General features: G+C 35.9%; 18 protein-coding genes, 1 non-coding gene and 2 pseudogenes across 24 annotated transcripts; 12 read left to right on the top strand and 9 right to left on the bottom strand.

Annotated features, from left to right (window-relative positions):
• Positions 1–4,288: 4,288 nt before the first annotated feature.
• Positions 4,289–7,900, bottom strand: LOC147282077 (protein FAR1-RELATED SEQUENCE 5-like). Its single transcript, XM_086248174.1, has 7 exons — positions 7,795–7,900; positions 6,977–7,062; positions 5,142–6,812; positions 5,043–5,053; positions 4,854–4,961; positions 4,703–4,774; positions 4,289–4,381 (listed from the first exon to the last, which is right to left on the bottom strand). Exons 2-7 carry the CDS (start codon positions 7,050–7,052, stop codon positions 4,289–4,291), a joined length of 2,031 nt encoding a protein of 676 aa, XP_086104300.1. The 5' UTR covers positions 7,053–7,062; positions 7,795–7,900.
• A 319-nt stretch (positions 7,901–8,219) lies between these two features.
• On the top strand, positions 8,220–10,600 carry LOC147282078 (putative F-box/FBD/LRR-repeat protein At5g22610). Of its 4 annotated transcripts, XR_015123097.1 has the most exons (5): positions 8,220–9,031; positions 9,154–9,297; positions 9,391–9,582; positions 9,723–10,045; positions 10,488–10,600. XR_015123097.1 is itself a non-coding variant. In XM_086249229.1 (4 exons), exons 1-4 carry the CDS (start codon positions 8,683–8,685, stop codon positions 10,543–10,545), a joined length of 978 nt encoding a protein of 325 aa, XP_086105355.1. In that variant the 5' UTR covers positions 8,220–8,682; the 3' UTR covers positions 10,546–10,579. The 4 variants fall into 4 exon arrangements, 2 of the variants coding, with proteins under 2 accessions (XP_086105355.1, XP_086105354.1); XR_015123096.1 differs by having other exon boundaries at positions 8,220–9,297; XM_086249229.1 differs by having other exon boundaries at positions 8,220–9,297; positions 9,723–9,835; positions 10,488–10,579.
• Positions 10,601–13,177: 2,577 nt separating this feature from the next.
• Positions 13,178–14,751, top strand: LOC147282079 (uncharacterized; annotated as a pseudogene).
• Positions 14,752–18,598: 3,847 nt separating this feature from the next.
• On the top strand, positions 18,599–21,759 carry LOC147282080 (F-box/LRR-repeat protein At3g26922-like). Its single transcript, XM_086249278.1, has 4 exons — positions 18,599–18,711; positions 18,920–19,989; positions 21,158–21,340; positions 21,475–21,759. The coding sequence occupies exons 2-4, from the start codon at positions 18,961–18,963 to the stop codon at positions 21,757–21,759; spliced, it is 1,497 nt and encodes a 498-aa protein (XP_086105404.1). The 5' UTR covers positions 18,599–18,711; positions 18,920–18,960.
• Positions 21,760–25,408: 3,649 nt separating this feature from the next.
• Positions 25,409–31,556, top strand: LOC147282081 (uncharacterized). Its single transcript, XM_086248953.1, has 4 exons — positions 25,409–25,639; positions 29,338–29,953; positions 30,615–30,800; positions 31,015–31,556. Exons 1-4 carry the CDS (start codon positions 25,506–25,508, stop codon positions 31,270–31,272), a joined length of 1,194 nt encoding a protein of 397 aa, XP_086105079.1. The 5' UTR covers positions 25,409–25,505; the 3' UTR covers positions 31,273–31,556.
• A 4,648-nt stretch (positions 31,557–36,204) lies between these two features.
• Positions 36,205–39,991, top strand: LOC147282082 (putative F-box/FBD/LRR-repeat protein At5g44950). The gene is made up of 4 exons (XM_086248462.1): positions 36,205–36,354; positions 37,325–39,067; positions 39,346–39,525; positions 39,616–39,991. Exons 2-4 carry the CDS (start codon positions 38,027–38,029, stop codon positions 39,874–39,876), a joined length of 1,482 nt encoding a protein of 493 aa, XP_086104588.1. The 5' UTR covers positions 36,205–36,354; positions 37,325–38,026; the 3' UTR covers positions 39,877–39,991.
• Positions 39,992–40,711: 720 nt separating this feature from the next.
• On the bottom strand, positions 40,712–45,119 carry ABCB29 (ABC2 homolog 12). Its single transcript, XM_086248399.1, has 10 exons — positions 44,436–45,119; positions 44,276–44,362; positions 44,054–44,161; positions 43,619–43,885; positions 43,165–43,248; positions 42,391–42,607; positions 42,064–42,149; positions 41,333–41,520; positions 41,103–41,232; positions 40,712–40,991 (listed from the first exon to the last, which is right to left on the bottom strand). Exons 1-10 carry the CDS (start codon positions 45,057–45,059, stop codon positions 40,848–40,850), a joined length of 1,935 nt encoding a protein of 644 aa, XP_086104525.1. The 5' UTR covers positions 45,060–45,119; the 3' UTR covers positions 40,712–40,847.
• A 790-nt stretch (positions 45,120–45,909) lies between these two features.
• On the bottom strand, positions 45,910–47,209 carry LOC147282084 (uncharacterized). The gene is made up of 2 exons (XM_086246650.1): positions 46,814–47,209; positions 45,910–46,331 (listed from the first exon to the last, which is right to left on the bottom strand). The coding sequence occupies exons 1-2, from the start codon at positions 46,955–46,957 to the stop codon at positions 46,182–46,184; spliced, it is 294 nt and encodes a 97-aa protein (XP_086102776.1). The 5' UTR covers positions 46,958–47,209; the 3' UTR covers positions 45,910–46,181.
• A 1,052-nt stretch (positions 47,210–48,261) lies between these two features.
• CPSRP54 (chloroplast signal recognition particle 54 kDa subunit) lies at positions 48,262–53,550 on the bottom strand. The gene is made up of 15 exons (XM_086246910.1): positions 53,328–53,550; positions 53,074–53,209; positions 52,910–52,977; positions 52,733–52,834; positions 51,815–51,967; positions 51,628–51,705; positions 51,417–51,542; positions 51,176–51,278; positions 50,507–50,607; positions 49,739–49,876; positions 49,502–49,645; positions 49,217–49,292; positions 49,018–49,103; positions 48,780–48,905; positions 48,262–48,609 (listed from the first exon to the last, which is right to left on the bottom strand). The coding sequence occupies exons 1-15, from the start codon at positions 53,508–53,510 to the stop codon at positions 48,502–48,504; spliced, it is 1,728 nt and encodes a 575-aa protein (XP_086103036.1). The 5' UTR covers positions 53,511–53,550; the 3' UTR covers positions 48,262–48,501.
• Positions 53,551–53,734: 184 nt separating this feature from the next.
• On the top strand, positions 53,735–56,354 carry LOC147282086 (Pentatricopeptide repeat (PPR) superfamily protein). The gene has a single exon (XM_086246648.1). The coding sequence runs from the start codon at positions 53,803–53,805 to the stop codon at positions 55,645–55,647; it is 1,845 nt and encodes a 614-aa protein (XP_086102774.1). The 5' UTR covers positions 53,735–53,802; the 3' UTR covers positions 55,648–56,354.
• A 298-nt stretch (positions 56,355–56,652) lies between these two features.
• Positions 56,653–59,319, bottom strand: LOC147282087 (4'-phosphopantetheinyl transferase superfamily). Of its 2 annotated transcripts, none has more exons than XM_086247803.1 (8): positions 58,891–59,319; positions 58,622–58,817; positions 58,454–58,516; positions 58,241–58,342; positions 57,982–58,137; positions 57,501–57,620; positions 57,024–57,150; positions 56,653–56,915 (listed from the first exon to the last, which is right to left on the bottom strand). In XM_086247803.1, the coding sequence occupies exons 1-8, from the start codon at positions 58,998–59,000 to the stop codon at positions 56,818–56,820; spliced, it is 972 nt and encodes a 323-aa protein (XP_086103929.1). In that variant the 5' UTR covers positions 59,001–59,319; the 3' UTR covers positions 56,653–56,817. The 2 variants fall into 2 exon arrangements, with proteins under 2 accessions (XP_086103929.1, XP_086103930.1); XM_086247804.1 differs by having other exon boundaries at positions 56,665–56,915; positions 58,622–58,799.
• A 448-nt stretch (positions 59,320–59,767) lies between these two features.
• LOC147282088 (rho GTPase-activating protein 1-like) lies at positions 59,768–64,144 on the bottom strand. The gene is made up of 5 exons (XM_086246649.1): positions 63,251–64,144; positions 61,933–62,053; positions 61,557–61,676; positions 61,133–61,363; positions 59,768–60,563 (listed from the first exon to the last, which is right to left on the bottom strand). The coding sequence occupies exons 1-5, from the start codon at positions 63,736–63,738 to the stop codon at positions 59,937–59,939; spliced, it is 1,587 nt and encodes a 528-aa protein (XP_086102775.1). The 5' UTR covers positions 63,739–64,144; the 3' UTR covers positions 59,768–59,936.
• Positions 64,145–68,252: 4,108 nt separating this feature from the next.
• LOC147282089 (putative small nuclear ribonucleoprotein G) lies at positions 68,253–70,429 on the bottom strand. Its single transcript, XM_086247692.1, has 4 exons — positions 70,291–70,429; positions 70,148–70,170; positions 68,636–68,757; positions 68,253–68,522 (listed from the first exon to the last, which is right to left on the bottom strand). Exons 1-4 carry the CDS (start codon positions 70,323–70,325, stop codon positions 68,460–68,462), a joined length of 243 nt encoding a protein of 80 aa, XP_086103818.1. The 5' UTR covers positions 70,326–70,429; the 3' UTR covers positions 68,253–68,459.
• Positions 70,430–70,542: 113 nt separating this feature from the next.
• On the bottom strand, positions 70,543–70,614 carry TRNAP-CGG (transfer RNA proline (anticodon CGG)). Its single transcript has one exon. It is a non-coding gene; the product is annotated as a tRNA-Pro (tRNA).
• A 4,410-nt stretch (positions 70,615–75,024) lies between these two features.
• On the top strand, positions 75,025–75,786 carry LOC147282091 (SAUR-like auxin-responsive protein family). The gene has a single exon (XM_086249193.1). The coding sequence runs from the start codon at positions 75,101–75,103 to the stop codon at positions 75,485–75,487; it is 387 nt and encodes a 128-aa protein (XP_086105319.1). The 5' UTR covers positions 75,025–75,100; the 3' UTR covers positions 75,488–75,786.
• A 252-nt stretch (positions 75,787–76,038) lies between these two features.
• On the bottom strand, positions 76,039–79,704 carry LOC147282092 (GATA zinc finger protein). The gene is made up of 3 exons (XM_086247927.1): positions 78,820–79,704; positions 76,862–77,030; positions 76,039–76,665 (listed from the first exon to the last, which is right to left on the bottom strand). The coding sequence occupies exons 1-3, from the start codon at positions 79,609–79,611 to the stop codon at positions 76,199–76,201; spliced, it is 1,428 nt and encodes a 475-aa protein (XP_086104053.1). The 5' UTR covers positions 79,612–79,704; the 3' UTR covers positions 76,039–76,198.
• Positions 79,705–84,105: 4,401 nt separating this feature from the next.
• On the top strand, positions 84,106–90,742 carry LOC147282093 (P-loop containing nucleoside triphosphate hydrolases superfamily protein). The gene is made up of 23 exons (XM_086247145.1): positions 84,106–84,241; positions 84,380–84,509; positions 84,616–84,774; positions 84,877–85,226; positions 85,315–85,453; positions 85,567–85,664; positions 85,752–85,908; positions 86,077–86,146; positions 86,233–86,309; positions 86,735–86,788; positions 86,886–86,966; positions 87,047–87,158; positions 87,242–87,328; positions 87,419–87,594; positions 87,692–87,853; positions 87,994–88,101; positions 88,302–88,460; positions 88,595–88,678; positions 88,769–88,974; positions 89,065–89,166; positions 89,475–89,584; positions 89,953–90,104; positions 90,464–90,742. The coding sequence occupies exons 1-23, from the start codon at positions 84,186–84,188 to the stop codon at positions 90,659–90,661; spliced, it is 3,027 nt and encodes a 1,008-aa protein (XP_086103271.1). The 5' UTR covers positions 84,106–84,185; the 3' UTR covers positions 90,662–90,742.
• Positions 90,743–91,429: 687 nt separating this feature from the next.
• Positions 91,430–97,098, top strand: LOC147282094 (pentatricopeptide repeat-containing protein CRR2, chloroplastic pseudogene; annotated as a pseudogene). Its single transcript, XR_015122783.1, has 2 exons — positions 91,430–93,358; positions 96,966–97,098. The product of XR_015122783.1 is annotated as a pentatricopeptide repeat-containing protein CRR2, chloroplastic pseudogene (transcript).
• A 5,229-nt stretch (positions 97,099–102,327) lies between these two features.
• On the top strand, positions 102,328–107,161 carry LOC147282095 (beta-fructofuranosidase, insoluble isoenzyme 3-like). The gene is made up of 6 exons (XM_086246104.1): positions 102,328–102,520; positions 104,798–104,806; positions 104,915–105,768; positions 106,142–106,545; positions 106,776–106,875; positions 106,976–107,161. The coding sequence occupies exons 1-6, from the start codon at positions 102,328–102,330 to the stop codon at positions 107,159–107,161; spliced, it is 1,746 nt and encodes a 581-aa protein (XP_086102230.1).
• An 815-nt stretch (positions 107,162–107,976) lies between these two features.
• On the top strand, positions 107,977–110,923 carry LOC147282096 (beta-fructofuranosidase, insoluble isoenzyme 1-like). The gene is made up of 7 exons (XM_086248175.1): positions 107,977–108,166; positions 108,334–108,342; positions 108,545–109,184; positions 109,356–109,740; positions 109,941–110,185; positions 110,516–110,615; positions 110,711–110,923. Exons 1-7 carry the CDS (start codon positions 107,977–107,979, stop codon positions 110,921–110,923), a joined length of 1,782 nt encoding a protein of 593 aa, XP_086104301.1.
• A 4,122-nt stretch (positions 110,924–115,045) lies between these two features.
• On the top strand, positions 115,046–120,540 carry LOC147282097 (1-aminocyclopropane-1-carboxylate oxidase homolog 4-like). The gene is made up of 2 exons (XM_086248120.1): positions 115,046–115,941; positions 120,222–120,540. Exons 1-2 carry the CDS (start codon positions 115,090–115,092, stop codon positions 120,480–120,482), a joined length of 1,113 nt encoding a protein of 370 aa, XP_086104246.1. The 5' UTR covers positions 115,046–115,089; the 3' UTR covers positions 120,483–120,540.
• Positions 120,541–123,071: the final 2,531 nt, after the last annotated feature.

Consider the following 123,071-nt stretch of genomic DNA (forward strand, 5'->3'; position numbering starts at 1 on the left):
GATATTTTCACCGATCAGAAGATTATGAACTTTAGACTTTAGAGGTTGCTTGTAAACAGTGTAAAGTACCATTTCTCTCCCCTGTATTTACAAGTTTTTGGTCCCGTCATTGGTTGGCTACACAACAACTATTACTATACTGGGTCCCCACATTTGAAGGGTTGTTGAAAGTTGAAACCAAGTCAGCCACTTTCAACTATTCGATCACGTTGTTTACGTGTGTCGGGCATATAGAAATGGTTTGACTAAAAATATTCAAATGTAGGCTCGACTCCTTTGGCGGGTTTGGATCCAATTGCTTCGGCACAAATTTGTGTTTTGGGTCTTCAAAATGGTTTGTAATGGAGACACCCGAAGAAGGGATGGCAATAGGCCTGGGCGGGGCGCCGGGGCGATGCTGGGGATGCAATCCCCATCCCTGCCTGTCGGGTTAACGGGGACCCCATCAGGTATATGGGGCCTTGTATCCATTTTTTGAAATATTTTTTCCCTACTAAAATAATAGGAATAATCACAAAAATGTAATATAGCCAAGGAATAAAATTTCGAGTTTCGAGAAAATTTCGATGGAAATTTCGACGGAAATTTCGAAGATTTTTAAATTTCGACAGAAATTAGATGGAAATGACGTAAATTGCTATCAAAATACGGAAATTTTGAATGAAACTTTACTATATGTTTATTTAACATATTATCTACTAAATTGATAAAAAATATTGAAAAAATCAAATTATATAGTATGTTTCATGTGATATAAGGTGAATATAATGTCCGCTGGAGCAAATACTGTTAAATAAAATTAGTATAATGAATAAACAAAATTAGTATATTCTTTATACTGTATAATTTAATTATACACTAAAATCTAAACCCTAATACTCTATATATTTTATATACCCTAATACTCTTTATACTCTATAATCTATACATTAAACCCTATATACTCTATATTTTTTAGGATATTAGGTTTTAAGCCCTTTAGGATACTTTTAATTATTTTTTTATATAGAAATGTATTAAAGTTTAAGGTTTAAAATAACTAAAAGAAATCTCAAACTTTTTTTTTCTTCTTTCCAATTGCCCAAAGGCCCCAAACCACCCCTCATTTTTTATCTTTCCTTACTTTTTTTCCCCGTGCATCTCTCTTCAGTCTTTTATTTTTATTTTTTATCTTTCCTTCCTTTTTTCCCGTGTCTCTTACTTAGCCAAACTTTGTCTTCACTAAGTGTAACAACCCAAATTTTGGCTTACGGTAATTTTGTTACTTAAATTTTTCAAATTTGTTTTAAGGTTTAAGGAATTAGAAATTTCTTTAAATTTATTTTAACTAACTTAGACCTTTGGTTGTGGTTCTAGAGCTTAGTTGTGTGGAAATGAATTTGAGAAAATGAAAATTCAAGAATTTGACAATTATTATTTTTTTCAGAATTAAATTATAAGATTAGGATTTTTCATAATTTTTTTGAAATCAATTTGACTATTTTGAGGTTATAGGAAATTAGTACTCATCAATACGAGTTCGTAGAATTTTTCGGTGAATTATTTGGAGTCTCGAGCTATTTTTTGTGAATTTCTAAAGTTGGAGAAAATAGAAAATATGAAAATTTCGGTAAATTTCGATAAATTTCGGTAAATTTCGGTAAATTTCGATAAATTTCGATAAATTTCGAAAATTTCGGTAAATTTCGATAAATTTCGGTAAATTTTGATAAATTTCGGTAAATTTCGGTAAATTTCGAAAAATTTCGGTAAATTTCTGTAAATTTCGGTAAATTTCGATAAATTTCGGTAAATTTCGATAAATTTCAAAAATTTCGATAAATTTTGGCAAAATTTTTCTGAAAAATTATTAAATATGTGTTTCGATTTCGACACCCTAAAAAAATGAAATTTTCGGCGAAATTTTGCCGAAAATTTTGAAATTTAATTCCTTGAATATAGCACACCCAAAATACACTAAAATTAAACACACAATATTATGATATGTCAATTTAAAACCACAAATTAATAACAATAAACTTTAAAAAGAAACAAGAATTAAAGCTAACAATTAAAAATTTAGTACAAAAATAAAAATGTAATATTAAACGGGAAAACGGGGCGGGTCCCCGCAAGGATCGGGTTTATGGGGAAAATTCTCATCTCTAGCCCGGAGAAATTTCCCAGTCTTTTGAGAAACAATAATGCTACTCTTACCATCTTCTTGTACCATAATTTTATACCATCTGATGTGGCTGCTTAGGTGGACAACCACATCACCAAATACAATTCACATTTTTATTCTTTTTATTAATTTTCAATTATTAAAATAAACCAAAGAAAACTGAATTTCAGTTTAACACAAATCCACGATTGACGTCGTTTCTTCTCCCTTCCCACCTGCGCTCCCCTTCTCCGTCGCTTTGCCCACTCGTGCTCTCTGGTGGGCAAACATCGATGGTCCAGTGGGGCGCCTATCACTTGGTTAGTTTGGTCTATAATTGATTTTTTTATAAATTTTTTTGTATTCTTTTCGGATCTCTGGTGTTGTAAACTAATCTCCTTTGTTGGTGCTTTTTTAATTTTATTTGATGACTGCGATTCTTTTTTGTCTCTGTCGTTGCTAATCATTTCGGTCGGATCACCTCTATGCTTTCATTTGTGTATGTCAATTGTTCATTGGTGGTATTGCAGACATACTTACGTATTTAATTAATGTTCAATTGAGTTAGGAGGGAAGACATTGATTACTCTTCCTACTAAGAAAGCAAAGTGGAGGCCAGGCGAGCATCTTTATTCATTTGCTATTCAGAGAACAAATTAGATTTAATTCATGGATTTCTATTCTAAGATGTTCTGCCTAATAGATTTCTTCTTCTATTGTGGTTTTTTGCTAATAGGAATCTAAGTGTATATGCAGTCTTATGTGTAAATTATACATCTTTGTTAGGCTTTTCTAGAAACACATAAAGAATCGCATATTTTTAGAGTAGAGAGACTATCAATTTTTCTAAGGAATAGTTGCTAAGCTTGTTGCCTCTTTGGTCAGTGAGCTTAAATGGTATGATAATGTTGAAACTTGATGTTCATCATTCAATTCAGCAATTTTAATATTTGCACTAGATTATCTGATAAGCAATGAAGTTTAGTATCCAAATGGTCATCATAGTTCATTCATCACCAACTATATATGTCAAAAGGTATCTATCCTCTCATTCTAGGCTTCTAACTTTTTCATTACTGCTCCAGATATGTTGGCACAACAATTTACAAGGTCTAATTGTTGGGAAAGCTTACCATGATTGTGAGAGCCCCTGAAACATGTAGAAGGGTTGATGGATGTTGTTCAATGCAAGCCTGGCTAGCCATGAACTTCCACATTAATGTGAAGGAAATTAATTATGAGAATTTATGAAAAATACCAGCCATAAGCGCCTTCTCGCAAGAACAATTGACACCAATTCCAATCAGTGGTCACAACTGACTCACAAGGCACTGGCTATGTAGTATGTACCATGAATTTCTTGATGTCTTTCTTTCTTTTTGGGTCTGAGACTTTTCTGAAGTCTAATGAGCCACTTTACGTATGATTACTGGAGGTTCAAATGCTTTTAATTTCATTTTCTTTATGTTTCAGTTTTTTTTGCTTTTCCTTATACCATCGGATCATATTGTAAGTTTGTAACATATTGAAGACAAATTTTATAATTAAAGTGGTTTATCTTTCAATTTCTTGTCAACTTGTTCTCCATGTGCCCCAGTAGTTTCAAAAGATTTCCTTGCATTTATCATTAATCAATATGAGGGAATGATGATTGATAAGGTGAATCCACTGTGAAACAGTCAGACAATAATGTAGCATACATACATGTGAGTTACCAGCTAAATCTCAAAGATGCCAGAGAGGTACCCACTTTGAAGGCAAATTGCCTTGCAGAAGCACAAAGTTTGTTTACCATGGTGCACGCTTAGCTAATAAAAATTGGAACAGGTCCTTCCAAACCTCTCGTCTTCATTGATACACAAATAAACAACCAAGGAAATCTCAAAGGACTAAAATTATAAAGAGATCAGCTTGCATACATATCAAAATTTCATTTCAAATTATTCCATTTTACTAAACCGTGAATTTCGTTTGATACATGAAACAAAAATCTGAAACTGTAGATATTTGACTAGACCAAACTAAATAAGAAATTTATGCTCCATAAACACTCAGTTTAAAATAATTCCTTTTTATCTGAGGTCTCAAAGAAAGAGCATTGTAAGAAAATGTTACAACTCAAACAAAACTTTTTGCTTCCATCTATCAGTTAAGTTCTTGGTCATCCTTTCGCCTCGAACTAGAGCTAGGCATATTGTCTATACTGTAACCTTCATCCCAATATTGATGCTGGTGACCCTAAGAAAAAAATTAAAAAGGAAAATCATAAACAGAGCATTGTAATATAACATGTAAATAAATAAAAAGAACACCAAAATTTTTAAAAACAAGCATCTTAATATTACCTGAAATTGATTTTCCTGGAGACTAGGACAAGTTAAATTTCCTCTCTCATATCCACTGTACAGGTCGTTTGCATGACCACCTTGAGTGACCCCCAATGACATGTTCATATTTTCCTACAACATATATATATATATATATGTTTAGTAAATAAATAAATACTTCAAAAAAAATAAAAATGAAATAGGGCAATAACAATCAAATTTCATAACTCACATTACAACCACGACCTGTAGGATATTGTTTGTGACCCATGTCAACATGAATACCTTGTGGTACTTGAGAATCCTGAATTAAAAAGTGTGTAAGTAATTATAAAAAAATGATTTTAACTTAGACAAACAAGAACAATATATTCATGCCATACCTTCACAACAATATTACTCTCTTGTGTTCCGACTACATAACCAGTTTTGAAAGTGGGAACTGGACCATGTACATGACAAATGGAATCACTTTGCATCGGTTGAAAATCCTACAAAAAACAATACAAGCACAAGATGTAACATTTTATTGGCTTTATATTTTACAGTTTTGAAATTGTCATTTTATTTACCTTATTCATGTCTGCATAATATACCTTTAAACTCAAACATGCAACAATTGCACTTAACTTCCTTGTCACATTCACTAAAACAAACCTTGAAATTAATACTTTTTTTTCTGTCCCCGATCAAGATATCTTCAGATATTTCATACTCCAAAATTGGGCCATCAACTTTAACTGAAACCAAATCACAATACATCTTACTTGTTAATTCATGCTGAAACTCCTTAAATTTTGAAATTGTGTAAACATCTTGAGCTTGCTTTTCCATCTCATAATGGGTAGCACAATGAACACGTGAAGAGGAAGACTTGAAATCTGCATGAGTCTCTTTTTCCACCTTACTCCTCAATGCATTCTCATATTGCTCCACAAACTGTTTTAAAGTAGTTTTAGAATTTACATAGCCATCAAAAAAAGCATTCATACTCTCACTACGTTGTGTGGTAGACAGTCCTGCCCAAAAACTGTTTTTCACAAATCTTGGCACCCAACAATACCTCTCATTATATATACTATTTAACCAATCATTGTTGTGTAACTTATATTTTTCAACCATCTCACACCAACGTTCTTCAAACTCATCATGAGTCATTGAGTCATATACAATATTTTGCAAGTCAAATCTGATAGACTCATATTGCTTGTAACTTTTTAATTTTTCAGGAATCTTCATTATATGCCATAAGCACCAACGATGTCTAGTTTTAGGAAAGACAAACTCAATCGCTTTTTTCATGGCTTTGGCTTGATCTGTAATTATTCCAATTGGAGCACGCCCAGACATACATGCCAGCCAAGATTGAAACAACCAAATAAAGGTGTTAGTATCTTCATGTGAAATCAAGCCACATCCGAGCAAAATCGATAGACCATGATGATTGACTCCCACAAATGGAGCAAATGGCATGTCATACTTATTGGTCAAATAAGTTGTGTCAAATGTAACAACGTCTCCAAATTCCTCATATGCCGCCCTACTCCTTGCATCTGCCCAAAACACATTTCTTAAACGACCATCGTCATCTAAATCAATTGCATAGAAGAAATTTGCATTATGAGCTTGCATATTTATAAAATAGTTCTGAATTGCAGTAGCATCTCCTTCCCCAAGCCGTAATCTCCTAACCTTTTCAATATAGTTTCTACAATCCTTTTCCAAAAATGACATATTCTCATGGCCCCCCACTTCAACAACAACTGAATTATAATTTTTGTTTAACCTTATTCCAGCTCTATCATTCACTTCAAGCTTCCTTCTTACATGTGAGCTTATCTCCCGATTGCACCTCCAATAACGAGATTTATCTGGAATTAACTCATGATTATGATCAAGCTTGATAGAGTTTACACGCCATCTCCCACCCAAGCTTAAACCTGTTCTAATCTTAGCCTCACAATTATTCTTTATACTTGGACGTGGCTTTAGAATATTACTTGAATTACTTTCTGAATTGCCTGATCGAGCACATGAAAAAGTAATATATTTCACTTCACCATCATCTCCCTTCGTTGATGATCTCCTTATCACTGCGAACCCAGATTGTCTTCCATATTCTTTATAATATTCAAACACCTCATCACTACTATTAAACATCTTTCCAACATAAGGCTCCTGTATTTTTTCTTCTGCATTCATTATATCCTCCATTGCAGTCTCATCATTTTCTATTTTATCCCCATTATTTTCTATTTTAACCATATTAGATTGAATTTCAGCCATGTCATCTTCTTGAATGATGTCCAAACTTGCAGAATTATTTGAACATACTCCCTTTCCTAAAATCATTCAACATGCTATATATGTAAACATAATAACAATTCATTTTCAAGAGTACGTGCATGCCAAATCATAAAGTTGAAAATTCTATAAATTAAATTGACATAATTTTCAAGAGAACTATAAACAAAATTCCAAATTCTTTTCACAGTAAACAAATTACCTTGATAATTTGGACCATTGATATTCATGTGAGTGTCCTTTGATTCTTTAGGGGATTTCTCGGTGCCCATTGTCATTGTTTAAACACTTAAACCAAACAAAAGATCGAGTAAGTTAGTAGTTCTTTAATCTTAACTAAATAATACAAATCTTGTGCGACTAGAAAAACTAAAAAACCTGATTATAATCTTTTGTTTTGTTCTCTGGTTCTACTTCAAAAGAATAATAGAAAAAACAATAATCTTTCATACCAAAACATATACTGAAAATCTGATTATAATCACCTGTTCTATGGATGCTCTGTATTCCCTTTTGCATTTTATATATCATCAATAAAATTGTTGCTGGCCGATTAATAAAAAAAAGACATAATTATAATAATCCTCCAGCAAATTAATTCGTCTACATGTTTTGCCTAACCAATAAGTTAATTTTACCTTTTTTAGAACATCTTAGAACAGAAATCCATGAATTAAATCTAATTTGTTCTCTGAATAGCAAATGAATAAAGATGCTCGCCTGGCCTCCACTTTGCTTTCTTAGTAGGAAGAGTAATCAATGTCTTCCCTCCTAACTCAATTGAACATTAATTAAATACGTAAGTATGTCTGCAATACCACCAATGAACAATTGACATACACAAATGAAAGCATAGAGGTGATCCGACCGAAATGATTAGCAACGACAGAGACAAAAAAGAATCGCAGTCATCAAATAAAATTAAAAAAGCACCAACAAAGGAGATTAGTTTACAACACCAGAGATCCGAAAAGAATACAAAAAAACTTATAAAAAAAATCAATTATAGACCAAACTAACCAAGTGATAGGTGCCCCACTGGACCATCGATGTTTGCCCACCAGAGAGCACGGGTGGGCAAAGCGACGGAGAAGGGGAGCGCAGGTGGGAAGGGAGAAGAAACGACGTCAATCGTGGATTTGTGTTAAACTGAAATTCAGTTTTCTTTAGTTTATTTTAATAATTGAAAATTAATAAAAAAAATAAAAATGTGAATTGTATTTGGTGATGTGGTTGTCCACCTAAGCAGCCACATCAGATGGTATAAAATTATGGTACAAAAATAAAAATGTAATATTAAACGGGAAAACGGGACGGGTCCCCGCAAGGATCGGGTTTATGGGGAAAATTCTCATCTCTAGCCCGGAGAAATTTCCCAGTCTTTTGAGAAAACTCTCAGTCTTCTTCATTTCCTCTTCCATGTGTTAAAACCATGCAAAGCCAAACTTCCATGGAACCCAACTCATCAGCCACTTCAGATTCTGAAGCTCAAGGAGCTTCTTCTGACCATCAGGTCGGAGTAGACAGATTCAGCGCTGTTCCATTCGAAATTGCTCACCATATTCTCTCCTTCCTTCCATATCAGATGTCACTCGAGTGGGTAGTTTGTCCAAAAGATGCAGACGATTTCATCTATCAACTCCCACATTGAATTTCACTGAATTTCCCCCGAATTCCACACAGACATTCGCTAGCCGATTGGAGCTGTTGCATTCCTTAGATGGGTTCTTCATCAATCGCGAGGATAACAAGATACAGAGCTTCTGCACCAATTGGGTTTTTCAGTACCATTCTGGGGGAATCGAAATCGAAAGAAGCTGCGTTGAGAAAGCTCGAGTCATCGCTTGGATTGACAACGCAGTGAGGTGCAATGTTGAAGATCTCACTCTTATCTTTCGGGCTACTCCGATGATATTATTAGAAGAATATCTTCTAACGAATATCTTAGAGCTATCCTCTTTTGTGTTTGTTTGTGAATCTTTGAGGTCTCTGTTTCTGGACATAAAGGGAGTCATTGTTAAAGCACCCACCAACTGTTCGACCTCTAATCTTGTGTCCTTGAAGTTGAAGAATGTCACTCTAAATGATGAGGGGTTTTTCAGTTGGGTCTCGGGATCCTGCAGATTCATCAAGGAATTGTGGCTTGAATCCATTCATTTATTGCTCCATAACATCACCATTGAAAGCTCGTCTTTGAAATCATTCAGGCTTGAGCTTCCCTGTCGCAGTTTCCATGGCTTCCAGCTTAAAATTTCTGGTGAGAACCTTCAAGATTTACATTTACATTGGGAGTTTGGTTCCCCTAATGGCAATTTGTTAAACATTTTAGCTCCAAATCTTAAGCATCTGAAATGGGTTGGGAATATTATGAATCAACAGCACTTGGGGGAATTTAATTGTTTGGAAGAAGCTGAGATTTCTCTCCTGGCTATTGAAGTAAATGACTTGGACAGAAAACTTGATCAGTTCCTTTCCACCATATGCAGTGTTAAGGTTCTTGTTGTAGACCTTGGGCCTACAAAGGTAATTATAAACATGCACTATCTTCCTTTCCTTTACTTATGATTTGGTCTAAGAAATGTGATAATGGCTTTGGACTTATTTATAATATTGTAGGCTTTGTTCAGAGAAGCTTTCACCCCTGCACCATTGTATAATGTTTCATACTTGCGAATTTCGGTCTTGTGGGGATGCATTGATGATAGCATAGTTCCATCAATGGTCTCGCTTTTTAGAGGACTACCTAATTTGAATGCTTTGGACCTAAAGTTGGATCATATGTTACATTTCCCTCAACCTGAAATTCATGTAAGTGAAAGTCTGTGTTACCTTCCATATATTTGTTCTTGTTAAAAATGTTAGTTTGTCCTCTATGTTTAGGAGATTTGATTCTAAGTATTTTTTGTTTTGGAATTTTTAATTGATTTGCTTGTTTGCTAATTTTCTAGGCATCTGGATTTGATATGGGATATTGGGAGCAACAAGGCCTTGCTTTTATTTCTCAACTTAAGGAGGTAACGATAGATCTTTCCAGTGGGTCTAATGGAATGGAATTTGCAAGGTATATTCTTGAGCACGCTCAGAATTTGAAGAAAATGGTCGTTAATTATCTATCCAATCAATCAAATATGGCAATGGAGTTGAGGGGAAGTAGGATTATTTCCAATGCCTCAGTTGTGTTTCTGGAAAAAGAGGAGCGTCGTCGTTTTTAATGACCAAATCCTACATCTAAGTCTGGATTTCAATGGATCTGTTGGGGCATTTCTATTTGGTGATGTTTAATTATATTCCTGGTATATTTTACTGTTTAGTATTGTTGTTCAATGCCGCTGCTAATGAACTATTATTTTCCTTCATTATAGCATTAAGTGCTTTGGAATATTCTTTCAAATTAAATACAATGTAACATCTCTAGTCGGTACACGCTACATTTAAATTGAAACCAACTTCTCCTACAAACGAAAAAACACACATGTCCTATAGAACAACTTGTGTAAAAGGAGTTGTACTGGAGTATGATAGACAGATTTTTAGTGATCTTCCAAATGAAATTGCTCATCACATTCTTTCCTCAATTAAATTCTGAAATAGAAAATTAGATTTAGCAATCAAAATATATTAAATCAGTATTCTTTTATGCTATCTAATACATGAAAGTTTATTCTCACTCTTCTCTCCTTTGTCTCTCTTCCTCTCTTTGATCTGTGTTGCAGGTTGCCGGCCTCTACAACAAATCAAATAGAGGGAGAGAGATTGAGTCGAGAAGAGTGAGAGAAATACATAGCCGCATAGAGGAGAGAAAGAGGGAGAGAGAAGGGAAAGAAAGGCCGACCAGTCGCTGGCAATAGTGGTGGCGGGTGGTGGGGTCAGGACTTGGAGTGGTTGAGTTTGGGTGAGTTGTCATCAAGGAATGAAATTTCGAAATTTTCGGCGAAATTTCGCCGAAAATTTCGTTTTTTTGGGTCACCGAAATTTTATCACATACCCAATTGTTTTCGGTAATTATTTCGGCGAAATTTCGGAAATTTCGCGAAATTTCGGCGAAATTTCGGCGAAATTTCGGCGAAATTGGCGAAATTTCGCCGAAATTTGGGGGCTGGTTTCGGGAAAATGGCAAAATCTTCGATCCGCCGCCGTGCGGGGTCGTCGGAGCCAGGGAAGCACATGGGCAGACTCACCGTGACGAGAGGAAGACAACCCAGGTGATGGGAGGTCGCGTCGTCGCCGGAAAAGTGAGATCGCCGCCGGAGCTCCAAGGATCGGCCTCAGCTGGTTCGCGACTCGGGGGAGGTTTCTGGGCTGCGCCGCCACCAGGGGGAGGAAGAAGGATGAACGGCGACGAGATCTGGGCCGGTCCCGCTGCCAGCCATGGCTGGACGCGCCGCCACGCGCCGGTGGCAGGCGCGGCGAAGAGAGAGAGAGAGAGAGAGAGAGAGAGAACCAGGAGAGAGGAGAGAGAAAGGGATAAAAATCTGATTTTTGGGTTTTAAAACCCCTTTTGTAAAAATTACAAAATTGCCCTTTACTTCAAATGTCCGTAACTTTCAAACCATAACTCCGATCGACGCGTGCTACGTGTCTACGAACTCGTGAACTCGAGACCTATCCAACGTGCCCAAAGTCCGAATCAAAAGTCCACTAAATTTAAAAGTTAACTTTGGGTCAAGCCTAATTTAAAACAAAAATAATTAAATAATTAAAATTAAATTAAAACCTTTTTAAATTCCAAATAAATTCTCAAAATCCTTAAAATAAATTCTCAAAATATTTAAAATAATTATTTGGAAAATACAGGGTCTCACAGAAAAGGGGCTGGGTGAGGGGGGGTGTGTCGGGGATGGACTGGGTTGGGGGGAGAGAGGCAGGGGCTGGTGCTTGGTGGGGAAGAATACCCTAAAGGGCCTAAATCATAATATCTTATACCATATGGTCCATATCTTAAAGAACATACAGTATATAGAGTTTAGTGCATAGATTATAGAGTATAAAGAGTATTAGAATATATAGAGTATATAGGGTTTAGTATTAGGGTTAGTGTATAAATTATAGAGTATAAAGAATATACTGATTTCATTATTCATTATACTAATTTTGTTTAACAGTTTTTGCCTCCAACGCGCATTATATTCATCTTATATCACATGAAACCTATTATATAATTTGGTTTCTTCAATGTTTTTTATTAATATAGTAGATAATATGTTAAATAAACATATGGTCAAGTTTCATTCAAAATTTCCATATTTTGATAACAATTTCCGTCGTTTTTATCTAATTTTATCGAAATCGAAATTTTAATCGAAATTTCCACGAAAATTTCCGTCGAAATTTCCATCGAAAATTTTCTCGAAACTGAAATTTTACTCCTTGGTTGTCATTTAGAATTGGGTTAAAATTGTAATTCAATAAATAAAAAATATAACTGTGTAATGAGAAAAAATGACGTGCATATTAGTTTTGGAGATGAGAATCAAATGGACATCAGACTGAATTTTATGACAGACACCCAACAACACCTTCTCTAAAGACTGAGAAGCCGGATCCGTAGAGCAACTGTAGAAGCTATTGAAGAGTGAAGCTGATGTTACAAAGAGCAATTAAGTGATTGCTTGCTTAATTATCTGGAAGTGGGTGAACTTCTGACAAACCAACATTGGAACCATAACACCACCCATTAGGACATAGGTTGAGACTTCGACAGCATCAATTAATTTCTTTTGCTTTTGCACATTATAATTCACATAATATGGGTAATTGGGTATAATATGTGCATATTTAAAATTATTATACTTTATTCATTTAAATTTTAGTGTCAATTTCACTTTACCACTTAAAAAAAAAAGTCAAAAAAAAAAAATTGAAGTTATGCATATTTAAATCAGCAGTTTTTAAGTCTTGAATTAGATAGTGAGAGTGTGATAGTGAGTGAATTACGTACTTCCGATTTACCAAGACTTGAATACTGATTTTCCCCATTTGGGCTAACTCACTCACTCTCACCATCTAAGGTTGGATTCCCTCCAAGTTAACCGAAAAGAAAATCAGCATTACATGGTTTACACAGAGGAAGCTTTTAAGTTAAATGTCATACACTCATATCCCATTGAATTACCAAGTCTTGGCCTGTTCCTCCGTTGCATGTCTGCAGCCACCGCCCGCAGCCTCATAGTCCGACACCTTCATCTCATCTGAAGCTCTCTATCATCTGATTCAGGTATGATATTAAGACCCCAAACCTAACCCTGTAACGGGTTGGCTAATGCCTAGATTAAGTGATCAGTTTGATTCCTCTAACTCGAATCCTTTTTGTCTTCCAATGGGTACTTTTGTTTCTGCAGTTAGAATCCCCTTTTCTCGTGTATTAGGTATTTCTGCCCGGTAGAGGATCTTTATCCAATCATTCATGGACTGTTGGCATGAGTTACCGCTCTCTGTAAGGTTTCCGTGTGAAGGAGTTAGAATTCGTAGCACTAGGAGTATAATAGACAGATTCAGTAGTCTTCCAGACCCTGTTGCTCATCACATTTTTTCCTTGCTTGCTATAACCGACCTCACTCGTTTTGGTTGTGTGTCTAAAAGATGCAGAGAACTTTATCTGCAAATCTTTGACCTGCAAATCTTTGACCTGTACCATTCTTAAAGCACCCTCACTCTCTAATTTCTCTGATCTTGAATACTTGGGGTTGAAATATGTTAATATTGAAGATGAGGGGATTTTCAAATGGATCTCATGTTGTTGCAAATGCATTAAGGAATTAGATCTCCAACTTTTTGATGGACCAGAAAATGTCACCATTGAAAGCTCCTCTTTGAAATCATTTTATGTGTATCCCTTTGAGCTCTGTCATCTTAACATCTCAGGGGAGAAGCTTGAAGACATAGATATAGATTGCACATGTATTTCCACTAGAGTATTTTTGCTCCAAATCTTAAAAATTTGAAATTGGCAGGAAACTTTTTGAATCGCCCACATCTTGGGAATTTAATGTGTTTAGAAAAAGTTGAGCTTCTTCTGAAGCCTGCAGCAGATGAATTTAACATTGTGTTTGAGGTTCTTTGCAGTATCTACAGGGTTAACATTCTTATTCTAAACAAGGAAACCACCATGGTAAATTTTCAAGACCAATTTTTTATTTCTTCATTTTCAATTTGGTCTTATTAGTTTATAATTTTTCCCTGAAATGGAGATAGGAGTTAGTTAATTTATATAACTTAAATTTCAGATAGTCATGCACTGCTTTTAAATGCTGGTCACACTAGCTAGTTTTTAATTCGATCAACTTGATTTTCGTACTATTGCATATAGTTTTTTAATTAGTTTTCTCACAGGGTTTTGGGTTCCCTTCCTCATCTATTTTCATTTTTGTGCGTATAACCTGTAGGCTGTTTTCAAGGGAGGTTCCATTGCGGCACCATTAGTGAATGTTAGTTATTTGTGTATACATATTGGGAGCTTGCTTGATGTCCTATTCCTGGAAATGGTCTCTTTTTTTGGACAAATGCCTAATTTGAGTACTTTAGAGATAAAGTCTGACCCACTCTTCCTTGACCATAAAACTGATGTAAGTAAAAGTCTGGCCCCCCTCTCTCTTTCTCCCTCTCACTCTGTGTATATAGTCCTTTTTTTTATTTATTTTTATATATTTTGTAAAGTATTCAGTTTTTGTTGTTTTTTTTTCCTTTCCAGTGTTCAGGGTTTAATATGGGATATTGGAAGTTGCAAAACCTTCCTTTTATGGATCAGCTTAAGGAGATAACAATTGTGCTTTCTAATGGGTCCACGGAATTGAGTTTGCAAGGTATATCCTTGAGCATGCTCAGAATTTGAAGAAAATGGTGATTGTCCATTCACCCCAGCAGTCTAATGCTATAAGGCTCTTAAATAAGAGCAAGATGACTTCCAATGCCACAATTGTATTTCAGGAAGATCAAAAAAGAGGAACTGAAAGGCAAAGAGGAAGAAGGGTTGTCAGATAGATCAGTAAAAGTACTTTTGCAAGGGTTGTGTTTCCTCCTCTAGAGGGCTTACATGAGCAACTCCTTTCTCCAGATTTGCTATGCAGACTCAATCCCTTCAAAACTTTAGGCATATGTCTAGGTCAAGGAACTTGTGGTATGACAGATCCATTTTGGAATTTCTATTGAATGAGAGGGATAAATCTTTAATATGTCCATCTGTTTTGTTTGGTTTGTTATTCTTATTCAATCGATGTAAGCATGTGTTGGTTTGGTTAGGTGTAATCTTTTGTCTGACTCAATTGAGTAATCAAAAGTACATTGTAGCAAGGTTGTGCCTCATTTAAGGTTGTGCCTCTTGTTCCTATAATGTTGAGGATTATCGATCAAGTAGTTGAGGGTTTTGAGATGGTGTCCAAGTTGTACCGTTTGCAAGAGAGAGATTTAAAAAGTCTCAAGCTTAATTTTTTGTAAAGGATGGGAGTTGGGGATGGAGAGGTAAAAGAACAAAAAAATGTAACAAGAAAAAGGCCACAAAATCAATGTAAGCCGCAGGATTTTGTATTTTATATGTGACACTCTATAGTTAAAATATTAGAAAAGTTAGGAGATAATTTAAGTTAGGAGAGGATCCAAATCCCTTCTCGTTTCACCCTTGCACCAATCTATAATGTCTGGTACTTGCATTTTTGTATTCGGAGCAGTATTTGAATACATTGTTGGTACTATATTTTTAGAGGGCTGTCTAATTTGAATAGATTGGACATAAGAGCATCACCAACTGTACTTTATAATCCCAAATTTGGAGTTGGGTGAGCTGCACAGCCTGCACCCATACACTATCTCACACTCCCCCAAAATATTTTTTAGGGTGAGAAAGTTTTGAACGCCAATTTTGGCGTTCTAAAATTGTTAACGCCATTTTATTTTCATTTTTCAATATTCCTTTATTATTTTTATCTCTCCAATTAAAACATTCTTATTTTCTTCCTTGTCCTTTATTACTTTTTAATAATAATAATTGTTCTTCTATAATTTTTTATTAATAAAAATTACATCATCACAAAGATCTTAAATATATTTAAATATATTTAATTTATTAATTTATTAATCAATTATGTGACATTAATAATGTACACAAAATAAAGAAAAAACAATAATATTAATTTTTTTGTAAAGAAAAATAACAATGTGCTTAATTTACCGAATAGTGCTTAGTTGTTAGTTGTTAGTTTATATAAGAAAAAAAAAAAGAATTTGGCGTTGGATGAAGAATATACTTAAAATATTATCATCTTTAACTCCAAATTTGGTGTTGGAGTCTTGGAGATAAAGTACAGTGCATGCTCTAACTTCGTCTCACCTTTTACCGAGTTTGTCTTACCTTATATATATGTTTTCTCACATGCAGAGTACATTTTACCATGTGTCTTTTGTTTTACCATTAGTCTGCCTAAAGCGACTGTGAGTAAACTCGCTTCCACGTGGTAAGCAAATGTGAAAAGCCAAAAATAATGATTTTTGGTTCTCCAAAGAATCCATAGTTTCAATCAAATAATGATGGATTGAATTGAAATTCATTTTTCAACCTTCAATTTCACGTCTTCAATGTCAATATAAACTCAGCAAAACATGTTAACATCAACAGTAATTTATTTGGAAGAAAGCTTTGCAAATAATCCAAGTCACCGGGGGGGGGGGGGGGGGGGGTGTGTTTTAAATGAAAATAGAGGAATTTGAAGTTGGGTTAAGGCATTTCTTTGGATTTATTGGCAAGTCCTGAATGTTGAATAAATTCAAAAACCCCAATCACAAAATCTCTAAAACCTCAAATCTCTCAATTTGCAGAAAAAGAAGAAGTTATAAATAGAAACAAAATCCCTAAAGCTAACAAAACTCTCAAGATTTCTAAACTCACCTGCTTATGAAAATCAACATTTTTAAGAAAAATAAAACAAGGATAATTGAGAGAAGAGTTTGATGTTTTAGAATTATTTTGGTTGATTCACTTGCAAATGGGTAATGCCCTAATGGTAGAAACAGTGTGAACCAGTATGAGTGAATGGCAAAAGGGTAAAATAGGAAAGTAAAAGATTTTTAAGAATGTGTCAGCTTTTTAAAAATTTATATTAAAACGTAAAAGCCTTCTTAAATATTATGAATTTTAAAATGCGACAGCAAATTTAAGAGCTACACTCGCTTTAGGCGAGTTTCGCTAGCATTCCTCGATATTTTTATTTGATTTGCTTGTTTGTTAAGTTGCATTTGGATTTGAGATATGGGATAATGGGTACTCCAAGACCTTGATTTTATTTATTTATCAGCTGAAGGAGCTAACCATAGAGGCTATAGAACTTACCAATGGGTCTAATAGTGCTAGTTATATTTAAGGGTGTGCATGGTTCTAAAAATCAAACTACAGATGAATAATTGTAACCAAACTAACATTTTTGAATGACCATTCCGATAACCAAAATTAAATCAAGCTTAACTCAATTTGACTGGTTTGGTTAACCGTGAATTTTAGTTTGGAAAGTTTGATTATCCGAAAAACAGATAGCAACTGAACCAAAATATCAAGCCCAATTGTGTGAGTTTTTTGAATAATGGCCCATTTTGTGAGCCTAATTTAGTTAGCTAAAAACTCATTTTGCACACTTTATATGGCTATATAAAGCCCATTTTGACATATATAAACTATAATACGGAATTTAGTTTACTCTATAATTAATAGATATTAAAATTATATAGTATAAACTATAAAATATATAAACTATAATAAACATATACAAAATTACAAACATATAAAACTAAAATAGAGAATTTGGTTTACTTTATAAATTAATAAGTATTAAAATCATATAGTATAAACTAAAAACTATATACTAAATAAACTATAATTATAAAATATAATAAACATATACAAAATTACCTACATATATAAATTATAATAAAAAATTTGGTTTACTCTATAATTAATAGGTATTAAAATCATATATAAAACAATTAATATATAAAAATTAATATATATTATTAGTGGTAATTTGGTTCAGTTAAAATAAAAAAAATTTATATTAAAAACCAAAATCAAACCACAAAATTCAGATTGATTTGGTTTGATATGGGATGATAAAAAAAAAAATCAAACAAAACCAATCCGGTTGATTTGATTTAATTCAAAACTTGATTTTTTTATATTTTTACACACCCCTTAACTAAAGTACTTTGGAACTAAAAAGTTTTCTTTTTACTTAAATCCAATGCAATTAACATCCCTTTTAAACATAAAACCCGCCAACCCAAAAAGGGAAAGTCCAAAGCACGATAAACAAAAGGTTAAGCAACAGACACTATTAACGCTAAAGGTAAGTCCCAAGGTCCCAAGGTCCCAAGCCAAAGCAAACTGACAAAAGAAAACAGAACAGAACTAGCAACACCATTACATCAATCATACAAAAAGCAAGCAATTAAGTGAACCCTGACAAACTAACATTGGAAGCATAACACTACTCACTAGGGCATATATAGGTACAGACTGGTAGCACATTATTTATGATTTATTTTGGCAGACTGATGAACGATCTCCCAAATCTGAAGTTCCAAGAGCCATAGGAAAGTGTTGGGTTTCCTTCCTCTGAAGCTCTGATCATCTGATTGAGGTATGATTTTAAACACCAAACCAAACTGTCATTTTTGTTATATTTCTTTAACGGATTGCCTAATGCCTATATTATGTGATCAGTTTGATTCATTCTTCAAACTAATTTTGTAACCTGAACCCTTTTGTCTCCTGTAGTACTGGGTATTTGTTGTTTATGCACTCGCAGCACTCCAACTCCAGTGCGTATTGTTATTTCTTCTGGCACAGGTTTAGACTAGTACCACATATATTATCATTTCTTTTGGCCTATTGAAGTTCCAAGAGCCAAAAAGCAGTGTTGGATTTCCTCTCAACTCTCAAGCTCTCATCATCTGGTTGAGGTATGATTTTAAAACCCCAAATCCAACTTCCATTTTTGTAATATTTCTTTAAAGGGTTACCTAATGCCCAGATTAAGTGATCAGTTTGATTCATTCTTTAAACTAATTTGTAACTTGAATGCCTTTTTCTTCTCTAGTACTGGGTATTGTTGATTCTGCCCTCGATTAAAATTTTGTTTCTCACTTGAATACCCTTTTCCCTTCGTAGTAGGTATTGCTGCCTGATAGAGGATCTTGATTCTATCATTCATGGACCGTAGCCATAAGTTACTGGCCTCTGCAAGTTATCAGCCTCAAGGAGTAGTTAGAGCTTGTAGTAGTACTACTGAGAGTATGAACATTGACAGATTTAGTTATCTTCCAGACCCTGTTGCTCATCACATTCTTTCCTTCCTTCCCATAGCAGACCTCATTCGTTTGGGCTGTGTCTCCAAAAACTGCAGAGAACTTTATCTGTCATCTCCTTCCTTGAATTTTGAAGAATTTTCCCAATCAAATTTATTCATGCACATTAATGGGTCATCTCTGATGAGTTGTTTGGATAGGTTCTTATTCATCCATCGTGGGGTTAAAAAGATAGAGGGCTTTCGTATTCGTTGGAATACAATCGTAAATGGTGAAGACCAGATATTTCGAATGATGACGTGGATTCACAATGCTGTAAGGTGTAATGTTGAGGTCCTTCATCTTGAGTTAAAGGGGAAAGCACAACTGTTTCCATCTTTCGTCTTTCTTTGTGGATCTCTGAAATCTCTATTGGTGGATATGGATTGTAAGATTCTCAAAGCACCCTCACTCACTTCTTTTTCTAATCTCGAGTACCTGAATTTGAAACATATCCATATAGAAGATGAGGGGATTTTCAAATGGATTTCATGTTGCTGCAAATGCATTAAGGAATTACATCTTAAACATCTTCGTGGGATAAAAAGTGTCACCATTGAAAGCTGCTCTTTGCAATTATTTTGTTTTGAGGATCCCTACTCTAGCAGTCTTACTAGAATCTGTCATCTTAACATCTCAGGCGAGAACCTCGAAGATATACATATAGACTGGGGATTTGATTCATATAGCAGCAAATTGTTAAATATTTCTGCTCCAAATCTTAAATGTCTGAAATGGTTAGGGAATTTGAGGATTCACCAAAATCTGGGGAAAGTATTGTGTTTAGAAAAAGCTGAGCTTCTGCTAAATCCTACAGAAGATGACTTTGTGTTTGAGGTTCTTGGCAGTATATGCAGGGTTGAAGTTCTTGTTCTAAACAAAGAGACCACCATGGTAAAGAGACACTACTCTTCAGGAATATTTTTTTATTTGTTTTAATGGTATTTTCCAATTTGGTCTCTTTTAAGTTATAATCTTTCATGCCCTGGAAGTAGGAATTAGTTAATTTTTGTATCTTATAGTTCAGAGTAGTGGTCAGCACTACTTTTAATTACACTAATGGTTTGGCAGTACTTTTAGAAGCCTTCAAAGCACTTTCAAAAAGTCAAAAACGTTTTTGCTTGTATTTTGCACAAAAAAAGGGCGTTTTTGGATTATAAATGCACTTAGAGAAGCAGGTAGGTGCTTCCTCAGGAAACGCTTCCAAGTACATTCACAAGAAGCACTTGTGAAAAAAATCAAAGTCTTTCTAATAAAGAGCTTCTAGTGAAAGTGCTACTGAGTGAAACCGCTTCCTACCAAAGCACTCCTTGGTCAGTCACAATAGTTAGATTAAATCCTTGTTTGACACTGCTTTTTAAGAAGCGCTTTTATTTAGTAGCGTTTTTATTGGAAGCGCTTTTGCTAAGAAGCACATACAAATTATTATAAGAATTCTTAGTGGTTTATGCCAAAGTGTACTCGGAAGTGCTTCCTCAGGTGCCTCAAAAAACCCCTTAAAAGCGCTTTTATAACCCAGAAATACTTTTATTTATTATTGTCAAATGCTATCAAAAACATTTTTACTAATATGAAAGCATTTTTTGCAGTTTTAAAAGCAGTGCCAAACGGGTTAGGACTTGTTTGGGAGTGCTTCTGTATGAAGCGTTTTTACTTAGTAGCGCTTTTACTAGAAGCGCTTCTTGTGAAAATCCCAGTGCTTCTTGTGAAAATCTCAATGTTTTTTGTAAATGTACTTGGAAGCTTCCTGAGGAAACACCTGGTTCCCCACGAAGCGCTTTCAAGTGTTTTTATAACTCAAAAACGTTTTTTTTTTTTTTTTTTGTCAAACACAAGCAAAAGTGCTTTTAAGGCTTCTAAAAGCACTTTGGTTTGAAATGTTAGTCTGATACACTGTAATATTACTTTGACAATTTAAGTTAATCGACCCATATAATAGGGGCTAGTTTCAACTTGTGACTAATTGATGATTTATTTGATCAACTTGATTTAGGTGAATGTTTTGTATATTTTTTCATTGATGTTCCTGTAGGGTTTTAGGTTGTTTGTTTTTAACATGCAGGCTCTGTTTAAAGGAGGTTCCATGCCGGCAGTATCATTAGAGAATGTTTGTCATTTGTCTATACATATTGGGAGCTGGCTTGATATCCTAGTCCCCACAATGGTCTCTCTTTTTGGAGGAATGCTGAGTTTGAGTACTTTAAAAATAAAGTCTGACTCACTCTTCCTTGACCCTAAATCTGATGTGAGTAAAAAATCTTGCCTCTGTGTGTGTGTTGTTTATCCATCGGCAATTTCTAGAATCAGTACTAATTTTTTTTTTTTTTATGTTTCTGGAAATTTTAAATTGATTTGTTTGTTGCATTGTTTCCTTTCCAGTGTTCGCGGTTTAATATGGGATATTGGAAGTCCCAAAACCTTCCTTTTATAGTTCAGCTTAAGGAGGCAACCATACAGCTTTCCGATGGGTCTAATGGAATTGAGTTTGCAAGATTTATCCTTGAGCATTCCCAGAATTTGAAGAAAATGGTGATTGTTCATTCACCCCAGCAGTCTAATGCTATGAGGAAGTTAAATCAGAGCAAGATGACTTCCAATGCCACAGTTATATTCCTGGAAGATCAAGAAAGAGGAACTAAAAGGAAAAGAAGGGTTTTCAGATAGAGCTGTAGAAGTGGTTTTACAAGGATTGTCTTTCCTTCTCCAGAGGGCTTACAAGATCAACTACTGTCTGTTTCTCCAACTTACTATGTCGATTCAATCCATTCAAAAGTTTTGGATGAGTGTGAGGATATGGTAAATCGATCCGTCTTGGCATTTCTATTGAATGGGAGGGTTAAATCTATAATATGTCCATCTGTATTATTTAGTTTGGTGTACTGTTTCAATCAATGCATGCGAATGTTGGTCTGGTTAGGTGTTATTTTTTGTCAGATTCAAGTGAGTAATCACAAGTACATTGTAGCAAGGTTGGAAGATATGGTGAATTGAAGGACCTCCACTTAAGGTTGAGCCTCTTTTTCCTACATTCTTGATGTTTGTCTCCTTGTGGTAGTTTTCCGGTAAATCTTCATTTGCGGTACGTGTGCATACATGCATCTGGTTTCAAAAACATGGAATCTCAAGTAAAACAATACGAATCAGCTTGCCAGCTTAATACCACTAAGTAAAGCAGAATTGACCCCTAAAGCAGAATAAGACTAAATACATATGTTCACAAAAATTACTAGCAGCCAGCTTAATACCAGAATGGAAAGCCCAAAGCTCAGCTACAATAATTTCACCAGAAGCCATCAATAGGGTGTTCCAATTCCATTTTGGACGGATCGGATTAGAAATAGGATATTTCAATTCCAATTCAAAAAATTTCGAAATAAAATTTCTATTTCAATTTTCATTCCAAAAAATCAGAATTTCAACATCTCATTCTAATTCGTAAATTTTTGGATTTCTCGAAATTTTTGAATTTTTTTGGAATATCACATTTTCGAAACTTTCGGATAAAAATTTAAAATTTTCAGATAAAAAATCAGAATTTTCAGGTTACTTTTTGTTATTAGTAAAAACAAACAAAAAAAATTAATCATTACACGTACAAAAAATATGGATGTTTTTGTTAGCATTTATGTTATTATAATACATATATATTTATAATATACATATGTTTATATTAATAGTATTAGTTATTTTTTTTTAATATATATGTATGTGTATGTTTGAAACAAATAACAAATTAATGAAACATATAGTAAATTGGCATAATTTCAAAAATATCGAATCGGAATTCGGATTAGATCGAAATTTATAGATACATTCCAATTTCAATCCAATTTTTTTTGGAATTTTCAAAATTTGGCATTTTCGGATTTGATTCGGATGTTCCAAAATTGGAAATTTTCGGATTGGAATTGGTCGAATTCGGATTTTTCAATCCAAATTACACCCCTAGGTGAAAGGGGGGGGGGGGGGGGGACTCCAAACTCCAAGCCAGAAGAACTGGTTTTCAGATACGTAAAATGCCTATACATGAAATATACTGTGTTTTCAGAAACATGAAATGCCTAATTCATTTCATCTCTCGACTATATTGGTAAATGACCTCCACCAAAGGTTGACCCTCTTGTTTTTTTATTGTCTTTATGTGTGTTTTCTGACAATCTACATTTGCAATTTGTGTGCATCCTCTATGGACGGACCTGTATCCTTTTCTGATCTTTTCCGGCCATTTCATTGCATGTCATTTTTCTGATATTTTTAGCAATTGTTGCTAAAAATTTGTATTTAATTTGGCAATCTATAGAACTGTCCTTGTAATACTTTAAATGGGGTAATCATCTCTTATATAAAGTATGGTTTGGAGGGTGAATATCGTCACTTTTTGTGGGGTGTATTAATTAGATGCTCTAGAGAACTTCTCTTATTACTATAAATATTACAGTGTATCAGTTATATCAAATAATTTCTCTATCTCATAGCCTATATAAACAAGTTATAGTGAGAATTGAAGTATGATTTTGATAAACAACTCACTTTTTGAAGTATAAAACGGCCGTGAATTATTTTGTATATTATTAGTGACTCTCCTTATAAATAGTTTAATGTGTTATATTTCAGATAAAAATGTGTAATATACTTCATACCATAATTGAGAATATATATGTGTAATAAATGAGAGGGCCTTACATATATTGATTCAATTAACATAATATTGGAGCATCTGATTAACAGAAAAGACATAATATTGTAACAAAAAAAAAACATAATATAGGAATAACTAGAAAAAACTTAGGAATATTTATCATGAGTGTAACGTTGCTGCTGATAGGTTGGCCAATTATAATATAGTCTCTCATTCGATTTAGACCTCCTTTATGACTTTTTGTTGTGAGCCTTTACTCCAGGCCGGTCCGAGGATTTAGGTGGTCCTAGGCAAGAAAAAAATTTGAGGCTCTTTGCCTATTCAATAACTAAAATTAATTGACCAAAAAATCAATAAGCAATTTCTAACTTAATACCCATCAATTTAGTAAGAGAAATTAAAAAAATAAAACTGATTTGAATTAATTGAGAATTTTTAAGTACACAAAAGCTGGAGTCAATTTTAAAGATAACTAATACATGTAGTAAGCTTTAGGCTGCAAGTAGCAAGCTTCTTGACAATCTATATTCCAAATTCTCTGCTAACAAACCTTTGTTACCAAATTAGAGAGCTTTCTTACTTTTCGATATTAATTAAAGGAGGCAAAGTATAAAGCAACTAAGATAAATAGTCAAATGGATGAAGGAGGCCCTGTACTATGAGATTGAGAGTGATGAAGAGGAATGAATAGTTGACAAGAAATAGTTAGAGAAGGAAGATGATTAGAGGAATAGTCAATGAATAAAGGAGACTTAGATTAAAAGTAGGAATAGTCAAAAATGTTTTTTTTTTTTATTAAGAAGCCCGACTTAAAAGTTGAAGGCCGTTTGGGTGGGTGGGCCTTAAGCGGTCGCCCAGCTCGCCTACCCTCAGGGCCGGCCCTGCTTTACTCTATCATGATCTTTAAATGGAGTTGCTAGACCTTGGCATGTTATAGTATGATGATATAAATTGTGCTTAAGCTTGGCTCTTGGCTCAAATGTTTATTATTTAATTTGAACTTGACTAGCTTGTCCTTGCTTCGTTCATATATGGGACCGAGACTCTCAAAACTTATGAACATATTTTTTGGAAACTATTATGGAAATGCCATAACCACCCTTTATTGAGAGGACACCCTATGGCACGGTGGTACCCATTATTGCATCAGTCCTTTGTCTCCTTTGTTATACCACTCCTTTTTCTTTGGCCAGCAGCATACCACTCCTTTATCCACAAACAAATTAATAAAAATAATAGATATAAAATTAGAAAGAAAAAGTTTTTTTTTTTTTAGTTCATTTTTGTTATTAATACCGTAATAAATGAATGATATGTATTATAAAAAAGTAATCAGACCATAGGTGATAAATTGATAATGCTCACAAAATAAACAAAAATGATTATTTTTTTCTTGCTTAATGTCAGATGAGTCTATTTTTCCATCATTATAAATGGATTACGCATGTCCCACTATCATGCATATCAGCATATATGACAGCAAAAATGAATCCAATATCAGATAAGAATGAGGAGAGGGTCTTCCATGGGGTATGCCCCACATGCCCCATTGAAGATTTATCCTAAGAATGAGCCATGCATAGATGTCAGATAAGAATAAGACTTGTGTTGTCCCATCATATCAGATTAATTAGAGGAGTAAGTAATTGATTGCTTGCTTGCTTAATTATTTGGATGTGGGTGAGGTGTGAACCCTGAGTCTGACAAACCAACATTGGAACCATAACACTACTCACTACTGCAATAACTTTAGACTACTACCACATTGATTATGATTTCTTTTGGCATCTTAATGAACGGAACCGTTTCAGTCCATTCTCATCTCCCAAGTCTGAAGTTCCAAGAGCCGAAAACAAGTGTTGGATTTCCTCTCAAGCTCTCGTCATCATCTGGTGGCCGGTTGAGGTATGAATTTAAAACCCCAGACCCAACTGCCATTTTTGCTATATTTCTTTGATACCTAGAATAAGTGATCAGTTTGATTCATTTTTCAATTTTTTGTACTGGGTATTGTATTTTTTACTGCACTCGATTTAAATTTTTTGTTTCTCACTTGAATCCCCTTTTCCTTCGTAGTTTGATTCATGGGCCTTAGGCTGCATAAGTTACTGGCCTCTGCAAGTTATGGGAGTCAAGGAGTTAGAGCTTGTTCTTGTAGTACCAATAGTTTGATTGACAGATATAGTAATCTTCCAGACCCTGTTGCTCTTCACATTCTGTCCTTCCCAGTGTTTTCAGACGCAAAAGCGTCACGCGAGGCGTTTGCAGTCTCGCAAGGCGAGGCGTAAGCCTTGACGCGTATAGCGTAAGCCTTTCGGGCATAAAAAAATATAATAATAAAAAAATTATAAAAATAATTATATAGCTAAAAAATAATATTAATTGTCATTCATAAATAAAAATCATCCATATTACATATCAAATTCAATAATATTGTCCAAATTAAATAGAAATCCAAACAAGCATATTGATCTAATAAGATCATTCACAAAAACATAGTAAAAACAACCACTTCATTCATCCCACTCATTATCATCAATATCATTCAAACTAATATCACTATCATCCTTGTCGAAGGAATTGATGTGGGAAGGAGGAAGCACATTATCAAATTGAAGAGGAGCTTCTAGTTCTACTTCATCATTTTCATCCACAAGCATTGGGCCTTAATGTGAGCAAAAAAATGAAAAGCCCATTAATATTTCTAAAAGGCCCAAGCCCAGACCAACATAACTAGTCACTTCACTAGTCTTTCACTGAACCAAACTTCCAGCTATTCAGCTTTTGAAAACACTGCTCGCAAGTCGCAACCCACACTCTAATTCAAGGTCACTCATTGCCCTTCTTTTTCTTCATCTTAGACCGATCCTCTTACTCTCTCTCTTGCTTTTCGGCCCAATCATCTTGTCCAAAGTTGCCTTGGGGTCACCGGTCGCCGACGAAGACTTCTCAGAGGAGTTGCTGCTGAGACCGTTACCGGATCGGAAAGTTTTGGGACTGAGTTTTTGAAAAAAAAAATCCCGCAGAGGTGGTCGCGGGGCGTCCGCCTTCAACGCCTTCAACGCCTTGCCGTCGCGAGGCGTACGCCTTCAACGCCTTGCCGTCGCGAGGCGTACGCCTTCAACGCCTTGCCGTCGCCTTTCAGTCCTTTTACAGATTCCGGCGACGTCGTGCGCAATCGGCCGCCGCCTCGCCATGACTCGCGCCTTGAGGCGCGCCTGAAGAACGCCTTTGAAAACACTGGTCCTTCCTTACCATTAGAGACCTCACTTGTTTCGGCTGTGTGTCCAAAACATGCAGACAACTTTATCTGTCAACTCCGTCACTGAATTTTGATGTATTTTCCAAAGTAGTAGCTCATAGTAATAGTTTGAAGTTGTTCAGTTCTTTCGATAGGTTCTTAATTCTTCGTGGGGTTAATAAGATACAACGATTTTGTATTATAGAAACTTCCATTAACCTTTGTCTATCAGGAATATAGCTGATTTGGTATTCCAATCCAATAACATGATAACAAGTATGTTTTTATACTTCATTACATAAATTTTTTTTAAATTTTAAAATAAAACATATATTATGGGATGAGATGTTAAGTCAACTTCTATTTCTATTTTTGTTATAGGTAAGTGTTTTTCATTTTATATTGATTGGAAGGAGAGTGAGTACACGCTAGAAAAATAGATAAAATATGAAATTCATGGAAATTAGCAAAGAAGAGCATGGAGAAATAATGATATACACATAAAAGTCTTAGAAAGTCCATCAAAATTTATTATTTAATGAATTTCTTTAAAATCAATGACTTTTTGAATACCATAATACTTTCATGGACTAAAGTTTTAATTGAATACAAATAGACTTTTATAAATTTTTGAAAAGACTATAAAAATTTTAATTGAATATTACTATACTTTTATAAACTTTTTAAAAATCTACATTGAAAACACCTCAACTTTTAAATTTCATCAAAATCTTTTAAATTCTATTTACTAAATCAATTAGTAGCTAAACCAAACTCAAAGAATCCATATCCAAATAAGGAACATTACCCAAAGGTAATGGCGTGGAATGTTTCGCAAACAGAGGAAAAACCTAAATACAAAATAAATAAATAAATAAAATAAAATACAAAAAAGGGTAAAGGAAAGCCATAAACCCCTGCAAGAACAGTAATAGAAACTATATGCAATAGATTAACATAATCAAGTCAACTAATCATTAATTGGTCAGAAGTTAAAACCCCTACCATGTTTCTCAATCTCATTTACTTTCTGACCAGCAGGCAGCAGCATAAATAAGAAGTTTCATACTATCTAATATGACCATTAATTTATTAATGGAAAAGAAATGCCCTCAATCAACTTTAAAGCTATTCTGAAATATAAAATACAGCAAGTCACTCTTATTGCCAAGCCAGGAAAGATTACAATCTAAATATATACGACCAAATTGCAAAATCTTTAGTTAATTTTCGCCAAAAACAACACCAAAGAATTCAGTCTAAAGAAGTGGTGACTTTACCTCGAGGCTAAAGTTCATAAAGGACCATTCAAACAAAGAGTCGAAAAGTTCAATTCATTCAAAACAGTGCATAAAGGACCAGATCCTCTACCAGGCTTTTTTTGGAACCATATATCTCATTTTCCCTTCAACCACCCCTCACATTCTCAAGCGCTCTTACCTCGAGAAATGAATTTTTCTATACGACGGTAACATTACTTGGCATGGCGCTGACGTGGTGTTACGAAACAATTCGAATCAATTCAAATCATACCATATATATATAATTATTAAAAAATGGTAAGAATTTAGGTTTAAAAAAGTTGAGTTTTGGGTTTCGGGTTTAGGGTTTAGATTTTAGTAATTCCCCTCTTCGCGGCCGCCCCCTCTTCACCACCACCCTCAGCCTTACTCTCACTGTCTGTCCACCTGTCCAGATCTTCTCATTTCCCAAGTCTGAAAAGCACAAGCTTTCCTCTCAAGTTCTCATCTCATTGAGGTATGCTCTTAAAACCCCAAACCCAACTGCCATCTGCCATTTTTTATTCTTCAAAACAAAATGTAATTTGAATTCTGAATTGTTTTTCTCCTGTAGTGGGTATTTTTGTTTGTGCCCTTGAATCCACTTTTCTCTTTGTAGTAGGTAATGCTGCCTGGTAGAGGATACTGATCTTATCATTCATGGACCGTAGCCATAGGCTTCTGGCCTCTGCAATTTTTCAGACTCGAGTTAGAACTTGTAGTACTACAAGTACAATTGACAAATTTAGTAATCTTCCAGACCATGTTGCTCATCAAATTCTGTCTTCCATATCTATAAGAGACCTCACACGTTTCGGCTGTATATCCAAAAGATGTCGGGAACTTTATCTGTCTACTCCGTCATTGAATTTTGATGAATTTTTCGAAACGGATGTATCCACCGGTGATAAACGTCTAAAGTTGTTGAGTTCTTTGGATAGGTTCTTATTGATGCATCGTGGGGTTAATAAGATAGAAAGTTTTCGTATTTTTTGGCATAATTTTCATTTGGAAAGAACAGTAAGCTTATGGGAAGATGAGATATTTCGAATGATGACATGGATCCACAATATTGCTATTAGGTGTGATGTTGAAGTCCTTCATATTGAGATCTACATATTTCAAGAGACGCCATTGTTTCCGCCTTCTGTCTTTCTTTGTGGATCATTGAGGTCTCTATTTGTGGGAATGCGCTGTAGAATTCCTAAAGCGCCCCCACTAGATTCTTTCTCAAATCTCGAATATTTGAATCTGAGTTGTGTTTATATATCAGATGAGGGGGTTTTCAAATGGATCTCATGTTGCTGCAAATGCATTAAGGAATTACATCTCGATCATATTCGTGGGATAAAAAATGTCACCATTGAAAGTTCCTCTTTGGAATCATTTAGTTTTTACCAGTCCACTCTCAGTGGTATCTGCCATCTTAACATCTCGGGTGAGAAACTTGAAGATATAGAGATATACTGGGGATCTGGTTCAAATCGTAGCAGCAAATCGTTATATATATTTGCTCCAAATCTTAAGTATCTCGAATGGGTAGGGGGTTTGTTGACTCACCAAAATCTAGGGGAATTAATGCGTTTAGAAGAAGTTGAGCTTCTTCTATATCCTGGTGTAGACTCTATGATCGTATCCGAGTTTCTTTGCAGTATAAGCATGGTTGAAGTTCTTATTCTAAAGGGAGATAGCATCAAGGTAAAGAGACACTACTTTCATAAGACTGAATCTTTGCTCTTTCTTTTTTTTTTTGGATTTTTCTTTTAGGCATGCAAAAACTAAATATTATGCAATTTGGTCTTATATGTTTAGATTGTAATCTTTCTTGGCTTGGTAATACTAGCCTCTGTATTTAAATTTCCATTAATAATGGTTACATGCGGGAGAATGAAAATTCTTATATGTGCAGCTGCTTGTTAGTCGATCTGAAAATAATACTTTGTATTTGAGGGCTTGTTTGAAAGTGTTTTTGTAGGAAGCGTTTTTGCTCAGTAACACTTTTAGTAGAAGCGCTTTTGTTAGACATTCATAAATTTTTTTGAAAAAAATTCAAGCGCTTCTTGTTAATATACTTGAAAGCGCTTCCTAAGGAAGCACCTACCAGGTGCTTTACTCGGAAGCACTTCCAAATGCTTTTAGAATCCAAAAGTGCTTTTTTTTTTTTGCCAAACATAAACAAAAGTGTTTTTGACTATTTGAAAGCGTTTTAAGCCTTCTAAAAGCACTGTCAAACAAGCCCTGAAGCGGCTTCAAACTTCTAACCAATTAAATGATTATTCGACTTGATTTTGTTATTCTATTGCATATATATAGTATCTATTACTGTTCTGACAGGGTTCCCTTCCTTTTTCCTATCTAGGTTTTGTCTCTGTTTGAGGAATGTTCCTTGCCAGCACCTTTGGGTAATGTTCATTATTTGGGTATGGATATTTCGAGCTTGCTTGATGACATAGTTCTGGCGATGATCTGTCTTTTTAGAGGAATGCCTAATTTGAGAACTTTGCACATAAGTTCTAACCCATTGTCCCTCTACCCTAGAACCGATGTAAGTAAAAGTCAAGCATGTCTCTTTCTCAATACATTTTGCTTACTCTCCCAAAACATTTTTTCATTTGTCATTTTAATTTGGAATCTGGTGCTTATTAGTCATGGTTAACAATTAACTTTGTTTTGATTTCTTTATATTTGTGAAATTATTAATTGATTATATTTTTTGAAAATTTTCACTTGATTTGCTTGTTGTATTGTTGCCTTTTTAGTGTTCTAGGTTTCATACAGAATACTGGAAGTTGCAAAACCTTGCTTTCATCCATCGACTTGAGGAGTTAACGATAGATCTTTTCGACAACGGGTCCAATGGAATGGAATTTGCAAGGTATATCCTCGAGCATGCTCAGAGCTTGAAGAAAATGGTGGTTGTTCATTCACTCCAACAATCTTATGCTATAAGGAAGTACTTATCCAAAAGCAAGAGGATTTCCAGTGTCACAATTGTCTTTCAAGAACATCAACAATGAGGGAGAAGGGTTTTCAGATAAAGGGTAATCATATTTACGAAGAGCTCAGCAGATCGATAAAGGATCATAAAGCTGCGGAAGTAGTTTTACAAGAGGATCGTCTTTCCTAGCTGAGGGCTCAACAAGAGCAACTGTGCGTCGCTTTAATATTAATGCAGAATCAATCCTTTTCAAACCATGTGACATATTGTTTTTTTATTGTTGCTAGACTCTAAACTATTAATTACAGATGAACTATTGATTTACCATTGATTTATTTATCAATAGTAAAAAATTACCATCGATTTGAACCTGGTCAGGTCAAACAAGGATTCGAAAGCTGGTTCTCCTTGCTTCATCTCATTTTATGCTTTTCCAGCATCCAACACGATTCTTTACCTTGGGAATGGGGTGGATTCTATTTGACTTATTATTTTGTACCGATTTATACCAAAATGAAAAAATAAATTGAGTTATTATATACACTATTATAGTACCTTTAAAGGAAATTTTCAAAAACCCCCCTTGTAGACTTTATATTGATGAAAAACAAAGTCACACAATTACAATTTGGTATAGTTTTTAGTTGAGTATTCGAACGCTCAACACACATGTAACTGATGCTCAATGCATGTGTAACTGGTGGTTAGGGAACTATGCAAAAGCAGCTGAAGGAAACAAAGTCCTCAGCTTTGACCACATCGTCATCTTTGAAACGCATGGGAACAAACTAACAAAGTATGCACCTAATGGTGGTAATGATGGACTTTATATCAGGACTTTAATTTACTAAGAGTGAGGGTATGATAGATTCATTCTGGCATATCTATTAAATGAGAGAGATAAATCTTTAATATGTCCATGTGTATTATTCAAGAGTACATTGTAGTAAGGTGGGTATGGTGAATAAAGGTAAAGAATTAAGTAAAGGACCTCCGCATAAGGTTTAGCCTCTTGTTCTGAATCTGATGCTGGTTATGTTTGTTTTTTTCTTTTTTCTTTTTTCTTTTTTCTTTTTTCTTTTTTTGTTACAATGGGGGCGGAAGCCCAAAAGGGCCAAAACCAAAACTAGACTATAACTGATTTGGACCTAGCATAGTAAGTACTCTTGCAAGAAACTCTAAACCATGTGTTCGATCATGTGAATATTCTGCAAAATACAACAGTTTTCAGAATTTTCTCAGCTGGAATCTTGAATGATATATACCATATATAGAATTCCAGTTTAACATTAATCAATTAATTGCTATAGCTAGTAAGTACCAATTTATTTCTTAGAAAATCAAGTGCATGATAGTAATATAGGTCTACATAAACAGCAGATCATCAAACAAGTCCAAGTTGAAAAAAATTATGAGGTAACTGACAAGCTTTTGTTGAATTATTATTTCATTTTTTAAGAAAAGTAAGAGAGATACCAAAAGGTATAGTCATCGTCGCGAAAAATTATTTTGTATAATTAATACACTGACACGTGGTATAATCAAGCTATATATTAAAATATGGTGGATGTTATTAATATTATATCCTACTAACATAAATATATTGTCCAATAATACTTTTATACGTTTAATTGGTTATATCACGTGACAGTGTATCGGTTATACCCAATAATTTCTTCATGGTCACTCACTATAGTATGAGAAATTAGGCCAACATGTCACTCACCTATAATGTTGGGCCGACCCTTAAGCCCTGGACCATTTTTATAGGCTTAAAATCAATCCATTCAAAAAATGAGGCATTTTGTCTGATATTGGATAAAACTAGAAAAATTATCACTTAATCCAAGAAGAAGAAAAAAAAAAGTACAAGTAGGAGGATATGGAGTGTGGAGAATAAATTATCATATTCGATTATACGGGTAATTTTGATATTTTATAGTTGTTATAGTATACATATGTTAAAAAATGCAAATCTAAATTAGGAGTGGCAATTCGTGTTAGTTGGTCGTGTTTGTGTCATGTTATTTCGTGTTTATGTTAAATACTAGTCAATTTTAATCCAACTATTTAATTAATCGTGTTGAATGACTCAATTCTATAATTGTGTCCTATTCGAATTGACCCATATTTACTATGATTTAAAAACTTAAACAGAATCTCCTTTATTTTTAAACCAAAACTATTATTTATACATTACTTGTAAAACCAAAATCTATTTAATTATGATATTAACAAAATTAAAGAAAAATAATTCTATAATTCTATATTGATTCATATAATAAATATTAAAAAATGAGAAAAGCTACTCATTTTTTTTTGTATAGTACTAGTTAAACGTGTTTATCGTGTGGTAGTTGTGTTACACATATTTGACACTAACTCAATCTATTTATTATTCATGTTTAGCTAGGGGTGGGCACGGTCCGGTACAGTCCAGTGCTCCCCCCAAACTGTGGACTGGACTGTGGAGGTTATCCAGTCCAGTCCAGTGCTGTAGAACTGGAAATTATCGATCAGATTTGGACCAAACTGAACTGGAACAGTTCCAGTTTGGTCCGGTGCACTGTTTGAAATTATACCCTTAATTGCCTAAAATCACCATTGAATTCGCTGGACAGAAGAGGAGGAGCCGCCGGCCTTTAGGGTTTCGATTCGGCCGTTGTGGTGGTCCGATGAACAATCGGAGACCACCATAGTGTTCATGAAGTCAAGAGGAAGCTGAGTGGGGTGGTGGATGATCCAGATGCCGCCGGAATCAAAGGCAACTTCGGCAAGGGAAAATCGGCAAAACCTTGATTTTCCTCCGCCGTTGATCGGATAAGAAATCCGATGGCACCCCTGTGCTCAGAGAGAAATGGCGAGCAGAACTTGGCAGGTCTCGCACCTCGTCGCGGCCGGGAATGATGATTCGCCCCCGCGAATCTCCAACCGGGTTCTGGGTTGGGTTTTTGAGTGCGGCGGATTTCTGAGTTCTGGGTTGGGTTTTTGAGTGTGGCGGGTTATGGGGAAAGGAGGATGAAGATGATGATGTCGTTGGATGGAGAGAGAGTGGTCGGAGAAGCTTGAATAGGGTTGAAGAGGTGAAGAGAGTCTGAAGAGAGAGGCTCGAATAGGGTTGTTTAAGTCTTGTTCATTTTATTAATTTGGATATTAGGGTATTTTGGGGTTTATAAAACATGTAATACATAAAATACATATAATTTATTTTTATTTTTTTCATGGACTGTAGTGACTATGAGTATGGAGTATAGGGTTATAGTTGACTATGAGTCTAATTGGGGTTTCAATTGGGTACTAAATTACTAATTAGTCTTATTGGGGTTTCAACTTTCAATTGGGTAATTGACTAATTTAGGAGTAATTGGGGTTTCAATTAGGGTTGATTGGGGTTTGGTGCCTTTGGGCAATTGAAAATTAAAAAAAGAACAAAAATGGTTTAGGGTTGATTGAGGTTATATAGTTATATAGTTATATATGTTATATACTTATTACTTATATATGTATAGAGTAATTAATATAGTTTAGGTATATGATTATTATTGTATTAAGGTATAGGGTTATAGTTGACTATGAGTCTAATTGGGGTTATATAATATATACTTATATAGTTATATGTGTTATATACTTATTACTTATATATGTATAGAGTAATTAATATAGTTTAGGGTATATGATTATAATTGTATTAGGATATAGGGTTATTGTTGACTATGAGTCTAATTGGGGTTTTATTGGGGTTTCAATTGGGGTTATATACTTATATAGTTATATATGTTTATATACTTATTACTTATATATGTATAGAGTAATTCATATAGTTTAGGGTATATGGTTATAATTGTATTAGGGTATAGAGTTATAGTTGACTATGAGTCTAATTGGGGTTTCAATTGGGGTTATACACTTATATAGTTATTAGTTATATATGTTATATACTTATTACTTTTAGAGTTTAGGGTATAGGGTATAGGGTTTCGTTTAACTTTAAACCCTAAACCCTAATACATAATTTCCCCTATTAGAAGTTTATAACTATATACTATACCCTAGAACTATAATAATTTTAGTATATAGGGTTTAGTGTATAGATTATAGAGTATAAAGAATATACTAATTTTATTATAAAAGGTATAACTAAAATTATATATTAAAACACTATTATATATATAAAATATAGGCCATAGGGTTATATAAAATATCTTTTAGGGTCTAAAATATAGATAGGTTAATATTAATTTTATTGTGTAGAATGTGTGTAAACATGTGTATAAAAATGTTTAAAAAGTGTATAAAAATTGTATAAATATTAAATATGTATAAAAATTAAAAATATATATTAATTATCCGGTCCAGTCCAGTTCAGTCCAGTTCTGTGAAGTGCAAAACTGGAACCGGAATTGGATTGGACCGGTCCAGTCCAGTTTGGTCCCGGTGTTGACCAGTTTTTGTCAAAGCGGTTTTTTACGGTTTTTTTCCTCCCGGTTTGGTCCGGTGCACCCGGTTCCCGGTTTAAATGCCCACCCCTATGTTTAGCATGTCATGTCATAATTGTGTTCGTGTCAAGAAATGATCGATCCTAACTCGTTGACTTCATGTCAGGTTCGTGTCGTATAAAAAATTAGCACCTCTAATCTAAAAGGCGAACAAATGAGGAAAAATGCATTCAATAATTGGATTTAACACAACTGTTGAAACTAATAAACACTAAAATAAATTCAACCATTAAATGTATTGTCTATTAATTTGTTCAAGAAAAAAAAAAACTACAACAAAGGCAATACGATGAATGAAAGAACCAAACCGGGCAAAAAATGAAAAGAAAGAGTCAAATTGGAATAATAAAAAATGACCAATACTTCCCTTTGTTCTTGTGGGAGGAATTTCTCCAACCCCTTCCACAAATGCATGTTCATTTTCATGCTTTTATTTAATTTAATAATTATGTTTTAAATTTTATTTTTTTTAAATAAAAATATCAAAATAAACATGTATTTGTGAGAGGGGTAGGAGGACCAAGAACCACGAGTCCATGGCCACCACCCTCAGCCTTTAGACTCATCGTCCGCCCCGTTCATCTCATCTCCCAAGTCTGAACTTTCAATGAAGACACAAAGGAAAGTGTTGGCTTTCCTACTTCTCAAGCTCTCGTCTCATTGAGGTATACTCTTAAAACCCAAAACCCAGCTGCCATTTTCGTTAATTTCGTTAATGCCTAGATTAATAAGTGATTTTGATTCTTTTAAGGAAGTTTGCAACTTGAATACTTCTTTACTTCTGTAGTGCGTATTGTTGTTGTTGTTTCTGGCACTCAAATTCGACAAATTTATCTTCCAATGGGTATTCCTGTTTCTGCAGTTGAATCCCCTTTTTCTGTTTGTAGTAGGTAATGCTGCTTTTTAGAGGTTCCTGGTCCCATCATGGACTTTAGGCATAATAAGTTACTGGCCTCTGCAAGTTATCAGCCTCAAACAATACTTGGAGCTTCTAGTACTACTGAGAGTATGACTATTGGCAGATTTAGTAGTCTTCCAGACCATGTTGTTCATCACATTCTTTCCTTCCTTGCTATAACAGACCTCACTCGTTTCTACTGCGCTTCCAAGAAATGCAGAGAGTTTTATCTGTCAACCCCGTCATTGAATTTTTTAGAGTTTTCTGAAACGAATGTATCCACCAGTAATAAGCGTTTAAAGTTGTTGAGTTCTTTGGATAGGTTTTGGATGCATCGTGGGGCTAATAAGATACAATGCTTTCGCATTGTTTGGAGGAATTCCTTTTTGGAAGAAACAGTAAGCTTGTGGAAAGATGAGATATTTCGAATGATGACCTGGATCCAAAATGTTATAAGGTGTAACGTTGAAGTCCTGCATATTGAGATCTCTATAAAAATTTACCACCCATTTGAACATGGTCAGGGCCATTATGGTTCAATAGCTGGTTCTCCTTGCTTCAACTCATTTTATGCTTTTCCAACATCCTGCACGATTTTTTGTACCAAACCATTTTCATACTAGAAGGAAAAGTTTTTTTTTTTTTTTTTTTTTTCTTATTATACACATTATTAAACTATATGTTTAGGAAATACATGGTTTCAATCTAATGCTTTTATTTTTAAACATCATTACAAGTTGTGGTGGATCGATCGTCTGGAAACAAAGCGAGCTCAAGAACTATGAAAAAGCAGCAGAAGGAAACAAAGGCCTAAGCTTGACCACAGGTCCACAGTCATCTTTGAAACGTAGGAAACAAAGTGTGGACCTCTAATAGTATTGGTAGGGATGGACTTTAGAATAAACAAAAGGAGGCTTTTGCTCACCCCTAAAAATTCTGCACTTCTTTTTCTCCCAAATAACATAAACAATGGCTGCCCAACAAAGTTTATTTAACAAAAGTTGGGAGAAGCTTGCCTTTCAAATGTATATTCTATAAAAATTGGCCAATTAAGGATCACCATTCCAATGGAAAAATCACTGAGAGGGTGCTTTTGTGGTGCACTCACGTGGGCTGCTTAAAAGCAGCTTTGGACTATTTGAATTTACAAGTTAATTTACCAAAAACAAACAAAGAAGCAGCTGCTTGGATGTGCTAGTAGTCCTTACTCTATGATTTTCCCTCAAGTGTTTGACAGATTGTCTCACCAGCAACTCGGACCTGCTATCTAAAGCAGAAGTGGCTTCTACCAAATTGGAAAAATCCCAGAATCTAGACCAGGGAAGATGGTTGGCTTTCACTTAGTAAGAGGTTAAGTTGGCATTCTCTTGGGTACATGAATGGTACGTACTACTACTATCTAAAAGTACTACTTGTCTTTAGTTTGGTTCAGTGTATAAATGAATACAACTGATGTAGTTATGGCTACTGCAAGTTGTGAAGGTGAACAAGGTTGTAGTGAGAGTGAGAGTATTTTTGACAGATTTAGTAATCTTCCAGACTATGTGGCCCATCACATTCTTTCCTTCCTTACCATACCAGACCTCACTCGTTTCGGCTGTGCGTCGAAAAAATGCAGACAACTTTATCTGTCAACTCCATCATTGAGTTTTGATGAATTTTCCAATGTGAACACATCCACGTGTTATAAGCGACTAAAGTTGTTGAGGTCTTTGGATACATTCTTGATTCATCGTGGGGATAATAAGATACATCATTTTCATATTTGTTGGGTTAGTCCCCAGTACACCCATATAAAAACATGCTTCTGTGATCATAATGAGAAATCTCGAATGATGACGTGGATACACAATGCAGTAAGGTGTAATGTTGAAGTGCTTGATCTTGAGATCTCTATATTTGAGGAGAAACCGTTGGAATTTCCGTCTTGCATCCTTCTTTGTGGATCTTTGAGGACTCTATTGGTGGACATGAATTGTAAGATTCAAACACCCTCCTTCACTTTTTCCTCTAACCTCAAATGCTTGGAGTTGAAATATGTTAAAATAGTAGATGAGGGGTTTTTCAAATGGATCTCATGTTCCTGCAAATGCATTGAAGAAATATTGCTTGATAATGTTGATGGGATAGAAAATATCACCATTGTAAGCTCGTCCTTGGAAATATTTAATTTTAGGGGTACTCTTGATAGGACTGACATTCGCCAGCTTAACATCACCGGCGAGAAACTGACATCCGTAGGTATCAACTGGAGATTTGATTCACCTACCAACAAATCATTAAATGTTTTTGCTCCGAATCTTACATATTTGATTTGGGCCGGGAATCTGATGGATCATCAGAATCTGGGAGAATTAGTAGGTTTAGAAGGATTTGGGATTTTTCTGGAGCCTGTAGGAGACGAATCTGATGATATAGTTTTGGATCTTTGCAGTAAACCCGGGTTTAAAGTTCTTTTTCTAAACGAAGAGACCATTGAGGTAAAGAGAACCCTTCAGACTGATTTACTTTTCCTTTGCAAAAACTAGATATTTTGCAATTTTAACTAATTTCTTATTTCTTTCCTGGTATGGCAGTAATCAGGTTAGCTAATTTATCTTTCTTGCATTTCAGTATTGTTTTAAAATATAGTGATGACAATGCTTTTAGCCTTTTACATTATAAGTTCATATTTGGTCTTTTAGTTTGGTTGGAATGAACAATGAACTCAAAGTAAATTGAGAAACATGATAGAGGTTTTTTCTTTATAACATTGCAGGCTCTTTTTAGGAAAAGATCCACGCCAGTTCCATTTGATAACATTTGTTATTTTCGTATGCATATTTGGAGATTTATTGATGACATAGTCCCAGCAGTGGTATTTCTTCTCAAAGAAATGCCTAATTTGTGTACTTTGTACATAAAGTGTAGCCCATCTTTTTTCTACCCCAAATCTTGTGTAAGTTAAACTCTCTCTCTCTCTCCCCCCTCATTTCATTTTTAATTGGAAATTTTCAATTGATTTGCTACTTGTCTTCTTGATTTTCAGATATCTAGGTTTGATATGGGATATTGGAAGCTGCAAAACCTTACTTTTATTAATCAACTTAAGGAGCTTACAATAGAGCTGTGCAATGAGTCTAATGGAATTGAGTTTGCAAGGTATATTCTCGAGCATGCTCGGAATTTGGAGAAAATGGTCATAATCCATCTACCGCAGCAATCAAATGTTATAGGGATGTTAGATAAAAGCAAGATGTTATCCAATGCCACACTCGTCTTTCAGGAATTCAAAAAAGAGAACAAATAAAGCTGCTTTAATATTTTTCAGAATTGATTTATGATATAAAATGGAAACCTTAGTGTGAATGTTGATTTAGATACACTGTGGAGATTCTATTGAATGAGAGTAATATTCCTATCAATTGTTGTTCACTGTGTAATGCTATATTCCAACTGATTTGAGTGGTTCATTAATTGTGTGGTAATGCTATATTCCAACTGATTTGAGTGGTTCATTAATTGTGTGGTAATGCTATATTCCAACTGATTTGAGTGGTTCATTAATTGTGTACTGACTACCACTATTGTTGGGAAGGATCTGCTGGCTGATGTGAGTAGTTCTCCTTCCTTGCTGGCTCTTTGTGAACTTTAAGTCTAATTCCAAAAGTTCCTGGGGTTTAGATTGGTATTTGTCTTTGCTTATACTGCTGGTTCTTATGGAGATGAAAGAATTGTAAAGTTTTGATGAGTCCTTTACTTTGCTTCAAGATTTGAGCAGTGTGATTAGCTCGTTTGCCAAGGAGTGGTCTGAGGCTAAAACGATTGGAAGCATTAAGCCTAATCGAGTGCAGGCTTGGCTAGCATGGATCCACCCCCACCCGATTATGTCATCCCCTATTGAGCCTTATTTCTGCCTGCCAGTTTGTTTAGCTAAAGATTGAGATTGTGAGAAACTTTGTGGCTGGTACTTTAGTGAATTTTGCACTTAGTTTGGAGTTGGTTTGTGCCAAATTAAAATGAGGCAGTCCAACAAACTTGTAAGTGCATTTCCAACAGCCTCTTAAAGAGCTGGTTGAAGTCCATTTAGGCCAGCCATGTGGGACTGATTTCAATCCAATAGACTCAACTAAATGGATAGTAGAGAAAGAACAATCATAAAATATTTACATTTAAAGAGTCTGTTGTATGGCCTTGGCTTGTTCCCTTTTGGTTGATACATTATTTACCAAAGAAAACTGGAGCAACATCCCAAATTGCCATAAAGTTATTTCAATACAATCACATCACAAGCCCCATGACTGATGCTGATTGCTGACCATCCAAAAGAATGGAGCGGGTTAGCTCTTTAAATTTTCCGTCATCTAAAAGGAATACTCGTTCAGCCATCAGAACTGTTTCCAACCGATGAGCAATCACCAGGACCTGTTAATAATAAGAACAATATTATCTCATTAAAATGCATTGCATAGCATACCTAAATAACCTATGCTAAGAACAGGTGCACCATAGAAGATGGGATGTGTCCATCCTTACCGTATGATTTTCCATCAAGCGTTGAACAGCTTGTCTCACCAACAACTCAGACCTGCTATCTAGAGCAGAAGTAGCTTCATCCAAAATCAATATAGAAGAATTCTGATACAGTGCCCTTGCAATTGCTAGTCTGCATTAGAGAGAGCAAGCGGAGAAGTTGATTAACAAATTTTTCAAGTATTTAACATGTAGTAAATTAGCTTTTGCACCATTAATCAGGGTTGCTTCACCTTTGCTTCTGACCTCCACTCAAAGTTGAGCCTCTTGGTCCTATGTTTGTTTTGTATCCTTCTGGAAGTTTTCTGATGAATTCATCTGCATTTGCAGTTCGTGCTGCATCCTCTACCATTTCTATGTTTATTTTTGTCATCAGATCCCTATACCCAATATTTTCAGCAACTGTTCCTGAAAATAGTGTCTAATACACATACAAAGTTTACCAAGATAGAGTTATGATTTCACCGTAAAAGAGAGTATTATGAAAGTATATATAAATTGTGATTCCAGATTCAAGAAGTATCAATTTCATCTTTTGAACATTTCAGTTATCTATTGATCACACGATACCCTGAAATTGACTCTGAACCATGTGTCCATGCGAGTACTATACAAAACAGAACAGTCTTCTAAACTTCAGAATTCCAGTTGAATACCATCCAGTATTCCAGTTGAATACCATCCAGTATTCCAGTTGAACCTAAATTAATCAAGAAGTAGCTATTTATTTTGCAATTGAGTGCTGTTATATAGGTACACATAAACAGCAGATCAAACAACTCCGAGTTGAATGCTAGTTCATTAGCACAAACAACTTGGGGTAACTGACAAAATTTTGCTCAATTACTAGGAGCATGGAAGGTAGAATGAAGGTCTTGTGTTTGATCCTATGTAGTGAAAGTTTATTATTTCCTTTTTAGAAAAGAAAGAGAAACACCAAAAGATATAGTCATATATCACTCACGATATCCTGAGAAACCAGGCCAACATGTCTCCTCAAACTTGTCAAACTGACACCTTGGATGTTATGGTTATCAATAAGTATATAACCTGTAAAAATGAAAAAAATTAGATATGCACCCTCAACAAAATGACAAAGACCAATTCAATTTTCAAAACTGGACAACGATAGTTCAGAAATTTTGCAGAATGCCTGGGGCTTTAGCTTAGCTCTAGTGGTAAGAGGTGGGAGTGGGATAGGGGTTGCCCTGGTTTTGGAAAAATTAAAAAATAAAAAGAAAAGAAAAGTTCATGGCAGCACAAGCAATAATCATTATTCCAAAGAGCTCACCGGATACAGGATCATAAAGCCGAAGAAGTAATTTTGCAAGGGTTGTCTTCCCTCCTCCAGAGGGCCCTACAAGAGCAACTGTCTCCCCAGCTTTAATATGCAGATTCAATCCATTCAAAACATGAGGCATGTCCTCCCCATATTTAAATGATACGTCACAAAATTTCACCTCTCCCATAACGTGATCTAAATCAACAGCATCCGGTTTCTCCATTATCTGTGTTCAATATAAATTGATAATGATCAAAGCAGCTTGAATAATAACTCTGCTGAATGATCACATTGTTGAGTTATAATAAAGTTACTGAACAAGAGTAAGAAAACATCTTTCAAATATGACCATCACTCATCAAAGAAATACTAGCAATATTTACTATCCAATTCTTGTAATAGGTCCTGTTCCTGGTCAGAAATATAGTGAAATTACCTTCCCTATTCTTTCCCCGGACCCCACTAGTAAGAAAGATCTTCACTTCTTAAAATATCCCATATACGTAGGTGGGAACAGGGGAAGGGGTCAGATTTATCCTGACGGGAGGATAAGCATTTAAATTTGACACACTCTGCTAAACTCAAAAACAGGTAAACAAGAAGTTTGATGCCTCAATTTTTCTGAAATTTTTATGAACATGCACCCAGTTTCCTCTTTTATCTAAGTCAACAAGTGTTAGCCCTAAAGTAAAAGTAAATCTTAAAAAGAAATATGTATATGTGCATGTGTGCATTAAAGATTGAAATACAGATAAACCTTTGATTTATTTATTAAAAAATTACCGCTGATTTGAACCTGGTCAGGTCAAACAAGCGTTCGATAGCTGGTTCTCCTTGCTTCAACTCATTGTATGCTTTTCCAACACCCTGCGTGATCCTTTACATTCATATTAATAACTTAAGACAGCTCCTCAACAGACAACAGCTGAACAATAAACAACAACAACAGCAGCAGCAGCAGCAGAACAATAAACAACAACAACACAACATGAATATTGACAGACTGCTGAAACTACTTTCATCTCATAAATGGAACAAACCAGAGTAAGTTAGCAGTATCTTCTGAGTTTCAAGAAGGCGAGGTCAAGGACATCAAATAAAGCTCTAAAATACTACGAAACCTAAAAAAGCAACTTCCAATACTTATACACTAACCAAGTTAAGAAAGGCTATGGAACATGATTAAAACACACACAAAGAAAATGAAGCAAAAGTTCTTGTTATCATATAATATTACCTGAATTGGTTCGATCAAAAAGATCAATGATGTTGCAAATGAAACCATGCTACAGCAGTCGAAAGAACCACTATAAAACACCAGTGGGCCAACACACAACATAAACAACACTCCAAAATATATAATTTCGACAATCTGAGGAATAAGAGCCTTCATTTTCTTCTTTTTCAAATGTTCAGAGAGGTCGATGTGAGCAAGCTTCCTAAACCTAGCATTCTCACACAACTCTGCATTGCTTGCTTTCACAAAAAGAATTGCAGGGAGGACCTACGAACAACAATACAAAAATAATCACAGTCAACCAGCTAAAGACGAAGAAATTCCAGCACATGTACACATGCGTAGAAACTATAATGTAAGACATGGAATTGAGCATTCATGGAAGGGTACAATAGACTACTAGAGTGGGGATTTAACATGATACATAAAACATACCTCATTTAGATAAGCCGAGAGAGCAGCAATGCTAAGATGGGACTTGTTAGATATCTTACGGAGTTTCTCACCAAGAAGGACAACGACAAGAGCCATACACGGAATCACCTACCCATCATCCAAAACACAAAACGCAATCATACACTGTGCAGTGCACACCCTCAATCAAACACATAATCAGTGACTTTAGGTGCAAGAAACACAAAAAAGTAACTTCCTCACCGCAGCTGAAATCAAAGATAGCAAAGGGCTGATAGCCAACATCTGCGAAGCCATTGCTATTAACTGCAAAGCACTGGGTACAGTGGTCTGTATTCATAAAACCAATCAAAACCCATAATCAACATACAAAAGTCATTGGAAATTTGAAGACTTTACTCACATTGAGAAGAGCAAACACAGTGTCGGCGACATCAGAGGCCTCAGCAGTGATCCTATAAGCAATATCTCCAGCCGAAACACCAGCGGAGCCTTCAAAGAACCCCAAGTCCCTCTTCAGAACCTTCTCGAACACGCCAACCCGAACCCTGTACGCGGAGTTCAACGCTGCCTCCCAGAAAAACGCCTGCTGCCAGTAGACAGCTACGAGCCTCGCGAGCACCAATACCCCCAAGGCCAGGCCCTCACTCTTCAATGTGGTGGGGTCCAAATTCCCGATAAAGGCGGAGAATTTGCCGATTTTGGGCACGGTTTTGGAGAGGGAGTAGACGGAGACGAGGCTGCAGAGCCAGCCGAGGAGGATTGGCTTGTGTTGGGAGAGAATGTGGGGTTTGAGAGGAGCGAGAGAGTGGAAGGTTCGAGAAAATGGGAGGTGGGTTTGGGGTTTTGGGGTGGCGGGAAGAAGAAGAGAGGGGACATGGGTGGAATTCAGAGGCTTGAGGAGGAAGGGTTTAAGAGGGAGTTTGAGTTTTAGGAGAGTGGGAAGGGGGTTTAGGGGCTTGGGTTTGAGGTAGAGGGAAAGAGGTGGAGATGGATATGGAGGATGGCTCAGAGAAATTAGAAACATCTTTTGGCATTTTTTTCAGAAGGTGGTTGGTTTCAGAGTTTCAGTTTCAAACTTAATATATGGCACTTCATTTTCAGTTACCTATGAATCTATGATTAACTATATAACCTGTATAATACAGGGGCTTCTGTCAGAAAGTTCGCATCTTTTGATGCCGTTGTTGTTACTTAAATTACTTGAGGGCCTAATGTTTTTGCTAAAAGTCAGGCCCTCTAGTAAGAACATCCGCTTAAAGAAGCGAATATGCTATTGAGGTGATGGTGGTTGCATTATCTCGCCATTGAAGCTGTTAACAGGTTTTTTTCACCCGTTTTCAATTTCAAGTATTTTAAGTGACAAGACCAATTTTTGACATGAGAGCTGTTAGATTTATTTCAAATTCATCCAACTTCGAAACAGTATGTTCGCATCTTTAAAAAAAATATGGTTGCTCTTACCTGAAGGTCCTTGTATAAGCATATAATATAACATAATGGGGTGATATGAATTGTTAAAGACGGTGAGCAAACCAATTAGTTATTGATATAGTAGTGTTTTTCTGAATTTTGTTAGGAAACATCCAAGTTCGTGTAAAAAATGACAGGCAAAACAATATTACTATTTTTGTTAGAGCATCAATAGTCCACACACGACATATGTAACATCTATTGTGACGTCTATAATCATTGACGATTGTTAGCCACCCACACATTTGAGGCAAGTGTTTTCATTAAAACAAACTTCGTACAAGCTCAACCTCATTATGCTTGTTTATGTCATAACATATATGCTCAGAAATCTGCTAATGAATTCAAGGATTAATTACACTAGTTACCTAGTATGCTCAGTGCTTACAAGTGGTTCCAACATTCAAAGCAAGAAAAAGTTTATTCTCACTCCCAAATTGAACTCTATTGCTGGTGTAGTAGATGAAACTGAATTTTATGTCATCTTCCATAAAAACCAAGAGGAACATTGTATTAGATTACATGTTTCCTTACATGATTCATACATGGGCATTGCTTGCTAAATCTACATGAAACTCACTAGAAGAAGAAGAAGAAGAAAAAGGTAACAGAAACAAATGGGGGGATGCAAAATTTGCCATTGTTTCTGTTGTCTGGTTGGTGGCTTCTGAGCAGTTCATTTCTCTCTCAATTTCTTAGCTATGGCAAAAACTGCCCCTGCCAAGGCCACAATCATCCCCGAGATCATAACGGTTGTTTTGAGCTTCTGCAATGATTCTTTCTTCTCCTCTTCCTTTTTCTTCTTGTCTTCAGCCTCTAATCGTTCCTTTAAAATAGAGTACAACATTATTAGCTAGACAAAATTGCTGGTGCATATAATATATATATATATATATATAATGACAACACACACACACACACCAACATTTTGATGAAATGTTATTGTTAAAGAGGTTTGTGCAGTTTGAGTTTTTATGTAAATATGATTCAAGTATGAGAAAAAGAATTCAAGCTTGTTAGGTCATTCTAGTTGCATCCGATAGTGGTGTTAATTTACATTGTTGACTCATTCCCGACAACTTAAGCTTTTAGGTCCTGGGTTCGAAACCTCCGACCGGGAAGTTGTATACATTATTGATCCATTTTCTGATTGTTTAAACTTTAGTCATTGTCTATCAGTTGGGACAAGAGTAATATACTTGCTTTTTAAGGGCCATGAAAGCCTTTCCTGTTTGTTATAATCAGTTTTCAAAGTCCTTAATTGTCAAAATTTAAACAGAGTAAGAGGGTTTGAGTTGCAAAAATCACCTTGATCTCCAAGGAGGTAGCTACTTGAGATGATATGGGGTCGACTTCAAAATTCTTGTCTTTGCCTGGATTCAATTCTGCATCGACATCAGCTTCTGGAAACTTCGAATCCGAGGCTCCACTAACTGCATCTGTTTTTGCCATTTTCTGCAAAGGGGAAAACTTGCCTTCAAGTCGGTGTTCTTGCTTTGTTGCAATAGCAGTACAAGGAAGGGAGAGAGTGAAATCAGAAACAAAAACAGAGAAAAACTATGAGTTTGGGGCACGTGTCAGTATTTTAGGCACTCAGCTTCAGATTTGTTATATTTTTCTGGGTCTAAACTGCTTTCGTGGCTTGTCCTCAACCGCTCAACAATACCATCCGTGACTCATTCTAGAGACCTATCGTGACGATATATTACAAGTTTACAACCCATTAACTCAATATTTATTTTCAGTTTTTTCTTCACCAAATCTACAACCCAAGAATTTAGTGAGTGAACTATCTCCAGTTAACAAAAACGCACATTTTGTGTAAAATTTTCGGTCAAAATTCTATTTCCATCTCACTTTCTTTTTTCCTTAAAAAAAAAAAAGGGTTAATTTCAGTTCAGTACCTCAAGTTTACTTCAAATTTCAATTTAGTACCCCATGTTTAAAATTTTGCAATGTCATACCTCATCTTTCCAATTTGTTGCAATGACATACCTCCGTCAGTATAGCTCTCTTAAATGCTGATGTGGCACTTACATGACACTCCCACAATGATGACTGGATGTCACGTAGTCTGATAACAGGCCACGTCATGCCACATGACATAAAAATAATTAAAAATCTAAAAACATATATGGCACGTAATTATTAATTTTTTTCTTTCAATTTTTAGATTTTAAATTATTTTTTATGTTATGTGGCATAATGTGTCATGTTGTCAGACCACGTGGTATCTAGTCAGCATTGTGGGAGTGCCACGTAAATTCCACATCAGCATTGAAGAGATTTTTTAACAGTCATACTGACGGAGGTATGACATTGCAACAAATTGGAAAGATGAAGTATGACATTGTAAAATTTTAAACATGAGGTACTAAATTGAAATTTGAAACAAATTTGAGGTACTGAAATGAAATCAACCCAAAAAAAAAACACAGAAGTAATAGTTAACACGATTTTGTTCCTAATAATTCCCAACCATTGAAGCTTGTTCATTGAAATATGTTAGGCAATACATCAAAAGAAACCTGGACCAGTTAAAACTTAAAACTTAAAACTAATTTCTCCAATATCAATATTCATTTGCAATTAGGTCTCGTTTACCATGACTACTATACCTACAAAATAAAATAAAAATAAGAATAATTTTTTTTTTTTAAAGAACAGTTTACTTTTGCTGACCAAGTTACATAGAATAGGGGAGTTGCAAAACAATGGAGGTCCCCTACAACCGGAAGACAATGGTTCAAATGGTATGGTCTCAAGCAATGATGCATGTAAATCTCATTAATTCAAAAATTGATTACATACAGACAAGTGAATATACAATGTGCCTGATTACACTGACTATTGCAGGACAATCAATCTCACAAGGTACTGCAGTCATGAAGACAATGCAATAAACTTGTGCAGGTTGTAAGTAAAGATATCTGAGTAATAGTAACATATCCAGAGCACACAACTTATTGACCTGGATTCTCCCTTGCAGCGCTCACTCAGTTCCTGGCCCCAAAACCACGAGGACTGGGCCTTGTAGATGCCGAGTCAACAAACTGCCTCCTTGATTCAGATTTTCGCTTCCGCCTTGCAGTACCAGGAGGAGCCTGATACAGGAAGAAGCCAAACCATTTAAAATTGATAAACAAAACCACATCTCCATGCAACCATTATAGTTTATGAAAATTGAACATAAGCATGGCAAAACTAAAAAACAGCTCATTACATTGGCATATATATTACAGAGAACACAAGCTCGGGAAAGAAAATAAGGCACCTTTTGTTCAACTTTGAGCGCTTCCTCAAGATTGTTCAGTGCAGGAATAGATCCACCTTCCATTACACCCATAAGATTCTTCATACGAACTCGCATTTGGAAGAGTTGAGCAACAAGTTGGCTCACCTAATATTCACATCATTAAGAACATATGGTTTTAATGTAGCAGCTTATTTATCAATTAATACAACCCTTCTTTTCAGGACTACGTCAAACATCAGGTAGCCACTGCACATACCTGCTGCTCTGTTTTCCCAGACTCTTGAGCAACTCTTTTTCTCCTGGTGGGGGATTCTGCCAACAATTCTGGCTTCTCCCTTTCCTCTGCAATCAAAGATGAGAAGCAGAAAGTCAATATAAGCCACAGTGCACCAGGAAGCAGCTTTTAATTATCATCAGTAAATTGTAGTTTCAATAAATCAAAGAGTATAACAGACCAGGGGTCATTGCTTCAATCATTGCTTCCATTATCACTAAACTCTTCTCTGCTTCTCGAATTTGTGCAGGAGTAACCTGTTCACATAGGCACATTGAAAAGTTCAAAGAACTAAATACAACCAAGGAAAAAAGGGACCTGAATTTCAGGTTCATAAGTAAACATGGGGGGAATGGCTACAAAAGTGGTCATAAAATACCTCTTCAACCTATGCCTCAGCAAACATAAAAACCGGAGCACCTACCAGGAAAATAATGAGGGAGAATCGGAAAACAAGTTTTCATACCTTGCCCATACCAGGGATCATTCCAAGAACACGAGTCATTGAACCCATGCGTGCAACAGCACGAGTTTGTTTTAGAAAATCATTGAAGTCAAACTTTGCACTCATTATCTTCTTTTGCAAATCTTCAGCATCTTCTTGGCGCATCTAAATTGACAACAACTTATTATTATAAAGATTATTTATTATTACTATTCATGGAAATCTATAATGGAAAAAAAAAAAAAAAAAAAAACTTACAACTTCTTGTGCCTTCTCCACAAATGAGAGAACGTCTCCCATTCCTAATATGCGCCCTGCCATACGATCTGGGTAGAAAGGTTCAAGGTCTTCCATCCGCTCTCCTCGACCAACAAGCTTGATTGGCTTTCCTGATACCTGCCAGTATAAGGAAAACAATTATAGAATAAACACACTCAGTGGTGTAACTATTTTTGTAAGAAGAGATACTTCAATAATTTAAATGAATCTGCTTAAGAAAGAGAACCGCCACCAAGAAATATGCAATGACTGTAGTCATACTACCTTCAGCTACTCAAATTTAATATAATAATTCGACAATAGCCACCAAGAGACCCACAATAACTGTATTTATACTATGTTCAATTGCTCAAATTTATAAGGAAACTCCAGAAGATGCATCCATCTTGTCAAAGAAGATGCACCACCTCCCTTGAAGCAACTTTATGATGGCATGCCAAAATACAATATTACCTAACTCTACCTACTATGAATGCTAAGGAGGAACGCAAATGTCAAAAGTATCTCGACAAGTAATTGTATACTCCATGAAATAATCTGCTTAAAAAAATTCATAATAAACTATACAAATTAAAATTGATTTCTGGTACAGAATCAACCACGATTTGTATAGCTCAAGAAAAGAGATAATTCACTCTTCTATAGGAAGAAGCACTTATGAAATGACAACATATGAAGAATACATCATGGAACAAAATGGCAGAACAAATGAGATTGCTACGACAATTAAGGCCGCAACATGCGGACCTCTTTAACACTCAAAGCTGCTCCACCTCTAGAATCCCCATCTAGCTTTGTTAAAATAGCTCCAGTAATCCCAATCTCTAGGTTGAATGTCGTAACTAAGCCTGTAAACACACAGATGATAGTTAGTCTACTTCTAAGGTTATTCATAATTGAAATTGCCTCAGTTGCATATTTGAACACAGGAATATCATCAAATGCCATACAAGTTGATAACAATATGATTCAAATCAACGAATGTGGCCATGAAACTCGTAAACCAATTCAGGTATGAATTTGGTTCTTTATCTCAAACATTAAGTTGAGGAACCAATTGCCAATTTGGAACTCTTATGCATACATGGGATTGCAGAGAAGATTGTTTTTTTTTTTAAATGGGTTGGGAAATATGACCCCAAATAAACTACCAAAAGAAGGAATACAGTAACATGTGCTAACTGTTTGCTTCTGTGGATGAATTTTAAGCTGAAAATGACTATTTGTGTGTAGAGGCGATAAAAGAATTTGAAATACTTTATCTGCCTACAATCAAGAACAGTATAATCTATATCCAAATTTGCAGCAACAATGGAAGAAAGGAAAATAAAACAGAATATGCCTAATTTAGGGTGACTGAAGTGTTAAACTTTTAAGCATTAAAACATGAAAAGATTAACTGTTAAGTATGAATACCTGCAGCTTCTTGGCCAGTCATTGCATCCACAACAAGCAAAACTTCTGTGGGATTCAATGCCCGCTTCACTTCTTTCAACTCATCCATCATTCCTTTGTCTATCTGTTAAAGTTAGAAAAGAAGAAGAAAACAAATAAAAACAAACTCCTGCTATAGAGAAGAAGTGAACCAGCAGACGTTCTCAAGACATCACCTAAGACTTACATAATAAAGTAACAATCACATATGTAGAAGAATTACCTGAAGCCTTCCAGCAGTATCCATTATTACTACATCTATGTTCTTCTTTTTGGCCTCCTCTAAACCTTGCCTGGCTATTTCTGAAGGTTTAGTGTCAGTCCCTGCTGTATATACAGGCACATTTACCTGTTACAAGCTATAATTTAAACATAAGAATGGATTGAAATGTAAATTCAGTCACTTTGTTGACAATGAAAATTCAATACCTTACCTGGTCACCTAAAATAACAAGTTGGTCAATAGCAGCAGGTCTGTACACATCTCCAGCAACCAGCATACAACTCTTCCCCTTTGATTCATGTAATGTCATGGTGTCAGTTAGAAAACGGAGGAAAAAAAGTAGATGAACATAGCATTAATGCATAAAATAATGATACAAAGAGGGATGCTTGTGGAACCTGTTTCTTAAGATAATAAGCCAATTTCGCACAAACAGTTGTCTTTCCGACTCCTTGTAAACCAGCCAATAGAATAACAGTGGGGCCAGATTTTGCAAAGCTAAGTTCAGACACCTCTCCGCCCATCAATTTCACTAGCTCATCATGCACAAGCTGCAAGCAGCAGCAATTTAGTATCATTTCAGTAGAGGTCAACATTCAACAGAGACTACCTAGCTTACCCTGGTGAGTTCATTATTTAAACAACCGGTCTAAGAAGTTCCTCAATCAATATATATAGTGCTTTCTAAAAAGAAACTGATTCTTGCATTCAGAAGTTTCCATTTCAATGCAGAATAACAAATACAAAAGAACCAAGAATAAAAAAGATAAACAGAAAAACACATTGCTGACTGTGGTGATGAGAATCATGATGGTCTATGCACCCATTCTAGGCGTAGGCACAAAGACAATAATTTTTTAGTTTAATTTCTATTTCATTTTAGTAGGGTTTAATTATTATACTATTTCATTATCCCTGTAGGATTTTCCATGTGGGATTTTATTTTAGAGTCACTCTTAGTTCTGCCTACTGCTATCGAGAATACAAAATTGAAGTTGATCTTGTCATAAATTATGGTTTTTGTTTCTTTTATTCTCCTCCATTATTTCCCTGTCCCGCAGCAATCGACTAGTGAATATGATTCATGGACCTATACCATGAAAGAGATTGCATGATATGAATTTGACTAGTGATATGATTCCCAAAACAGTCGTAACTGAAAAGAAAATCCCAGTTGCAAAACTCTCTACAAAATATAAGAGACTACAAGCAATTGCAATAAGGTTATCTGTATCTGAACAAGAAAAGAAGTAGTTTTACTCGGTTTAACTGAAGTGAGCAGGAGAATGCTGTCAATGTAAAGTGAGTGAACTTACCTTGACCAATTGCTGATCCGGTTTCACTCCTCGGATAACCCCAACACCAACAGCCTGGTCACCGACAGATTGCACAAACCTTCTTACAACAGGAAGGCTTACCTGTTAACAGAGCAGGAAAATGTAAATAGCCATCTTGGCTTGGACATAGAAAATCAAAACCCAAATATCACTTACATCTGCTTCCAAAAGAGCCCTCCTTATATCTCGCATAGGCTCCACAATATTTTCCTTGGTCAAAACCTCTGTAGCACAAAAAACCAAAGTAATCCATGTGAGCATACACTGAGTGCTTCTGAAATTGCAAAAACTAAAAACCCACTTGAAAAAAAGAAGCAAACCTTCGCCTTTGAGCTTGTTCCAAGCCGATTCGAGGCCACTCGTCAATTGGCCAAACATTTCAGCTCTAACAATGCCGCGTAACTCTTTTCTAGTAATTGTAACACTCCTGGAGTTTACCCAACCCCATATCTCTCTCTAGCAACAATTGAGCAAACAAAGATTATAAAACCAAGAAGAATGAAAGTAAAAGTTCCATTCTTTTCCTGCGCTTTCTCAGAAACCAAACAAGATAAGTAAACGCCTTTTGACTTACAGTGAACAAGTTTCTAGAAGAGAGCCAAGCAGGAGTGCGTGAAGCAGTCCAAGAAGAGCCCAACTTCGCCGTCGAAATCCTTGCCGCATACCTTGAATCGCAAAAGCCTCTGTTCGTGGACACATAATGCGACGTCGTAGAGAAATGGCGGGAAGCAACGGTCGGGAAATGTACGGCCTCCATCGCCGTTTAGATTTTTTCTGGTTTTGCACCAAAATGCTGATGCTTGCTATATCCTCTATTATCCGCTTGTTGGTTTATTAGATACCTCGCGTACCACCGCATTACCATACACCCTCCAAAGTCACGTGCTCTCTAAAATGGATCAAGTATAGCACTGTTTTGGCTAGAGATCTCAAAGGGACCGTTTCACACTCTTTCTGACAGTTGGAGTAAAACGCACCGTTTCAATGAGGCCCCCGCCAAAATATCAAACTGAAGCATAAAATGGTTGCAGCAACCGGCAACGACGAGCATGACCACCCCCACCACTCCATCTCCATGGAACGGTCGCTTAAGAGAGCTGTCAAAGCAATGCCTCTTCTTCGAAGCTCTCACTGTTTACCGCCAAATGCTCCGCTTTGGCCACCCACCCAACGCTTTCACTTTCCCTTTCGCTCTCAAATCATGCGCCGCCCTCTCGCTCCCTTTGACCGGGGCACTGCTCCATTGCCACGTGGTCAAATCCGGGTGCGAACCCGAACCCTTTGTACAAACTTCTTTGATTTCCATGTACTGTAAGTGTTATTTGGTTGACGATGCACGCAGAGTGTTTGATGAAAATGCCTACTCGAGAAAGCTGACTGTTTGTTACAATGCTTTAATATCCGGGCATACTTCGAATTCGAGATTTTCTGATGCGGTTTCATTGTTTCGACGAATGAGGGAGGCGGGCGTGGCGGTTAATTCGGTTACGATGTTGGGTTTGATTCCTGGGTGTGCGGCTCCGGTGCATTTGGATCTTGGGATGTGCCTTCATGGTTCTAGTGTTAAGTGGGGGTTCGACGTTGATTTGTCTGTGGGGAACTGTTTGCTTACAATGTATGTGAAATGTGGGTCGGTTGACCGTGCAAGGAAGCTGTTTGATGCAATGCCTGAAAAAGGTTTGATTACTTGGAATGCAATGATTTCTGGGTATGCACAAAATGGGCTTGCTACTCAAGTTTTGAACTTGTACTGGGAGATGGAATCGTGTGGTGTTTTTCCTGACCCTGTGACACTTGTTGGTGTTCTATCGTCTTGCACTCACCTTGGTGCAATTGGTGTTGGCCGCGAGGTAGAACGACGGATAGACTCGTGTGGATTTGGTTCCAACCCGTATTTGAATAATGCTCTGGTTAATATGTACGCTAGGTGTGGTAACTTGGTGAAGGCTCATGCTATTTTCGATGCCATGCCTGAAAAAAGCTTAGTTTCTTGGACAGCAATTATAGGTGGGTATGGGATGCATGGACATGGAGAGATTGCATTGGAGCTCTTTGACAAAATGATTGCGGCTGGAATTAGACCTGACAAAGCAGTGTTTGTGACTGTTTTGTCTGCATGTAGCCATGCGGGACTGACTGATAAGGGATTGGAGTATTTTGCCACAATGGAGAAGAGACATAGGTTGCAACCCGGTCCAGAGCATTACTCTTGCACGGTAGATCTTTTAGGCCGTGCAGGTCGACTCAAGGAAGCCAAGGAACTAATTGAGTCGATGCAGGTAAAGCCTGATGGTGCAGTATGGGGAGCCCTCTTGGGTGCCTGTAAAATTCATAAGAATGTAAAACTAGCAGAGTTAGCTTTTGAACGTGTCATCGAGCTTGAACCAACCAATATTGGTTATTATGTGTTGTTGTCGAATATATACTTTGATGCAAAGAATCTAGAGGGGGTTCTAAAGGTTCGAGTTATGATGAGGGAGAGGCATCTCAAAAAGGAGCCAGGGTGTAGCTATGTTGAATGTAAAGGAAGAGTTCATGTTTTCTTGGCTGGCGATAAAAGCCATTGTCAAACTGAGGAAATATATAGGATGTTGGATGAATTAGAAACTTTGGTGAAGGAACCTTGTCGGTCCAATGAGAATAATCGAGGAAGAAACGAAGAACAATTAATTGGACTTGGTGTGCACAGTGAAAAGTTGGCAATCGCATTTGGTCTCTTAAACACTGAACCAGGGACTGAGATCGTAGTGATAAAGAACTTGAGGGTGTGTGGAGACTGTCACTTGTTTATAAAATTGGTTAGCAAGATCGTGGATCGTCAGTTTGTTGTCAGAGATGCGACTCGTTTTCACCATTTCAGGAATGGGGTCTGTTCTTGTAAAGACTACTGGTGATACCCATTACAGCTATCTCAAAATCAGCAAGCCCTGGTGAAAAAGAATCCAAATTGTTCCCAGCATGCTGCAAATTGTGCATTGCAATGTGTCAAGATTGGTTTAAGTTTCCGAAAGCTTGAAACTAAAAGGGAGATTTTGGATTCAAAATCCTGAGATACTTAAATTGAAGGTGGCCGTCTTACAAGAATTTTATCACTTATTGGCTTTTGGCTGTTGAACACACAATGTCAAAGGATAAGGGTCTGAACTCGTTCTTTTGAGCTGAGCCTGGTAGTGTGCACTTGTAACTAAGCAAGGCATTAAAGTGATTGGTTGTACGACGAAAGTTTAGCCAGGTGGGCGAGGTGTTCTTTAGCACGCCCTCATGCCCTCAGGTTAGTAGGGCTCCCCTCCCACTATAGGTGGTAGCAAATCCCTTGAATTGATAATCTCTTGATTCACCATTATCTTCTCTCTTGGGAAAGTTTACAAGTTTTCTGCAAGTGATGAGCAAAACTCATTCTGATGATTCCCATGCCCAATTTAGTGGGTTCATGGAGCTTCTCTTGTGATATACATTAATTCAAAGTACAAACTAGTCAAAAGTGCAAGGTTAATTTCCCACCAGTCTTCAGGAGAAAAATTCCCCCTTTATGTAATTTACATATTTAATATAGTTTATGAATCATTCTTTCGGAGTTGCTAGAGGCAAGACTAACCCTCAGTTTGTACAGATTTCTTGTATGAATGCTGTGAGTAAAATTACATCATATCATTGATGTTTTAGACGTTTCTTATTATGCATGGCCAAAAAAAAGACAGTTTCTTATTATGCAGCTCTAAAAAATATGCTGTGATGTTTTGGTCGAAAGGTGGCACAGGTTAAAATGCTTTACAATGTATACTTTCCAAGTTCCAACCTTTTCGCTACAGTTTTTTGAGGTGCCTGGCATGAAAACTAAATACTCTTCAGGTGGTCAATTAAAAAAAGGTAAATTATTTACATTTCTCCAAACAAAATAATGGTTTACACCAAACAAACAATGGAGATTGGTGCAATGCTCATAGAAAGAAAGTTAACATTTGCCTTTCAATTGCTCAAATATTACATGATCTGGAACCTTGTGTTTCAGACATAAGTTCCAAGTAATAAAATCGGTTATAAACAATTAATTAATCCACCTATAATCAAATCGGTACAACTGCATCAGTTCCTGTAACACATTCATCTTCAACAAATGGAATGGTTCTCCGCACTGTCAATTTTATGGGAACATTTTCTTTGGCTGCAAATAGTAAAATATAAAAGTGTTAGAAAAAAATTTTCCATCAGTTCATTTTAATCCACAATAATAAATTTCATTTAAGAAAAGAAAAAGGATAAGACTCCCCACCTCCAACGGTTTCATGCTTTTCCATGCAAATGGCAGCATAATGAGAACCAGCCAACTCTAGAAGCGAAAATTTCCATTTGCTTGTGAGATTCTCGGGGCCAAACGATTCAACACTTATTTCGGATATCTACAACATAGTTGAAAAATGAGAGGGAGGCCAAAACTTCTTAAAGAAAATGTCAACTGCATTTGGGATCAACATTTTAGACCAGAAGTAATTTTTGCATAAGCTATATTGGGGAGAGGGTCTAGCAATATTTTAGTGATATGAAGCACTGAGAACTCTAGAAGAATGTAGTACACCATAGTTTCTCTATGCTACAGCTCATAATACCTGCTCACAATCTCATAGCCAAATCAATAGCATACTAAACAGCCATGTTTAACTGTGGACTCTATAACACATGTATTATGATTTTGATACCATGAAAGCCTCCATATGTTGCATAAAACTTCTGTGTTAAGTCACTGACATACCTCAGGATCTATGTCCCTAGAAACCTGGACACCTCTCTTCGGTGCATCCCTCAATCGAATGGTAAAGGTCTTAAAGGGTACAGCAGAGAAGCCCCTCCCCAATGCTTTCACATATGCCTCCTGGAAATGGGATCAAAAGCAATAAGAAAAAGCTTGAGAAAAAAGTAAACTACAAGCCACTCTCAAAGTTCAACTAAGAGAAGTTATGCTTTTCCAGTGTATTCTAGAGTTCACATTAAAGTGATGGATTCTCCACCTATTTTCAAATGTTTTCGTCAATTATCCCTTCTACTTTTCAATTTTTTGAAGGTAAAAAGGTTTGTGTACTGGTAATGACGGTTAACAACAAAAAGCTTGTAGCAAATATTGACAGTGTAATGCTAACAGGTTTTAGAACTTCCCATGTAAACCCAGAAGAATGTATCAATTTAACTGTTCAAGTAATGTGATGCATTATCAATGTTTAAGCAGTCTTACAGACCTTGAGAGTCCATAATTTTATAAACTGTTGACGCTGAATTTCAATGTCCGAAATAGAAGTTAAATGTTCCACTTCATGAGAAGAAAAGTACCGTCGAGCAAAAGTTAAGATATGGTTCTTCAACTTCCGTTGCTTCTCTTCCACATCGATACCAATCTAAAATTAGAGTATCAAATCACCTCAGTTCAAAATCATTATGTCTTCAACAACAATATTTGTACATACACACATATAACAGCCATAAACTCCAAATACTTACGGGTGAATCCACAGTTACTCCACAAGCTATTAAGGAAGAAGTGTGTGAGATGTTGAAATGCAATGGTGGTGGCTGCCAGTCATCTGCAACTTGCCACTCCACCTACTCAAATATGCCATAAGAAACATTAAAATGTGCACCCAAAAAGAAAAAATAGCTAAAAAAATAATGATGATATGAAAACTCAAGCCAATGGGTAAGAAAAACACATACCTCAGGCTTCCCATGACTGTTCTTTTTGAAGTTGAGTGATTTTGGATCAACCCCATGACTTGTCTGATCTAGTATTAAACAATAATGTTTAGATATCACATGTAACCACATAAATAACACAAGCACTCATGTTCTACTTGCATAAGCAAAACAAATGAGAGGACCTACATATCTAGCAATGGTAGTGCGAACCAATGCTCTGGCAAGCAAGGCTCGTTTTTTGAGCTCATCACCACGCATACGCAAAACATTGTCTTTCTCAGACAGTGACAGAAGCTCAAAATATCGATTCAAAAGGGTTTCACTCTTCACCTCCTCAGGCAAAACGTACCACAAATGACTTTCCCTGCAAAACCCATAATTTCTAAGATGGAAATCTAACATAATAATCTGATAAATCATCGAAAGCTATTGAATTTTGTGTGGTAAATACATACATGCGAGTTGGGAGTTGCAGGGGGTGCAGAGGAGATGGAGCAGAGCAAAAATTGGTTTGGAGGCAACGAAAATTCATTCTTGAATACGATCTGGGTTGGAGTAAAAACATGCATACTACCAATCTAGAATAGCAAAAGGAGGAGTTGTTTGAGAACTGAGAGAAGGAGAAAGCGAGGGAGTGGCTTGGATTCTTTGGAAATGTCGAGAGGCTGCTAAAAGAAACAAAGAATTCGCTTCGACGTTGAAAGCAATACGGGGAAGGTGGAAGAAACGTTTGGAGTTTGGGCGTGGGCTCAGTGGCGTTTATAGCACAAAATGGATGGGCTTTCTTGGAACTAAGTAACTTCCAATTTTTCTTTTGCAAATTATGGGGGATAAACGTGAATATGTAGAAGTTTAGAACCGAATAATAATTGGTGTCTCTAATATTATTCAAACTAATTACATTTAGATGAGATGGATTAGTGAGTCATTTGTGTTTAACCAGAGACTTTTGATGGGTTTCGAATCCGAGCTCACCTTGGTCGGGTTAGTAATTTGAGTTATAAAGTCGAGTTGAGAGTTCGGGTTTAGTATAGGTTGAGAATTCAGGGAGTCAAAACCCTCAAGTCCTCAACCCAGGCTGCTCTACTCGCAGACTCCAAGCCTTCAGCCCTATGTCACAAGCTAATGGGCAGGTGGGGTTAGTGAAACAAGGAAATTTCGTTCACCAAAACCAAAAACAACGAATTTTCGTTCACCGAAAAGATGAAAAAAAAAAAAAAAAGAACAAGGATTTTCAGTCACTTGAATCTCTACTTGAATTTGGCCAAAAAAAGAAAAAAAAAAAAGAATCTCTACTTGAAAAACAGTAGGAGTTAGAATGGGTTAGGGAAATGTCAACAAGAAACAAGGATAAGAAACTTCATCCAAAAACAAATGTAAAGCACACATGAGATCATACAAACATACACAACATTTCCATGCGGGAGACAGAAACATAAGCCTGACTTGTTTCACCAATTGGCTAATCTTCCCAACACCTGAAAACAACACAAAACACTCTTCAACGCCAACCTTCCGCCAGCTCTGTCCTAGAATTTATGCGGCTCAGAATCCCAGTTCTCTTACTCTTGTCTGCAGGCCCGGTAGTCTGAATAATTAGTTGCTCAGTGACCTTCTTGGATCTCTTCTTCAGATTTGAACTGCTTGATTGACCTGTTTTGCTCTTCCAAATGTTTGTTTGAGCCTCTCTACCTGGACCTGTTGAACCATCCTCTTGGAGCCCATGTGTTAATGAGTTAACTTGGGATACAACCTCACAAGGACAATTATCAAGCAGAGACCAATTTCCACCAGGAATGATATTCTTGATAGAAGATAGGAAAGTGTGAGATCCACCTTCAGTTGTAGAGTCATCTTGTGCAGAGTGAGGGGGGCTCTCTAAATCAGGCTCTCCAGCAACAAATACTTTCTCATCCTCATTTTCCTTGTTAGCCTCTTCCTCGTTGGCCTCTCTGAGATATGGTTGAAAAGTGCTTTCATGTCCGTCCTCATCAGAAGGCTCTAGGCGGGGGACAGGGGGTGTTTCCACCAAAGACTCTTCTCTTTCTCTTAGTGTCTTGACGATAAGAGTCTTGAGGAAGTTCATCACTTGGACTGCATACATCAATGCAGTCAAAGGATCTACCATCTGTGATAAATAAAAGGTACAGAGGATGTTACATCGAATGGCTTACACATATGACAGTATACTGAAGGAAGGGAAACCCTCAACATTTGACAATATAAGATTATTGCATTGGACCCATTTCAGGATGCAAAGATTATCACATCATAGTTATCAAATTAATAAAGGTTTTCCTAGATGATTCTTGACATGATTGGACCCATTTCAGGTCATTATTAGAGCATATTAAGTATGTAATAGGATAACCAAGGGTTACAATAAAATTTCCCTCCAAGTAGCACCTATTCTTATCTCTTTTTAATCAGTTTTCTATATCTCAATCTTTAAGGATAACAATTAGAATCTTTACCAGAACAAAACAAAAATAACAGTTAGAAGTAACAGTTGACCTCCTTTAAAAAAGCTAATGCAGAGATGATGAAAATATGATATTTGAGCTCACCCATCAAAATCCTGCCTAACTATATAGAATGTGTTGGCGTCACTAATTAATAACAAAAACTATGCATGAAAGTAAGGTTTTTCCATTCTTTTTTTCCTACAAATTTTAGACAGTATATATTTTCACTCACTTGAGTCATGTTTGGTGCAAACACCATGGCAATATTGCGTGCATTCATCTTGTTCATGTGCTCCATTTGTGCAACGTCAGCCATTAGGTTTATTGCCCAATCCAATAACGCAGCTTCAGTTGGGGGAAGGAGCCTAACAAGTTCAGCACACTCCTCTTCTGACTGGGACTGCATTACCTGCTCTGGTGTGAGAGAGTCCAACACAGCACTTGGGAGTTCTCTAAACCAAGCCTGAAGAAAGCATCCAGACATCAAATTGAACGTCAAATGTCATGTTGGCAAGTAAGTGATCAATGATGAGTTCACCTTTGGTTGATTGGGGGAGGGGGGCATGGAGTAGTTACAACCCATGAACCAGAACCTTTGAGATGGTAAGATGGATAAACAGAAGAAGATTAGTCATGAAAATTTGGCAAAGCCTTACCTTAATAAGACCTGCCAAACAGTGCACATCAATGTCCTGCGGTACAACTCCCCTATTTAGTTGGTCCCTAACGTACTCCTCCTGACTGTTCTCAGCATTAATTCTGAAGATTCCTTCTGCCTACATGTATGAGTTGTAAACTTCAGTTTTTGTTCAAGTTAGTTTGAACTATACCAGAATGCCCAACTTATATGTCTAAATGCAACAATTGGTCAAGAAATCTTAAGAACTTTTGCACTTAATAATTTGTGTAAGAACTTTGACTTTTGCACTAAATAATTTGTGTAAGAACTTTGGACCTATAATGTAGTTTTCTAATTACATTCTACCCTGGACATTCAGGAAGAAAGGAAAAATAGGATAAACAATCATATACCTGCAGGCCCCCTTGCGCATACAAATGTCTCTGCATCAACATGAGTATTGTGGGGACACTGTTTCCTCTGGCATCAAATGAAAGCTGCATAGACTCTGTTGAAACCCCAAAGACATTTGCACTACAGAATACAGATGAAACCAATGTCAGTATAGTACTGTAACCTAAATCATGGTGTTAAACAGAAAAATAAAAAATAAAAAGCACGCAACAAACTAGTGTTTTATCAATAAAGAACTTAGGGGCATCCAGTCCCAACTTTTGTTTCATTCAAGTCAACACGCCGAATCAACTCAAAAAAGTCACATAAATAGGCACAGACATGTCACACATCAGGTAAGTAGATGAAGAGATCATCTGAGAAGTCCCATTTAGAAAGAAAAATGGCTGACATGTCCAGTGCTTATTTACAGTATTTCATTTAGATATATATCACAGGCCATACTTGGAAAATGGCAACACAAACATATTCTCTTAATGTCTCACTTGAGCAACACAAAACACCAACTCAGTAACTCATAACAATCCAAAATATCCATTACAAATATTCACACCAACCAACATTTTCCAAATCTCAAAAAAAAGAAAAACAAATGAGAGCAAATGAAGCACATCTATCTTCACTCATAGCATCAAAAAAGTACTCAAATTAAACAGTACATCAAGGACATCATATAGAATTTGTTCAGGATGAAAATTTTAAGATATGCTTTGAAGCATACCAAATTATTTTAGCTAAGATTACTGATGGAATCAAGTCCAATAATTGGTGAACTATTTTCTGAAAGAAAAACTCGCTCCAGAGCAGAATCAAGTACAACACATACCCAGCAAGCAAAGCAAAATAATGCCATGTGCCAACACAGAACTAAAGCAGGAGGAGGATTTAATATTGAAAGTTCCAGCAAGGCATATTAGAACAAGATGCTTCTGAATGTGGGTTCCTAAGAAAATGAACGCAGCTTCAAACCTATCCAGAAAACATCAATTGATGCCTTATCAAGCTATCAGCAACACAACTAAATGAAACCCTAACACAGGAATTCCCAGACAAATTCAACAAGACCAATGTTTATCAAAAACAATGGAAACCAACCGATATTACCAATTTACCATGACAAAAATTTCAAGAAAGATGAAGCTTGCCCATATATCAGAAACCCAGAACAGAAGAAATTCAAAGAATATTATACTTCAACCAATTATCAGATACCCATAACACATTCTAAGAAAGAAAAGGAGAGAACTTTTATGACCCTTCAACCAAAACAGAATTATACATGAAAGAAAATGAAAAAGACCAAAAATTGAAATTGACCTAGCACTTGGAGCCCTCCGGGGAACTTCAGGCTCAAGCTCAACGGGCAAACCCAGAAAGCCATTGAAGCGATCAAAGGTGACATGGGCAACATGTCTGACATTTGAAGGCCACCCAATCTCCATTGAAGAGAGCTTTCCTCTACCAGCAGCAGCAGCAGCAGTGCTAGTAGTACTACACCCAATCAAAGACTTCCTAAAAGCAGCCACCAAAAGTGCCACAAGGGACACCTGATCTCCCTCTCTATCCCTTTCTTTCCTTTTCCTCTCTCCACCACCCCCTTGTTCTTCTTCTTCTTCTTCTTCTTCGAAATCCTCTTCTTCTTCCTCTTCCTCTGAACCCAAATGGACTTGGACCCTGTCTCCTAGGGTGGGACTGTTAATAAGGGCATGTGGGTATGACCCATCATTGGGTGTAGGTGGTGCACATGGTGTGGAGGAGCTTGAAGGTGAAGGGAAGTGAGATGGGGATTGGAGTACCTCAGTCATATTCTGGACCAAATTGGCAAATTGTGGGGAGGGAAAGCAACAGTCTTTTTGTTTTTGCTCCTAATTTATTGCAATTTTGACTATATTTGGGACTGTGAAAGACTCATTCTTTGGATTGTGAATGTTGAGTAGAGTTGGATTCAAGGAAAGGTTTTGGAGGGTGAGACGTGACTGTCATCACTTTTCTTAATCTTCCTCATTATTTTAATATATTTTTTTCCCTCTCTTGGCTGGCTTTGGCACTCAGCTTTGAAGAAGCAAGAGAGAGAGGGAGAGGGAGGGAGGAGAGAGAGATAGTGGTGGGTTGAGATGGGAATGGAGGAGTATTGAGTAGAGAGAGAAAATAAACAAAAGAAGGGAAGGACCGAAGGAGTTGTTTAATTGTTTACAGGAATAGAGAGGGAAAAAGAGGAGGTGGGTGGTGTTGTTTCCACTTCACAGCAAAGTCATCCAATTTATATATATATATATATGATTTGTAAATGTAGAGATGTTGCTTTTGCTGTTACTGTTGATGTTGCTGTATTATGTGGGCAATATGAGGCTTTGAGAGGCTCTTCTGTTCTCATGAATCTCATCCCCTAGAGTGACTAAAAGTTTTCCAAATGTTCTCCGGTAGCTAATCAACTTTTGTCTTGCTTATCTTGTCCCCTTATCCCCCTTGTCCATAGGCCATGTGTAATAATAGTTGGAGAGAAGATCACTCTTTTATTAACCTTTAATACTTATATTTTTAAATTGGTCAAAAAAAAAAAATACTTATATTTTTAAGAAATGGTTTGTAATAATTTATTCACGATAAGAGTTTGATTCTAATAAAATTAATAAAAAAATATATTGAACATAGCAATTTATAATATATAAGAGGGCATAACAATCTAAAGTAGGAAAAATTATAGAGTATAACCGATATACTGTCACGTGCTATAACCAATCTAACATGTAAGGATATTATTGGACGATGTGTTTGTATTAGTAGGGTATAGTATCAATAACATCCACTCATATTATAACACATAGACTGATTATACCACATGTCAATATATCGATTATACAGAATAATTTTCTCTAAAATAGTGAGTGGTTCACTATAATAGTACAAGACTTTTTGTAATACAATCCCACAAATATTACGGCTTCCAAATCGTTAAATTAGAGACAATACAGACAAAAGAGCCATATTAATTATGAGTTTACACTCCTAGCACAACACACTTCTATGCTGGGACTTGGAAGTATTAAAAGATTATATTTTGTAGTTTAAGGTGGAATGACATGTAATACTAAGATAGACTCACCGGTTAAAGAAGGATTACGTTACCTTAAAACTTGAGTATGACAGGTGAATGGTGAATGGTGATGGTTAAATAGAGAAGACCACCTACCCTTTTGTTTGTTTGTTTTTAACTATTTTATGCTTAAGAGTTAAGAGTAGGAGCTAGCATTTTGATCCTAAGAATATTAATTATTTAGAAAATTAATTTTGTAAAAAGATAACATGTGATGGTGCAAATTAACCATCAATTCAGATTGCACCAGGTGTCGGACATGCCATATATGTCTCTCTTTTTTTTTTGGCCAAAAAAAAATGTCTCTTTAAATTTCAATAAGCATGTCATGTTATCTTGCAAATATTAGTATGTTAATTTTGGATGGCAGAGATTTCAGATTTCTAGCCCCCCCCCCCCCCCCCGCATACATTATTTGTGAAAATAACATTTGCAATAAATCTTTTACTTATTTTTCCATCAAACGATTTGAAAATGAAAGATTTGAGTTCGAGACTTTGCATGTAAGAGTGAGTATTGTCAATCATTAAAGTTATAAACTTCCACAAATCTTTTATTATTTGATTAATTTTACAGAAGATGCGACAGAGACATTTGCTTTGTTTTCAATGTGACCCTTTAATAAGCATGCATGGTGTCGAAAGGGTAGTTTATAATTTGGCCTAATTATAATGTTCAGTAAAAGATTGACAGTTCGAACTTGAGGCATGGTCTATGAGTGCTTCCAAAGGTTACAGTTTATTAGTAATTGGAATTCAATTTACACGTATGGCTGCAAAAGCCAGTAATAAATTAATAATTATTCCAAGTATCATCTACTAAAAATTCTTCTCTAGTAGGAAATGGGGGTGCACAATAGATACTGTGTCGATCAATTAATATATAGTCATCATTTAATTATTCAGTATATTAAGTTGTCAAATTATCTATTTAAAAAATGCATTTGAATAAGAAATTATTCACACTAATAATATAACATGTCAAACTATTTAATAAGAAAATATCTTTATTTAAGAAAAATGTAATTTACATAAAGTGATGAATATAAATAGGCCTAACCATTTGTGTACTTGAAATGTATCCTTCAATAACTTATCCATACTGGTCCAGTTGTCCCAATCTAAATTTGTACAGAAAATTAAACAGAAAAGGAAAAGGAAATAATTAATGGCTTGACACATGGACATGAAGAATAGGAATAAGCGACCAGTACAAGACAAGCAAGGGAGTTGTCTATGCTTCATCTCTTTCTTTTGGGTACAAGTATAGATCCATCATAATCTTCATATCATATTTATGTATTATACCTAAGTTACCTAACACATTACTCATGCCACCTATAAACTCAGAGCAATTGGTAATTTTAAAAGGGACACTTAGGGGTTGGGGGACCATTCCTTCCACCATAGCTATTTTTAAACACAAAGGAGTAATATTCTCTTGTTAGATTAATTTGAAACATGCATTTATATAATTAATGGTTCAAATTCACAGTGTGACAACAAACATATGAGATAGTGTAGCAAAAGAATATTTTCCATAACACCAAACACTTAATTATATGTACACCAAACATATGCCACCTATAATCTCATAGCAATTGGTAATTTTAAAATGAGAAACTTAGGGTTGGGGGACCATTCCTTCCATGGTATTAATTTTAACACGAAAAACGTAATGTTTTTTTGTTATACTATTTGTCATGTTATGTAGTGAATTATATATTTGAGCGTATATCTATCTTATAAATTTATTATTCAAATTGACAGTTTAACAATATAACATGTTATATTATCTGATAATAAAACATTTTTACTTAATACAAATACACAAACTACAAATAAAGTTTTAGATGTGATTGATCATAACATCTAAACATGCCATAAACCATTGGTGGTGTATCCACTTAGTACGTATGAGACAAGCCTAAGCCCAACTCATATTCATTAATTTACCAGGTATATTTGAATCAAATATGGCAACTCAGTTTGTGTCACTGTTAATATTCTTTTACGCAACCAAAGTGCAAAAAAGATGTATGCAAGCACATAACACATGTTAATAATGCTGCTTTCAATCCAAGCTTGCTCAGCATTGAGTTGTTGTCGTTGCCTTTGTGACAGAATATGAACATGTATTTATCAAAGAAACCAAAAAGGAGAAAAGCAGAGCTAGTTAGCTGTTAGCTGTTTTATCAGACTGCAAAAGAAGCTTTAAGCTTCCGGTAGAAAACACCCGTTATGACTCCATGGATTCTATATCTTTCAAATTCAAAATAGACATGGCGGGCAACTGTTTGTTGTTGCACATCCCATGCCCAAAAGAGCTTTTTCCATGTAAACGTTAATCCCACCAGAAATAGAGGACAAAATGAAGAGAAGCTCTTTCCTCCTTTCTTCCTCTTTTTGCTTTTGTTTTGTTTTGTTTTGTACACACCCTTTTGGTTCTGGGTTGCAGAGAAATGTTTCCTAACGAGAAATTCTTGCATGCCAATATGCCATGAAGGAATACAACGTTCCTCTGGTTATGTGAGGAACTGGCTTTGAGAGGAACTAGTCATGTGAACAACACGTGAGGAAGTGACTTTGAAAGAACCTACATTTTCGAACGTACATAACTAATATTGAGCCCTTTCCAAGTCATTTGAACCCTTCTTTTGTTTAATCTTGTCCAGCATGACCACTCCTATTCTTACACTATTGAGTGCCGTATTCACGGATTGTGGCACTCTTGCTTCATTTCTGTCCAGCATTTGTTATTACAAATGTAACCTCATTTTCAGTATAAACCCCGAAGCCACCCTCAATTATATATGCAAATACACCATGCCCAAGCTTGAATCACAAATTATTGCCCAACAAACCAAACGTGAGCAGCACATGGCTTCCAAAATTTATGAAATTTTTTCATGCATGATACATTCATGACCTACAAAGCTTATTTTTATTTTAAGATATTAAGCACTCTCATTCCAGACTCAGAAAATGGGTAAAGTTTCTCCCTAAGCTAGCATGGATCCTATTGCCCAATTCCAGAAGCTGGACAAAGAAATATGAAAAAATGAGCTGCTTCAGAAGCTCATGAGCAAGCAAGAGCTCGTCTAATTCAGCCAAAAAAAAAAAAAACCAGTAGCTCATCCAAATTAACAAACCCTAAACATTAGCAAAGCTAAGTTCCTTTCAAAGTCAAAAGTGAATCATACAATCAGATCATCCCGGATCACCATTATATTGTATATTCAAGTCAACTGCTATTTCATTAACCACAGATAGAAGTACATTTTACCATAACATCTGCTTGGAAAGCGGAATAAGTTGAATAACCACCAAAAGACCCAAACTTACACAAGTTTCATTTCCGTACTAGCAGCTATATGTTCAAACTACATACCAACAGAGCATACATTCAATCCAAATTAATCTAAAGCCAAAATCACTGCATTTTGGCCACTGGTTCAAGTGCTTCGACAGTGACCACACTATTTCCCCTGATCACCTGCAGCAATAAAATTAAAAAATAAGCAAACAGCTAACTTAATAATTGGAGCATCAAGCCAAATGGCAGTGGAACTATAAAAACAACGAAAATCGGAGAAAACTGGGACTTACCACCATGCCTATATCAGTCTTTTCATTGCCATTCACTTCTACAGTGTTATCAACCACTAGATTCATGAACTGGTCAAACCCACGAAGCGTTCCAATAATCATCCGATTTGCATTCAGCTTGACTGCAATACAAAATACAAGTTAATTCAATCATTTAAAGTTTCTATAACATTAAAAGAGAGGAATACAAACTACAGATTCTGATGTTTTAGCATTCTCTCTGCAACATAAAGGTCTGACCTACTTTTTTCCCCCAAACTTCAACTAAAGAAAGGATCTACAAAAAGTTGTAAATGTTCATATATAAGCCTACCCAGTATACAAACAGCAGTGAAAATTTTGGCAGCAATTCATCCAGAGAAAATCCCCCCTCGCCCCAAGCATTCATACAGACGGACAATTTAGTGAAAGTTTAAAAGTTAAAAATATATATATATATATATATATAACTGTTAAAGCATCATCAGAATAAACTAAGGGGGTCACGCTGTAACCTATGAAATATAATTTGGTTTCAACACAACATTCCCGACTTCTGAAACATATACAGTCTAAAAAACTCCAAAAAGACTAGTTGGCTTGGAAAGGAGCCACAAGCCCACATAAGCCCATTAATCATACCATGCAAGCAAAGCAACTAAACAAGCTATTAATTACCAATAATTTTTTGAAGGACAATAAATACAAACAAAAAACAGATCGTTACTAATAGATGAGCAAGACAAATAAATCCATGTGTGCCTCAGATGGGCTGTGTATTTAACGACTTTGACAAACATGCACATGTAGCCATTAGAAAAGGTGCCTCTATAAGTCCTTAATTCTTGAAAAAAGTTGTACAAAAATAAAAAATATAATACAAAGTTCTATACAAAAGGAAAAAAAAAAAAAACTTGAGAAAGTAATCCCCTTCACAACACAGAATTTTAGACACCTAGCTTTGTAGTTTATCACACTTAAATCCTCACACGCAACTCAACTTGAAGATGCATCAAAAAGGAAATCAACATGTGCAAAATGCCTGCAGTTCACATTGATTTGGGCTTACAATTACATTCCCGAACATGATTGTATCATTGCATAGTAAGCAGGAAAAACATTGAATGCTTGATTATTATAATTCACAGTATGAAATCATGACCACTAATAGATATTACTGTCAAAAAACCTGCAGTCAACAAATTACGTATAATTGAATTTGCAGGAAAAGAAAAGATGGAACCATTAAAGTTCCACTACAGCATAAGCTAACATCAATACAAATAAATACAAAAACCTTGGTTGAATAATATGGCCGGAAATTATTGACACACTATAAAAACTATTTGAACATCTAGTGTTGAGCAAACACAGGAAGCCCAGCTAGGAAAACTTCATGAAAACGATAAAGTAAACATAATTGTGAGTGTTATTTAGCTAAATTTTCTCAGCAACCAACCAACACAAGAAGGAAAATTTAGTAGTACATGTAATTTTGTAAAGAGAAAAAAAATTAGGGCAATGAGAACTTACTCTGAAGCTTCTTGTCCATGTACCTGAAAAAAAGCAGTAAAATTTAGAATTAATTAGCAACTTAATTTATACAAAAAATAAAAAATAAGGAGAATAAAAAATCGCAATGATAAAATAGATGATTAAGGGACAGAAACGCTTACTTTTTGAGATCTGGAGGCTGGCCTGACCTGCTCATGGTGAAGAATGAGAGACCGGAAAGAGAGAGAGAGAGAGAGAGAGAGAAGTTTTGGGAGAAGTTTCAACTTCTGCAAAACCCTAGGAAGTAAAATTTTGGTCTTGGTGTCTATGAGGAAACAGCTTTGTTTGGGCGGGCTGGCCCATGGGCCGTAGAGCCCAATGTTGGGCTTAACAAAGCCCACGATTTGGAAAAAAAAAAAAAAAAAGTAAACATAGGGGTGTTGCGAGAATCGAACTCGCGACCTCTCGCACCCGAAGCGAGAATCATACCACTAGACCAAACACCCACTGATGTTAGTTGCTCTCCAACAATGGTTTTAAACGTGGTCCATCCAGACCAGCTTATGTGTAGGCGTGTAGCTTTGATTTTGTAATCGAGTTAGGTAGTTGACAAATAAGTGCAGCCCACTTGTCTTCTTGGAATTTTTTTTTTTTTTATTTGGTGGATTTATGAACTGATAAGTGGACAAATGTAAATATCGTACATGACACAATAGTAAAAATTTTTACTCCATATTGGGTGTTTGGATGTTAATTGAGTTATAAGTGGTTGACAAGTGGACTTTTAGTAATTGGATTCGGATTTCTTTAGTGAAAAAACAAAAAAAAAATTGGGATTGGACTGGTTCACTATTAATATAGAGCCTAGCATTATCTTTAAGTTAGTCGGTCAAGTTGTAAAAGTGGCCGATAAATATTGGATATATACTAAGTAGAGGGTTGGATTCCCTCAAATATAATCAAAAAATTATAAAAGCTAATATTCAGGATATATCAGTATGGCATTAGTCCAAAACCAACTATCAATGAGAAATCCATAAATTTCCAATGTAGGATTCCTATTTTCTATTCAAACTCCAACAAATGGAGCTCTTGCAAGTCTTGAATTGTCAATATGTATTGACAGAGCCACTCAAATCATCAACACTTTAAATTAATTAAGTACTTTTTTTTTTTGTCTAACCAAAACTATTGATTTAAGTTGCTCTAACAAGGTTATGTGCCCCAGGGATAGGCTGGACGGCTAAGTTGGTCAGGAATTAAAGTTCCCCCAAGAGGAACCAAGTTTAAAACCATTGATCACATTGACTGCATGATAAAGTCGGTACAATTAATGTCGTTAACAGACAATAGACATTGTTGTCGAGCAAAAGAAGAAAAAATCCTAGAAAAAAGGAGTTCAATTTAAATTATTGGATCTCACAAAACAGAAAACTTAAATTATTGGATATTAAATGTTGTGTTTTTAAACTTGAGAGTTAAATGAAAGACCGTAAATGTAGAGAAATTTTTGTTTTTGACCCTAATAGTATTACTACGTGTTATAAGTTTATATTTTATAATATAAGTGGATGAAGGTTTATACTTTTATGATATGATATTAATAAATATCTACATAATAGGACAAATTTTAGCAAAAATACTCTAATTATACCCTTATTTTCAATTGAGGATTTCATTTTTCACTTTGATTCAATCAAAAACTATAATTAACGAAGTATTTTAATCAAAGATATTCTGTCAATTATGTCAAAAATTCCATTAAAATTGATCACGTGAGGTTTACGTGACTAATTTTTAAGGACAAAAAAGTATTTTCCCCTAAAAAGGAATTACAAAAAAAAAAACTAAATGAATTTTAAAAAGTTTTTTTTTTTTTTTTTAAGATATTCCCTATCTCCCACCACCGCCACCCCATGCATCATGTCGACCCGCCATTCCCTCCCCCACCCAGATGGGAATGCACAGGTTTGGCTCAAGTGGCTGATGTGTCCGCTAGAATCTTTGATCTTAGATATGGGTTTTGAAAAAAATCCAAATTGGTAGCCATAATTGCTACTAAAGTTTGAGGCTTTGGTACATATTTCAAGTTTGTGGAGCAGAGCATATGAGGTGTGTAGGTTTCTCTGGATTTGGATTGTGTTGAGAAGTGAGCATGAGGCATTAATGGGGTATTGATGGCTGGGTTTGGAGAAAGTGACAGTGGAGGATGGATTACTAAGATTCAAGGTAAGCATTCTATTGTTGTGAAAGTGATAGTGAAAGGCCATTGTCAGGGGAGTGAGGAGTCGCCGGCCAATGGTTGGGGGGAGCGCGATGGGTACTGGGGAGGGGTTTAATTAGTTTAGTTTATTAATTAATCAGTTTTATTTTGTTATAATTAGGGTTTAGTTTATTTGTTTAATTTATTTTATTTTATTTTTTGTAATTATTTATTTTTATTTTTTTTAGAAGAATAAACACTTTTACCCTTAAAATTGGTCATATACTTGACACATGATTAATTTTTAACGAAATTTTTGACAGAATTGGAGGAATATCCTTGATTGAAACACTTTGTTAATTACAGTTTTTGATTGAATCAAAATGAAAACGAGATTCTCAACTAAAAATAGAAATATAGTTAGAGTCATTTTGCTAAAATTTTTCCCCACATAATATAACATATGTAAATTAATAACACTATTTAACAATATTACAAATGGATCACACCAAAAATAATTCATAAATGTAAGCCACCAAGTTGATGGCAAAGAAAAACATAAACTCACAAAAAGGTCATGAAAACAATGACTAAGGAAGATCTCCAATCTACCAACTTGAACTAGAAAGCCTAGAAAGAGGACTTGGAACTAGAAAGCCTAGAAAGAGGACTTAGGGTGAACGAAGGAAAGCGGCAACCACGTTTACTCTCAAAATTCGTCCCCACAAAAAAAGTTGGATATTTTTTAATTTGACACACACACACACACTTGTGGATAATAATAAAAAAATTAATTTATTTCCATTCGTGTTTAATTTGGTCAATTATTTATTTCTATTCGTTGAATTAATAAATTGTCAAAAAGTTTCTATGAATGCAGTACGCTTTTTGTGTACAAACTGGGTCGTGGCCCATTAAACTGTGTTGACGTGTGACTCTCTGGCCCGGTCAACTGTTTTATCCACTAGGTCCGGCCCACCCTAAAGCCTAACTCATGTCTCCTAGTGAGTGTACTTTTTATGTCAACTATGCTTTTGTTTAATTTTTATTTTTTATCTTAAGAGGCAGTGCATGCCGGCCATGCTTTCCTTTATTTGGTGCTCCACACACGTCCGTCTCAAATCAAATTTGACTTATATTGTAATAGCCTCATAGGCAGCTCATAATGGTTAGAATATCTCTTATTCTTCATCACGTTTATTTGTCAAATGTCAATTCTAAGTTTAATGCCTTCTCTTCTACTTCTAGCTAGCTACTTTCTCCATATGGATTGTCAATAATAGTCACTGAAGACCATCAATCATCCAATATTTTTATCAACCACTTAATTATTCATCAGCTCAAGTTACTTTTAACTTGAGTAATAGAGAAGTTGCTTCGGCTTTCACACTATTTTTTCTCTGAATTAGAAAAATAAAAAGTCGAAATACTTTTCTATGTTAATGTCGGTCTTATTAATGAGTTTCACATTAAATCATAATAATATTATATTCATCAAATTTGCTTATTAAATAACATATCAATACACATGTCATTATTTTATCTACTAGAAATGTACATGTGAAGTACAAAATAAGCATAAATTTCAACAAATAATACATGGTCATCTCTTTTGGTGGGTGGATAAAATTTGTTGAGTTTAGTAGTTTTTATCAACAGTTGTTTATTTAATATATACCCAATGAAATGAGATTGAGATTTGAGAGTAGGAGAGTGTTTGTTTGGTGAAGGACATGCATCTCCCTTGATCAGCCAATGCTTAAACTATGGTGGTTGATTCCTGTATGAAAGGATAAAAAAAGGGGAGAGAGTGATCCACGGTGTAGAGCACGAACAAGTGAACAACAAACCAAATATTTCTTTTACACTTTCCAGCGAATGAATTGAGATTCCATTCCCCATAAAGTTAACCAAAGCACTATAAAATCTGGAATGATAAAATGTGGTTGGCATTTCATTCAAACTGGCAAATGATTCCATAGCAGTTAAACATTTAAAAGTGTGGTTAGTGGGATTCCATCATTGTTTATGGGACTTCAACATTTACATGCTCAATAATTACACTTCATTTTGTTTGTTCTTTACCGTCCACTATTTATTTGTTTATTTAGAGAACCATTTGGTTGACCCAAATTCCCCAAGTTATATATCAAGCATTGTATGCCAACAAATGTGGAGTAAAACATTCTAATCTGTGTATTATGAAATACCGTAGAGTCACTTAAATTGCTTTAAACTCAACTTTTCTGTTTCTTTTCTTTTTTCAAACTCTCTCACTGTCTCACATAATATGAAACTCCATGAAATTCATGAAAGAGTTTAGAAAATTATTTGAATGATACATTAAATTTTATAATATTTTAACTTCTTGCTTATATAAATACTCTCTTGTTAGATAATTTATTTGTTAACATAATATTATTTCGTCGAAATCTGAATCACTATTATCTTATCAGATTTTCTGACGATAAAACAATATCCAATTACTTATATATGTATATTATGAGATTAATTGAATAATTGCTCTGAACTGTTAAGAAGTCAGAAATAAATGCAGACAAAGAAAGTCATTATAAATTTATAATCATAGATTCCCAATTTAAAAAGTCAAAGAAGACCCTTTCTGAGACATTCCCCCCACACCATATTACAAATAAAACCCTCCACCCACCACCATTCCTTAATTTCCACTAACCAAAATCATGAAGCCACTTCCTCCTTAGCCAATCTCACCGTCAATCTCTTCCTCCTTTTCTCTCCTCTGTCTCAACCTCAAAAAGGAACCAAAAATGCTGGGGAAGAAGATGGTAAGCTTCAAAAAACTAGCCAAGAAAGTGAAGGTCATGGGTGGGACTGATCGTGAGCCATCACACCATGAATGTCTGCTGAGAGATTCAGAGCAAGGAGGGTCTCCTTCCACCAAAACCCCAACTGGGTTTTTGGCTGTGTATGTGGGAGAGGAGAGGCAGAGGTTTGTGGTGCAAACAAGCTTTCTTTCTCATCCACTCTTCAAGATGTTGTTGGAGAAGGCATACAATGAGTTTGGTTTTGAGCAGAGAAATGGGCTTGTGGTTCCTTGCAGTGTCTCTGCTTTTGAAGAGGTTCTGAATGCTGTGGAATGCAGCAATGGGAAGTTTGATTTTGGAGACCTTGTCGGGGAGTTTATTAGTGAGTAAAAATGTGTAATTAGACCCCCTTTTTTGATTAGTAGAAATGCTTAGCTTAGCGGTTAATTATAGCCTCTGCTGTGGGTTTATAATTCCATGTATGTACTGGAACATATATATTCATATACATATAGCTCAACTCTTCAAAAGAGCTGAAGCTAGTTTTGGTCATTTTGGTTCTCTGAACTCCAATATCCAAGTGGATTGAATAGAGGGTGAACTCCAACTCTGACCCAAGAAGGAGCTGAAGGGCAGATGGGCTTTCTGGTCTTACACCGAAAGTAGTACAGCCCAGGCCCAAGGGCATGAGTTCCATTTGGTTTTTTTTTTTAATTTGGTCAAAAACCATTCGAACTTGGAACATCTCCAATATTGTAGGAAGAAATATCATTAGACCAATAGTTAATTGGTAAGTTCATTCGATTATTTGTTTAGTTGTTCTGCTATTTTTTTTAGAGCGAATTTGTTCAGGTTACTGATTAAAGGTACAAGAGTTCAGTAATGAATTTGTGGACTTTTGGCATGCTGCATAAGAAACCTCTTTTTCAGAGGTTGAAATGGAGTAGCAGAAAATTAATCATTATGAAAATCTTCATGACCAAGACTGTCTTTCCCCAATTTACACACTACAGAACCAGCAATAAACAGATTTGAAAAATAACATTCACTGTGATGAAGAATGAAGAATGAAACCCATTATCATTAACCTCATAAAACAATCTAGCACTCACTCTCAACATCATTACAACCATCTACAAGAATGCTCTTCATATGATCCATCAATTCCTGCATTTGTTCCCTCGAATGCAAGGGTGATGGATAAACACAAGTACAGTTCAAGCATCCATTGCGTATGGTGTCGAAAACAGCTAGGGAGGGACCAACACCATGGACTGAAGCACACCCCTCATAGTCCTCCAACCCGAGCTCTTGGTGCACTTCACTAGAATCATCGATCACCAGCTCCTCAAACACCGAGATAAAGGCAGTTCTCATGGATGATGAGGGGGTCAAGCCAGGGTTTTCAATCGCCTTGCACATGAGGAAGTTGAGGTCTGACATGTCTGTGAAATGCTTATTAGAGCTCTTAGCATTTGCATAGGCGGTGTAGCATCTCTTTGCCAGCTCCCACAGTGTATTTCTTCCATTTATGTCATGTGAATTCACAATGGCAGAATGATAAAATCCTATAAATCAATTAGGGACGCATGTTAATCTACTTTCAACAGCATTTAGATAATTGACATTGTATTCTCATTGATGATTATGACTAAAAAGTCAATTTTTTCCACAGTCAACTAGTCGACTTTTTTAGAGTTTGACATGTTAAAGTTCAATTGAAAAATCATTTGTAGGGGTTGACTTTAGTTTGCAAGGGCTTACCAAGATGATTGGCACTAAGGGGTGGATCGAGGATTGAACGGCAGTCGAGAAGGGTTACAACAGCATACTTCTCCCATTCATGATCAGGAAGGTGCTTAGCGGCACGTACAGCAATCAATCCGGCAGCTGCCAACGCCCCGCACAATTTTATTTCTGTAGACTTGCAAGCCTGCAAAGTTGGTGTCTCAATTAAGTGGTTAATTAAATCCTGGAATTCATATTTAATCGTTTTCATTAAGAGGATACCAGTCTGTTGGTCAAAAATCAAAACTGTGTTATTGATACATTGCAATGGCTCTCACAAATTGACCACCACAAAAGGGCTAACAGCTAGCCAGAATCTTTGTTCGTAGTCCATCAGAACCAGTTATTGGCATGTGTGAAATAGACTTTTTTTTCTTTTTTATTACAAAAAGGGCTGAAGCCCAAAACCAACAACTAACAATAGACATGCTGCCTCAGAAGGCCAGGCTTATCATTCCTGAACTGAACTACAATGCAATCTGGAGGATGATCCAACTGATGATAACCCAAGTCCAAAACAAAATGAGACAATTCTATCAACACCACCATGTAGACTTGAATGCTTCATGAACAACTCTATGAACACCACCGAGGGTGACAAACGACAATATGACTAGAACTGACACAAAGTTAACGGATTTAGGTTGTGACTATTGCTTAATAGGAACCTGAAAATTAGGGGTGCACAAAAATACCTAAAAACCGAGTTTCAAACCAAACCAAACTGACCGGATCAATTTGGTTTGAAATTTTCAATTTTAATCAAACCAAACCGACACTCATAATATATTAATTGGTTTATATATGATTTTAATACATATTATAGAAAAAACCAAATCCCTTATTATATTTTATATATGTTTGTATATGTTTATTATAGTTTATAAACTGTATAACCAAACCTGTCAATTTTGCCTAGACACGGTTCGATTTCGATTCTAGCAATGGCCATTTCGACAAGTTCAGTTCAATTTGTGGTTTTTGCTTACTGGTTCAGTTAACCCGTGTGCACCCCTACCGAAAATGTCTCCACTTGCTAACATAAATAATAAATGGATGGAACTAATGTCTAGTAAACTAAACATGATTTTGACCCCAAACACACTCAATTACCACTCTAAGTTACAGACTTACAGCACGGTTAAAGGCCAATGGATGCGATTGATTCATCCTCCGAAAATGACAAGGGGAAAGGAAAACAACTCCACATAATTTTGAGCAGGATGTCAAATCATCAAGCCCATGATGCCCATCCCCACTATTGTAAACTTAGAGACGACAAAAAGGGCGACGTGATAGTAGACCAAACTTAATAGACTTAGATAATTCAGAGGAAACGTTTGGCCTAAAAAAGATAAATTCATCTCCATTCTGATTACGACAATATGGAGCCCATTTCGGATCACATCAGTTATTTGTACTTTGATTTTAGGAATATTTACACTTATGCCCTTACCGGTCTTACACTTACATAATTACATTGCCACTTTTTTTTTTTTTTTGGAGAAAGACTTACATTTCACTTAAAAAAAAAAAAGAAAAATTGAACCACAATACCACATGAATTTTTAATTTGTGGACCGTCCACTATTTCATCGTCAAATTTACACGTGTTTTACATTAATATTGATGTACTCAACCAACCTTGGATGCTCCTACATAATTAATTTGTTAATTTTTTGTTCTAGTAAAATTTAGCCTATTTACTTCCTTTTTGTTTTTGCTTCAGCATAGCAAAGCGGGAGCCACTACATAATTAATTTGTTAATTTTTTTATTTTGTAAGCCTGAAATTATAAGATTTATCGAAAAATACACAGTACAGGCTGTACAGGTGTCATTTAAGCTTTTGAATGCATAGACATGACTGATGCAGTACGTAAAACCTTGAGTCAAACATTGACTAATCTAGAAAATTGAAAAGCAATCACTTACCGTGAGAAGCCTCTGAGTGTCTTGTGGGTTTATCAGCAACTTCACCATCTGAGTACGTCTCGGCGGATCCACGTCTTTGAACTCCAAATTCGACAGCCTCAGCGAGTTCAACGAGTACCCAAGCATGTCCACCCCACGCGCCCAAAATGGTTTATTCGCTTTCCGATTCGGGATCAGATCCTCAATTCCCAAACTGACCTTCACATTTCCCTTTAATTCCTTCTGTGTCCCTGGCGTTGACCGTAACTCCAACAACAGCTCCTTCAGTAGCGCCACGGCCGCCGCGCGGTCGCATGCTGACGTGTGCAGGCGGAGCACCAGGGCCCACCGGGACTCACTTAGCGTGTATGTGCTCGCACAGAGCACGTCGGTGTCAACGTTTGATAATGAAGGGTCGGGATCGCACCACGTGTTGCGGTTGAGTTCGTGCTCGAGGATTAGGTGGAATGGGGTGACGTCGTTGGAGTGGATGGGGAGGGTTTGGAGGATGTGGGCCGTTGATGGGAGATCGAACGGTTGGATTTGGAGGTGCGGAGTGGGGGGTATGAGGAAGGAGTAGGTGTTTGTGGTGGGGTTGAAGTGGTGCTTGGAGCGGAGGATAGGGTGGGAATTTTGGAGATTGTGGAGGGCAGTTTGGAGAAGTGAGAAATCTGGGGGTTTGGAGAGGAGGAGGGCTAGGACTGTTATGCCGGTGCCGACGGAGACGGCTTTGCACCAGCTGTACTCGGTTCCGCCGACGGGTCGGACATTGGGCTCGGGCATTGCTTCCGGGTCGAGGTTTGGATCCGACATGTTGGTGTGAGAGAGAAAGGCGGAGATATTGCTTGGGGACTGAAAAAATGCGGACCATATAGGACGAAAGTGATGAGAGGAAAGAAGACTGAAGACCCCGTGTATATAAAATAAGCCTAACTTTATGTTTTTTCATGCATGTTTTATTGATGGCAACGCATGTTCTATTGAGGGTGTCATTTAGACAATTACAGTATTACCCTTTGCCCCGTTTGGTTTGCCGAATTTATTTCTCATAAAATGAATTTCTATGTATTTTTCAGAGGGAAGGAAATCAATATTCTCATTTATATGTTTGGTAATGGCAATGCTTTCATTTCCTATATGTGGTTTGTACAAAAATATGAAACAAAAATAATTTAATTGTCTAATTATATTTATTATACAAAATAAAAAGAATGTCAACAATTTCTTATTTATATAATTGATATTTTCAATTATTCAAATGGGTAATTTGGTCTTGAAAAAGCGTTATTAATACTTTCCATTGGAAATGAAAAACCAAACTCAAGCTAGTAGGAGAGTTTCATTTTCTCTTTTAGGGGCATCATTTTCCCATGAATCAGGAATTGTATTCAGGGGTGGAGCTATTCATTGGCCATAAGTGCCCATGCCCCACCCCCCCACAATATTTTTCAACCCCTTTAATATATATGCGACAGAATAATGAATTTGAAGAGAAAGTTTCAATAATTAAGCATTTGCCCCCCCCCCCCCCCAAATTCTCCATAAATGATGTTTTGTGATTTGTTTTTGGCCCCCAAAATGTCAAAATTTGGCTCTGCCCTTAATTGTATTCTCAATTCTACACTTTTACTAAACATGAGACTAAAATTATTTTCTTATTATCAGACTTTCGTGAACCAAACAGGCCCAAATAATTTATTATTATTTTAGAACCTCCGTTGAAATTTGATGCAACTTAAAGATGGTTAGGAACTTAGGATTAATTGGTGTTGTCTAATCTATCAAAAATTGATGAAGAGAAGTTCTAAATGGACCTACTGCCGAGTCTCCTCTTTATCAATTGGACTTACTAAACACATGATTGAAAGTTCATTTACTCAATGAGACATTTTGAAATTTATGTACTAAAATGAAAATCGGGTCAAGTTAAAGTACCAAACTAGCAATAAATGCAAAAAATCCTAAATTTTTAAAAGCAACAAGTTGATGAATTAGAATTGAAAAAGAATTTACTTCTCTAAGGATGCATAAAAAAAAATGCATTTTCTTTAACCTATAGTACAACAAACTGTAAAAAAAATGTAAGGAGAAAAAAAAAAAAGCAAATGAATATAAAGTTCACTTTACAATCTTTAATGATAAATAAACTCAATGTTTTCAAACATTAAAAATGTTCACCTAATAAGGAAAAACCCCACCTTAAAAAAAAAAAAAAAAAAAAGCACTCTAAGGGCACATCTAGCCATCTAGGTGTTGTACATGAACTTTGCACCGATAACCACTACTTGACAATGATTTTACAATGATGAACATGAGTACATGACAATGGTTGATGTGACTCTATAAGAGTATTTTTGTGTTTTATGTTGATTTTATGCTCTTTTAACATGTTTATGTAAGAAAAATACTAAAAATATATATAAGTAGCATTTGTATCGGGTGTTGTTGCACAATGATCACTGTTGAACAATGACAATATAAACATGGCAATATAAACTTAATTTTATTCCTTATAAGTTCATGATGGTATATTTGTATTTTGCAAACATGGCACGTAGAATTTTGGAACGAAGAGAAAAAATTAAGTTTATATTGTCGATAATGATGAATATGTTACATTTTTATTTCATTACAGGGTTTACCAAACACTATAATGGGAATCAAAATTTATTTTCAAACCTCGATTTCAATCGTGTACTAAACACATGCATGGAAATCTTTAAACCATTCCATTCCATAATTAGTAAGGAAGAATACAATTCATATTTCCATTCTAACATTCCCACCAAACAAACGGGGCCTTAGGATTTTCAGTTGACCAGCCTGAAGCTTGTATCTCCTTTTAGGTTTTTCGGTTGTCGATCCTCGAGTATATTATTGTTTGCGTTTTCGCATTACATACTTTGGTACTTTGGTCATTTTTTTGATGGTCGTCTCTACGTTGAAGACGACACAGATCTCTTGCCTTTTGCTTGCATGTCTTCCTTAACTATTGCATACATGATACCTCTGTTGTTAAATTACTTAACCATGTCTTGAATGGTGCTGCATGATTATATTTGTATCAGCATGTTTATCGAATTTTAAGTTAAACTTGAAGGGAAGCATGAATATCGTGCACAATTAATGTGCCAATGTAGAGAGTAAAAAAAGAAAGATTTTATTTGCTGTGAAAAGCAACAAATGCATGTCAATGTCATGTATGATAGAGTTCACATAAACAAAGTTGGCTTTGGGGGTGTTTTATTGGGAACATTATGATCTTAAGTCTTATTTTTATTTTTAATCTCAATAACATATTCTGTTGTTTAGTTCGTTTCAATAACATAAGCATGAATTGAATCGGTGGTCAAACACCCAATTCATTTATATGGTTATTTAACCCTTATTAAGCTGGTTCAATTAGTAATTAGACAATATTTTAATAAAAAAATAGTGATTAGATAATGTTGCAATTAAATAAAAAATTGTGTTTACTTTTTAATTAATTAACTGGCGTAAAAGAGTTTTGAACTTAGGAAGCACTCTGACAAAGAGAGACTTGGGGTAGGTCAGTTGGTGGTTAAGCAGTTGTGATGCCCCCACCTCACCGGGTTTTGATCCCCCCTCTAGGCCTCTTTCCTTGGCCTTCCTTAAAAAAAATCAAGAGATTGGATACTATCTACTAGATCAAATAATAATTATATTAGCAATAAGAATTGTGTTTCATACTACTCCAAAAAATAATTAGTGGAACTAACAACTAAGAGAGGATAGCATAATTAGTCGAACTCCACTGCAACAAAAAAAAAAACTCAAACAGAAAAGGGAAATTTTTCAAAAACAAAAAACAAAAAGAGGGCTGCTATTTGCACACCCCTTTTGAAAAAGAAAAAAAAGCCTAAAAAAAAAGACCACTTTAACCCTCCCCTCACCCACACACCCCATTCCCATCCCCCCCCCCCCCCCCCCGTACACACCCCTCCATCTTTCTCAAGCTTGCACAGCCACCCCCACCACCATTCTCCCTCTCTCTACCATCTCTCCCGACCACCCCAGCCCCGCCCCAGCCCACCCCAACCCAGCCCCGACCACCCCAGCCCCGCCCCTTCTCACCCCAACCCAGCCCCGACCACCCCAGCCCTCCAGCCACCGCGCGCAGCGGCTTCCAACCACCGGCGTGCCCTTCTCTCTCTCTCTCTCTCTCTCTCTCCGAGTAGCTGGTTCGGCGAGCACTTGCCGAACGGGTCCTTGATGTTCGGTGGGTACCTACCGAACAACACTCACATCGTTCGGCGGATGCCTGCCGAACGAGTGTGACATTTTCGGCGGGCCAGTGTCGAACGGATGCGCAGCTGCGCGCGGGAGGAGAGATAGAGAGGAGGTGGTGCTACTACAGGGCTGGGGTGCGGGAGGGAATGAGGTGGTCCGGTGAGGGGCTGAGTGGGTGGGTCGGGGCTGGGTTGGGGTGGGCTGGGGAAGAGAGAGAGAAGGTGGTGCTGCGGGGGGGTCGGTGCAGGGGCTGAGGGGCTAGGTGGGTTGGGTGGAGGGGGGAGGCCGGAGGGGGAGGGAGGGAGGGGTGGGTCGGGTGAGGGGGTTGAGGGGCTAGGTGGGTTGGGTGGAGGGGCTGGCTGGCTGGGGGAGGGTTGGAGAAGAAGAAGAAAAAAAAAAAAAAAAAAAACAGGGGGAAGGGGGTATGAACGTGAGAAAAAAGAGAGGGAAAGAAAGAAGAGTGTGTAATGAAATGAGGGTATTTTAGTAATGGGTTAGGTGTGTGTTGAGAGATTTTGAATTTGAAGTAAGTGTGTGGGGTGTGTAGGAGAAAAAAAGAGAAAAAGGGTGTGCAAAAAGAAAAAAAAGGGTGTGCAAATAGCAGCCCTCAACAAAAAAGGCAAATGACGATATTAGTCCCCATAATTGTAATAGACCAACCAAAAGGCCCAAAACTAGTTCCTGTACCACCTGAAAGATTGTACACGGCCATAGCCCGCAAAACACAAAGCCCAATTTCATATGGTCCAGATTTCCCCAGTCCAGCCACCCATCAGTGTTAATCTGTCATTATAGTTATAAGTAAGGGCAGTATAGTAAAATCCAGTTATATGAAACTGAAGGACATCTAGACCGTCCGATCTGCATTCCTTGACGTGGAGCCGTCGATATATTTGGAGAGAGCGGGTCTCAAATTTCAAATCTCACTCCAATCCCGCTCTCTTCCCGATTCAGAGCAATAGAGTGAGAAAGAAAGCATTTCGCATTCACACTCACACATCAGGACATCATAGAGAGAGAGAGAGAGAGAGAGAGAGAGAGAGACAGTGGCGGAGATAATCATTCGTGGGAGCGGATCCAGTACAAGCAAGACCATCATAGGTGCGTGCGACTCTCCCTCCCGCCCTCGTGCTAGAATGTCCGGCCGCGAGAAAGAGAAGGGCGTCAACGTCCAGGTTCTCCTTCGTTGCAGGTACTTCCCCCTCTTTCTATCTCTAGGGTTTATGGTTTTGAAAATTATTATAGCAATTTCTGCAACACGCCGTTTTCAAATCCCCAATTTTTCTTGGTGATGTGATTCTCTTCGTTTGTTACTTGAAAAATCTACTAGGCCGTTTAGTGACGACGAGTTGCGGAGCAATGCCCCGCAGGTTGTTACTTGCAATGAATATATGAGGGAAGTGGCCGTGTCTCAGAACATCGCCGGCAAGCATATCGATAGGGTTTTCACTTTTGATAAGGTTTTCCCTTCAGCCCAAACACCGATTTTTGAATTTTGTTTTTGTTTTTTTTTTAATGTTATGAGGTTACATTCAAATTTTAACTTTTTGGTGCTTGTATTTGCAGGTTTTTGGTCCTGGTGCTCAGCAGAGAGATCTATATGAGCAAGCTGTGATTCCAATAGTGAATGAAGTATTGGAAGGCTTCAACTGTACCATTTTCGCGTACGGTCAAACTGGAACGGGAAAGACGTACACAATGGAGGGTGAATGCAAAAGGGCAAAGGTACTGCATGTGTCTGTTTTTATAATCAGTTTCATGGTTATGTTTTTTTTTTTTTAAGTATTCATCATGAAAGTGTGTTGATGTAATGGGACATTGCAACAGAGTGGGCCGAATGGAGAATTGCCTCCAGAAGCCGGAGTTATTCCGAGGGCTGTGCAGCAGATTTTTGATACCCTTGAGAGCCAGAACGCAGAGTACAGTGTAAAGGTCACTTTTTTAGAGCTTTACAATGAGGAGATTACTGATCTGCTTGCCCCGGAGGAACTTTCTAGAGTTTCATTGGAGGAGAAGCAGAAGAAGCAGTTGCCCTTAATGGAGGATGGGAAAGGTGGAGTCCTTGTCAGAGGTTTGGAGGAGGAAATTGTGACTAGTGCTAGTGAGATTTTCACTCTACTTGAAAGAGGGTCTTCTAAACGTCGCACTGCAGAAACTTTATTGAACAAGCAATCAAGGTAATGCAAGTGCTTCTTTTTAGTGTCTTCATGTTTTGTATATGTCAATGTGTTTATGTGTTACTGAACAATTAATATGGAACTTCAGTCGATCACATTCTCTATTTTCCATCACGATACACATTAAGGAAGCAACCCCAGAAGGTGAAGAGTTGATCAAATGTGGAAAGTTGAATCTGGTTGATTTGGCTGGCTCAGAAAATATCTCTCGTTCGGGTGCTAGAGAGGTGCAAACATTAAGTCTGACTTTACAATTTTATCTCTAGTGTGATTAGGAATTGCTCTAGTAGATTATTCTTGAAACTGGTTTTCTTATTTTTGTGTCATCTCAAAATTTTAGGGTCGTGCACGAGAAGCTGGAGAAATCAACAAAAGTTTACTGACTTTAGGGCGAGTAATCAATGCTCTGGTGGAGCATCTTGGGCATATTCCTTACAGGTTTGCAATGCTATTTTGTGCTTTGATCTCTTTGTATATGCCCTTTGTTCTTCCCAATTCTAATAACAAAATTGTATTTGAAATTAGGGATAGCAAGCTAACGCGGTTACTTCGTGATTCACTTGGAGGGAGAACGAAGACATGCATCATAGCCACAGTTTCACCGGCTGTGCACTGTCTGGAGGAAACCCTGAGTACACTGGATTATGCACACAGGGCCAAAAATATAAAAAATAAGCCCGAGGTTTGTTATTCCATATTAGTTGGCTAACTCTTCTCTCTTTTTTTGTTTATGTATTTTGTGGAATGTGATCTGTGGTTACTGATGCAACCTTGAGTGTTTCTAATGTTGCTTTAAATGATTAAACATGGTATCTATATCAAAATAATTCTTTGTTGCGGTTACTTGTAGGTGAATCAGAAAATGATGAAATCAACTCTTATCAAGGATCTTTATGGTGAAATTGAACGGCTTAAGGCAGGTCAGATATTTTGCATTTGAGTCGTTAGGTAAAGTTGTCTGTAACCTGATGTCTCTGCTTGTTTCTAATATTGTGATTCTGTTCAGAGGTTTATGCTGCACGAGAGAAGAATGGAGTCTATATCCCGAAGGATCGATACTATCAGGAGGAAAGTGAAAGGAAGGTATGATATTTTCCTCAGTTTCCTTAAGTTAATGCTTTGTTTGATTGCCTCTCTAACATATTGTTGTACTTCTGATTCAATAACTATGAATACAATACTTGTTTGCTGCTTTTGAGAAGGCAGTATACATTTTGCTTAGTTATCTTTTGGATGTATGAATCATAAGTTCTTTCCTTCATTCTTCGGTTGTGTTTTCAGCTTCTGAGAAGGCAGTATACATTTTGCTTAGTTATCTTTTGGCTTTATGAATCATAGCTTTTCTTTCCTTCATTCTTTGGTCGTGGTACTTGTTATGGTCTTAGATACACACCTCTTTGTACATATGTAAAAAGACAACCACAATGTTTTTTCATTAATTACCTGATTCTGATGGGGTCTTCTTGATTACTTTTGGTGTATACTCAGTTATTTTTTCTTGTGTTTAGGCCATGGCTGATCAGATAGAGCAGATGGGGGTTATGCTAGAAACCCATCAGAAGGTTTGTTCGTGTGATGCTTGCTTTTTAAAATATAGGTCACTACTGGTTTTGTCTGATATTTAACTTCAATTTTACTCATATGGCATGTTAAAAACAGCAACTCGAGGAATTGCAAGACAAATATAATGTCCAGGTTCGACAGTGTTATGACTTGAGCAACAAACTTGAATCCACTGAGGTGAGCTTCTTTTCATATACTCTTGTATGTGATTATGGATTTATGTGTAGATTCTAAAACCTCTTAAAAATAACATGCAGAATACTTTGAATCATACCACTAAGTTGCTATCTAACACTGAGGACGAATTGATGAAATGTCGATATACTCTGAAGGAGAAGGATTTTATTATTTCAGAGCAGAAAAAAGCTGGTATGTTTGAATTCTGCACATCTTGAAAATTTTCATTTTCTACATTTCTGTTGTTTGTTTTGATATTTCTGAATGCATGGCAGAAAATGCTCTGGCTCATCAAGCGTGCGTTTTACAATCTGACTTGGAGAATGCACTTCAGGATAATGATTCCTTGTTCATGAAAATTGGTTTGTAGCCTACACTAAGCAATTAGTTTCTAGTTATTTAAATTGTTTACTGAACTTACTAAGTTTTGTTCTTGATGTGATACTGTGCAGGCAGAGAGGACAAGCTGAGTGCTGATAACAGGTTGGTAGTGGATAATTACCAGGCAGATCTTGCCCAGAAAATTGGTTCTCTTTGCCAGATGGTGGCAACATCAATGTCTCGTCAGAATGAACACCTTCAGTGTGTCGATAGACTTTGTCATTCTTTTTTAAATGCACATGATAAGGTATTTAATGTATGTTTGCATGTTCTCTTTATTGAGGTTCATTTATGTTAGGTTTTTTCTAATGATTTTTTCATGCTTTGTGGCATACTACTTTTAGGCGGTTATGGATATGAAGAATAAAGTGACATCTTCAAGGACTTTATATCTTCAGCATATTGAGACAGTGCAAAATGTTGTGCGTTTGCACAAGGCGAGCTCTAATGCTGGTTTAGAGGAAATTTCGTCTTTGACCTCTTCTAATGCACATTCTATTGAAGAAGTAGGTAGCAACAATCTGAGTTTCCTAGCATTTCATCACCTGTTGCAATTTTCAGTTTTGCACTATTTTGATATTCTTACTGCTGCAATATCTTTTGATGTCTATCAAGCTTATTTATTTATTTACTTTTGGGGAATCAGTTTCTGGCTTCAGAAGCTGGTGAAGCAGCTTCAATATTTGAAGATCTTCAGAGTGGTCTCTCCACACAGCAGAGCGAAATGACAGTTTTTGCCAAGGAATTGAGACAGGTATCTGCTCTGACATCCACCTTACTACTCTTTCTACTCTTTCAAATTGTGATCTCTCTGGAGATTTCTATAAATTTATTGTATGAAAAATAAGTTTGTAGTGCATCACTTGTTGTGCTTCTCACAATGTTTTGCTCTGCATTGATATATTATCCTCCTACGGTTTTCTTATTTGGGTTTTGCAATTTTGTATATTACAGAGGTTCAATTCTAGTATTGAGCAAACAAAGGACATTTCTGAGTACTCTCAAGGATTTCTACACAAGCTTTCAGAAGAATCCAAACGGCTTGAAGATCATGTGGCACATGCCAATGATGTTAAAATGAAGAGCATTGCTGAGTTTCAGAAGGCTTATGAGGTGAGCTTTTATTTTTTTATTTTTTATTATATATATATATATATATCAAGTGTTTATGAGGTAAGTATACACAGTTTCTACCCCCATTTTTTTCTTTCTGGAATTTTCTGATACGCCAAGTTTTTGTCACACAGGAGCAGTCAAGATCTGATGCAGAGAAGCTTATGGCTGATATCTCTAATTTAGTCTCCAATCACATTTGTCGTCAAAAAGAGATGGTTTGTTTGTGTTGATGGTTTATTATTTGTTTATCTTTTGTTAATTCTGATTTGATTCTATAGGTTTCCTAAAATGACTTGAGTTTCCAGGTTGATTCCAGGCTTGTTGATCTTAGAGAAGGTGCTGTCGCAGACAAATCTTTCTTGGATGGTCATGTGTCCTCCATGGAGGGTATTACCGCTGATGCAAAACGAAAGTGGCTGGCATTTTCATTGCAAGCAGGGAATAATGCTAAGGATGGTGCTGATTACTCTGCTGCAAAGCATTGTCGCATGGATGCACTTCTACAGAAATGGTAAGTTAATGTCTTCCGTTGTATTCTGAGTCTTGACCCATATCCTTTTTTCAGAACGGTGACCTTTGTTATGTCTTTTCATTTGTTTAGTGTAAGTACCGCTGATTCAGCTTTGGAGCATTGGAAAAGGACACAGGAGTCTGTAAATGAAATGGGAAATAAACATGTTTCAGCTATGGCATCACTTATCAGGTAGCTGCCATTATGGTCATCCAACTTCTTTTTTGTATGGTATATGTCCTAGGAAACCCCCTTTCATATCTTGTTCATTAAGCTTTGTTGTTGCTTTTGCCTAAATTTTGTGTGGGCAACCTACTGTAATGTTTTTTTTGTCTTAAAAATAAATGAATACAAGAGAAAGTACCTCTGCTTGCTAAACTTTACGAGAACAGATTCTTAAGTGTTGAACAATATAGGCTCACATTTACAGTTTTGCACAGTGTAGATAATGTTTAGGCCATCTCATATGCTCTAAATCCTTTCAAAATGCTTTGGTGCAGGAATGCTTCTGATAGCAATGAGCAACATGATGTTGAGATCAGTTCAGTGAGGGTTACAGTTGAGGAAGACGTGGCAAACAATACTAAGGATGTCCTTCAACATGTTGATAGTGAGTTTTTTGTTGTCTTACTGTGGGCGTTATATTTTGTTTACAATCTACTATTGTGCTTTTTTCTTCTCTTTTTAAATAATGCACTAATGACGACTGTGGAAGTCCACACTGTGTGTGGACCGTGTGGTCTTTTGGATTTATGCATTTGAATATGAAAATGATGAAATTGCAATGCTATCATGAGATGTAGATAAAGTTAAATAATCAGGTTTTAATACAACTGATTTAACATATATGGTGTAATGCATTATGCACCTGTGTTTGTGTTAGCTTTGGATATTTAGATTCATATAGCTTTGGATTTATGGTTAATTTGTATATGTTTATAGTAGACGGTAATTTTTTGGTTGTGGAACGTCCTACAGGTGTGCATGAGCAGGATCGGGGATCTATATCTGAAATCTTGGAGACTATCAAAGCACATTCAAATACCCTTGAGACTTTCCGGGAGGATCACTCTGGCCAAGCTGCATCGATTGAGGAGAAGGCACGGGATACGTTCCAGAACCAGTACATGGTAAGTTGCTTTTTCACACAACGTTTTATTAAGATAAGGAGGATTGATGTACTTATCACTTGTGACTCGGGACGGTGGGCACAATTTTTGCTTGAAGACATTCTTCTACTTTTGAGTATAAAAGGGAAGTAATGAGATATTGAAAGTTTGCTCTTTAATGTGATGGGGTAAAATGTGTTTTTACCTGTGTTTGTTTTTCCCAAATGAGAGAGGAAATGCTGATGACTTTAAAAAAACTTGTTACAATTGTATAGGTTCTTTGTAATTGCATCATCACCTGTCACAAGTTTTCCTACAGATTTATACCATGTGCACATTTGCAATTTCACTTCGTGATTTCTTTTATGAATAATATGCAGGATTATGAACCTAGTGGAGCTACACCAGAAAAGGCCGAGCCAGAAATTCCAAGCAAGGGAACGATAGAGTCACTTCGAGCCATGCCAATGGAAGCTCTTGTTGAAGAGTTCCGGGAAAACAATTCATACGAGTCATTGGATGTGAAGGAGTTGAAGCCGTCGCTTATACCACGCTCACCACTTATACAACTAAACTGATGTTGGAGTGATCTTTTAGCTCAATTACTTGCATGAAATTGGTATTTGTATTTGTATCATTATTGTACACTTTTTCTTGCATTTGAGAAAATACAGGGTGTAGTAGAAGGTGGTGGGTGGGAGGGTGGTGGTGCATTGGTTATTCCTAGTGCAGCCAGTGTATCAATTAATCCAGTCTTTGGATTTAGCAGTGTAGCTCCATATAGGAATGTATATTGTGGCAGAAGAACCTACATTGTGCCTAAGTTTTATTCCCTGAAATACTGTTTTGTTTACCCAATTATGTAAGTCGCTGCTCGTTAAAACACTTTTCGTTATTTGAAAGTGCATTAAAACAAGTTTTGGATTTTTGCATTGTAATATTTTTTTAATGATTTCACTTTAACTAATTTCTCAATGAAATGCTGTTTTTCAATATCTGGTAATATTTTCTCTTAATTTCCAATTCCTCCTTAAGTCAGCATGTGATTGACTTATAAGGAAGAATGACTCTTTACGAGCACAGAGCCAAACATTGTCCACAGCAAATGGTTTTAAACTCGGATATCTGACTAGAACTTAGAAATTGCTAAATATTATAGTAAGAATGAAAAAAAATTGAGTAGCTAACAGTTTTTTATTTTTTATTTTTAAGAATTAGCAAAAAAAAATTATGATGTTACGTTGTCGTTTTCCCCATAAACCTTTCCCGTTGAAGCATGTGCTTCATTCTCAAACAGTCAAACTGTAAAGTTGATGACAGTTTGAAACTTTCACTCCCACAACCGCTCTTATGCTCAAACTGAAACACCAGACCGTCCTTATTCGAAACCATGGTTTGGTTAGATTCTACTTGTTTTCTACAGCGGCTGCTATGGCAGATACCGCAATGTCCCATACCCATATACAAGGAGTACCACAACCTCATTTTTCACTCTCTTTAGACCCCAAATTCTACATCACTGCCCTGCTCAGCTCTAGGAACACCTTCCACATTAGACAAGTCCATGCCCAAGTGGCTGTCAATGGAATGCTCCAAAACCTCACTGTTGCAAACAAGCTCCTTTACATGTATGCTCAGTATAATGTGTTGGGTGAAGCTTATGCTTTGTTTAGTGGGATGGGGGAGAGAGATTCAGTCACTTGGAGTGTAATGGTTGGTGGGTTTGTGAAGGCTGGTGATTTTAGTAATGGGTTTGCAACATTTAGGGAGCTTATTCGATGTGGGGTGCGACCTGATAATTATACATTGCCTTTGGTGATAAGGGCTTGCAGGGATATGATGCACCTGCAAATGGGAAGATTGGTTCATGACATTGTTCTGAAACATGGGTTGCTTTCGGATAATTTTGTTTGCGCTGCGCTCGTGGACTTGTATGCAAAATGTAGGGTTATAGAGGATGCTCGTCAGTTGTTTGATAATATGCAAAGCAGGGATCTTGTAACGTGGACAGTGATGATTGGTGCATTTGCTGAGTGCAGGAATGCTAATGAGTCCTTGGTGATGTTTGATCGGATGATCGATGAAGGTGTTGCCCCGGATAAGGTTGCTATGGTGACGATTGTTAATGCTTGTGCAAAGTTGGGGGCTATGCATAAGGCCAGACTTGTTCATGAGTACATATGTAGGAACAAGTTCTCCTTGGATGTGATTTTGGGAACGGCAATGATTGATATGTATGCTAAGTGCGGGTGTGTTGATTCCGCAAGGGAAATTTTTGATAGGATGCAAGTAAAGAATGTTATAACATGGAGTGCCATGATTGCAGCTTATGGTTATCATGGGGATGGCAGGAAAGCTCTTGATATTTTTGATATGATGTTGAGCAGTAGAGTATTACCAAATCCGATAACGTTTCTTTCACTATTATATGCTTGTAGTCATTCAGGCTTGATTGAAGAGGGTCGTTGGTTTTTCTCAATAATGTGGGATGAGTATGCTGTCCGAGCAGATGTCAAACACTATACTTGTATGGTCGATCTCTTGGGCCGTGCTGGGAGACTTGATGAGGCCTTAAAATTGGTTGAGAGTATGGCAGTTGAGAAAGATGAGGGGTTATGGGGTGCTTTACTTGGGGCATGTAGAATCCATGGAAATATAGACCTAGCAGAAAAGGCAGCGAATTCCCTTCTTGAACTACAGCCCGAAAACCCAGGGCATTATGTATTGCTCTCAAATATTTATGCAAGAGCAGGTAGGTGGAAAGAAGTGGCAAAGATGAGAGGTCTGATGACCCAGAGGAGTCTGAAGAAAATTCCCGGTTTGACTTGGATTGAGGCGGATAACAAAATTTACCAATTTAGAGTTGGAGATAGGACTCATCCATGGTCGGAAAAGATTTATGCAATGCTCGAGAGTTTGAGTAATAAATTGGAGATGGCTGGTTATGTTCCTGATACAAATTTTGTGTTACATGATGTTGATGAGGAAGTGAAGCTTGGTATTTTGTATACACATAGTGAGAAGTTGGCAATTGCATTTGGCCTTATCGCCACTGCTGATGGAACTCCTATCAGAATTACAAAGAATCTTAGGGTTTGTGGTGACTGCCATGCATTTAGTAAGTTTGTATCAGCTATTACACAAAGGGTGATCATTGTTCGAGATGCAAACCGGTTTCACCACTTCAGGGAAGGCACCTGTTCATGTGGAGATTATTGGTAATTCACTTATTTGATGGTTATTTAGGTTAGTTTCCCTAAGGGCAAAAGAAAAAGGTGAGATTTCATCTCCTGCTTTATTTTACCATGGTGTTCATCTCATGATTATTAAATCGTAAATTATCACTTTTAGATGCCATTTGGGACATTTAGTGAGTTGATGTTATTAATACACAACATATATTTTTATACTGATCAACTTGAACGACATAGAAGAACTATGATATCCTGAATTGTTTTTTATGATAGACTTAGCCAGTTATCCCAATTTATCTGGTATTGTGAGTGCTGATAAAGTATTTAATCTCTAATGCTTCAATGAGGAAATTAATTGTCAATATACATGTGATCAGATGTGAGTTTTTACCTTGACAACATCTTCTCTTCCAATATGTTTATATCATGGTTGTATGTTTTTTGGAATCAACATTTTGAAAATAATTGAAGAAAGAGAATATATAAAGAGGAAAAGGAAGAATCAGTGTATTACACTATTACATTGCTTATGAAGAGAATGCATGAGTGCTAATATAGGATTTCAATACATAAAATATGCTGTAAAATTTAGCCTTGAATTGCTTGCAATAATTAACCCAACGTCCATTTACTTACCTGCTTTCCTTCTAGTATTGTGGTTTAGTGCTTGCATGAAACCTCAAGGTCATGAGTTCGAAGCAGTCTGAATCACAAACCCAATGTCCATTTACTTGGATCATCCATTGCACCATATCATATCGATGTTTGGGTCTTGATTTTTATTAGTGTCTGTAGGCTTCTTTTTGAAAAATTACTGTCTATCTAGGCAATTTAAATTTAGTGTTATGCATTTCAAATTTGAGTTTAATTTCAGCATGTCCCTTTGTCTTACTCTACATTTCCTTTCCCATTACTTTTGCTTTTGTTTCCTTCCCATTAAGTTCCCCTAATTCCCTTGTTTCACCATGGCCCTCAGAATGTTAAAACATTCTCACCTCCCTCTTCAGGGGATGTGAACATCCATAGAATTTACAAGTTTAAAGAGACTGTAGACCAAAAGTGAGGCTAATATGCAGGCTATTACTGTATTACCCAAAACCTTGCCATCACAGTTTTTATTTTTTCTCAGTCTGACCTTGCCTACACAGCTAGACAGTTGGGGATATCGTCCATCCAATGGCGATTGTATGACTGTTTAGAATATCTAACAGCTACAAATGTTACAGTTCAGCTTTTGTGTTGAATTGTAATTTTCCATTTCACACTTTGTAAGTACAAGGACAAAGTGTGTAAAATTGTCATTGATGAAGAAAACCCTATAAATGTATTCTATAAGTCGGTTGTAGCTAAGATTAAACTCGTAACAGAACCACATCCTTATCTGTATTGGGTAGCTGAGTAGGGAGGGCTTTCTTGTTAGTCACATAGAGGTGTGTCATTCCCATCTATTTGGGTTCTTACACAACAAAGTCTATTGTGGTGTCTTATCCACAACTGTCATCCACATCCTTTCAGGTGTGAGCCTTGGATTTATGACATGGATGCGAGGTACTTGAGCGAGACTAATAAATGTGTATTTAGTCATAGAGGGAGTAATCAATTGAATCCTACCAAACTTAAAGGCAGTAGTAATGATAAACCAAAGTTTAGATTGCTTCCTCAAGCATTTAGTGATCAAACCCAGAATTAAAATAGTCTTGAAAAATAAGATGGAGAAAGTTAACTTGTCAAATATATTCTGAGTGCCCTTCAAACAACTCAAAAAATGATTCTATTTGGACAAAGCCTCCTTGAATTGTTCATGACCCTCTTCCTGCTCTGATCCTTCACCATGTTAGCCCGTTACTACTGATCCTGCTTCTTGAACTCTTCAGTCATTTGATTTTGAAAACAAAGTAATTTGTTGGTACAAAAAAAAAAAACAAAAACAAAAGATCTCTCTTTTTTCGTTGTTGTAAACAAATTTGTCAGTAATCTCTTCATGTGAATGAGACTGCTCATCCTCTGAGTAGGTCTGGTATGTGAGTTCTTGGAATGGTAAACTGGATAATCTAGTAGGAATTTAAAGCTGACATATACAATCATCTTGAAATCAGATTACAGGCGGCCTGTAGTGATGTAATAAATTCCAATTTGATGACTTAATAGAACTCTAGGTAAATTTTTTACACTGTACAGTTTTCCTAAACCTATACTGGTGGGAGTTCTTCTGTGGCCTTTTATTACTATTGTTGACCTTACCATTCAAAGAGTTTTAACAAGTTGGGTTGGGATATTATCAGATTGTCCATCTAGTTAAACCAAAAAATTAAGACCGGCCTATTTGTGGATATTCATCTCTAACTTGTGTTTTACTAAATTGAATGCCATATGTTTAGATAGTTGTATGAGCATTGGATTGTTATTCTCTTAGAGAAAATCTTACAGACCTATAATCTACTTTGTGGCCATCTAACAATATGACTGCCACATATTCCCGGTTATACAGGTTGCTTTCTCTCTGGTGAGATCTGCCAAAGCTGGCAAGTCACTATAGCAGACAGATAGGGTCATTCCTATACCATAAACCAGCCTATGCATCCTTGTTACAGAACTTCAGCATTCAGCTTTTATTGTCCCTCAACTCTGAAGCCAAATTAAATAATCATCAGACATTAAGGGAAGCCGTATTCTGATGCATGTTACAATTCCCTCCTAATGCACAAACTCATCCCCATCCATCTTGCTCAGTGGTGCTGTTCACATTTCGCTACAGTCACACACTGCATGCCAAAGACCTGTTGGTTCCTTTTGTCACTTCTAGCATGCTCTTATCCGCAGTGTCAGAAATGCTGCATAAAAGTTTGGTACTGTTGAATATTACTATAATCGGCATTGTACATTATGAAAACAGTTTTTAGCATGGGATGACAATTTTGCTGACGGGCTTATGTAGGCACTGTAACAAAGATCAAGGATGGAAAAAAGATCATATAGAAGAATTGGTATTTAGTTGATTTAATTTGTTTTCAACTTTGATTGTGTTTGCTGGGACTAACTGATGTGTGATGGATACTGTCTCTTGGTTTCCAGTTTAAGGGTCCTGACAATTTCACAATTTTCTCCATCTTGCAAAGATGCTTACTCTCACTGCAATCTGCTTATAATTCGTTTAACTGTGTTGTGTACCATCATGTTCACAACCTATCTTCCTCGCCAAAACCATGCTTGGGAACACTTTATATCGCATAGCACATGGTAGAACTACTCCAACTCTCCAAATCTGTATGGTTGCTTCTATCAATTTAATGTCTCTCGAATAATTTTTTTTTTGGGTCAGAATGTCCCTCGAATATATGACTAAGCTTCTTTCATTGGACAATGCTACAGGAAATTTGATCTCTACAATATTTGTTTTTGCTTGTTTCAATCCTAGCTATGTATTACAAACTCGAGGGTTATGACTCTATAAATGTGATTCCAAACACACTATAGGGTTATGAATCTGCCATTCTTTTACTTGCACACTCTTAATCATATTTTGTGATTTTCTTTTTAAATGTGATGATGTGATATGGTCATATAAATTATAATGTGCCATGTACATTGGGAAAACTAGCTAGTTAGGAAAAAAAAAAAGGTTCTGATAAGTAGCATGTAATCTGTGTCTCGCAAAGATGAGTTTTTGAACTTTTTGTCATATCTGCAGATCTGCTAGCTAGCATGATGGTAAAGAGTACAAGTTCTCCACCCAACACTGCATTTGCTAGTAGGTGCATGTCTTTCTCTTCATGCGTTTGCAATTATACACAAACACATGTATACACAGTATAGTTGTTAACTTGAATGACAAAAAATATATGGGCATAGTGGAGTACAGTCGACCAATTGGTTTCCATACAAACGTGCTCAGCAAACTAAAAAACAATCATTTCATTTGGTCCTTGCTAAGATTAAGTGCAGTCAATTCGAGGTGTTTGCAGCGACTCTTAACTCTATAAGGTATTGAGATGTGGTGATTAGAATGTATATATTGTCTTCATCAGGGAGTTATGGTGTGGAAATATATAGGTGGACAACATTTTCCAAATCATATAAGTATGCTAATGGTTATATTCTCCTCCCATGTTACTATATACCAATTTTTACATCGAAAAAGACATGCACCTAATTTGCATACGCTACTTGATTTGCATGACATATATTTCTTTTTCAGCTTAAAAAAAAAAAAAAGGTAAAACACTTTTTATATGATAATTGATTATATCAATTAGATAACGATCCAAAAGTGACATGGAAAAAAAAACACTGTGAATGTGTAATTGTGGATTGTATTTAACATAAGTTGAAGATGGGCAACCTCTAATATTCTGAAGGCCAATAAGGTGTAAAGAGAGGGCCGAAGAGAGAGAGGAGGAGGAGGATGGAAAATGACAGGGAAAGAGAGAGAGAGAGGGAGAGGGAGAGGGAGAGGGAGAGGGGGAAAAGGGAGAGGGAGAAGAGAGAAAGAGAGCTGGTGGTGGCCGGGGTGAGACCGCGAGAGGAGGATGTCATGGTGGGGTAGGTAAGGGGGTGCGCTAGGGACACTTTTTATGTGTGGTTGACCTTCTATCTCTAAATGGATTATAACATCACGTGGCAATGTGATTACACACACATAATTTTAAGACTATTATTTAGAATTTAGAGTTTTATATATTAATGATTATGCATGTGTTATAATTTAAATGAATTGGTCACACTGTCATATGATATTACGGTTATATGAAAAATTTTATAGTGGACTTGAAGAGAGTGGGGTCGGGTGGGGTGTTGGTTCTTGACATTTTTTTTAGTTTTATTTTTTTAGTTTTGTTAATTTATTTAAGAGTAAAATAGCAATTGTTGGGAAAAAAAAACTTTTACGAGTCAACTTAGCAATTATGATGGCACATTTAGAATTAGAATTATTCTTGCCAAAATTGAAATTATAACAATTCAAGTGAAAATTCGTCCAAATTACTACAAGGGTTATTTTGTAATTTGGAAAATAATTTTCCAACACTTTTTACCACACTAAATCGATACCGGCAATCTCGTTCACTAAATTGACGGAAATAATTAACAATTTTTTATTTGATATTGAAAATCAAATAGATATAAGAATGAAAGAAATGCTAGCCTTAAAAAAAAAAATGAAGATAGCTAAAAAACTTAAAAACCAATGTGCAATGCATAAAAAAAATCAAAGGTTTTAAAGACCCCTATAACTGTCAAAATTGAAACAACCGTACCAAAGTACATGCATTATTTTTTGTAGTTTGGCCTACAAGCTATTTATCCCTTAAAAATGGGTGGGAAATCACTAAAATCACTCCTCTTCACATTGACTTTGACAAAAGGCCACGTCAGATAACTAGAAATGTAAAATCCTTCATCGAAATTAATGTGAGAATGTGAGATCACATCAAAACAGCACCAAACCCAACAAAAATGAAAAATTTAGGCTCTGTTTGGTATTTTAGTCAAATTTTTTTTTTTTCAACAATTAATTAACAACACAAAAAAAAAAAGGAGAGTCAAAGATACAAAAAAAAAAAAGAAGGAAGACGGCTACGTGTTTATTTGGATACTCTTCAATGTGATATAATCTCTACCCAAAGAGTAAAATTTCGGTTTCGCGAAAATTTTCGCAGAAATTTCGGTTAAAATTTTGATTTCAATAAAATTGGACAAAAACGACAAAAATTGATATCAAAATATGGAAATTTTGAATGAAACTTGACCATATGTTTATTTAGCGTATTATCTACTACATTGATAAAAAATATTGAAGAAACCAAATAATATAGTAGATTTCATATGATATAAGGTAAATATAATACGCGTTGGAGACAAATACTATTAAATAAAAATAGTTCACTAATTAATAATTACATAAAAATGACCTCTTTTTAAGAGATATTTAATCATTTTGAATCCAATTGTCCTTAAAACATATGTGGACAAATAAGAAAATGACATGTATTATTATTTTCTAAACCACTTAATCCAATAACCAAAAACAATCTAAATAGAGTATGACTTTGTGAGATCCCGAAATGTTGGTTTATAATTTATTTTGAAGTAAATAGTGATTTTATTGATAATTATCTTGTTAATTCGGAGATATTAGAATTTTTTTGAGGAATTTTGGAAGGAAATAAATGAATTTGATGTCGTAGAAAAATAAAATTTATCTAACCGTAGACAAGATGGTAACCGTGTAGATACGTGTTGGATCTGTATTCACTTTAATACACCACCAGTTTTCATCTCTGTTTCCTTGAACTTTAATACATATTAATGTACTGACAACACGTACCCACTGCCTATGCATCTTATCTAGGGTTGAGCTTGATGTCGTAGAAAAATAAAATTTATCAAGACGAGCTCACGAGATTTTATAGAACATTTTTCGGACCTCAAAATTAATTTTGGTAAGTTATTTGAATTTTAAGTGATTTCGGCGAGTTATTGAGGAACAATAAAAATTAGGAAAGACTCAGTCTTGTTAGAAAAGTCTCGGGTCAATGAACGCATAGACGCAAATGAAATGTGTTTTTTTTTTTTTTTTTTTTTTTCTTTTCTCTTTCCTTTTTTTTTTTTTTTCTTTCCTTCTTTGCCTAGCACTCGTAGTGATCCAGTAGATATTTTTAGGCAAAGTAATATATAATACTCCAAGAATAATATATCCAATAATGCTAGTTGTCCCACATTTGTATCCCACCTGATGTGTCCTTACTTTACTAGAAGGGTATTTCCTTTTTCTTTTTTAGGTTTTATTTTCTAGTTTTTAGTATCCAACGTATGAATTCTATGTAAGATGGTATGAAATTGTGATATAAAAATGTGGTAAATGTAGCATTACTGTAATATATCATTTGAATGAATAAAGCACAAAGGCTTCAAATTCCAGCAAAATGTAAAGCAAGCTGCAAGCCAAGCATATCGTTCTTGTTGTCTAAAACTGAATACAGCTGCTCTCCAATCTTCCCTTTCTCTCTCCAGTATTCATTTTCTTTTCTCCTCCCTCAGTTCTCATGCGATAACATTTCTCTTTCTCTCTCCAATCCCTCCCTCCCCCCTCACTCCTCCCTCCTCTCTCCCTAATCTCTTCTCTCTCATCTCTCTCTCTCTCCCTCACCCTCACCCTCACCCTCACCCTCACCCTCACCCTCCCCCTCCCCGATCTCCTTCTCTTCCGGAGCTCCTCTCCCTTCGGCGACGGCGACCTCTTTCTGCCCAATCTCTTCTCTCCCTTCGGCGACGGCGGCCTTCTCTCCCTCCAATCTCTGCCTCCATTTGGTCTCTACGCCAAATTTCGACCAAATTTAGAGAAATTTAACTAAAATGTACTTGGAGCATTTTCGAAATTTCGGGCAAAATTTAAGCGAAATTTCGTCGAAATTTTTACGAAAAATAACGGATGTGTGATAAAATTTCGGAATCCCAAAAAAACGAAAATTTCACTCCTTGTCTCTACCCAATAATAACCAATAGTATTCGATGTGTTTATTGCATGCGTACTAACACGTGCAAAATCTAGCAATTTGAATTTGTCTTATCAAAGGTGAGTGAGGTTTTTTTAACGAGTTAATTACACTTACACTTTATGAGGTTTATCGTCTTTTCACATATATTCTCTGGGGTTTCAAAAATTATACATACACTCCCTGAGGTTTCAAAACTATTGTATATAACCCCCTATAAGAGAAAAAAAATAAATAAACAAAAAAGAAAATATTTGTATTGAAGTTGACTATTTCATCCTTTAGCATGTCTTTTTACATAATTTCTTATCATTTTTTGTCTCACTATAGAGGGTTATATGCAACAGTTTTGAAACCTTAGAGGATGTATATGTAATTATTAAAACTTCATGGAATGTATATGAAAAAACGATAAACCTAAGAAGGTGTAAGTGTAATTAACCCTTTTTTTAACTCTAGTATGCCGAGTAACATATACTTATGGATATTTTAATTAAATAGTCCTATTTAATACAACTTAAGCTTTTTTGATTCCCCTCCCAAAAACTTACTTTACTAGCTCTTTATAATGTTTTTTTTTTTGGCCACTAGCTCTTTATAATGTTAAATGTTGATAACGCCCTTTAAATTTTTGTTACTGTAGTTTTTTTTTTTCCTCTCTCTCTCTCTCTCTCTCTCTCTCTCTCTCTCTCTCTCCCTTCCTCTTTCCCCAGCCATAGCAGAAACACCATGCTTAATCTTACTCAACTTACAGATTTCTTCCTCCATGTGGATTATTTATAGTTGTTTCATTTGCAGATCCTTGTAGGATATTCTTTTATAGAAGAGTTCTTCGTTAAAATCCAAATTCAATTGCAGATTTGTTTTCCATAACCCACCTGCTATTCTCGCACCACCAGCCTCAACCCAGCACCACCAGATCCAACAACAATCCCAAATCCGAGCGCATCACCAGATTCGAGCCCACCGCAGATCCAAAATTGCGCCCACCGCAGATTCGAGCCCTCCCTCCCTCAACCAACAACTTCCCGCTCGCCCACGACATTAATAAATTAATAAATATTATATTTTCGATCCATGAACTCTATGAAGTGTACACGTTGATCCATACAAAACAAAAAGAAAAAATTAAAAAAAGTAGAAACTTCCTCATTCTAATGGGAAATAGAAACTTCTTTAATTACTTTTTTTTTTTGTCTTTGGAAAAGTTCTTTAATTACTTAATAGCAATACTCTTTCCATGTATATTAACCGCCCCACGATTATTAAGAAAGTTTATCTAAATCCATTCCTTATTATTCTCGATACCTACCAACATCACCATCATCATCATCACTATTCCTCTCTCCCCTTATAAAAACTTGGTTTCCTCCTCCTCCTCTTGTCTACCGCCACCACATTACCTTCTCTTCTCTCTCTCTCTCTCTCTCTCTCTCTCTCTCTCTCTCTCACTCTCACTTTTTCTATAAACATCATAACCCCAACCCTTATTTCATTACAAAATCAATCCCTTCCATTTCATTTTTCGAATCTCTCTGCTTCTTGTCTAAGTTTTGATCGATGGGTATCTCAAAACAAATGCTTCCACTTTGTTTAGTTGCTTGGTGTTGTGTTTTTGTGATCGTAAACGACATTAATGGAGTGGAAGCGTCACACAAGGTCTACCCGGAGTTTCAGTCTCTGGCTGCCGTGAGCGTCAAGCAAGTCCACAGAACTGCCTTTCACTTTCAACCTCCCAAACACTGGATTAACGGTACATATATATATTCTCAACAAATTAATTTATATCATATAACTTTTCATTTATATTATTAAAATGATCAAGTTTAATTGGTTTTGTGATTTTCATGCTACGTACTGTGTGTTTTGGCTATCTTGGTTTTTTTTTTTTTTTTTTAATTTGGTTTTTCGGTATACCTTAAACTTAAGTTAGCCCCTGTTTGGTTCTCTAATTTACGTGTAATTTTTTCCGATCAAATCGTTCTCAATTACTAAGTTCAAGTTATTTATTTGAAAATTTTTACATATATAGCAGTTCATAATTGGAAATAGATAAAAAACTATTGATATGATTTATTCAAAAATTATTGTATCAGTTTGTGACCCGATATGCATTTACGGTCGTAATTAATTATATAATATATATTTGATGAATCTTGGATTCGAGCTAGCCATGCATGCAATATATGCCCTCCAGATTTTCAGGGTTTAATATATTCCAGATCGAGTTGAGATCTCATGTCTCCAAATTATCGGTCTCTTAATTGATATATTTAATTACCTCACCATAATATTTTTTTTCCCTTTTTTTTTTTAGGTCCATTGACTTTAAGTACCAAATTATAATATTTTTTCATTTCAACTACTAAAACATTTATGTCATTTCACTTTAGGTACTAAATTTTAGTTTAGGTACCAACTTTAAAAAACATGGTTATATCAAACTTTAACTGTCTAATAATCATAACTTTTTTATTGATTTGTTGTTTTTTCAATATTTGCAAGGTTTAAACTTTAATGTTTAGTCTTTGGTAATAGGACTTCATCCCCCAAACCTAAATCAAAATTATGAAACCCTTAAAAATTTTGATTTTTTATAAATTTTAAATAGTCACAACTGTGACTGTTCGACAATTACAACTGTAACTGTTCGACAGTCACAACTGTATAACAAACTGATTTGTGACCTAATCCAAAATGTTTTACTCTAGTTAGTACCTAAACTAAAAAAAATTTGTGTCTTGCTGCTTTACTAAAAAGTTATTGATATTTGGTATTTAATTCTAATTTTCTATTTTTTTTTTCGGTTAAAAGAAACAATATATGAAGAGTTTTGGTATATTTTACAGGCATTATAATCTTTTGCCATCATCTAAGATCTCTAGGTTTTTTATTTTATTTTATTTTTTGTATTTTTGTAGTTTGATACAATAAAGGAAATAGAAATATATATATAGGTCCCTTTAAGTGTGAGATTCTATAAATAATTTTATTTGTGGGATCTTTTATAGTGCTCACTCTATATAATATTTCAACTATCTGAACGATTTAACTAATTTTTTGCAAAAATGATCTATATAGAGATTTAAAAAATAGACGGTTCGGATTATTGAAAAACTACATGGAGTGTGCCCATCCGCTCTATCCCATATTTAACACTAAATGTGGGATCCCACACTTGATCCACCCTTGAAGCTCCTTGTATATATATATATGTAAAGAAAAAACTTGAAAGGCTGTCATATTATGATTGCAACATTGCTAGCTAGCTGTTGCTTGTCTTATATATGCAATTTACCATCCCACATCCACTAAGTAGTACTTGACCTAAATCTTTCTCTCTGGTCCTAATTAATTAATTAGGTATTATTGGTATCCATAGTTGGGGACCAGTGTCCTTATTTTATTAATCTGGGATACCTTTCTTATTGGATTTTGTTGTGACCTACTTATTTGCAAACTTACAAATAAATATCAATGCGGATGATGACACATTCTGTGAATTCGACATGCATGATGATGGAAACATCAAATGAGGTATTCCATAAAATGATCAATCCATGCATGCATGCATGGACCATCTTGGCAGGCCCAGCCAATTGGTTGTTGAAAGGTCCTGACTCCTGAGGGATCAACATCTGTGTCACATATTTATTAATTAAATTCACATATTCAAAATTTATATCGGTCATTTAATACAATGTTGTGGAAAATAGCTGGAGAGTTCAGAGCACACAGGCTTCATGTGGTATTTGACAAGTACTCTGGTGGTGGTCAGGTGGTGTAATGATTCAGTATGAGTATTTCTCATTTTCTCCTGATGTTCCAGATCTGCCTCATCATGTTATTCTTTCTGAAGTTCTGAAAATCGACAGTTAAATCGTCATAGCATATATTTGTTATACCTTAAATATTGAATTATATTAATTTTTTAATATATTCCTATATCTTCTTCTAGTAATTACCTAACTGACTTTTTTTTATTTAATTTGTCTTTTTCCTTTCCATGGCGGCCCATAAACGATTACAGACCCCAATGGTGAGTCACAGTCTCACAGAGTCTTTCTTTCAACTAATAATTTTAATTTTAATTAAGTGCTTAATTAGTTAATTGCCCTCTTAATTTGTCCTTGTTGGATTTGAACAGGACCCATGTATTTCAATGGTCTGTACCACTTATTCTACCAGTACAATCCCAAGGGTGCTGTGTGGGGCAACATTGTTTGGGCCCATTCAGTATCCAAGGATCTGATAAATTGGGAAGCCCTTGAGCCCGCCATATATCCATCGAAGCCCTTTGACATAAATGGATGTTGGTCCGGGTCCGCTACCGTTCTCCCCGGTAACAAGCCCATCATCCTCTACACCGGGCTTGACACCCAAAAACGCCAGGTCCAAAACTACGCTGTGCCAGCAAATTTGTCCGACCCATACCTACGTGAATGGGTCAAGCCCGACAACAACCCGCTCGTCGTTCCGAGCCCGGACATGAACATATCCGCATTCCGTGACCCAACAACTGCTTGGTGGGGAAATGGGCATTGGAAGATGTTGGTGGGTGGCAAAAGGAAGCATAGAGGGATGGCCCATTTGTACAGGAGCAAGGATTTCGTCTATTGGGTCAAGGCCCATCACCCGCTCCACTCTGCACCGGATACGGGTATGTGGGAGTGCCCGGATTTTTACCCGGTTTCATTGAGTGACAAAGTCGGAGTGGACACATCCAAAGTTGGTGTGGGTGTTAAACATGTTTTGAAAGTGAGCCTTGATGAGACAAGGTATGAGTACTACACAGTTGGAACATATTCTCCTAAGAAAGATAAGTATGTTCCTGATAAAGCATTGGTGGATGGATGGTCCGGGTTGAGATATGATTATGGGAATTTTTATGCTTCCAAGACTTTCTTTGATGCTGCCAAGAATAGGAGGATTTTGTGGGGTTGGGCTAATGAGTCTGATACATCTAAAGATGATTCTGCCAAAGGATGGGCTGGAATTCAGGTAACATGTAATTTGTTGATTCAGGGTTTAGGGTTTAGCAATTTTTACTTATCATATTAATCAAATCTCCCATAGAGGTGGGTTAATGCGAAAACTTATATATATAAGTGGGTTTCATTTCTTATCATTTAATAAAAATTTACATGTAATGAGTATTAGAGTATATAAACCTACTCGATCTCTCTCAAAATGTGGGCACGTAGGAGAATATTGTAAGTTTTTATTCGTTTTTAAAAGATGTGGTTACTAATGTGATTAATAAATGTGGTAGATCTTGTAGACTCTTTTTCATTTTTCATTTTGTTTAAGCATTTTTCTTTTGCTGATATATTAAAACGTTTTTTTTTTTTTTGGGTGTTAATATTTTGTGCAGACAATTCCAAGGGTGGTGTGGCTCAATCCTGATGGGAAACAATTGCTACAATGGCCTATTGAAGAATTGGAAACTTTGAGGGGGCAAAAGGTCCAGATGAACAATCAAAATCTCCAGCTGGGAAATCATTTTGAAGTCAAAGGAATAAGTGCTGCTCAGGCCGATGTTGAAGTCACCTTCTCATTTCCTAGCTTGGACAAAGCAGAGGAGTTTGACCCTAGCTGGGCCAAACTGGATGCCCAACAACTCTGTGGGCTGAAGGACTCAAACGTTCAAGGTGGAATTGGACCATTTGGGCTCTTGACGTTGGCTTCACAAAACCTAGAGGAATTCACTCCTGTCTTCTTTAGGATATTTAAATCTAAAGAGAAGCATGTGGTTCTCATGTGCTCTGATGCAAGAAGGTCTGTCCTTGCTCTTAAGTTTCTTTACCTAGTAATGATATATGAACCATATTGTACTTGTACCAGGTGTGACTCACTTGTTGAGATGAGTCCTATCTCTATTAGTGATGTTGCACCCGTACGGTACGTACCAGTACAAAAATGTGATTCAAATAGTTTTGTTGTTTTTTAACTAATCACCATCCAATTTTTATTTTTATTTTTTTAACTTCATGGGGTGGGACATGCAGTTCCTCTTTGAGGCCGTTTGGTATCAAATTGTATAGGCCATCATTTGCTGGCTTTGTAGATGTAGATTTATCAGATAAGAAGCTTTCCCTCAGGAGTTTGGTATGTACTTTGAACCCCTCAATTAATTTGTAATTATTTTATTAATTATTTACTAATAATATTTGTTCTTCATTTTCTTTTCTTCTTTAATTTATTGCAGATTGATCATTCTGTTGTTGAAAGTTTTGGAGCTGGAGGAAAAACTTGCATCACATCCAGGGTTTATCCTAGTCTAGCAGTTCACGATGGTGCTCACTTGTATGTGTTCAACAATGGGACTGAGGCTGTTACTGTAGAGAGTCTCAATGCATGGAGTATGAATGTTCCTCAGAAGATGAACAATTAGATTTAGGGTATGGTAGAGCAGAGAATATGGCCATTTAGAATGTAATTTAATTTTCTTGTTTAAATAATTAGCCTGAGCTAGGCATGCATGCATGCAATAAGGATGTACCATTCATGGCATTGGTCATGGTTTAGTTTTATGTGGTGGTTGTAGATCGACATTCCTTGAGGCGCCTTTTCTAGAACCTGCTCGTTATTGTTCTACTTTTTTTTTTTTTTTGGAAAAGAGATCTAAATTTGAGAGACATTTCGCGCGTGAAGATAAATATTACTAAAACAAGAATCAAATTTGTTTTCTCTGTTAATTCTAATTGATTGCAAGCGACAAACCTGGCGTTTATATACAAAAGAATAAACTAATAAAGGTAAGATAGAAAAATTAAACGAAATAATGAAGAAAGTAATCAAGCAATCAAGGAAATCAATTAAAGAGACAATGAAGGCATGATTAATGAGGAAGCCAACGGCCCTTTAATTAACAGTTTCCACATTAAAGGAAATAATGAATTAAGTAATCAAACAATTAAGAAAATCAATTAAATTAAGAAAGAATAAAGGCATGATTAATATGACTAGGTGTAAACCCAAAACTCCAAAAGTCCAAAGTCCAAACCCAATCCTTATTCTTCTCGGCATCCACACCACACCATCACTTGTTCCCACGATCTCACTATACTCCTTATGCTCACAGCCACCCACTTCCCTCCCTTGCCAAGTCTCGCTGCGCTTAAAATAGACGATCCCAACCCCTATATATCCCCGCCTTTCTGAACCGAATTCTGTAATTCCTTTTAATTTTCTCTGCATGTTCCATTAATGGAGTTTATAAAGAAGTTCGTTTCGGCTTTTTTATTTGTTGCTTGTCTCTTTTTGATAAACAATAACAATGGAGTCGAAGCGTCGCACAAGATTTACTCCCGGCTTCAGAATGTTATGGCGCCCGCTCAGGTGCAACCACTCCACAGACCTGCGTATCACTTTCGACCTCCAAAGCACTGGATCAACGGTAACATCTTTATAAATTAATCCACCATGCATTAATGTATAAGCTAGTATTGTATTCATTCATATTCATTCCTAATTTTCTTCTAGTTGATTACGAACTTCACTCACTTCCTTTTATTTTCCTTTTCCATGGTGGTCAATTAATAATCCAACAATTAACGAGGACAGACCCAAATGGTGAGTACTCTTTTTCAATATTAAACTCTTACTGAGTACGTACTGCTATATTCATTAAATTTGTCTGTCAAATTTTATTCATCAAACAAATGATGATGTGTCAATGTCTCGTTTTGTTCAAATCTAACATATATTCATACTGACACATTAATTATTTTGTGAACAATTATTTGATGATACGATCCTTGTTGAATTTGAACAGGACCCATGTATTTCAATGGTATCTACCACTTGTTCTACCAGTACAATCCCAAGGGTTCAGTGTGGGGAAACATTGTGTGGGCCCATTCAGTATCCAAAGATATGATCAGTTGGGAAGCCGTAGAACATGCCATATGGCCATCCAAGCCCTTCGACATAAACGGGTGTTGGTCCGGGTCTACCACCATTCTCCCGGGCAACAGGCCCATCATGCTCTACACGGGGCTCGACCCGCTAAAGCGCCAGGTCCAAAACTATGCCGTTCCGAAGAATGAGTCCGACCCGTATCTTCGCGAATGGATCAAACCCGGCGACAACCCGCTGGTGGTTCCTAGCCAGGAAATGAACGTGAGCGAGTTCCGTGACCCGACAACCGCTTGGTGGCACAATGGGCATTGGAGGATGTCTGTGGGTGGCAAGAGGCAGGGGAAGCTTAGAGGGATGGCTTATTTGTATAGGAGTATTGATTTCAAGTACTGGGTCAAGGCCAAGCACCCACTCCACTCCGCCCCGAATACGGGTATGTGGGAATGCCCCGACTTCTTTCCGTTAGCAATAAATGGCGCCAAAATTGGATTGGACACATCTAAGGTTGGGCCCGATGTTAAGCATCTTTTCAAAGTGAGCCTCGACCTAACTAGGTACGATATGTTCTGAAATGTGCAATCACGTGTCAAACCCAACAGTCACACGTATTATCACTTTAACAAATATAAATTTTCCCTTAGCGCAACTTCGTTTGGATGCTTTTACTTTAGTAACATTTTATATAACCTTTTATTTTATTTTGATATTTATATTTAATATTTTAGGTTCGAGTACTACACCCTTGGAAAATATGACCCAGATGATGATAAATATACGCCTGACAGTGACATGGTGGATAACAACCAAGGATTGAGATTCGATTATGGGAATTTTTACGCGTCGAAAACGTTCTTTGATCCTTCAAAGAATAGGAGGATTTTGTGGGGGTGGGCTAATGAGTCTGATACAGCTGACGATGATTCTGCTAAGGGATGGGCTGGAATTCAGTCAATTCCCAGGGAGATCTGGCTCAATCCTGATGGGAAACAAGTAGTACAATGGCCTATTGGAGAACTAGACACATTGAGGGACCAAAAGGTCGACTTGAACAATCAAAATCTCCAACAGGGAAAGCATGTTGAAGTTAAAGGAATTAGTACTCCTGCCCAGGTTTGATCCTCTCAATTAACATGGTCTCTCCTAAAATAATTTCATTTTCTGAAGAAGTTTATACAAATTTCTTAGAAGATATATGACATGTTATGATACAAACTAATAAATTCCACCTAATAAATAGTATTGATCGACAATATAATAATATAACATATATATCAAATTATCTAACAATAAATATTCCGCTATACATGCAGGCCGATGTTGAAGTTACCTTCTCGGTGGGGAGCTTGGACAAAGCCGAGCCTTTCGACCCTAGCTGGGAAAAAATGGATGCGAAAACAGTCTGTAGTCTAAGGGGTTCAAACGTTCCAGGTGGCGTTGGGCCATTTGGGCTCTTGACATTAGCTTCAGCAAACCTAGAGGAATTCACTCCTGTCTTCTTTAGGGTTTTCAAAAAAGACAACAAGCATAAGGTTCTCATGTGCTCGGATGCAAGATAGTACGTCTTATTTTCCTATAACTTCTAAATTCAGTATAATCACCATGCAATTACGTACAAATACTGCTAAATTAAGGATCACATTTGTTTACCACAATTTAATTAATGTGACAATTGATTTGTTAAATTACAGGTTGTAGTGATCATTAATTAATAAGTACATATCAATTATCATATTGATTATGTGATCAATTAACTAGCTAGCTAGGCAATACAAAATTAGAAATGTGGGCACTGTTTTAGTATTTTCCTAGAATTATTCGTTTAATTTTTTCCATTTGGAAACCTACTAATTAACTTTTTGGGGTTTTCCCCATTTGGATGGGACAGTGCCTCTTTGAGACCGTTTGATATCAAATTGTATCGACCATCATTTGCTGGCTTTGTAGATGTAGATTTAGCTGATAAGAAGTTTACCCTCAGGAGTTTGGTACGTACTTTGAACCCTTTCAATTTCTTTCTCAATTTATTGATTAATTAATTACTAATAATAATTTTTTTTGTTCTTGAATCGCACGCATGCAGATTGATAATTCGGTTGTTGAAAGTTTCGGATTAGGAGGGAAAATATGCATCTTATCTAGGGTTTATCCCACTATAGCTATTAACAATGCAGCTCACTTGTATGTGTTCAACAATGGGACTGAGCCTGTTACTGTACAGACCCTCTCCGCATGGAATATGAAAGCTCCTAGCAAGATGAACGAAAACATTAGTGATAATACTCCTTCAGCTTGATCGATCGAGGATGCAAAATACTTATTAATGCTTAATTGGTTGAATTTATTAATAATTTGCCCGATCGAGCTGTAGGCGACAGGGAGATCGATCAATCGACCGTAATCGGCATGATATGCTATGCCTTGTTGCAGATGAGGGGATTTTGGAAGACAATACCAAGAGAATTTGTTTAACCTTTTCATGTTCTTTTAGAATACGGAGAAATAAATGAGATAACGTACCACTTAGAGTAGTGGGGGAGAAAAAGAAGTTTTCTCTTTTTTTTTTTTTTTCCCCTATTTCTGAAGCGTTTGTATTATACTATTAATTGACGTACTGTTGTTCAATTCAAATATTTTATGTTAACATTTTTATTTGATAAGGGTACGTACTTTCATATTTTACAAAACTTGCACCAAACGGAAAAATTCTGGTTTTATATAAGTCTAGAGTTTAAGGCGAAGTTCTTAATTTCATGGGATGCCGGGTGCATGTCCTATATATATACATGTGAGTTACACCTTATTGTGAAAGGAGATCGACCCCATAAGTCATGCTCCATAGAAGAACTTCTTGTGTGGTCGGAGGCATTCATGTTGTTGCAGTGTAATGGAGACGTTAGCATCTTTTGTTAAAATTGTTTGCAGTAATGTTGTACGTATTAACAATTCTTATCTCCTAAAATGTAACAAGTGATTTTTCATGTTAATGGCTAGATGAAGAAATTTTTCCATGTAACCGTAACACCACGTGACGTTGTGACTAATTCACTCAAATTAAAGCACGTATAGGAACATTAATATCTAAACCTTTAAACTATAAAAATTACCCTTAAAATCGTACACGTATTATAATCTGAGTGTATTGATCTTACTGCCACGTGATATTACGGTCACACACAATTATTTTTTAAAAATTGATCCATGATCCACTTGCAAGTCGAATTTGCTTAACAATATTTTACCATATTTTAATTAACAACACGCACATAAAGGGATCATGATCCTCTCCTAATCACCTAACTAATCTTTTAATCTTGACAATTTATTAATATTCTATGACTAAAAAATAAGTTTCTCATTTTTTTTACTATGCTACACCAAAACAATGTCGTTTTGTGCAAAACCTAATATTCACACTTCATCTTTTTCGCATACTCCGGCCTTTACACGTTTTTTGGCTTGTGAAAGTTGGAAATCGAAGTGCAGTGGGTAAGTTTGGTCACGGCAGCCGAGACCCTACCAAATCCAACAACCACCGTGCTAAAAATACAAGCGCTTCTTCTCTTGCTTAGTTGCATATTGATGATATGCTCACTTATTGGGATCTTGAGATTTTTCTTATGTTGTTTGCTGTGGTAATTTTCTCTGTGTGTTGGATATAGATAGCAAAAGATTAGTCTCACTGTGAGTTCTTTATGGGCCTCCCAAATACTGCACATTTTCCAATTATTAATTCTTAATTTGGTTTCATATTGGATTTTTAACTTTTCTGTGCCGTGATGCAATTGATGTTGTGAGGAGGTTGCACATATCTCGCAAAGAGGTTTTGGTCTCAAGATCTTTAGCAGAGCCCTAGCTTCCTTATGGTGTTGGGTTTAGGTGAAATTTGACAGTACATTAATATGTATTAAAGTTCAAGGAAACAGAGATGAAAATTTAGAATCGGATGACATTGAACTAGGACCATAGCTTTCCAAGTCCAAAGCTCTATTAGGCAGTGGGTACGTGTTGTCCACTGAACTTCCACATTTTCACAAGCCGGCCTAAAAGATGAATAAAAAAAAATGAGAAACTTAGTTTTTAGTCATAGGATATTAATAAATGGTCAAAATTAAACGAGTAGATAAGTGATTAGAATAGATTCGTTAGGAAATGATTCGGATTCATAAATTTTGAGTCGTTGATGTAGGTGGGCCGTGCATATAGTAGTTGACAAAATTGAAGGCAAACCTACTTCTCTCTTTATTCATCTTGAAACAAATAATCTGACATCAGTACCAACACTATGATGGGATATCACATGCATGCACACATTCTCTTTTTTATCTTTTTTTTTTTTTTGGTAAAAATCTTTTTTATCTTTTCATAATTTAAGTATCAACATTCTTTTCTCTCTCTTAGTTGCTTGTGTTTTTTTTTTCCCCAAAAATGGAAAGAGTATATTTCAGTACACACCACTCATAGACTTATAGACATGAGTTAGATGATCGATAATCCATAGCACCAAAAAAACAATTTACTAATAAAGCTGTTATATATGGCTAAAAATTACCTCAACCACGTGGACGGCCGAGATCAACCAATTAAAACACGTCTCATCGTGAGTAAGGCGAGGTTTTCGACCTTTGGTGTGGGTGCGGACGTGCCACTAAGCGGCTCGGAATAGCCGATTAGAAAAAGATAATATTGAATACAAAAATAAAAATAAAAAAGTAAATGCGTCAAATTAAAAGTCTAACTTCTAACAACGATTGTGCGATAGAAAAAGGAACGAAAAACCTATTTAGGTTCTTTTTTTGCCTAAATCGCCTAGGATTTTGAAAATGAACAACCAAAATGTAAATAAAATAGTAACATAAATTTAAAAGAGAGCTTAATGGAAAATAACATTAAAATAAATTCAAAAAACCAGAGGTGTTCTTGAAAAACCCAAAATACAAGGAAATAGCATAGGCATAAATAAATACAACTAAAAGGGCCTTGAAAAGCTTTGCAAATGAAAATAAAGAGAATTTTGAGAAATAAAAGCCATTGGGCTAATTTGTGAGCAAAAATGTTGTTGGGAATTTTCACATTGTTTATCGAAAAATGCCCTGTAGCTCCATTTTTATAATAAGTCATTTACTTTGTTCCTAAGTTTTGTAGATACGTGTGTGGCTTAGAATGACTTGCTTTTTGAAATAGATAGACAACTATAGATGTGTTGCTTTAGTAGTGGACAATTGTTGATAATAGGAGAATGAGATAAGGTTGAGCTTGATGAGTCACTTTTATTCAGCCAAGCATGCAGAGCCGGTCCTTACTTTTGGAACGCCTAGAGGCGAAAATCTAAATTGGATCCCAAATTTTAAGTGTACAAAAAAAATAAAGAACTTTTGCAAAACAATTCATAATTGACAATTTAAAATTAATGCATTATAATATTTTTATTAATAAAACAATCTAAAATTTAGAATCAATTCATTAATTATCCTCAATATGAATACATTCAATTATCCTCAAGGATGCCAATAAAAATAACAGCAAGAACACACTCTTTTCATTAGCCTCAATAATATCCAAGTTATGAGTTATGACCACCTACAAAAGCAAAATAGCAGCAAGGTAATAGTTTCAGCAGCAAAACATCACTGATTTGTCATAAATATAATAGATCAGTAAAGAAAGTCTAGAAACAATTAAAGGAAAAAACAGTTGAATGAAAATGAGTATAATATTGACATTGGGCCTCTGTATTGATGATGAACCAGCAGCTGTTTTTTTTATCTTTTACAGCAGAATTAAAAAAAAAAAATAGTGGGCCCTAGGCGGTAGCACTCAAGGTTGTTTAGCCGAGAGTTTGGGTTAATATTTGATGGCTCTCCTTTTACTTCCATTTGCTGATATCCACCTAGAAAACAACACAAGCTCTCTTTTAAACCCAAAAAAAATATTCACGTGGGCCGTGACCCATTTTGGGTGGGGTATAAACAAAGAGTTAATTACACTTACATTCCCTGAGGTTTATCGTCTTTTCACATACAATCTCTTGGGGTTTTAATAATTACACATACATCCCTTGAGGTTTTAAAACTATTGCATATAACTTCCTACAAGAGAAAAAATAAATAAATAAAAAAGAAAATAATTGTAATGAGGTTGGACCTTACACTTTGAGTAATCTTATCAGGTTATTTAATCCCTTAGCATGCTTTTTTGTATAATTTTTCATCATTTTTCGTCTCACTATAAGGAGTTATATGTAACAGTTTTGAAACCTCAAGGGATGTATGTATAATTATTGAAACTCCAGGAGATATATATGAAAAGACGATAAACTTTATAGGGTGTAAGTGTAATTAATTCATAAACAAAAGGAGGCGTAGACCACCTTAATTTCCTATATAACATAATATATACTGAATGTGATTCACAACAAACGAAGCTGATCAGGTCCAGCTGCTCGAAAATCTTAAATCAGAAATGGCAGCCATTGATGCAACTTCGGCATACGACCGCATGAAGGAAGTGAAAGAATTCGACGAGTCAAAAATTGGAGTCAAAGGCCTCTCCGATTCTGGCATCACTTCCATCCCTCAAATCTTCGTCCACGACCCTCAAACTCTCTCCGACCTCAAACCCTCGTCGACACGTGGCACCACCACCACCATCCCCACCATCGACCTTTCTCACATCAACTCCGCAGCTCACCGGCCCCAAATCGTTGACCAAGTCAAAGCCGCCGCCACAACATGGGGTTTCTTCCAAGCAATCAACCACGGCGTACCCAGTTGGGTACTAAACCAAACGGTCAACGCGGTCAAAGCGTTCCACGAGCTGCCTCAGGAGGTGAAGGCCAGGTACTACAAGCGAGAAGAGGGAAAAGGAGTGATGTATGCAAGCAATAACGACTTGTACCGGTCAAAGGCCGCCAGCTGGCACGACTCCTTGCAGGCCTGGATGGGCCCCACCACGGAGCGGCCCAAGGTGGAGGAATTCCCTGAGGTGTGTAGGGAAGAGGTGGTTGCATGGGATTTGCATGCCACCAAGGTGGCTGAAGCTGTGATGGAGTTGCTTTCAGAAGGGTTAGGGTTAGAAGCTGGCAAATTTAAGGAGCTCACATTTTCGGAAAAGAAGGCGTTTGTGGGGCACTGTTATCCCTACTGTCCTCAGCCTGATCGGACGATGGGGATTACGCCGCATACCGATCCTGGGGTGCTCACTGTTTTGTTGCAGAACCATGTTCCTGGGTTGCAGGTCAAGCATCACAATGACTGGGTGGACGTCAAGCCTTTGCCTGGAGGTTTGATTATTAACATGGGAGATTTTCTTCAGGTAAATCCAACTTCATATAATGGATATTAATTATATGTTTTTTCATTGTTTTAATTATGAGAATTTAACTTCATGTTATTAATTAATTAGGACTCTAAATTAGAATAGTTGATTAGAGAAAATCATATCCTGATTCACAACATATTAAATATATGATAAAAGGGGATAGGTATAGTGCTTAATTAGAAGAATTCAACTTAAAATTAGTAGATGAAAATTAAGATTCAAAACCTATAAATTGAAAGACTTTTGCTTTCTCATTTGTGAGATATTACTCTCAACAATATATAATTTAATAATGGATCTACGGACTCCGACTTTCCTGTTGATGATAAGAAATCATCACTTAAATGACTTTAGGTGAATATTTTAATTAAAAAAAATATTCTTAGTTAGGTGGAAATTATAGAGACCACCTAAGTAGACTTTTGTTGTTGACCAAAAACAAAGTAGACTTTTGTTGTGCGTTGAATTCAATAAAGCGAAAAGGTGATGGAAGGAGTATTTTGCGTCTAGATTAAGGGTGGATACCGTCGGTTTGGTTCAGTTTAGACCAAACCAATGCCTTCGGATTTGTGATTTTTCAAACCAAACCAAATCAACTCAATTAAGGTGAAACAACCGAACCAAACCAAACTAATTAAAATTGGATTGGGTTGGTCGCTTTGATTGGTTTAGGCATGTCTCAAAATACAATTAAAATTTAGGTCCAAATTAGAAAAGAATGAAACTCTATTTAAGTTATAAAATAAATGTCTCTATTTTTCCCACATGAACCCAATTCAGTGCATGTCTGCTTTTACAATGAAATAATTACAATCACGTGTAAAACAAGGCTAACAAGCAAATCATATATATATAATATTAATATTAATATATTAAAGAATAAAGCCATGTGAAAGATTAATATGAACTTAGCATGATATTAAAGAACATAGGCCATGAAACTAGGAAAGGTGAGATGAGTTCCATTGCTTTGAGCATTTGACTATTATAAACAAGGTGAGATAAGAAACTAGACATGTGAATATGTAATTTATTTATTTTTAGGTTGGGTTGGGTCGGGTTATGAACCGACCTCTCTAAATTAGGTGTTAGAAACCAAACCAAACCAACCCAACCCATTTTGGTTGGGTTGATCGGGTTAATTGGTCAGGTTGCATTGAGTTATGTCCACCCCTAGTCTAGATCTTATCTTCTTACTAGACTAAAGCATGCACAATGCTAGTGCTAAAACTAAAAGCTATAGCGCTAAACTTAGCAATTTTCTTAAAAGTTAAGCTACAATTAGGGGTTTAAATTTCGAAAATTTCGCTGAAATTTTCGATTTGAGGAGGGGTCGAAATCGAAACGTATAATTTTTTATTTTTCGTGATAATTTCGCCGAAATTTTCGGCAGTGTTGAGATCGAGAGGGCGGCGGCAGGGGGCCGGCATGGGGGAAATGAGGGAGAAAGAGATAGAGGGAGAAAGAGATAGACGGAGGAAGAGATGGTTCAAACTTTCTGTGCATCATTCGGTGGGTTTCGGCGGCAGGGAGCAGCGACCGGGGGGGGGGGGGAGACGAGGGAGAAAGAGATGAGGGTGAAGGTAAGGGTGTTGATGGAGATGCAGAGAGAGAAATATAAGAGTGTGTGATTGTGTGAGAGAGAAAAAAAAAAAAAAAGTCACAGCTCACAGGCGCACTGCAGCAGCAAAGAAGAAGGAGAAGATGAAAGCAAAGGAAAGAAAAATGGGGTCAGCCCACGGGGAGAGATAAGGAAGGAAAGAGAAAAAAAGAAAAGAAAAAAAAAACAATAAAAGACTTTTTTTATTGGAGTTTGAGACTTTTGGGCTATTTGAACAAAAAAATGATTTGGGATTTTGTTTGGCCATTTTAGAGTTTCGTTTTAGTTGTTTTTAAACTATAATACATTTTTATATAAAAAATAATTAAAAATATCTTAATGGACTTAAACCCTAATATCCTATATTATATCTTAAACAATATAGAGTATAGGTTATAAAGTATATATGGTTTAGTGTATAGATTATAAAATATAATGAATATATTAATTTCATTTAATCATTATACTAATTTTATTTAATAGTATTTGTCTTCAGCGCGCATTATATTTATCTTATATCACATGAAACTTACTATATAATTTGATTTCTTCAATGTTTTTTATCAATGTAGTAGATAATATGTTAAATAAATATATGGTAAAGTTTCATTCAAAATTTCTGTATTTTGATAATATTTTCCGTCATTTCCGTCTAATTTCTGTCGAAATTTAAAAATCTTCGAAATTTTCGTCGAAATTTCTATCAAAATTTCTTCAAAATCCAAAATTTTATTCCTTGACTACGATAGAAGGGCTATATATTGTTAAAACTACATTAGTGTAGCAATCACTTCCCAAGAAAATGGTGGGACCCAAGTGAAAATAAGTGGAAAAAAATGGGTGAGTGGATAACAGGTGGCAGGTTGGCATTGGGCTGGAGCAACTGGCGTGAGCCCCATTTGCAAATATATGTTTATTTTGAAAATTGGCTTTTTTACTCAAATACCACCTGAACTATAAAGGGTGTGCTCAAATACCACCCAAACTTTTTTTCTTGCCAATTTACCACCTAAACTTTCACATATTGGCCAATTGACCACCTACCGTCATTTTAGTTAAATTTTCTGTTTATTTCAAGGGCATTTTCGTCATTTATATAAAAAAGCATTTTAAATATAAAAAAAAATCTAATTAAACCCCCTAAAAAAAAGGGTATTTCCATTTTCTATTTTTTTAGTTTTTAATTTTTTTTCTAATTATATTTTAAAAAAAGTTTTTAAAATAATAATATTTTTTTATTGTATTCAAGGGCAAAATGGGAAGTTTGGGAAATTTTTTGATGATTTAACAGAAAAATGGATGTTAGGTGGCAAATTAGCACATATTAATAATTTCAGGTGGTAAATTGGCAAGAAAAAAAGTTTGGGTGGTATTTGAGCACACCCCCTGTAGTTCAGGTGCTATTTGGGTAAAAAAGCCTTGAAAATTTTTCCCTAGTATACACTAGTTTTGGTTTGTGTTAACCACTTCTATTTTTTTAGTAGCACTTGTTGTTGGAAAGTTATGTAGATTTTTGTTTTAGTGGTTTTTTTCTTATCTACAAATTTTTATTTTTTGATATTGGCTCTTATATTTAAATATATTTAATATTAGGCTCATATTAAAGATTTTATTAAAATATTTATAAGATATAATTATTAAAATAATTTAATTTACAAATTTTAATTTATAAGAATATTTATAAATATATTAAAGGATAAATATATTAACATTTAACTATAGTTTTTGTGCCATTAAGTAAAACCCACAAAAGGTATAGCTAAAACTAAAAAATTATGCTAAATATAGCATTTAGCAATTAGAATTGTACATGCTCTAATGGTGTCTTTGGATGAAGGAAAAAAACTTGGAATTTAAACAAAATTCAGCATTTAAGAAATTACATGCTCTAATTTCCTTGTTTGGATTAATAAATACAGAATTTTGTAAATTCTAGGTGGAAAAAAACTTGGGATTTGAAGGCTGTAAATTCCAACTTTAAATTCCACCTAAATTGGTGTCATTTTCAAAATTCCAATTTTTACAAAAGAAAAATAAGTCGTGTCGACACTATCACCACTGCCGCCAACGTCACCACCACCCCCACCACCACCACCACCACCACCACCACCACCACCACCATCACCGTCACTGCCGCCACCACCATCACCGCCATTGCCGACACCACCACCACCACCGTCACCGCCAACACCCCAATTTTAGCCACCACCATTTCTCCCACTGCTTGTGGGCCATCACCCCTACCAATATGGTCAACTCACCATAAACATCATTTTTATTTTGCCATCATCACCTTCACTCTTTTGGATTGATGCATCAAAAATTAAAACTACCATAAATTTTATATTTAAACTTTATTATGTTTACATGTTATCCAAACAAAAGAATTTACATATTCTAGAATTTTAAATCACATCGTTTTAAATTCCGTAATTTGTGAATTTCTTAGTAATTTCAAATTACTTCATCCAAACGCACCATAATAGAAAATAAGATTTCCTTTGTCATGAAAGTGAGATCAAGTTCGTCTATGACATAAATATATTGTATGGTATATAAAACAGATTTAATGATAAACAAATTTATATTATGGTAATAGAAAAATAAATTCATCAAGAAAAATATATAATTAATAAAATTAGAACTAATAATTAGTTTTTGGGTGAGGGTGCAGATAATTTCGAATGGAGAGTATAAAAGCGTGCAGCATCGGGTGTTGGCTAACTCGTGGAAGGAAGCCCGAATCTCAATTGTGATGTTTTTCAACATACACAAATGGAAGGAAGATGGTTACTCTGGACCTCTTCCAGAGCTTTTGTCCCCTGACAAACCACCACTTTATCGGAACTTCACTGAGCAAGAATTCATTCAAAATTTCTATGGCAAGGGAATCGACACCAAGTCTCTCATCCAAAAACTCAAAATACAAAACTAAACTATATGTAACATATATATGGGATATATGTTTATCTACGCTTACTCATAATCTGCTCCTGCAATGGAACTAAAGTATTGCTTCATATATATTTACTTATTGATCTGAAATAATTAAAATGGAAGGAATATATGAGAATATTTTAGCACGTACCCTCCACACGTACCATGATTACCATCGACCATCCCACTTCCAAAAAGTTCCTTATCATAACTCATAACTAGACAAGCAACAATGTCTGATCGATTTGGTTTCTTAATTAACGAACAAATTAAAGCCAGATTTATATCCATATCCACAGAAGAATTGCTAAGTTTATTAAATTTATTTATCAAATGAAATAATATTTAAGATATATTATTATTTGATGAATAAATTAATTTAAAAATTCTAATATTAATATTGACGAACGAAATCCTATTGCATATGAAGTTTTAGAAATTTAAGTCATTCAACTACGTTCGATTTTTTTTTTTTTGGCCAAATGAAGAAATTCATTAAAAAAACAAAGCTCATAGGCAATACAACAAACAGAGAAAAAAAGAGTTCAGTCATTCTTTTTCCACCACTTCAAAAGAGTTTAACACGTGACGGGCTGCTAGTGATGACAGATGGCAATGTTTATGGATTGCATGGTAAATATTACAGTGAGCTAGGGGCCACGCATATGGCAGATGTGGGAAGGGCAATGGTCGGGTCCTTAATTAGCTATGAGGACATGCTTAATTGTCCTATAATTAGATGTGGACTGAACATAAGCAGACCCCTCATAGTCATGATTGCCTTTTTTTTTTTTTTTTCGCAAAATATTCATGACGACTTTGGCACCAATAAAATGAAGGAAAAAGTTTTCAAAAACATTTAAATTTTGACTTTATACTAATTCAACATGATCCGTATTATAATTTGTATTAATATGCTTCCATAAACTTAAATTTTGATGCCAATTTCTCCATTTTGTTAGTTTAATTACATTTTTTATCTAAAAAATGGTCACTTTCGTGAAGTGGTTAATTTTTATATTCTTGTATTAAAAGTATAATGATTAATTTATCATTAAAAAAGTGATCATATATGTGACATGTGATTAATTTTAGATAAAATTTGCAAACCAAGTTAATGAAAGTGGCATATTAGCATCGAAAGTAAAGTTGAGAAAATAAATTGGTACAATCTATAGTTTATATTCTGAATTAATATAAAGATCAAAGTTTAAATCATTTTTGAAAATTTTTACCTAAAACGAAAAAATATGGATGAACACCCTACTTTAATTTCCTTAATATATAATGTATGAGTTAATTATAGTAACTGTCTACCAACTTTACTTTAAGTCTTATTTGAGTATGCAAACTTTACTTTTAAATAATATTGTTACTCAATTTAATCCACTTCATAAATTATTTCTAAAATTTTCAAATATTTATAAGTGACACACATAACTGAGTTTTGACTTTTGAGAGACAAAAGTATTAAATTTTGAAGTTTATATGTTTGTTACTTTGTTATGGGCATATATATAACCGAAATTTAAAAAATTTGGGGAAGCAGAATGAATTGAGTAATTTGGAAAAGTTTATGAATTCAAAACTATGAATTGAGTAAGTGAAGTTCTGAAGTGAAATTTGGGATAAAGTTCATGAACAAGCCTATAAAGTTCATGACCTTGGTAAATGTGATTCACCACAAACCAAGAAATCCTGCATTCCTGCTCCCGACTCTGCCCAAAATGGCACACAAATTAAATGGGTACTGAAATATCAGTCCAAACTTCTCTTTATTGCCTTCTCTCTTTTTTCTTTTGGCTACTTAATTGCCTTCTCTCTTAAATGTAGAGGAAAGGGTAAAATTGAAATTTCAAAGAGCACAGCACTCAAGGTCATGTTGACTTTGGCACCAAGAAAACCAAAAATATGCATGAGCATTTCACTTTATTCATTTATATATACATATATGTAACATATTATAAGATACACGATAAAACTTACCAAATATTGCTAAAAGCGATTCACAGAAAACCAAGAAGGAAGTTGAAGAATTCGTCGAGGAGGATTATGCCTTTCCAAAATGGTAGCCATTGATGCAACTTCAGCATACGACCGCAAGGAAGTGAAAGAATTCGATGAGTCAAATATTGCAATTAATTATTATTTTTTTTTTTAAGAGGGGTGGGGAAATATGATTGGTGAGTGGGAATAGTGTCACAAATTTATTTTTATTTTTTTATCAAAAAGGTAATGGAACATTTTCAGTTCAGAAAAACCAAAAAATCAACCAGTAATGAGTTGACTTGTGACCTAACTTATATATTAAACATAAAACACTATTTTTTGGCCAGGAAATATAAAACACTATTAATTCATGATTATATCTTAAAAAAAAGCTGGAGTTGTTGGTTGATGTTAAAACATTTTTGTAATCTAAACGTACTAAATAATCTATATACATTAATGATTGATAAGAAATTGTAATACGATTAACAGCTTTTCCATTTTGTCTTTTTTTGTCCTTCTATTAATTTTTTGTTCTCTTTAAAATATTGAAAAGGAATGGGTAAAATAAAATTATCAATGGGCACACCACTCATAG

The sequence above is a fragment of the Dryas octopetala genome, chromosome 6 (genome assembly GCF_963921425.1).
Source record: "Dryas octopetala chromosome 6, drDryOcto1.1, whole genome shotgun sequence".
In the NCBI taxonomy this organism is placed as follows: Eukaryota; Viridiplantae; Streptophyta; class Magnoliopsida; order Rosales; family Rosaceae; genus Dryas; species Dryas octopetala.

Excerpts from the sequence above, each read along its gene's own strand:
- LOC147282087 (XM_086247803.1), bottom strand. The coding sequence starts at position 59,000 with ATGTTTTTACTCCAACCCAGATCGTATTCAAGAATGAATTTTCGTTGC. Across the intron at positions 58,517-58,621 it reads GCACTACCATTGCTAGATAT|ACAAGTCATGGGGTTGATCC; the intron begins GTAGGTCCTCTC and ends ATACTAGATCAG. Across the intron at positions 58,138-58,240 it reads GAGTAACTGTGGATTCACCC|ATTGGTATCGATGTGGAAGA; the intron begins GTAAGTATTTGG and ends CTCTAATTTTAG.
- LOC147282081 (XM_086248953.1), top strand. The coding sequence starts at position 25,506 with ATGATTTCTTTTGGCATCTTAATGAACGGAACCGTTTCAGTCCATTCT. Across the intron at positions 29,954-30,614 it reads TAAAGGGAGATAGCATCAAG|GTTTTGTCTCTGTTTGAGGA; the intron begins GTAAAGAGACAC and ends TTTCCTATCTAG. Across the intron at positions 30,801-31,014 it reads CCCTCTACCCTAGAACCGAT|TGTTCTAGGTTTCATACAGA; the intron begins GTAAGTAAAAGT and ends TTGCCTTTTTAG.
- LOC147282095 (XM_086246104.1), top strand. The coding sequence starts at position 102,328 with ATGGGTATCTCAAAACAAATGCTTCCACTTTGTTTAGTTGCTTGGTGT. Across the intron at positions 106,546-106,775 it reads ATGTGCTCTGATGCAAGAAG|TTCCTCTTTGAGGCCGTTTG; the intron begins GTCTGTCCTTGC and ends TGGGACATGCAG. Across the intron at positions 106,876-106,975 it reads AGCTTTCCCTCAGGAGTTTG|ATTGATCATTCTGTTGTTGA; the intron begins GTATGTACTTTG and ends AATTTATTGCAG.
- CPSRP54 (XM_086246910.1), bottom strand. The coding sequence starts at position 53,510 with ATGGAGGCCGTACATTTCCCGACCGTTGCTTCCCGCCATTTCTCTACG. Across the intron at positions 51,543-51,627 it reads TTGTTATTTTAGGTGACCAG|GTAAATGTGCCTGTATATAC; the intron begins GTAAGGTATTGA and ends AGCTTGTAACAG. Across the intron at positions 50,608-51,175 it reads GACTGGCCAAGAAGCTGCAG|GCTTAGTTACGACATTCAAC; the intron begins GTATTCATACTT and ends GTGTGTTTACAG.
- LOC147282077 (XM_086248174.1), bottom strand. The coding sequence starts at position 7,052 with ATGACAATGGGCACCGAGAAATCCCCTAAAGAATCAAAGGACACTCAC. Across the intron at positions 6,813-6,976 it reads CAATGGTCCAAATTATCAAG|GAAAGGGAGTATGTTCAAAT; the intron begins GTAATTTGTTTA and ends GAATGATTTTAG. Across the intron at positions 4,382-4,702 it reads CTACAGGTCGTGGTTGTAAT|GGTCACCAGCATCAATATTG; the intron begins GTGAGTTATGAA and ends TTTTTTTCTTAG.
- ABCB29 (XM_086248399.1), bottom strand. The coding sequence starts at position 45,059 with ATGTTTCTAATTTCTCTGAGCCATCCTCCATATCCATCTCCACCTCTT. Across the intron at positions 44,363-44,435 it reads CTGTGTTTGCTCTTCTCAAT|ACCACTGTACCCAGTGCTTT; the intron begins GTGAGTAAAGTC and ends TTATGAATACAG. Across the intron at positions 43,249-43,618 it reads TTTTGATCGAACCAATTCAG|GGTGTTGGAAAAGCATACAA; the intron begins GTAATATTATAT and ends AGGATCACGCAG.
- LOC147282080 (XM_086249278.1), top strand. The coding sequence starts at position 18,961 with ATGGACCGTAGCCATAAGTTACTGGCCTCTGCAAGTTATCAGCCTCAA. Across the intron at positions 19,990-21,157 it reads TAAACAAAGAGACCACCATG|GCTCTGTTTAAAGGAGGTTC; the intron begins GTAAAGAGACAC and ends TTTAACATGCAG. Across the intron at positions 21,341-21,474 it reads TCCTTGACCCTAAATCTGAT|TGTTCGCGGTTTAATATGGG; the intron begins GTGAGTAAAAAA and ends TTTCCTTTCCAG.
- LOC147282078 (XM_086249228.1), top strand. The coding sequence starts at position 8,683 with ATGATATTATTAGAAGAATATCTTCTAACGAATATCTTAGAGCTATCC. Across the intron at positions 9,298-9,390 it reads TAGACCTTGGGCCTACAAAG|GCTTTGTTCAGAGAAGCTTT; the intron begins GTAATTATAAAC and ends ATAATATTGTAG. Across the intron at positions 9,583-9,722 it reads TCCCTCAACCTGAAATTCAT|GCATCTGGATTTGATATGGG; the intron begins GTAAGTGAAAGT and ends CTAATTTTCTAG.
- LOC147282082 (XM_086248462.1), top strand. The coding sequence starts at position 38,027 with ATGAATACAACTGATGTAGTTATGGCTACTGCAAGTTGTGAAGGTGAA. Across the intron at positions 39,068-39,345 it reads TAAACGAAGAGACCATTGAG|GCTCTTTTTAGGAAAAGATC; the intron begins GTAAAGAGAACC and ends ATAACATTGCAG. Across the intron at positions 39,526-39,615 it reads TTTTCTACCCCAAATCTTGT|ATATCTAGGTTTGATATGGG; the intron begins GTAAGTTAAACT and ends CTTGATTTTCAG.
- LOC147282091 (XM_086249193.1), top strand. The coding sequence starts at position 75,101 with ATGCTGGGGAAGAAGATGGTAAGCTTCAAAAAACTAGCCAAGAAAGTG.
- LOC147282088 (XM_086246649.1), bottom strand. The coding sequence starts at position 63,738 with ATGACTGAGGTACTCCAATCCCCATCTCACTTCCCTTCACCTTCAAGC. Across the intron at positions 62,054-63,250 it reads CGGAGGGCTCCAAGTGCTAG|TGCAAATGTCTTTGGGGTTT; the intron begins GTCAATTTCAAT and ends TGTATTCTGTAG. Across the intron at positions 61,364-61,556 it reads GTTTGGCAGGTCTTATTAAG|GCTTGGTTTAGAGAACTCCC; the intron begins GTAAGGCTTTGC and ends TGCTTTCTTCAG.
- LOC147282084 (XM_086246650.1), bottom strand. The coding sequence starts at position 46,957 with ATGGCAAAAACAGATGCAGTTAGTGGAGCCTCGGATTCGAAGTTTCCA. Across the intron at positions 46,332-46,813 it reads CTACCTCCTTGGAGATCAAG|GAACGATTAGAGGCTGAAGA; the intron begins GTGATTTTTGCA and ends TCTATTTTAAAG.
- LOC147282093 (XM_086247145.1), top strand. The coding sequence starts at position 84,186 with ATGTCCGGCCGCGAGAAAGAGAAGGGCGTCAACGTCCAGGTTCTCCTT. Across the intron at positions 86,147-86,232 it reads AATTGAACGGCTTAAGGCAG|AGGTTTATGCTGCACGAGAG; the intron begins GTCAGATATTTT and ends GATTCTGTTCAG. Across the intron at positions 88,102-88,301 it reads TTGCCAAGGAATTGAGACAG|AGGTTCAATTCTAGTATTGA; the intron begins GTATCTGCTCTG and ends TGTATATTACAG.
- LOC147282097 (XM_086248120.1), top strand. The coding sequence starts at position 115,090 with ATGGCAGCCATTGATGCAACTTCGGCATACGACCGCATGAAGGAAGTG. Across the intron at positions 115,942-120,221 it reads ACATGGGAGATTTTCTTCAG|ATAATTTCGAATGGAGAGTA; the intron begins GTAAATCCAACT and ends GTGAGGGTGCAG.
- LOC147282096 (XM_086248175.1), top strand. The coding sequence starts at position 107,977 with ATGGAGTTTATAAAGAAGTTCGTTTCGGCTTTTTTATTTGTTGCTTGT. Across the intron at positions 109,741-109,940 it reads GAATTAGTACTCCTGCCCAG|GCCGATGTTGAAGTTACCTT; the intron begins GTTTGATCCTCT and ends CTATACATGCAG. Across the intron at positions 110,616-110,710 it reads AGTTTACCCTCAGGAGTTTG|ATTGATAATTCGGTTGTTGA; the intron begins GTACGTACTTTG and ends GCACGCATGCAG.
- LOC147282086 (XM_086246648.1), top strand. The coding sequence starts at position 53,803 with ATGACCACCCCCACCACTCCATCTCCATGGAACGGTCGCTTAAGAGAG.
- LOC147282089 (XM_086247692.1), bottom strand. The coding sequence starts at position 70,325 with ATGAGCAGGTCAGGCCAGCCTCCAGATCTCAAAAA. Across the intron at positions 68,758-70,147 it reads CATGGACAAGAAGCTTCAGA|TCAAGCTGAATGCAAATCGG; the intron begins GTAAGTTCTCAT and ends TTTGTATTGCAG. Across the intron at positions 68,523-68,635 it reads AGACTGATATAGGCATGGTG|GTGATCAGGGGAAATAGTGT; the intron begins GTAAGTCCCAGT and ends TTATTGCTGCAG.
- LOC147282092 (XM_086247927.1), bottom strand. The coding sequence starts at position 79,611 with ATGTCGGATCCAAACCTCGACCCGGAAGCAATGCCCGAGCCCAATGTC. Across the intron at positions 77,031-78,819 it reads ACACTCAGAGGCTTCTCACG|GCTTGCAAGTCTACAGAAAT; the intron begins GTAAGTGATTGC and ends CCAACTTTGCAG. Across the intron at positions 76,666-76,861 it reads CCTTAGTGCCAATCATCTTG|GATTTTATCATTCTGCCATT; the intron begins GTAAGCCCTTGC and ends ATTGATTTATAG.